The sequence below is a fragment of the Lynx canadensis genome, chromosome B2, assembly GCF_007474595.2.
Source record: "Lynx canadensis isolate LIC74 chromosome B2, mLynCan4.pri.v2, whole genome shotgun sequence".
Classification (NCBI taxonomy): Eukaryota; Metazoa; Chordata; class Mammalia; order Carnivora; family Felidae; genus Lynx; species Lynx canadensis.
The window spans coordinates 140461360-140605538 of NC_044307.1; the positions used below are offsets into that span (position 1 = coordinate 140461360).

The 144179-nt window shown below is 41.4% G+C and overlaps 1 protein-coding gene across 1 annotated transcript; it reads right to left on the bottom strand.

Moving 5' to 3' along the window:
• Nucleotides 1–23393: 23393 nt before the first annotated feature.
• On the bottom strand, nt 23394–84721 carry NOX3 (NADPH oxidase 3). The gene is made up of 13 exons (XM_030314634.1): nt 84677–84721; nt 83948–84043; nt 83733–83843; nt 82604–82688; nt 73296–73441; nt 69835–70016; nt 66488–66617; nt 61175–61267; nt 58450–58703; nt 50981–51140; nt 38306–38452; nt 34030–34154; nt 23394–23520 (listed from the first exon to the last, which is right to left on the bottom strand). Exons 1-13 carry the CDS (start codon nt 84719–84721, stop codon nt 23394–23396), a joined length of 1701 nt encoding a protein of 566 aa, XP_030170494.1.
• Between the last annotated feature and the right edge of the window lie 59458 nt (nt 84722–144179).

Sequence of the window (144179 nt, forward strand, 5' to 3'; positions counted from 1 at the left end):
CCAGGGAATATTGACTAAACTCCTATTTTCACAAAATCTAAATTCAAGTTGGAAGCAAAGCATCTGACATGGCTATTTACAAAGTCTTCAGTTGGCCTTACGAGGCCTCCAGCAGGGGGCCCATAGAGAGACAGAGGAATTGGCAGACAAAAGCAGAGAGCTACAGGGCACTGGGGCTCCAGAGCTCTAACCCCATCGCTAGTTGGGAAACACGTGTTATTCAAAATCCGAGAGAAAGGTTATGCTGGGCTCAGCCTCCCAAAGGCCAAAGACCCTCCATAGCCTAAATTGGGCAGAATATTTTTCTCAGATGTTAGTAGACTGGTTTCTTATGTCATCCGGTTGTAACAGTGAGAAATTGATTCAATGTACAAAACCCTTATTTGGCAATTTTCATCTTCAATGCACTTTCCAAATGTTAACTAATTAATCTGCTTGACAGTGTTCCATTTACACACGTTTTATGTTCATAAACTCTTATAAACTTTTATTGCTTTGATATCTCATTTCTAGTTTTTGTTTTTTTTCCCCCCTGTTTTCTTTCAAGGCCAAATTAGCATAGTTCTTTGCTGATATGGTGCCATGTTCTCCCCCACGATCCAGGGGCTCTCATAGTGGTAGATCCTCAAGCAAGAAAATGAGATGTGGCTGGGGGAGGAAGAGAATGAGGGAACAGCCTCACCCTGGAAATAACAGAAGTGCCACCGGGGACAGATTCATACGGCCATTGCCTCTGATAGTACCGCCAAGATCAGTCTAGCTCTTGGGTGAGCCACAAGTATCATCGAGGGCCTACTATACGCCAGGTGCTCTTCTAAACTCTAGAGATGGAGCGGTGAACAAAACAGAACTCAGTCGTTGCCCTCATGGAGCCCCAATATCAGAAGCTTAGAGATCTACTTCAATCATCTCCCTCAGACATTCTCATGAATCCATTGTCTTCTTATTCTACGGCATTTCTCAGGGAAATGACTTGTACATGTTTGTTTTTCGTGGGGTAAATACAACTTAATTTGTTCTTAACCTTTCTCTTTTAAGCCTCAAGATCTGCTCCCAGGAGTTAGTGACCAGATCTATATGCTTACCATCTAGACCACTAGATCTTGAGATTTTGAGTTATGAACCCTGGTAAGAATCTGTTGATAACTATGTACCCACTCAACAGAGGACATTTTTACATATATACATATATATATATATAAATTTATATACATTTATATACAAATATATGTAAATAGGTACATACATATGTACATGCATATATACATGCAAATGTCATGCCATTTTAAGGAGTTTATAGATCATCTAAAGTCCACGCACCCTAGGTGAAAGACGATCACCTAATCTAGAACTATCACTATTTTATAGACTTTATCTCATTTAGATTTCAGCTGTGAGTTAGATTTTGCAGAATTGAGAATGGCAAGTACTAACATTGATTCGCATAGGCTAGTGTCTTCACTTCTTTGACCTCTTTGATCATTTCTTTGAATTATTTTGGCCCGTGTTCACGCACAGAACATTCTAGCTGTGGATGTACAATTATTTTAGAGAGTAGAATATAGGTTTCTGCCTCAATTTTAATCTTTTTGTCAGCTGAGTACATTGTCTTTAAGGTAGACTGTGCAATGACAGCATACTCTATGTTCTAGACGGTGACTGAAACTTTGGAATCCATCGTGTTCCATGATAATTGGTCTTACAGTCTCCCAAAGTCTCTCACACTTGCCCATAAGGAATTTCATCTGCCAGTTTTCTGCTCCCATATGTAGTCTTGTGAAATTTTCACAGTTTCCTCTGCATAAATGGCATAATATTTCATTATTAAAAAGAAGTTAGCGTCATGGGCAAACCTGAAGATTTTATTGTAAACAGTCTCTTGTTACATCTTAGCCTCCATTTGTGAGTTGGAACAATTTAAAAAATATTTATCCTTGCGCCTCTCTCCTTTTTATTTTTTATTTTTTTTGGAGCTGGTATTCGTTCTCTCCGAAGATAAAATAGTTAATTAAATTCCACATTAGGTCCCAAATAATATATGGCAAAATATTAACAGTGGACATCTCTGTTTAGCTGGGTTATAGATGATTTTAATTTTATTCATTTTGGTTCTCTGTATTTTCCACATTTTCTACAAAGAATATATATGGCTTTTGTAATAAGAAATGTTATTAAATATGCATAGCTTTTCATGGAATCTTATCCCAGTCTTAGTAAGTATTTAAATAGAGGACATGCATTGGATTGTCTTTCCCATATACTTCCTTAAAAATATGGGAGGAGTATAATCTCCCTTTCAGAAGCTACCTTGCCTTTCTTACTATAGATTATCTCGTTCTTAAATGCACAAGGAATCATATCCTTTGGTCCTTATTCATGAATGCCTGTCACATTGACACTATGGCGGCCCTCTATTAAATTGATCTGTCTACACAGTTTCAATGGACCCAAAATTTCACCCTTGAGTTTCTTCTAAACTCTTGGGTAGAGCACATTTACTTCCAGTGATTACTCCAGTTTGGGATAGAAAATTGTGACAAAATGCATTATTGATTCGGCCAAGAACATCTAGTTTATTTATTGCTATTTGATTTTGTATCTGTGACCGATATGCTTCAAAAGTTAATTTAGGAGCGGGAATGTCACTAATGCCTTCCTTTATAAACTGATTCATTCTGTTATCTCCTTTTCAGACCGGCATGGTCTTTTTATATTGTGATCATCAATCAATTGGTCTCATTGATTCTCTTGCTGTCTTTCTGCCTCCCATGTTTCCCACAAAGATTTCAATACCGGGGTTGGTTCGTCAGAAATATCCCCAATTCTCCTTTCGCTTAAAAAAAATTTTTTTTTTATTTGCATCTCTTCTGCTATGTATGACACTTCTTGTATTTTTCTACTTGGGCACATTTATTTTTAATATGATGTCTTTTGAAATATGATCTTTTCTTCTTAAACCTCATTTGGCTTGCAGGCTGTGGGCTAGATTTGGCCTGTAGGCTGTAATCTGCCAAACCTCTGATACAGATACTTAAGTATGGCATTCCTACCCACAGTGATTCTATTTTATTTCCTCTTCCCATAAAGTTCTGCAACTTGCTTTAAGATGTCCTAAAATACGAAGCTACGTCCCCTCCTGTGTGCCTACACCGTATCCTTCCCGTACAGAGTTTTTGTTTGGCAGCAAGAGGCTATCTGGCCCCTTACGTGCTAATTATATCATAGCCCTCATTTGTTGCCAAGTACTCCCATCTGGCCATTTGGTCTGGTAAGTCTTTAATGTTTGTTTGAAGCAGCTTTGCATACTGGATTGGTCTTTCGCCACTTCTCGCATTCATTAGTTCTTAGTTAGGGCATCCGTATTTTATTCTTTTAATTTTTCTCAGAGACATTCTCCTCTTCCTCCCTGATTGCTCGACTTGAATCTTGGATAACTCAGATATTGCATTTTCATCCATTTCCCTCAAGATTTCTTAATTTTAAACTTTCTGAAACTTGAAAAATATCCTCAACTATTTTACCTCAGACAGTTGACTCCTTTTTTTCTGTATAGACGCTATTTACCTAGAAGATATCCCGGTTCTTGGTGAATCTATGCATCTCTTCCTATACCATTCACTTGTCTATATTTTCAGAGTCTGGAAATCTGCTTGTCTTCGCATTTCTTCAAAGAATGGACATTCCTTCAGGAACTTGAACTGAAGCTTCTTGCCTTAGGACTTAAATTAAACCCAGGCATGATTCCAACTCAGTCCCTGTGATTGTTAAACATTTATCCTCCCCCACGTTAGCAGGCCTGTTTTACAAAGGTGTTATGACAGGCCGTTCAGTGCATGGATCGTGGCCAACACTATCTATTAGTCACGAACCTAGCCCCTCTCTGTTCAGCACCATCCCTCATCTTGGAGAAGTTTAGTCACAGCAAGATGACTCTGGAAATCTCGTAAGGGTTGGCTTCCAGATAAAGATCAATTTCTTTTCTCACTATTTAGATATTTTTATTTGGTGTGATGAAAAAAAGCATAGAAATAAGTTCAAGAGATTTGAATATTGCTTCCAGAGATACAAACCTTAATTAAGTGAGTTGAACCGGTCTGGACCTAAGTTGCCTCAACCAAAACACAAAGACTTTGACGCAGTTGGTCTCTAAGACTCTATCTTCAACATTCTGAGGCTCTGTAGCGGACCACACATTAGGAACAATGATGTACCCGAGTGGCTTGATGACTGGTGCAGGGAGATGTGATTTCCAGGGCTATGACACTTTCATGTGAAACGAACTCTTACGTTTTAGTTGCTTAACTCTTTAATGTAAGTTTTGTTTTCTTTTTCATTGATGATAGAAATGACCATGTCAGGACCTCAAAGAACTTTGGAAAATACTAGCTTGACTATGTACCTGAAGGATCTGAGGCTTAGAAGGGCAAACTCTTCCTAAATGAGAAAATAAGTGCCAGGTTCTGGAATGAATTGTAGAGTTTTACATACACAAGTTTCAGTTTGAGAAATACATCACTGCTCCTGCATATCGTTTCTAATGATGGCTGCACGATATTCAGTGGATGCTGTTTTAGGACTAAAGTTAAAACTAGTTTTGACTTCTTTTTCCCCAAGTCACTTTCCAAAAGAGTTAACGACTATTCAAGACAAAAGTTATCTCTTTCTTCTGGGTCTTCAGACCAAAGTGTTTTTTTTTTTGTTTTTTGTTTTTTTTTTTAAATGATAAAGTAAGGTGTTTATGTAGAAGAAATAATATAACACTTAAGCAAGACTCCATTCAGATTTTGGATTTGGTATCTCTGTAGGTAGGAATGAGATGATTGAGTTAAGAAATATGATTTAAATAGTTTATTAATATTAAACAATAAAAATGGAGAATATGAAGTATTTTCCTCGTATGCCTCATACACTGGACACATTTTGCTGGTAGAGGTCAGGATCTGCCCCGTGTAGTGAGTTGCTGTCCTCCAGTGGCACTGTTGAAAACGCACAGTGGAGGGGCGCCCGGGTGGCTCAGTCGGTTAACTTCCGACTTTGGCTCAGGTCATGATCTCGCGGTCCGTGAGTTCGAGCCCCACGTCGGGCTCTACGCTGACGGCTCAGAACCTGGAGGCTGCTTCGGTTTCTGTGTCTCCCTCTCTCTCGGCCCCTCCCCTGCTCGTGCTCTCTCTCCCTCTCTAATATGAATAAACATTAAAAAAATTTTTTTTTTTAAAGAAAATGCACAGTGGAACTTGCTTTAGTTTTGACTTCTTCATCTGTGATGACATTTATCTTTTTTTCGACGGCCTTGCCTTTAGTTTTCGGACTGCTAGTTTTGGCTGAGTCTGGCGTCAGGCCCTCTTTTTGGCATCTGCGGCCCATGGCCCAGGCTGACCCTGCGTGTGGGAGACCTCCGGAGGTTGGTACAGAGGGAACTTTTTGCACCAGACCAACCTGAGAGTGTTCTGACCTTATGAATGGAACTTCAGACAAAGCAAACAGGCTAGGCACAGGGGGTTTGTTTGACATGGTGACGGCTAGATTCAGAAGTCCAGCGGAAAGATGTAGTCTTCCGAATGATAAACAGCCTGGCATATGTGCTGACGCAGTTGCTAGGTTAATCAGGCAAAAAGGCTCACGGTAAGGCACACTTTCTTTTTTCTTTTTAAAAAATTTTTTAATGTTTATTCATTTTTGAGAGAGGGAGAGACAGAGTACAAGCTGGGGAGGGGCAGAGAGAGAGAGGGAGACACAGAATCCAAAGCAGGCTCCAGGCTCCGAGCGGTCAGCACAGAGCCCGATGCGGGGCTCAAACTCACGAACCGCGAGATCATGACCTGAGCTGAAGTCGGATGCTCAACCGACTGAACCACCCAGGCGCCACAGGGCACACTTTCGGCAACCGGCAAAGGATATGAAGGAAATCACTTAAAAATAATTGTCTTTAATCACAAAAAGACAAATACTGTACCGTCAGGTGGTCGAGGTGAGGAGAAAGGGGGGTGGTTATTGTTTAATGGGTACAGAGTTTCAGGTTTGCAAGAGAAAGTTCTGGACGTGGATGTGGTGATGGGCACATAATAATGTCACTGTGCTTAACACCCCTGAACTGTGCCCTTAAACACAGCTGAGAAGGTAAATGTGGTTATACACATTTTACCCCAATTGAAAAACATTTACAAATAATTGCTTTTATTTGCCTTACGTGCAGCTGTTCTGTGCTGCCATACAAGTCCACGGTATCCGTTGTTTTGCCTTGTGAATTTGCTGACGTATCCTCCTAGGAATTCATCTCCCGATGGTTGAAATTACTGGGCAAGACGAGGCCAAGATGGTCACTGGGAGGGCTTGAACATGCCATGGACATTTCAACTCCAAGACTGACTTTAGCATTTCCCTAAACCATAGAGAAAATTACTTCCTAAAGGACCTACTAATTCCATGCCCATAACGTCTGGAGCTTTGTTTTCTTTCTTTCTTTTTTTTAATTTGAAAAATTAGAATATCTAGGAGAGCTGGTGGTGAGTTCATATTTCACTTAGCCTCATTCAGAACGTTTTCCAACTTGAACATTTCTGAAATATAAGACTCATAGAAAACCTTCTGCCAAATTAAGTCTGTTATCTAGTAATATCTAGTATATTGAGCTAAATTAAAAGCATAGAACAGATACCCCAAATCGGCTGTGTTTTCCTAACATTCAGGAATTTCTGGGCCTTTCTGCATGACCCCAGGGCTGAACATAGACCTAGTTATATGTAGGACCCAGGAAAGAATTTATCTCAATAGAAAAATCGGAGGCTCACAACTTTAGTCCAGGTCGTTGGGGTTCAAGGAGGGGAGGCGGACACAAACTATCTTTTTCTTCCATCTAAGTTCTCAGCCAAATGAGATAATGGAATAAAGAGATTAAGGAAAAAAGGCCAATTTTTTATGATACTGGAGAGCATGGCTTAGGCAAGTGGAGGGCACACTGGATAACATGCCCTGCACAGGCAGGGGCTGTTCTGTCCATGTCTAGTGCTCGCTCCCAAATTTGCCAATAAGGTAAAGCAATCCCCCGCCTCAGAGAAGAGTGAGTGAGGATTAGAGTGTCCTCTCTGTTTTCCCTTCATGGGGGAGATGAAGCCAAGGTCAGGAGCCTTCCCTCCCCCGTCCCTCTCCCCACTATAGCACAGCTCAGTCATCACTGTATTCAGAGCTGTGTTTCTGAGTCAGGCACAATGCTGGCCACATAGGCTCTCCTCTGATCTAGCTCCCAAGAAAGAGGCTGCATTAAGCGTGACCGAAAGGGGGGGCCTGGGTGGCTCAGTCGGTTAAGCGTCCGACTTCGGCTCAGGTCATGGTCTCACAGTTCGTGAGTTCCAGACCCGCGTCGGACTCTGTGCTGACAGCTCGGAGCCTGGAGCCTGCTTGGGATTCTGTGTCTCCCTCTCTCTCTGCCCCTACCACCCCCCCCCCCTCAAAAATAAATAATAAACATCTAAAAAATTAAATAATTAAATAAATATTTAAATAATGAAATTAAAGTAATAATTAAAATAATTAAATACATAAAATGTCACTGATGGAAACATTTCAGTGAAAATAGTTAATTGACCAAAAATCAACATGCAATTAGCAAATAAAATAAATAAATAAATATTAAAAAAATGAGTGGCCAAAAGCTTTATGTTTTTTAATATGAAATTTCTTGTCAAATTGGTTTCCATACAACACCCAGGGTTCATCCCAACAGGTGCCCTCCTCAATGCCCCAGTTACACTGGCTTTAGCAGCTTAGGCAGGGACTGAAGACAGCACTCACAGTGTGGTAATGCTCTGGCCCCTGGATGGCGGTGGCCTCTGCGGGAAGGTTGACAGGTGTCAGTAGCAGCAGTGATAGCTTAGAAATAATAAAAACAATAATCGTGAGATAAGCCAATGCTAATAGGCGCGTGTTGTGTGCCGGGAATTTGGTTAAATAATTTAAAGGCATTATATCATCATTTAAAATTGTCTTATGACGAAGATTTACATACTGAAAACCAGAGCGTGAATAAGAGCTATCCATAACCCTCTCTTCCACATTTAGTAATTATTTATATTTTTCTGTATCTGTGTCTTTATTGGGGCGGTTGTAAGTACTTAAACTAAGTTACAAATATCATGACATTATACTCCTAACTGTTTCGATATGCACTTCGAAAAATAAGGACATTTTTTACATAACGAGAACATCATCCTTGATGAAATGAACAATAATTCCCCCAAATCACCTAAAACTCTGTACTCAGATTTCCCCGGTCTTTCCCTGTAATTATCTTTTATAGTTCATTTATTTAAACCAGAATCCAATTGTCACGTTTATTATTTATTTATTTATTTATTTAATATAATTTATTGTCCAGTTGGCTAACATACAGTGTGTAAAGTGTGCTTTTGGTTTTTTTCGGGTAGATTCCCGTGGTTGATCGCTTACGCACAACACCCAGTGCTCATCCCAGCAGGTGCCCTCCTCAATGCCCATCAGTTGTCACATGCATTATGTGTCTTAAACATCTGTTGATCTAGAAAAGTCTTCCCTTCCATTGTTTTTATAGTCCAGCATTGCTTTTTATGTATTTTGTTTTTCCTAAACCTTGACATTGGCTTGCTGAAGGGACCAGGACTGTTGTCCTTTTTAATGTCCTTCTTCTGTATTTATCTAGTTGTTCCTTGTGGTGTCATTTAGCCTATTCCTTTATCTCCAGTCCCTAAAGTCCTGATTGGATTGAGGGTAGACGTTTGTCAAGAATCCTTCACCCGCCTTGCTGCCTATTTCATCCTGCGTTGCATTGGCAGCCACTAATTTCAGGTTATCTCACTTAATGATACTAAAATTGATGACTGGTTAAGGGAGCGTAATAGCCTGATCTCCCCTTTGTTGCATTAGATCATCTAAGCCTCTCAAACGTGGTTAATTTGCATATTTTTCCTGGCATCTGGCTGTAGCATCTGACCTCAGATTCTATGTGCTTGAGCACGCCCTCATCCTGCCACCTGTCAGCGGTACCTTTAACCCATGTCAGGCTGGCCTTTTACAAGTGATACAGATTCCCATAGCGAGCTGGTGTAAGAAAAACAGAAAATGACAGAGAACTATTCTGGGTATTCCCAGTTCATCTGATAGAAATTTACAAGGGCAGAATTCAGAAAACAATTTTTTTTTTTGGTAAACTGGTGTCATGAATTTAAATTTTGTATTTGTTGACCATTCTGACTCTTAAGTTATTTTGGTGCGGAAAATACGGTACCCTCCCCTTCACGACGTAGATGTGGATGTGCATGGGTCGGTAGTTGCTGCCAGAGACCAGGATGCTGGGGCTTAGTGTGTGTGAGGAGGGCTCAGGAAAATCCTGTGCCCAAGCCCTGACGATGCCCGTGCTCTTTTCTCTGAATCATATCCTTCCTCAGGCTGTTTGTCCTGATCATTTACATGCTGAGTGTTGCTTTTCTGTTTGATGGTAAGCCCCTTGAGGGCGTGCTTGGGCATTTTGCCTTTTAGAAACAATGTTTATGTGGAAAGAAGCTGCTCTTTTGGAGTCAGACCTAATTAGTCTTGAATATGAGTTACAATGTATATTTCTTACCCTATCAGGTAGAAATGGTTTGATTTCTGAATGTGAGCTTCCTCATTAGTAAGGTGGGGTAATGATACATCGCCAATTTGCCACATGGCTTCATTGATTCATTTGTTCATTCAACAAATATTTCCCGAACAGGCTCTATTTGCCCAGCTCACCCCTAGGTGAGAGGAATACAATGTTGATTATAAGACAAAGGTCCCTGCTCTTGTTGAACTGCAACGAATCAGATGCACACCAGGCGAAACATTTCCCATCGTTCCAGCACAGCGTGGAGCTCAGAGCTGGTTATCTCCTTTGATTTCCTCTGCACCGTCCTCGGCGTCCGGCATCAGGCTGCCCTGTGTGGTAGGTAGTCAAGTACAACTCGACACGGTAAAAATGTCCAGATGCTCATCTACACTGCTGTGGGTGTGATGGGAAGACAAATGCCTCCACTGTCTTTCAGATCTGTGGTCCATAGTGTGGCTTTGACACGCAGAAATGTAAATAAATATGTATATCTATAAATATATGTATATGATCACACACATTGTGATGAGACAGAGGCTGGATTCCTGGGATATTTGCCTTTGAATTTGGATCATATTTTTTAAAGTTTATTTATTTATTTTGAGAGAGAGAGAGAGAGCAGAGGAGGGGCAGAAAGAGAGAGGGAGAGAGAGAATCCTAAGCAGACTCTGCATGGTCAGCAGACAGCCTGATGAGGGGCTCGAACCCACAAGCCATGAGATCGTGACCTGAGCCACAAATTAAGAATCAGATGCTGAACTGACTGAGCCAGCCAGGCGCCCCTGAATTTGGATCATTTTAGCACCTCATTTGAAATCCCCCCACTTGCATTTTTTTTTAATTTTTAAAAAATATTTGTTTATTTTTGAGAAAGATAGAGACAGAGTGCGAGAGGGGGAGGAACAGAGAGAGAGGGACACACTGAATCCGAAGCAGGCTCCAGACTCTGAGCTGTCAGTACAGAGCCCGACACAGGGCTTGAACTCACAAACGGCGAGACCACGACCTGAGCTGAAGTCGGCCGCTTAACCGACCGAGCCACTCAGGTGCCCCCCACCCTTGCATTTCTAATGGTGTCTCTACGTGTATCTGTTTTGCCTGTTCAGGTGGACTGTGAGCTCCTTGCAAACAGCACCACTGTCTTAGGCAACGTCGCACCCAACCCAGTGGCTCCGGGAATACTTTGTGCTCAAGGCGAATCACAATCAGGGCCCCTCCAGGAGCTACTCTGAGGATGCCAGGGTCCGGTCAGCATTTCACTCTTGGATAGATATATAACTTCCACATAAGCCTGCACAGTTCTTTGATACTCTGTATTTTGGCCACTGTTGCTATTCCACACCTCCAAGCATTTTCTGCTAAAGAAGCTGACTGAGCAAACCCTTGAAGATATTTTTCATTTCCTTTGATGGAACATAATGCTTTCATATATAAACACAATAACACAGTCATCACATATGCACTTACATTATGGGAGCGGCTGCGTACTACTCAGCAGCAACCGGCCAGGCAAGGTGCCCACGAGTTCTATTTACCATTCTGATCTAAATTACGTTCATAATAAAAGAGTTTTCAATCAAGGTGAATACAATTTCATCCCAGCATAACATCTACATTGCTGTTCTCTCTCTCTCTCTCTCTTTTTCTGTCTTTCCTTTTATTCTAGGTCACTCACCCTGCTACACGTGAGATTTTTCTCTGATGGGAATAACAGCCTTGCTCCTCAATGAGCTATAACAACAGCTCTAAATGCATCTCCTGTAACATATCTCTGTGATTTGCCAGAGTGAGGATAAATCAAAGCAGAGGAGAGATGCACCTTAAGCCAGAAGCTAAATGTTACATCATGTAGCGCGAGGCTCGGGAAGGAGAGAGCCTGCTTGTTCCTGGCCGCACGCTCTCTTTGCGCCTGTTACCTCGGCCACAGCCCCATTAAAACAATGATTCTGAATCTGCAGGAAATTGTCACCTCTTTCTTTCCTGCCATGGCAGCTGGTATTGGAGGCCGGAGACATTGCTCATTCCCTTCAAGGTTCTTAACACACACGCAAAAAAGAAAATGAAGCTTAATTTGTTAAAAAAGAAAAAAAAAAAGTGTCAGCTTACCCTCAGGCTCAGCGCAGGCACCAGGGGGGTGGGAAAAAAAAAAAAAAAAAAGCAAAGATAAATGCCTCTAGGGTGAACCCGCACTGGCTAATTCTCCACTCACTCTGCTGCTTTGCTCTATGTATCACATTAATCATGCCGGATGGGGAGACGTTTCAAAACTTAAGCAATTTTCAAACAAAGATGCACCGTTTAAAAAATACAGCAACATAACTTTATTTTGCGTTGCTTTCTTCGTACCAGCAGTGAATCTGAAAACTGTGCTGCAGATGTTAGTACAAATAATTAATTAATGCCTGGGTGGGGACAGGAGGGAGAGGGGCAGGAAGCCAAAGAGACGAGCGGAAGCAGAAGAGCCATAGCCCTCTCCTTTCTCTTTCCATGACCTTCCCCAGATCACGGGAGCTGGGCCAGTCTTCCCATTCACCACAAGGCTTAGCTCTGCCCTGGTTCCTGGACCGATTCAAACAACAGATGGGCAGGATTTAAACAGCTCCATTGTCTCATCCCACGGAATTTAATATGCCAGCTTCCCAGACCCCAGAGCCCTGTGATGCCTCCCGCGTGCTCTGCTTCTAAGAACTGAGCCCCGGTTTGGGTCTCGCCACCCTGCAGACCTCAAGTGAGTCCATGGATGGCTGCTTCTGACATCCAGCTGTGTAACCAGCACCCTGATTCGCTTCCTGGTGCTGAGACTTGCTCTCTTCAATCCAATATGCTACCCACTTGGGATTTTGTTGTTGTTGGGATTTTGTTGTTGTTGGGATTTTGTTGTTGCTGTTTTGTTTTTAATTTTTTTTAACGTTTTATTTATTTTTGAGACAGAGAGAGACAGAGCATGAACGGGGGAGGGGCAGAGAGAGAGGGAGACACAGAATTGGAAGCAGGCTCCAGGCTCTGAGCCGTCAGCCCAGAGCCCGACATGGGGCTCGAACTCGCAGACCGCAAGATCGTGACCTGAGCTGAAGTCGGACGCTTAACCGACTGAGCCACCCAGGCGCCCCTGTTGCTGTTTTGTTTTTAATTTTTTTTTAACGTTTATTTATTTTTAAGAGAGGGAGAGAGAGACAGAGCGCCAGCAGGGGAGGGGCAGAGAGAGGGGGGAGACAGAATCTGAAGCAGCTCCAGGCTCTGAGCTGTCCACACAGAGATCAACACGGGGCTCGAAACCCCAAGCTGTGAGATCAAGACCTGAGCGGAAGCCGGACGCTTAACCGATTGAGCCACCCAGGTGCCCCTGTTTTTGTTTTAAAATGTTTATTTATTTATTTTGAGTGGGGGAAGGACACAGAGAGAGGGAGACAGAGAATCCAAAGCCGGCTCTGTGCTGTCAGTGTGGAGCCCAACGGGGGGCTCGAACTCACGAACCACGTGAGATCACAGCCCAAGCCTAAGTCAGATGCTTAACTGACTGAGCCACGCAGGTGCTCGCCACCCCCACTTGGGGTTTTTGCTAGCCTGGTCGACTTCCTTCTCGGGATGTGCCTATCTCTTCTTGCACATCTTAATGCCCACTGTTGCCTGACCCACAGCTCTTCTTCGGGCATCACGCTGTGTCATCCCTGCCCAGTTGCTTTTGCACCTGGGCTGGGTCTGCCTTCCAGCCCTCACTCTGCCGTAGTTTGGAATGTTCGCGCCAGACCTCTTCTCGTATTTTCTGTCTGTCCTGTGTTTCCACCACACTTTGACCCTCACTCCGAAGTTCAAAGAAAATAAATGAATAGAAGTAGAGCAGAGGTTCCTAGAAGTCCAGATAGTGCCTCTGGGGCCGAAGATACTGAGCACTAGAAAAGACCATCTTTGTGGACTGGTGTATCTTGGTATAATCCTAAAACCCCCAATCCCTCAGTGGTTGAGACAAATGGACGTGTGTGTTGAGGGATGGCAGTGGTGGAGATCCTGGGGCTCTTTAACTACAGACTTCTGGGAAATTTCTAGACCTCTGTCACTGACAGATAAGTCAGGTTTCCTTGCCGCAGACACAATGGAGAGCTGGACACATCTTCCTCAGTCCCAGAAAGCCAAGTGTCCAAAATCTCACCTGCAATTTATAAGATGCACTCGGCAAGGACGAACTTGGGACACTCCATTCCGGGAGGAAACTCCATTTGAGCCACAGTGACTTGAGGAATCATTCGTAGTCTAGCAGAGCAAAAATCTACCCAGAATGCTTGCATATTATGAAATGTATCATGTGCATACAAAATTACACCTTAAGTAATGCAAATTAAAAAGTGCAGTTTAAGAAATAAATATTACCGAGACTATTGAGAGCCCTGTGCGTGTTCCCATTCTCTTTTCTCATCAGAAATAGCCATTGTGGGGCGCCTGAGTGGCTCAGTGGGTTAAGCGCCCGACTCTTGATTTCAACTCAGTTTGTGATCTCATGGTTGGTGAGTTGGAGCCCTGTGTCAGTCTCTGAGCTGACGGTGCAGAGCCTGCTTGGGATTCTCTCTCTCTCTCTCTCTCTCTCTCCTTCTCTGTCCCTCCCCCCACTCACATGCGCTACCTCTCTCTCAATCTCTCTTTCAAGATAAATAAACAAACATTAAAAAAGAGAACTGGCAATGGTTCTGAATTTGGAACTTGTACTTTAATTTTTGTGCATTTGTGTTTACTTCCATGTATGTGATTATGTGTGTGTTTGTATGAATAGCATTATTTTGCATTTTCAATCTTGAGTGGTTCTACTCTGTGTATATTTTGCTACAACTTTTTTTCTCAATATGATTATGAGGCTTATTCATGCTGTTCTAATTCTGGGATCTGCAAACTATGGCCCATGGGCCAAACCCAGCTGGTGCTCCATTTTTATAGACTTCTTGAGCTAAGAACGGTTTTCACGTTGGTAAAGGACTGAATAATAAACAAAATCAAAGCGGGAGACATGACAGAGGCCATCTGTGGCCAACAAAGCCCAAAATACGTATTATCTGGACCTTTACAGAAAAAGTTTGACCATTTTTGTTCTTTAGTTGTGTCTGGGTTATTCTTATCCCTATATTCTTCTAGAACACATTTAAAACATTAGCCTGCCGGATCTCACGAAAAACCTTTTCAGGATTCTGACTGAAATTACTTTGAATTTAGAGATTGTTTTGAAAGGCGCCGACGCATTGATGGTATTGTTCCTTTCCATCTGTATGATCTATTGCTACTATAGTAAATGATCCCAAAGTCTGAGACAGCACAAATTTATCATCTTATTATTATTATTTTTGGGGGGGTCAAACTCCACTATACATCTCACTGGGCTAAACTCAAGGTGTTTGGGGGCTGTGTTGTTTTCTGAAGGCTCCAGTGGACGTGGTTTCCTTGCCTCCCCCACCTCCCAGAAGCTGCTTGCATTCCTTGGCTTCTAGCCCTTTCCATCTTCAAAACCGTCAATCGCATCATTCCAGCTTCCACTTTGGCCATCACATCTTCTTTGACTCTGACTGACTCCGCTGCCTCCCTCTTCCACCTTTAAAGACCCTTGAGATAACGTTGGGTCCACCCAGATCATCTAGGATAATCTTCCCATCTTGGGGGAACCATCTCAAAGCAACCATAATTTCCTCTGGAACCTTAATTCCCCATTGCCAGACAACTTCACATATACACAAGTACCAGGGATTAGGATGTAGACATCTTTGGGGCATCAGTCTACCTACCATGGGCCCATCTGGTGAGTTTTTTCTTTCAGTGATTATGTTTCTAAGTTCCAAACTTGCATTTGGTTCTTTGTATATCTTCTTTGCTTGAGACTATCTATTTTTCCATTTGCTTCACAAGTGATTGCAGTCGCCTGTTGGAACGTTTTTACGATAGCTGCTTTAAAAGTCTTGTTGGATAATTCCGACATTCGTGTCATCTTGGTGTTGGCGTCTGTTGATTTTCTTTTCTCATTTGAGTTGAGATTTTCCTAGTTCTTTGTATGACAAAATTTTTGGATTGTATCCTATACATTTTAAATATAATGTTATGACACTCTGGTTCTTATTTAGAGCTTTAATTTTAGCTGGCAGTTAGCAGGTTTAGGTTCAGAACATACATCCTGGCCCACTTTTGTGGCTTGTGGTTCCAGTATCCATTTAGTTTTCAAAGCCTTGCGTTGCTATTCTGGTATGCTCCACTTGTGTGCTCCCCGGAGGCCAATCTGCAGCCTGGGTGGTAGTCCTCACCAGAGTTCAAATCTCCGATCCTTTGCCCGGTTGATTTGGGTTGGTTTAACACATTGGCCTCTGGAGAATTGGCCCAGGACTTCATATTTAGATTTCCTTACTTTCTGTAACGCGCACCCCCATTCCCCCCTCCCCCCAAGCCTCTGCTAGATGTTTGTTTAGTGCAGGGCACAAATGGTTGACAGGTCTCCATCCCACAGCCCCCCGGGGGTGGGTGGGGTAGCGGGGAGTGAAGGAGCAACAACCAGTGTTCATGTTAGCTCAGGGTAGATACGGTTGATAGAGTTTTATACTTTCTTTGTGAAGTTTTCATGCATTTTGTTAGAATTGTTTACTGGCACCTTATATTGTTTGGTGCTGTTCTTTCACTTCTAAACATTTTTCAAAAGTACATTTGGATTTTGGGGCGCCTGGGTGGCTCAGTCGGTTAAGCGTCTGACTTCGGCTACATTCACGATCTCACAGCTGGTGGGTTTCAGCCCCCCGTGGGGCTCTGTGCTGACAGCTCAGAGCCTGGAGCCTCCTTTGGATTCTGTGTCTCCCTCTCCTCTCTGCCCCTCCCCCACCCATACTTGGTCTCTTGATCTCTCTCAAAAATAAATAAACACTTTTTAAAAAAGTACATTTGGATTTTGAGGTAAGTTGGCTGGAAATTTGGATGGTGTGGCACAAAATTACCATATAAATAAGGTAATAGTAATGGTCTTTTCTTAGGGGATTACTTAACTGAGTCAACGTATTGAGACTGGATCATTATTGAGCTGTTTCCTTTAAGATCAATCAGAAATTTTTATAATAATTTGAAGGCACTTGGAATTGGCAAAGAATTGTTAAGGCAGCTTTTCTTCTGTTCAGTCTGACAGGAAGAACTGGGAGAAAGTAACTTAGAAGGCTGCAGAAATTCTTATGGACATTGATAGGCAGAACAATGTAAGAACTGAAAAAAAAAAGAAGAGAACAAAGTCTAGCATCATAAGTCTGGTCGAGGTCTAAGAACACACTTTAGATTATTTGGTAACAAGTCAACTTACGTAGATAAAAACTAGGATGCCAGCCCCCTCTTAGAGAAGGGAAACACTAGCTAACTGGATAAGCAAGGCTTTATTTGTGCTAGTAGCATGGGCCAGCTTTGCCTATAAATGTGGACAGATTGCCTATGTTGGAACATACCTAAGTGGTGGCATTAACTTGTAATTTCTTTAAATTTTTTTTAATGTTTATTTATTTTTGAGAGAGAGAGAGAGAGAGAGAGAGAGCAAGCAGGGGAGGGGCAGAGACAGGGAGACACAGAATCCGAAGGAGGCTCCAGGCTCTGAGGAGTCAGCACAGAGCCCGATGCGGGGCTTGAACCCACAAACTGAGATCATGACCTAAGTTGAAGTCAGATGCAGAAAGAGCAGGGTTATGAGGAGAAAAATAAAATGCCTGGTTTTGGATATGGAAAATTTAATGTCTGTTATACTTCCAGTGGTGGTGTAGGCAGTTGGATATATCAGACTGGAATTTAGACAAGTCTACGATGGAGTTTTAGCTTTGGGACTCATCAGCAAGCAGATGGTGTTTGAAGCCATAGGAATGTGTGATATTACTCAAGGGAATAAGGTAGACGGAAAAAGAGAAGAAGGACTATGGCCAACTCCTGGGACACTCCAACATTTTAAAGTTGGACAGAAGAAGCTGGGGAGAAAACAGAGACTGTTGGGTCACCCAAGTCAAAAGAAGAAAATGTTGCAAGAAGGGAGAAGTGGTCAACTTCTCCGGTTGCAGCCGAAAACAAAACAAAACAAAAAACAGTTGGATTTCACATCCTGGAGGTTATGGTGGACCTTGAAGATAGTTACGATTGTGGAGATAACGTTCTTATTGGATTGTGTTAAAGAGAGAAAGTTGTGGACACTTGACTGTGGAGAGTTGATTGATAATGCAACAAACACACACACATTGGTGAACAGACCAGATAAAGGACAAACCTAATCTAATCCATTTTCAAAACTTATCTGCAAGAGGAAAAGAATGGAAGATTCTGGAGCAGAATGGAGACCAGCAGTGTGACTGGGCTTCTATCTCAGCCTACTAATCTGGAGTCCCATCACGAGTCAAAAAATTCCTGAAACTTTTCACTAAATACTCTCGGTTTTGGAAAGAAGCGAAGAGAGAGAGTGTTCACTTTTTTTCTTCTTCTGATGGGAAGTTATGAATGAATTGGGAAAGAAATCAGCAGAGCTGACATTTCTTATTGGAAGAGAAGGAACCAAGCTTCATACTTAATTGGGAGATAGAGTCTGAAGCCTGGGAGTATCTCCTTACGGAGATGTATTCTATCCTCCTTCCCTTGCCCCCGTTAGCAAGAGGGAAGCAAGATACAGGACAGTCAATAATCTCACAAGCTAAAACGGAGCCCAGGAAATCCAACTTAGTCTGTATACCACCACCCAAGCCGAGACTCCCTCCTCTCTGGCATACTGCTGCTTCCCAGCTGCTGCTTTCTCAGACCACAAAAAGTGGATAAAACATGAAACATCCAGGCTAAAGCCAAAGTTGAAAAGAGAAAACATGATCCACACAAAAACTTGTACTTGAACGTTCATAGCAGCATTATTTACAATGCCCCCTGCCCGCCCCCCCCCCCAACGTGGAAACAACCCAGTGTTGTACATAATGGAATATTATTTGGCAAAAATAAAGAAACAAAATCCTGATATACACCACAATGTGGTTGAATCTTGAAAACATGCTAAGTGAAAGACGCTAGCCACAAAAGACTACATATTACACTGTTCCTTTTATATGAAATGGAATCCATTTAGATGTTCAGGATAGACGAATCTGTTGACACAGAAAGCACCTTAATGGTTGCCTAGGGCTGGGAGCAGGTTGGAGGAAAATAGGGAATGACTGTTGGTTGATATGGGTTCCCTTTTTTGAAATGTAAAAATGCCCTAAAATTAATTGTGGTAGTATTTCACAAGTTATAAATATACAAAAAACTTTGAATAGTGTACTTTAAATGGATTAATTTTATGGTATGTGAATTATATCTCAATAAAGCTTTTAGAGTAAAAAAGAAAGAGACAGAGAGAGAAAGAAAGAGAGAGAGAGAGAGAGAGCATGGTCTTAGAGAAGGCACTGAGAAAAACCCTCCAAAAGTATTCATGATATGGAAGAATCATTACAATGTCTGGGCAGAGTTAACTAACACGAGCAAGGTAATAAAATATATACATTGGATGCATAGAAACTGTGCAGAAATACTATAGGAAATAAGGGGAAATAACCATGTAGAATTAGCAAAAACAAACCCAATCCAGTAGAAATTATAACTCAGGTAATTCCTCAATAATGCTTCACGTAGTGCTGAAATTAATGAGAATATTAAGTTAATAAGGCAGAGAAGAAAGAAAAAATTATGAAACAACAGAATGAGATCAAAAGGGAGATTGCAGATCTAAAGTAATAAGTTGGGGTTACAAGCAACATCCTTATAGAACTAATTAAAAAATCGTAAGCAGTGAGGAATAAAAGAGACATTACAGGAAGCTGAATTCCAAGTCCATAATCTCTCCCTAAGCTGAAATGCCAAAATCCAAAAAACTAAGAAAATTTACAGGGTTATTTTTTTGGTAACCAATGTGGTAGCCTAATCTGTCCCGAACAGATGTGAGGTTATTTATAATCGTTGCTTATCCCACTTCATTTGAATATTCATATTTATCCTTTTCATTGAAAAAAAAAACATTAAGAAGGTGACTTATTTATAAAGGGGAAAGAATAAATTTGACCTCGTACATCACTACCACAATATTCAATGACAGCAAATATTAGAGTAATATCTAGAAAATTCTGGGGGGGAGGCAATATGGTCCAAGAACACTACATCTAGCCAACTATCAGTTGAGTGAAAAAGCAACAGACTGCATTCTCAAATATGAATTAAATCAGGGAATATAACACTCATGAGTCCTTCTTAAAACAAATCGCTTGACGATCCAAAAAATTAGTACTTGAGGCTCAACAAAACTCAAGAATGGAGAAAGTTAGGTTAAAAGGAATGGTGGTGAGTAGGGAATCTGTTTCAAGTTATCTCTTTTAAGTTATTTATAGAAAATTACAAAGGCTACATTGAATCAATATTTCTTTTATCCTCCTGAACGTATTCGGACCTTGGAATACCTTGATTCCAGTGTTATGGTCCCATCGTCCATACTATTGTTGTCTAGCATTTCCATTTTACTTTTAAATACATTCCTCCTGAAATAATAATTTTCTTTTACAGTCGATGCTTAGAGATTTTGATAACATGTTTTTCAATTTCTTTGCTCATCACTGCTTCTTGTATCCCATTAATTGAATTTTCTCCTTCCTTAAATATATCTTTCTGTGGTCATTTCAGTGAGGGAGATCAATTTTCAGTTTTCTTTTGTTTGAAATATCTGTATTTTGCCTTCACTCTTGAGTAATCATTTCACTCAGTACAAAATTCTCAAATGATGGTCATGTTCCTTCAGCACTTGGAAGGTATTACTTTGCTATCTTGGTCTCTATTGATGCTTTGGAGAAGGCAGCTGTCAGATTAATTGTTCATTTGTAGGTAATTTAGCATTTTCCCTTTGGTTATATTAGGGTCTTCTCTTTCACGATGATACCCCTTTTCTTTTCCTTTCTCTTCCCTTCCTTTCTCTCTCCTCTCCTTCTCTTCCTTTCTTTCTCTTTTTCATGTATTTTTGCTTCTGTCTTTCTCATATATTCTTCCAAATGGACCTTAGAATATCTAGCATTTCAAAAAATTGTAAAGAGGAGTTAAATTTTGATTTGCATTTTTGTGTAACCTATTAATTTGGAACCAATTGATATTTTTAGCATCAAAATATTGATATTCCCATTTAGAAATGTGCTGTTTCTATCCATTTGAAAATGTCTCTCTATAAATGTTTGGTCATTTATCAAATCATCTTGCACCATATATATTAAATAAATTTATAAGTTTGCTACATTTTTGTTTCTATTTTGAATAGATTATTTTCACTTTAAAACAAAACCTAAAATTTCTATTGGTTATTGCTACGTTAAAGAAATCTGATTTTTTATAGATTTTTTTTTCTATGAGGATATGTCAGATTCTATAAAGTATGTAGGGAAATAGCATAAAGGTCAAAACTAAAAGGAGGATGCAAAGAACAGAGATTTTTTTTTTTTTTAAAGATGCAGGAAAATCAGTTTTTTTTTTTTTAACCAAGACTTTATTTTGTTTAAGAACAATTTTAGGTTTACAACATAATTGAGAGAAATGTAGAGAGATTGAAATCTGTTTTTTTTTTAAGAGGTCTGTTTTTAAGAACAAGTACATTTTAATTTATTAGACAAAATTCAAAGACTAAAGAGTGCATTTAATTTTCAAATAGACAGGGAAAGAAAACTAATAACTGAATACAACCAAGAAAAATCTTTTAATACATTTAATTTTCCTGCTAAAGATTAGATATATACATTGCAGAAAGTTCTTGTTGTAAAGACTGAATCAAACTTAATGGAGAAATAAACACACGGAAATACTGCACATATTAAAATTAGTAGAGTTTGAGTGATATCTATCAACTGATACTTAAAGATACTAAGAAATTCCAATTCAGAGGCAGTAGAAATAATTTTTGAGACATCAGGAAATATATCCACCTTTTTTCCTGGAGTGTATATTACAATAGGCCCTAGAAATCACAGAATCAAAGTCAGTATCTGAGGATAAAGTTAAAGAAATGATCAATTTATAATTTAGAAATCTCTGAAAGAGCTTAACTGGTTGCTTAACTTTGTAAAAACAAATCATGTCAGACCAATTTAATCCTCTTTTTTGGCAGAATGACGGTCTACAAAGATAAGAAGCATTTGTAAAATGTAATTTTAACTTCAAGAAATGTTTTTGTTCTGTTGTGTATGACATGTTAATTATAAACTAAGAGAGTATGATGTTGTGTACAATTCTCAATGGCTAGTTATCATTAACCTCTTCCCAACTGGGAACTCATATTATCAGGTAGTTGCAAGAATTCATGGTGGAGTTCTTTGGATTCAATAATTTGGTTGAAAACCTAAACAAAAGATTTGAGATTTTGCTAATTAAATTTGTGGATATCATGAAGCTAAATACTAGTATTATTATCTGGGGCTGAACTTCAAAACAATCTTGAAATATTAGAAAAATTCTAAAAGATTAATCAATACTACTAGAGAAAACTGTAAGATGTGGGGAATACTTTGGGAACATTTTGGGGGGAAAATAGCTGCATGGTAAAAATAGATTGCCTCAGTGGGAGTATACAATTAAGAAGAAATTCCCAGTATATTTGTGGGGCAGAAGTTGAGTTGGGGCTTAAGTGTCAAGATGATCATAGATCAAAATGTGACAGTAGGGGCCCCTGACCGGCTCAGTTGGTAGAGCATGTGACTCTTGATCTCAGGGTTGTGAGTTCAAGCCCCAGGTTGGGTGTAGAGCTGACTTACAAAGAAAAAAGAAAAAAGAGAAAGAAAAAAAAGTCCGCATTAAAGAGAGAATCCGCATGAAAAGTCTGGATTAAAAGAGAATCAGAAAGAAATATGGAAGGAAGGAAAGAGAGGCAAATATAGAATTTAGTTGTATTGAAAAGCATGGCACATGAGATCTGAAAAAAATCACCTTTCCCCCCAATACTAGTCATGTATCTATTAGAATATTATGTCTCATTTTAGGCAACACATTTTAAAAGGATGTGAAGGAATGGAAACAGATTTGAAGAAGAGCACCAAGAATGATTGAAGGACTAGAATATATATCCTAGGCTGAAAGGTTAAGAATTTAGTATTGTTTGGACTAGAAAAGGGATAGGTAAGAGATGATTTTATCACTTTCAAGATATAAAGGGTTTTCGTGAAAGGTAACCCCCATTGGTGATTTCTCAGGTCTATAGAGGATGAAAAGAAAGCACAAAGAAGCTTAAGATTAAGCAGAAAAGATCACGTTTGGATACAAGGCAGATGTCTCTGCCATCAGGGTGACAGAAATATGAAACAACTTCTAAAGGAGACTCTGAGCCAGGCAGCCATATCAGTCTCCATATTGGATGCACTGCTGAACATGAAAACAAGTTTGAGAACAATGATGTCTATCAGGGGTCAGCAAACTTACCACCTGCAGGCCAAACCTGGAACATCATCTGATTTGGGGACAGCCCATGAGCTAAGAATGACTTTTACATTTTTAAATCATTAGAAACAAATCAAAAGAAGGTTCCATGACAAAAGGGACTTACATAAAATTCTACTTCAATGCCCATAAATAAAGTTTTATTGGAACACAGCCATGCCCATACCTTGACGTACTGTTTGTGGCTATTTTGATGCATTCGAATGGCAGAGTAGAGTAGTTGTTACTGAGATCATATGGTCTGTAGAATCTAAAATAATTACTATACAGCCCTTTACAGGAAACATTTCCTGAGCACTGACCTATGTGATTGTAGCCACGTATATGATACATGGAATTTTTTCTCCGAAGTCTAGAAGCTTTCTTTGTGGTAATAAAAATGGACCCCCCTGGGGTCGGCTGAGGAATATAAGCGGCACATCCTTTGAAGCGTCTTGGAGAGAGCCTTGGGTCCACAGAAGAACACACCGATGTTGCTGCTGTAGTAGGGTAAAACAAGGAAAGAGTGTGTTATGCAGAGGCAAGGCTGGCCAGAAACTACGATGGACCGACACAATTAGGGAAGTGGTTGGGGTTGTGACTTTCCTTTTCTCCGCTCACTTCCTTTTCCTTAGATCTCTTTCCTACTCTCGGTACCATGCTTCCCCACAGTTTCCAGAATCTTGTTAGACCCTAAGTCACACAGGCTGGAACCAAGAGGCTTTGACTAGCAGGGCCCTGCTGACTGGGGAGAGGGCGTCAATAGCAGAGGTGCTGTCTCTTGGATTTCTGGTCAGGTGACCCTGATCGACCTCCTCCTGGATCCGTGGCTGGAATGCGAGGGGCCTACTCGGCTTCACTCATCACTGTCATCCCAGAGCCTGGAATACTGCTTGGCATATAGTAGGAAACACACATTTGTTGAGTATTGAGCTCTGTTGATTATCACCTGCACAGTCTTGGATAAGACCCTGGATTCCAGTCTCTGCATGCGTAAAACAAAGAGGCTAATGGCTACATCACATGTTTTCTTAAGAACAAAATGGGATAGTGCATTCAAAAAGGTTTTAGAAGTGTTAGTTATTATGAATATCTTGTTCAGCCCTGCCTTTTTATAGATAATAAGATTTATGCTAAAGTGATAGCAACTTAGCTTATTTCTGCTGTTGGGATGCCTTTGGTTTTCAAAGAAGGCCAAAGAGAAGAATCGGAAAGGAAGAAGAGGCATTGTTGAAAATGGAGTCACCCAAAAGTCGTCATCTCTAGTCCCGGCATTTCAGAAAACTGTGTTGAAGAGGTATTTTGCATATAGTGGCCGTCCCGGGGTTGTTCAGATCCCTTGGAACCATGACTGCCAGCTTTGCTTGTAGACAAACAACCCACTGGTGCAAGGATTCAGGTTGTCTCTGAAAGTCAGGTGCAGACAGTCTCTCTAGGGACTTATGGGCCATGTTTTCCTTTGTCTTCCAATGTTCTGCACCTTGTAGCATTTTTCCAGTCTCTGGCACAAGTTGAATTAGTTACTTGAGTCTAAAGCAAAAGTTCTCGTACTTTGCATAAAATCACCTAGGCAGATTGTTAAAACACAGATTCCCAGGTTTGAATCCAAGGAATGCATTTTGAGCAAAGCCCCCAGGTAATCCCGAAGCACGTGTTCCCATGAGCCACACTTTGAGAAACACTGGCTTGGAGAAATTCCTGGGGCTCTAGGTCCAGCCCAGTGAATACCTCTCCTTCTTCATAGCTGCCTTTTGTTGGGAAGCTTGCCTATAGCCTTGTTCTCCTTAGCTTGTATGTTAACATGCTTCTCTGCCATGTGACCAATCCACATTTTAATTATGCATTCCAGGACCGTAATAACCATGGTAGAAATTGATGGTTCAATTACATTTCAAACTCTAGCTTCAAAGGAACTTATCAAGTGGACTCATTTGTAAATGACAATATGTTTAAAATCTCTAAGTAGTATTTTTGAAGGCATTATTCCCATGGCTACATTTAAGAAAGTGCCTTTTTAGAAAATATTTTCCACTGAGAAATACAAGTTTATGACTTAATGAAGCAACTTTACAGTATTTGTGGGAATTGAAGGCACTGGTTAAGAACGCTCTTGGTTCCACCACTTTGCTGCTGAGGGGACTTGGGCACATTAACTATCTCCTCAAAGCCCATTTCCTGATCTGTGAAATGGGGTGCATCATGATACGTAGCTCCTAGAACCTCGGAGGGGATCAGACAAGACATGGCAGATCCAGCCTTCCACCCCATGCTTGGCACAAGGTGAACTTCAGTAACAGCTTACGCTGTGACCGTCGTCATTACGGGTGTCTGGGTTGGCTCCGCAGAGCTGAACAGAAGAGGTGATGTGGACTGTTATCCCAACGATGATGACAGTCTTCCTGGATCGGCACTCCAGCCCTGGGTTGTTTGAATTCTGGAGTGACACATTTTGAACGATAGATGGGTCAGGCAAAACTCCTTCCGGCGAGGAGTCACAGCTTGGCTTTGTGTCTGATGCCCAGAGGTATCCTTGCATCTAGGTTCAAAGGCTCTGTTATGGGTGGTGATATTTTTCTGTCCATGGAGGCGTCACCAAAGAGATTGCCCACTGGCCCATTCCCAACAGGCTAACATTGCCCTTTCGTTTGCAGCCACAGTGACTGTTTGCAGGTCCCGAGGACACCCTTTGATGCTCTGCCTTTAAGACTCCATTTCAAAGGATTCTGATTGCCAGTGGCCAGGTGTACCACTGGTGTCCCCAGCAGTTCACAGCAATGCTGCCTCTTTTGAAGTTATAGCTATTACTCTGCACAGCTAAGTACACACTCTTCTGTATTCATGGAGTCGTCATGGTTATGCAGTCGCCAAAAAGTCTCACAAAGGCCACTCATTATCTGCCTTCTGCTGAGGCAGAACGGCCAACCCTTCACTAACACTCTGTGCGTCACTGTCCCCACACATGACAGTCTTGCGCTTGCCGTGCTTACCCTCCTCGGCATTTTGTGGTTTCAAGTATGGAGATTTCTGGTCACGAATGCACACTGTGTGAATCAGAGCCGAGAAGCCGCACAAAGTGGTTCAGGCACAGATGTGGCAGTATTTTTTTTTTTTTGTTTTTTTCTTTTAGGAGGCAATGGACAAGTGCAACAGAACCCTAATGGGGTTGGTAAAGAAAAAATTCTTCTATAAAGTTTAATTACCCCCTATTGCTTAGAATTAAAAAAAAAAAAGGGAGAGAGATTCTCCGTAAAAGAAGTATAAAAACACAAGGCATTATTCTCCAGTTTACAGCCTGCAAGCTGTGGAACTTGCACATGAATGAGGGGTTGGATCCAGGACAACATTAGCGGCATCGATCAGTCTGGGCTGCTGACTTTGATGCGAAAAGGACAAATTTTACACGAGCTGCAAGGATGGCTAACATTAGCAGTATTATTTTTAGCTCTGATAAACAGTAAAGAAAATCCTTCTGTCCCCCTCTTATTTGCTAAATAACCATTGTGCTCTTTTCTGTGGGGTTGATGCATTTTTCAAAAACAGTTCAGCGACGCCATGCATGAAAGGCATCCAAAATGTCACCCACCAGGAGATTTCTGCTCAGCAGATAAATGGGAGAGTGGGTGTGCCTGGGAGTAATCCCACCGTCTTGCTGGCTTCCCAGGTTCTGCTGCCTTGAGCCCTCCTCTCTTTAAATTGTATGTTTGTTTTTATGTGTTGGCTTTTATGCTTGGTAAGTTATAACCCTGTAGGGGCAGACCCTAAACCCCATTTAAAAAAAATCAAGCTACTTTATACCCTGAGTGCATTCTGCAAATAAAATCGATAAACAGAAGCTTCCCGTGGATTTATGGAGGCTTAGGAAGAAGACAAGGAAGGCTACAAACTTGGTATCAGACAATGGACACGACTTCTGGTTAATCTTTCCTCGTGAGTGTTTTTCACTAGAAATTCCTCCAAATGATTCATTGTATAATTATATTTTCTACAACACCTTCTTTTCACAACCACAGATGATAATTGTGTTGGCCAGCTTTTTTGAAAACCCATCTCCCGGTTGATTTGTAGCAGCCTGCTCTGTTACTTTTCTCCGCATCCTAATTACTCGGTGGTTCATCAGGAGCTATGAAGGTCCCTAACGGTGCTTGCTCACTGCTGAGAACTGACTTGCTGTTCCCACCAGCTCCGTTTTCTTTGGAAAGAGCTAGGAATTCGGTCCCAGCTTCCACAACCTTCTCTTCGTCCCTTCTCTTGCTGACGCTGGCTCCTGTGCCCAGCTCTGCGGAGCACAGATCAAGTTGCTGCCCTTGAGGATGGCCATGGTCAAGCAGAAAGTGAAATAAAAGATAAAAGTAGTCGTCTCGTAGCATTGGATTCCAGGGAAGGGTGGAGCCATTTTTCTGCCAACCCTTCCAGATAAAACACTACAGTATATACACCTTCATCCAGAAATATCCTAATATATTCGTCATATGTAATGATTTTCGAGGCAACGTCATCAAAGACACTTTGCAGAATGACAGATCCACTTGCGCTCACCCCCCTCCCTAATCTTTACTACCGCGAATAGAGTAAAGCCAGTGATTTCCACTGAATCTTCACTTGACTATATGGCTGGATGTCCTCTGGTGGGAAGGTACGACTGAAATATGCTAACAACATCCCAGTCATAAGTTAATGGTGGCTTTACTCTTCTCATCAAGCTATAATTTATCATGAGTGGGATTTCCACTGAAGCCTCTTCCTCTGGGTATTCTGAACATTTTAGTCATACAATGAATGTTTAGAATATCCTATTAGATAGAGGGCCCTGTATGCTATAATCAGAATGTTAATTTCTTAAAAATATCATTTAAAAACATTTTGCACATATGCATGTACAAATGAGAATTGGAGAGTGTGCACACAAGCAAATGTGGTTCCAGATGGACACATTTACTCAATTTAGTCTAAAGGTATTTTTACAGTTCTGAAAACAATGGGTGGTCTAAAATACATTTGTGCAATATGGATTAGAATCTCCCAATCATATGGTAAGTCGGCACCTTTCTTTATTTATCGTTGGGCTGGATTGAACAGTTCTAACAAACGGTAGTGCTCTTTTGCCCTTTATTTATTCCTTCCAGATAAGAGAAACACTTCTACTCAAGTTACGAAGAAATGGCCGAATCTCCAAAGTTTTTATGATGATTAATTACATAAAGTTCTACATCTCCATGGCACGGGGAGTTATCCGCGGATAAGCCAAAAGTGGCAAACGATAAATACGATGTGAAATGGAAGAGCAAAGAGTGAAGTCTTATGGAAAATCATTTTACCCAATTAATTAAAAAACGAGTGGTCCAGAAACCCAGACGGTTTAGTATGCGCACAATGTGTGTTTATCAAAAAAGTAGCTAGATGCGGCAAAGATATATTTATTTTCATTCTCTGTACCTTCTTGGAAACGATTCCCTGATTTTCTGAATATTTGTTAAAGCTTGGGAACATATTGAGAATGTTTACAAAAATTGACATACAGCTTCCATTTTTGTGAGACACATTTCTATAGATTACTAAGACATGACTATCAATGCATGTGTTTTTAAAGAAAAATTTTAATGCATTTTACTTATTTTTGAGACAGAGAGAGACAGAGCATGAGCAGGGGAAAGGCAGAGAGAGAGAGGGAGACACAGAATCCGAAGCAGGCTCCAGGTTCTGAGCTGTCAACACAGAGCCCGTCGCGGGGCTCGAACTCACGGACTGTGAGATCGTGACCTGAGCTGAAGTCGGTCGCTTAACTGACTGAACCACCCAGGCGCCCCTCAATGCACATGTTTAATTAACAAACCCTATTTTAGTTGGGAGAATGGTTTTCATCGGTTTGTGGTTGAAGTGCTTTTCTGTGCTTGTCCAGCTTAAGCAGTGGATACAAGTGTCACATGCCTATGAGTTTGGGCACATCAATCAAAGGTTTCCTTTCTATACATCCACGTATTAGTTGTTGCTCTTCTTCTGAAACTATGCTTGTGTTCTGTAATACAGCTGACAAAATTACAAAAATTCATTGCAGGTAAAAAACAATAGAATGCACTTTCGCATTTTCTACTTTCGGTCTTTGATGTCTTTTTAATTTTTTCCTCCCTCTTCCTTATTTGTATTCATTTTGGTGCCCATCAATTTGTTTCTCTATTACTGTTATTTTTGCAATTTTCTGGTTCCTTTGGAGCTTGCACTATTCTCTTTGATCTGCTTCCCTCCAAGCTTTATTTTTGGTGCTGTTTTTCACGTTCTGTAAAAAAACATTTTTGCCCCTCTTCCCTTTCTTCTTTTGATTTAACTCCTTCTTCTTAGAACCAGAATGAACTCCAGCTTTGAGTGAACAGGTAAATGTTTTTAAAAGAGTAAGCCCTAAGAATCCTTGGCTTCGTGCTGATGAATAGAAATGGTTGAGAGCCTACTTCAAAGGCCCTCAAGAACAAAGAACCTTTTCTGAGGCCACTAACAAATCCACCAATTCTTCCTGACCCATCTTTGCCAAAAGATATGAGCTAATGACAGGAAAAGCCTGTCTTGTAAGAGTAGCCAAGGAGGCTTGGGAACAAACATATCCTTGACATAATCGAGGAAAAACATACTGTTTATCTCTTTAATAACCATCCTGAAGAAAATTAATGTTACTTTGTCCTTTGTGCGGAACAATAATTGGATTGTGTGTTTCATTTATATCTGGACAAAGGCCAGGATATTGAAATACTTCTCAAAATTAGATTTTCTTGTTTAAAAATTAGATTTTATTGGCATTCTCTTTCTGAGATTTCTTCATTAAAAGCTTCATTAAACATAAATCTTCTTTTACACAGCAGAAAGCAAAATTATTTTAAGGAGGTCATTTTAAAAGCCTTTTGGAAGGAGGGTGCTAAGCTCTTTACCGGTGACTTGGACCAAGGAGCTGGCATTCCAGGGAAAAAATGATCATTGATCTTTGCCTACGTGTGTCTGATGTTAATTACATTGACAGTTGAAGCGATATAACAAGTTGTGTTCTAGTGTCTACGGCTCTTACAAATACACTATTTTTAAAATTTGGGGCTGGGAAGTGTGCTGTAGAGGCTTGATTCAGTGACAAGGCCTTGGGTGGCCTCTTTTACTCTGGGGGAGATGAAGTCAACCATCAGGAAGAGTTTACATAGCTCATGTACTGAAAAGTTCAACTGGGCTTTAAGTACATTTACACACTAAACTTTGATTACAGCTTCTGAAAAGGAACGAGCACTCTCCTCCCAAGGGCAACGAGAGAAGTGCCAAGTACGTGGTTCTCCTGCCTCCATATTGTTTTCTACTCCTCACTCTCTGACACTTGGACAGACTCACTTCCTAGCACTGCCCGCCATAATTGTTTGGGCAGAGTTTGTGCAAATTCAGTTCTGCTCTTGGTCTCCTGGTGCTGTTTCTGGCTCACACCTTTCTGAGGGAAGGGAGATAGTTAAATGGTTTGGTTTGAAAGGTCTTCCCCACTGGGCCGCAAACTTCAGGTATAACAAAAATAAAGAAATACAACGTAACAAGTCAATAAGGGGCAATCATAACAAGGAGTGGTCTTATCTATAAGAACTCAAAGCAAAGATATATGTGTCTGTGTCAAAAGCCTGCAAGTAGGAACATTCATCCTATAATTGAAAACAAAGTGTAGAACATTTATCAAATGAATAGATGTTTTTCTCCAAAAGGAGAAAATACCAACCAAAAAAATCTGGTCATGATTGTAACATATGCTCTTGTAACATTTTGTTAGTTTTCTACTTATAATCTTTTTAAAAACCCACAGATAAAATGATCCAATCTTTGCCTCTGGACAAGTACCCAGTGGGTATGAGATGAAAAGTGGTGATTTTCAGGTCTCAGAGGAGGCTGGGGGTCTAAGAGGGGGGACTGGGCGTTGAGTAGGCAGCTCAAAGGAATCAGATTCTGAGGCTCCAGAAGCTGGGATGGGTTCAAAGCACCACATTTAGCGAGGATGGGGCACCGGAACTGGATTGTAGGCCAAGTGTCAGGCCAAAAGTCAAGGCAGGTAATAAAATGGAGCTGGTGGGTTTCAGGAGTGGTGCCTGGAGAGTCCCAAGACCACTTGCTGTGGCCTTGTCCGGTTCTTACTGGTCAGCTGAGGCCAAGCCTGAGGGTAGAAGTGATTGCACAGTTGGTCACCTCCCTCTCTCCCTTAGCCCTGAAGTTAAAGGTTAAGCTTTTCCTTGCCTTTCTTGTTGGAAATCTTTTACTCTCAGCACGATTCAAGGTCAGGAGAAGGTTCCCACTGCCTCCTTCCTGGGCTGATGCAGGCGTGGTGTGGTAGGAGTCCAGAGCCTCTGCAGTGACTGCTCTTGGTTTGGGCCTGGGGTTATAGGGCAGGCTGCCATGGCACAGGGTATAGAGGGTTGGCTGGGGGTCTCAAAGTTTGAACTGGATGGGTTATGAACGTTGGACATGGTCACCCCTTCCACACACCCCTCCTTATCATACCTTCTTCAAACAGCTGGTCTGGGGGAAGTCTCACAAATTCAGTGACAATTAATAAAAAAAAAGAAAATGGAACAGCTCTGGCACAAAGAGAGTATAAGAAAAATGTAAGAAAGAGCAACCACACTGACCAAAAGATGGATAATATTCACCAGAAGAGTATTCCAAAGGGCAGAAAACCTTCTAGGGAATTAGAGAAGGTTTCATGAGGCAATGACCCTGATGACAGAAGACCACAACTGCAAGGAGAGATGGAAACAAGGAGTTAGTCAGAGAGACAGACGCCAGTAGATTTTAATTTACTCTTCATGGTTCAATACTGATAAAGTGGACAGAAGAAAGGTCAGGGTGTAGAAGATGTAAATGACATGATTAATCTGATGGCTAAGAGTAATTTATATTAAACTCTCTGACGTGTACACAGAGAAAATATTGTCCTCTCCTCCAAATATGGCGGTTCCTTGAACTCTGGTCCTTCTGAATTTGCTTCTTTGTCCATCTCGTCCAGTTTCATGGCTCTAACACAGTTCACATCTGACATCTCCACGTGCGTATCTCCAGCCTGAATTCCTCTGACTCCTGACTCATATTCACCTGCTTACTTGAAATCTCCACTTGGATGTACAATAGGGATCTCAAATTAACATGGCACAAAAAGGAACTCTTGACACCCTTTGCTTTCAAAGTTGCTTTTCTTAGTCATCCCCGAATGAGTAAGGGTAACTCCATTCCAGCTCGGGTCATGCCAGTCTCCCATCGAATCCATCAACAAGCCATGTCAGCTCTACCTTCACAAAATACCAGCATCCAACTGCCTCTCAGCACCTGCTCTGTCCTAATCCAAGCCACTACCTCTGTTTACCTCCTCCTGGGACTCTCCTCTTCTGCCCGAGGGCACTTATAATCTATTCTCTCACAATAGCCAGAAGTGATCTCATTAAACATAAGACAGATCATGTCACTCTTCTGTTGAAACCTTTAAGTGACTTCTCAGAATAAAATCCAAAGCCTCACAATGGTCTGTAAAAGTCCCCCAGTTACCTCTCCTATATGCCTTCTGCTACTCTTCTTCTTACCTACTCTATTCCACCCTTACTAGCCTCATGGATCATGCCAGGAACAGTGTCTGCTGCCTCAGGGTCTTGGCACATGCTGTCCTTCTGCTCTTTCCCAGTTAGCTACATGGCATACTCTCTCACTTCCTTGGTCTTTCCTCAAATGTGGAAACTACTCTTTAAACAAAGACAGTTAGAAGACATACTGACTTTCAAGAGCCATAGATGATGGGGATTCAAAACAAAAACCAACTTACGGGACATAGAATAACAATGATAACTATTTGCATTAGTGCTTTGCATTTTACCAAGCTATATATTTTTTAAATTCTGAAAAAAACACTGTGACTACATGGTATTGTCCATGGTTTACTAAGGTCATAGAGCCAGTAACTTCAGAAAACAGAGACTTCACTACCATCTTGTGGCCCCAGAGCAAATGCTTGTCCTTCTCTACATTGAACTTTATTACATAATGATAATAATATAATATAATATATTATTTATTATAATATATATTATAATATATATTATAGTATTATATATATTATATTATATTATTATATATAAAATATATTATATTATATATTATATATTACAATTAATATATAATATGTTAATATGATATGTATTAATAATTAATATTAATTATATTATAATTATTATAATTATTAATTATAATTATTAATTAATATTAATATTAATTAATATATATAATATATAATATATGTTAAATATATAATATATATTTATATACATACATATATATACATACATCTATAATAATATATATGTATATAATATAATAATGATGATGATTATGATAGCCGCTAACACTGCCGAATTCACTCCTTTAGATGCTTTACATGTCTTCACACACTTAACCCTCACGGAAGCCTGGGAGGTAAGCACTGTTAGTAGTTGAAATTTACACAGGAGACTAAGTCCGTGGTAGGATAAATAACCCGTCCAACTAAGTAGGTGATAATGGCAGAGCCAGGATTTACACCCAAGATCTCAGGCTCCAGATCCGAGTCTTTCACCGCCATAGGAAATCTCTGCTTGGTCTCATAACATTTTTTGTCTGCTTTGCTAAACACATGAGATGCATTTTACAGTTGGACATACGTGAATTCTCCAGTTGGGCAAGTTGAGATCAACCGTGTTCACTGGACATTTCTTCGAGACGTGGGTAGTTTAAGAAATACCATCTTTAATTGAGTTTACGTGGGAAAAATTTCAGCGCAATTGCTAATATTTAAATGTTGTAAGCCAGTCAAGCAGAGGTCCGTGGTTCCTGGAAAACCCTATGACCACCATTTCTCAGGTTGATGTTTATCTCTAAACAAGGTGCCCAAGGTGCCCACTACTGCGCCTGAAGCAGCCTGTGCCCTAGCCTTTTCCACTTGAGCAGCAACCTCCTGCGAGGCTCCCACAGGCAGAGGAAAGAGAGCGCCTTACCTGGGATGGGTGTAGGCCATCTGCCGGAACTCGTGGTTCCAGTCAGGTCTTCCATAGAACGTTTTCTGCTTTAACCCCGTGATCACATCAGTATTTGCATCCCAATGTAAAGCTATGTGAACAGCCTAAAAGAAAAATTATGCTATCAGGTGACACCGAAACAAACAAACAAACAAACAAAACCAAAAAAACAAACAAACAAAAAAACCCATGGAAACGTGCTACTAAAGATCAGGTAATTATGTTCCTTTGCAGATGTAATACTCGAAAAATTTCTTCATGGGGCTGGAAATGCTTATCATTATTATCAGAAATCACTGCTTTTGCATTTTGGGATAGGCATCACATCTCATTTATCTTTGTATTCTGCCTGGGGCGCTACTGAAACACAGGGCCTTCGCCATGGTCAATGTGCAATAACGTGAGCCTGGAAAGATTTTTCTTTGCAAGGCTGAGAGCGATACAGTAAATACGGGTAAAGGAAAGCAAGCGTTAAGCTACTTCCTTTTTTTCTGCCAAACTTCTCAAAAATTAATCTCTACCCCTGTCCCCATTCACGTACTTATTAAACCTCAGGATTTGAGAATGGCCCTTCCAGATTAAAATGATGGGAAATATCCAGGAAGAAGCTGGATCTGACAATCAGATTCGCCTACCGGGTTGAGATAGTTTGAAGTGTACCATCCAGGCTCAATGCTGGGAGGGTGCTGAGTCTGGCAGATGGACCACGATGGCCAAGCACAGCAAGTGCATTGGTTGGAGCTCTGTGCCCAACTGTTATCTTCAAATTAGATGCACCCAGGCATCGGGTAAGTAGTGGTCGATAAATAAGAGGCTGGGGCACAGGACCGTCTACTGAGGATTTCTCCCCACCAGTTTGGCTAACAAGTGCTAGGCTCAACCTTACCCCAGGTTCCTGCTGCACACCTGGCCTCCCAGGCTGGCCTCATCAGGCTAGGAAAGCAGCCCGAGATAGGGTGGGTGAACAGAAAACAATGGAGGCACCCCAATGGGCCAGTAGGTGGATGGCCCACAATGGTAGAATCGCAGAAACCCGGGCTGCAGGAGGTTGCCATCAGGCAAGTCTGACTCCAGGTGGCCGGGATCCCATTGGAATCGAGTTTGGGAATAGCCACTCCAGGAGAGGGAGCAATAATGAGAGGATGGTGGGATCCTCTTCTGGGGCAGGTTTATTAAGAGGAGGAGTGAAGCATGAAGTATTAGGGAAGAGCTCAGGAGTGAGAACTGAGGTGGTAGTTGGGGATTGAGCCTCAAAAACTCGCAGAAGCCCTGTTATCAGAACTGGAACTCCAGGTCAGAGGGAGCAGTGTCAGCCTCCGGATTAGAGTGGCAGTATTGAACCCCCCCACAGCCCTCTTGCTTAACAGTAGGATTGACTGGAGCCAGATAGTGAGTTGGTTTCGGCTGTGAGCAAATAAGAAGTCAGAGGCAACCAATTTACCTTTGACCAGGTGCCACATCTAAACACCAACCCAGGGCTGCGCTCCTTGGCTTCTCCACCAACCACATGGCTGAACATCTCCTTGATTTTATATGCATTGTATAATCCTGTTTCTTCTACTTCTCTCCGACTCTTCTTTTTATTCAAAGATGAAATGTTACATTTGTTTTCCTATGACATTCTCCTGCCTCACAATACAGCTGCCTTCCCAGCCCGTAGTCACTTCTGGGGCACTTCTCTCCAAAGAACTTTCATTTTCATGGTCCCAATTAGCATAGTCTATAAAGATCACTCCAAACTTTCTCCCCCATGCCCTCATCTTCCTGCCTGGGTAGTGTCCTGGGACTTGAACTCCCCAAGAATATTTTTATGTAGAATATTTTGTGTCCCTTCAAACTGATCATCGTAGCCAAAAATGAATCTTCAGATATTTTGTGACTTCAATTTACTTCCACATACAATTGTTGCGCGATTGCTATAAGCAGGAATGAGTGGGCGGTACAAAAAGAAATAGAGAAGGTCTATGCTCTGTGAGGAACTAGTCATCAAAGGAAGGGCAAGCCCAAGTGCACAACTACAACGACATAAGTCAGACCACAATCCTGTTTAACTAGAGACAGAAACAACGTGCTCTGGAGAAGTAAACAAATTACCCTGCTGAAGCCCCGAGTCACTCTGACCAAGACGACTGGGGATGGCCATACAGGGAGTGGGGCTTTAAAGAACCATGCCACTCAGTAGGCAGCGGGGAGGACAGAAGACACGAAGTGATTGCCAGGGAGAGGGAACAGAGAGGGAAAACCTGTAGGCATGCAAATACGAGCCATTGTTCAGTGGCTCCCACGCCAGAGGAGCCCAGAGGGGCATGATGGGAATGGAATGGAACAAGTCCTTTGCCATCAGGTCAGGAAGGGCCTTCAAGCAGCTGCTAAGAAGCTTGGGCAGTATTTAATAGAAAAAAGGGCCCTTTTCTACTTAGGTTAGTGGTACCGTGGAACTACCAATCAGTGATGTTCAAACATTTGGAATTATATTTGTTCCATATTTCTCAGCCCGACATTCAATTAATCTCCCAAACCCTGTTGATTTGCCCTTCATAATACCTTTTCCATCTGTCCCTTCTGTTCTTGTCATTCTGCCACTTTGAGGTTGTTGAATTCAGCTTAACAATTGGCTACTTCTAAAACAGCCTTTTGATTCCTCGCTGACAGAATGCACCAATTATTTTTTCCTGGAATTTGAGCATCTAAAGAGTTTCAACATGTCACGACAAAAATTTAGGAACACGTCTATTTTAATTTACTTGTATTCAGAAAAAAGTGTATCTTACAGCACACTTTTAGAGGAGGCAGAGATAGGACCGGGCAGAGTTGTACTGTCACAAAAATCAAACAGAACCTCAGTCTCAAGACTCCCAAATGACTGGAAATTCCTGGATGGACACTTGAAATCAATTCACTTTAGAAGCTGAAAGCAAGCACGGTACTTGAAAGTAAAAAACAAAGGCTGTGTCTGTACTTCATCAAATGGATCATTAGTCAAAAATCCCATTTGAATAAGGAAAATGTTTGTTTGGAAAACATAATTAACACTATTTAATTCATTAAGATGTTTTAGGCCTAGTTCCCAAGGAACCTGTCTTTCAAACTATCCCAGAGGAATAAATATTTAAGGCCTCCTGCAAATAAGACCCTAAAAACTCATTTAGCTACTGAATTTCAAGCTCGGTCTTACTGGAATTTCAGAGTCAAATTTCACTGATCTCTTGTGGGGTCTGCATGTGTGTGTGTGAGTGTGTGTGTGTGTGTGTGTGTGTGTGTGTGTGTGAGACAGAGAGAGAGAGAGAGAGAGAGAGAGAGAAGGAGGGAGAGAGAAGAAGGACTGGGAGGCAGAGGGCAGGAGCGCCCAACACCCACCCTCAGGAGCACATTCATTTGTAAATTTAGTGATTAATGCAAATCTTGGCTCAAACATACTTTCCTTAAAGTAAATATCAATCCAAGCAGCTATGAAAGTGCTGATTAGAACATAAAGTTTCATAAACCTAGGGATCACTTCATTGTTAGCTTCCATATTTGAGGAGTTAAAAAAAAATTAGAACTTAGTAGTTATCATCCAATATTACCAACACTGAAATACTACCCTAGTGTGATACTTTGATATACACTATTTTTGGGAAGCTCCACCTTCATATTTCATTAATACAATATGCTTCCAAACACCTGCCACAACAGAAGACCACCTTGATCTTAGGTGAATAAACATATGTGCACACGATTTCTAAGAATGCCTTAAGGAAAAGAAGTCTCTAGATAAATCATGTATTCATAATGATGATTTTCTGTAGACATTCACATACTTTACAATGCAAAAGGTTGAATGTAAACACTTGAGAGTTTTTTCTATTTAACTCTGAATAGCTGAAAGCATAGAATTAGACCCAATCAGGAGCTGAACAAGACAATACAGTTAACCAATAATATGTGCTTTGATGTCCCTGAAATGACAAATGCAACTTTTGGTGACATAATTTTTCTTGGATTTCCACGCTTGGGATTATCTTCCATTAACTAACCTCTTTTCTAATCTGCTTGTCTATTCTTCAGCAAGTTAACTGTAGATTTTTCCATTGCTATGATTTGAATCACTCTTCTAATCTGGTTTTATTTTATCCTTCTTTCCTTTTTAAGAACAAATAAGTCTTTCATGCCACCAGATAACCATACAGCTCATTATTGACATGGTTCCTCTTCCCTTTGCTCTATTTTTAAATGACGTATGTAATATTGATCATTTTAAGAGTCTTATCAATACCTGATTTTCATCCCAGTTGGTAAGAAATATATGATAACTCAGAAAGTGAGCTTTCCCTCGCTCACTCATGAGTGTTTCCAGCGAGAGTAAGAGATCAGCAAACCATTCAAAAGCCCTTGGATCCCGGCAAATCCAGTAGAAATACACCTGTCAAGAGAGAAGACAAGACAGTGGATCTGTCCCGCTTTTCATAATGTGCTGATAATCACAGACTGCTTTATCTCCATTAAATTATTTGAGCTCAAATGGGCACTTCTGCAAAATGACATGCTTCTCTCTGCCAGGGAACAGTCACACTGTGATTTCTTTTGAAAAAATTCACATTGTGTTTGAAAAAGTCCAGAGTGAATTCAGAGTCAGGAGTCTGTGGGCTGTTGCCAGTCTCACTGGATGAGGACCAATTCACCACATTCCTGGCTGTGCTTCTTTTCAGTGAGGTTAATAATCACAACTAGCTGTGCCTTTCACGGCTCCCCAAGGGGAATAAACCCTTAGACCAACCCCCTTCATCTTTACTCATGACCTAAGCTCGGGATTTGAACTCTCTTCTCCAGAGACCCCAAAGGCTTGTGCGCTAATCCACTTCCGCATCGTGACCTCCGGAGGGTGGAGATTATGGTAATCGCAGAAGGAAGCCACACGGGCCAGAAGTTTCCCCTCAGCCAGACATATCAGTGTCCAAGAAAGCTAGTGGGTGGTGGTAATAGTTTGTGTGTCAACTACTATAATGAAATTATGTCTAGGAACATTTTTTTTTAAACTCTCTGTGTTTAGCAAACGGCATGTGGCAAGGAGTATTATGGGTTTGCTGAAATAAAGGCTTAGTTTTTGTGCTTTGAGTTTTAGATAATTGTGCCTGGAAGAAACCACAGGAGAAAGATCTGGTAATTCTCCTGATTTTTTTCACAGCCCTGTTCCTTGCTACTCATTACTGTTTTCCTGCACCCCCCACCAAAGAGACATCTCTGTTACTTAACGAGATCTACCAGGGGGCTGGCCTTGACCTCCATCAGCAAACATCTCCTCTGATAGGTGGTGTTCCCTGCCTCCTCTCTCCACCAGCCAGCCTGCAAGCTCACAAACATGATGAAACTTATAGATGAGATTTAATGAACAGATCAAGTTCACGAGGAAACAAAAAAGATCACAGAATGTATTTCAAGGCTAAACATCTTGCCCATGTTCCCCAGGTTTGTTCAGGAATTTCTAATATGAAGTCAGTAAGAGCAAAAAAGCTAGAGGATAAGACCTTTTCTCTGAAGAATTAGAACCCAGGGGCGCCTGGGTGGCTCAGTTGGTTAAGCGGCCGACTTCAGCTCAGGTCATGATCTCGTGGTCCGTGAGTTTGAGCCCCGCGTCGGGCTCTGTGCTGACAGCTCAGAGCCTGGAGCCTGTTTCAGATTCTGTGTCTCCCTCTCTCTGCCCCTCCCCCGTTCATGCTCTGTCTCTCTCTGTCTCAAAAATAAATAAACGTTAAAAAAAAATAAAAAAAAAAAAAAAAATTAGAGCCCAATATTTGTCAGATGGTACCACTACAGCTCCGATAATAATCTCTAAGTGCGGTAACCCCCCGATGGAGTGCCTGTTTCTTTGCAGTTGTAAATCTGAGCCATGGTTCCTTCCGGTGAGTGCCCCATGAACGCCCCCCCCCCCCGCCCCCAACACACAAGTACAGCGATTGTGTTCATTCACTCACTTGTTGACTCAACAAATGTGTCCTACGTCTCTATGTCGAGACTCTTCTTGGCTCTGGCACTTTAAAAGCAAACAAAAGAGCAAAAATTTGCCATTCTCCTAGAGTTTGCGTTTAGATGCAGAAGAAGACGATAAAGCACAACACGGAATACATCAGAGGGTGGTAAGTACTATGGAGAAACACAAGGTGGGCTGGAAAGGGCTGCGATACTACGTCAGATGGTCAAGGGAAGGGGACATTTGAGCAAAGACATAAAGGAGGCAGGGGAATCACGGTACTGATGGAGGGAGCAAGGAGTGGGACCTCTGGGGAAGAGCCAGGGGGCTGGTGTGGCTGGAGTTGTGAAGGAGGGGAGGCAGCAAGAGATGAGGTCTGAGGGGGAGGCCGGGAAGCACAGATATGGGGCTTGGGGCCACCTTGACTTTGCGTGAGAGGGGAAAGCACGGGGGAGTATCTAGCAGGTCTGAGGACGGATCATGAAGCAAGGGAGGCTGATTTGACATCCTGGGTTGGTGATGAATACTGCTATCCCCTTTCTTTTCACTTTGTGTAGTGCCTAATCTGAATTATTCTTTGAGGGGCAGTTGGGTGGCTCAGTCGGTTAAGGGTCTGCCTTTTGATTTTGGCTCAGGTCATAGTCTCACGAACCTGAGATTGAGCCCTGCGTTGGGCTCTGGGCTGACAGTGTGAAGTCTCCTTGGGATTCTCTCTCTCTCTCTCTCTCTCTCTCTCTCTCTCTGTCCCCGCCCCTCCCACACTTAGGAGCGCTCACTCTCAAAATAAATAAATAAACCCAGAAAAAGTAAATTATTCTTTGAAAACCTTAGCCTTCCTCTTTCCTTGCTTTGGTCGTGGCGGAACAGAAAACCTATTGATTGAATTTAATACCGTTCTTGCTTACGCACCTCCCTTTGCTTCCTGCTCTCAGTAGGTTGTTTTTCCCAGGACCATTCATGGTGGCATTCAGGTTAAAACAAACATCATTGATTTATTTTCTATTATTTCCACTCCTTAAGGAACGTGCTTAGCATGCATTCATGTAGGAAAAATACCCTGTTTCCTTTTTTGAAAACCTGTCAATTTCAAATCCAGTCTCAATCATCCTTACTTGAAAAATGCCCACATCTTAGCTTCCTGCACACTCTGACCCTCATCCTTTCAAACAGAAATCATGCCTGTTCTTGCTTTCTTGTGGCTTAGCAGTGTGTCAGCGTTCTTAGGGCTTGCCGGGCCTTTTGTACTTTTTACTTCCTTCTAATGGCTTTGTGTGTTTTTCCCTCTGTAATTGACTTACAGGTGACACAGGGCAGCTTTGGTGCAAGAGGCAATGAAGGAAAGCTGACTAGGCTCAGAAGTGCTTCAGGCAGAAAAAGAAGAAAAGAGACTTTGAACGGAGAAAGAGGCTATTTACTTTGACTCTCTTTCATCCTTCTAACGGTGAGGGATACTCACTGTGAAGGGACAGGATAGTTCGACTTCTGCATTTCGTCCAGTAGGAAGGACCCGGTCGCTGGTAGAACAAATATCCCAAACTACAGGCTACACCTCTGTGATCTTTCCCAGACTCACCCCTCCTCAGTCTCCAAAAAAAAAAAAAAACAAAAAAAAACACCCCAAATCAGTTACCTGTCTAAAGTGCGGTTTCCAGAATTCTGTAGCTGGTATCGGGGCCCCAAATACTTAAGGCGACTTTGAAAAGTTTTGTTAAGTAGAAAGTCATCCTCAGGAGAGAGATGAAAGTTCAGGACTTTCACAGTAACAAAGTTATTGCTTTTACAGGACTCGTCGCACACATTTCTGGAGATATAATGGATCCGCAGACGTTTCGCGAGGCCACTCCGGCAGCCCACAATGGGTTTAGAGCGCTCTGTGTGCACGTGGCCTGTCACAAGCCTTCATGTCACACCATTCCTGGCACGAACCACCGTACCGGACTCAGCCACCCCCACCTCGGAGGGCCTGGGTCTGAGCGACACACAGAGCTGTATTCTCTTTCGAGCGCCACCCACGCTCTCTGAAACTGGGTTCCTCTTCGAATTCTGCAGAATTGCATTGGACCAGGTCAAGGTACTCTGGGGTCAGAAGGAAATGGATCTGCGCTGCTTTTGGAGAAGCAATCTCAGAAAAAGAAATAAGAAAAGCTACCCATCGACTTTCCCAGGGGGGTCCACTGGTGCCCCCCCCCCCCCCCCCCGTGAGAGGCTCCTATCTCACAGCCTAGAGAGTCATCTCTGAACACAGGCAGAGGATACCTCCACAGGTACAACCTCTATTTCTTCAGACCCCACATCGATTCCCCGAGGATGGAACGGGGCCAACAATTTTTTATTTATTTCCTCTCCAAAGAAGGAGATTGTACCTGAGGACAGAGTTTGATGACGTGGTGAGGCAGAGTAGTTGGACACTGTGAGCCCGTGAGTCCTCTAACCTGTCCTAGACTCCTGGCTTCACCATCCCCAGGGTGGGTAACTGGGGGCAGGTTATTTACTGTGAGCTGGATGACCGAGTACATAAAATGGCAGAAAGCCCACCACCCTCTAGAACAACAACCTACGGGATTCTGGTGAGGGTGAGAGTGCCTGTGGTCATGGAAGCACTGTGTCTGACACGTGCATTAAGTGCTCAGACCTGTCAGTTGCAACCCCTGTCCTCTTCTCTGTTGTTTGGAGGAGCTTCCAGAATGCGTACCACATGTGTATATTAGAGAGAGCAAAGGGAATCATCGGCTTTACTTGGGGGGTCTGTGTTCCCGTGGGTCACTTGTGAATTATAGAGGCAGTGATCACTGAGAAGAGGTGAAACCACGCTTTATCTCCAGTGCCAGTTTGTGAATATCAGCATTGATCGTAGGATGTGGTCCAAAAAGAGGAACCCCTTCACCGGCCAAGTGCATTCCAGGCTCTGCGTGTGCAAAGCCCACAGGAGGCATTTTACGGAGTGCCAGCGTTGACCTTGACCTTGACCAAGGCCTCCACCCAGGAGAAGGCCAGTGGGTTACACTGTGACCTCGCCTCCTTCCGGACAGCGCCCTCTGTTCCCCACTGTTATGAACTGGATGTTTGTGTTGTCTCCAAAAGTATAGGTTGAAACCCAATGTGATGGTATTTGGAGGTGGGGCCTTTGAGAGGAGGTTAGATTTCGGTGAGGTCATGAGAATGGGACCTCCAATGATGGGATTGGTGTCCTTCTGAGAAGAGGAAGAGACCAGAGCTCTCTCTGTCTCTGTCATGTGAGGACACAGCCAGAAGGTGGCCATCTGTAAGCCAAAGAGGCCTCCTCAGACCCCAATCATGTGGGCTTCCTGATCTCGGACTTCCAGCCTCAAGAACTGTGAAAAAAATAAACATCTGCTGTTTAAGCCACCCAGTCTATGGTATTTCTGTTATAGCAGCCTGAACTATATGCTCAGATACCCATGCGGTACAAAATACAGGACCGTCGGGGCGCCTGGGTGGCTCCGTCAGTTGAGCGTCGGACTTCAGCTCAGGTCATGATCTCACGGTCCGTGAGTTCGAGCCCCATGTCAGGCTCTGGGCTGACAGCTCAGAGCCTGGAGCCTGCTTCACATTCTGTGTCTCCCTCTCTCTCTGCTCCTTCCCCATTCATGCTCTGTCTCTCTCTGAATCAAAAATAAATAAACATTAAAAAAAATTAAAAAAAACAAAAACAAAATACAGGACCGTCAGAAACTCTAAACAACTAGGGTGACAGAGACTTGCCACTGAGGGAATCAGTACCATTTTCCAAAAAGAGAGTTTTTCTCTCCAAAAAGATAAAGACTGTGGCTGATTAGAAAACATAAATAAATGTTAGTTATCCTCAAAAAGTGGTAGCTATTATTGTCCCGGCTTTTATTTTGTTGTTGTTGCTGTTGTCGTGAAGGTCCCCTGGATGAATACAATCGCAAACAAATTTTGAAGCAATATTTGTTCTTATTGAGAAACTTCCTTAATGTGGCTTCCATGTTCCATTTTAAGGAAATATAATTACAGAAAAATTTTTCTGATTAACCATTATAAGACGGAGGCCAGTCTTTGTCAACCATTTTTAGTCTCCAAGACTTTTTCTTTAAAAGATCTTTAACGTTAATTATCTCATGGCTATGCTACTGCTTTGCCCCGTGAGTGAGGACTTTCCTTGTTTGTGCCTCCATTTGTTCCCGTTATAGTTCGTATGACTTGTTGGACAGCCAAAATGTTCATTAATAATAAGATCATTATATAAATTGTGAGCTATCCATACTTTGGGATGCTCCGAAGGCACTAAATAAAATGACAGTCAAATATCGGACAAAGGGCTAGTATCCAAAATCTATAAAGAGCTCACCAAACTCCACACCTGAAAAACAAATAACCCAGTGAAGAAATGGGCAGAAAACATGAATAGACACTTCTCTAAAGAAGACATCCAGATGGCCAACAGGCACATGAAAAGATGCTCAACGTCACTCCTCATCAGGGAAATACAAATCAAAACCACACTCAGATATCACCTCACGCCAGTCAGAGTGGCCAAAATGAACAAATCAGGAGACTATAGATGCTGGAGAGGATGTGCAGAAACGGGAACCCTCTTGCACTGTTGGTGGGAATGCAAATTGGTGCAGCCGCTCTGGAAAACAGTGTGGAGGTTCCTCAAAAAATTAAAAATAGACCTACCCTATGACCCAGCAATAGCACTGCTAGGAATTTACCTAAGGGATACAGGAGTACTGATGCATAGGGGCACTTGTACCCCAATGTTTATAGCAGCACTCTCAACAATAGCCAAATTATGGAAAGAGCCTAAATGTCCATCAACTGATGAATGGATAAAGAAATTGTGGTTTATATACACAATGGAATACTACGTGGCAATGAGAAAGAATGAAATATGGCCCTTTGTAGCAACGTGGACGGAACTGGAGAGTGTGATGCTAAGTGAAATAAGCCATACAGAGAAAGACAGATACCATATGGTTTCACTCTTATGTGGATCCTGAGAAACTTAACAGAAACCCACGGGGGAGGGGAAGGAAAAAAAAAAAAAAGAGGTTAGAGTGGGAGAGAGCCAAAGCGTAAGAGACTCTTAAAAACTGAGAACAAACTGAGGGTTGATGAGGGGTGGGAGGGCGGGGAGGGTGGGTGATGGGTATTGAGGAGGGCACCTTTTGGGATGAGCACTGGGTGTTGTATGGAAACCGATTTGACAATAAACTTCAGATATTGAAAAAAAAATGATAGTCAATCACTAGGTATTGATGCTGAAGGCACGCTGAGCCATGTTATATAAAGGGAAAAAACAATAAAACAAAGTGCACATCTTTCTGTCTCTCTCTACCCACATCTCTGTTTACGTACGAATAAAGTAACACCGTGATATGCACATGGGTGGGTGTGCGTGCGCAGATGCATGGAGAAGCAAGGGAATGAGACACACCCCCATGTTTAATGGTGAACCCCTTAGAGAACAAAGTGGTGGTGGTGGTTACTTTGGGGAGGAAGGACAATGGAGGGAGATTTTTGACTATTTTATTTGAATATTTTACAAGGACATTATACTCTCATATGGCTTGTGTGGTTAATAAGCCACAATATCAAAACTATTAATACTAGTCACTATCCCACAGGGCAAAGGTGAGTCCTGATGGGGGACTGAAGTCTTTTGAGGCTGTCTAGGGAACCATGGGGGGGCACGGGTGTTTTCTGGAGAGGTAAACGTGGCCTCGTGAGTCCCAGTTCAATTTATTACAGCACTGTGAGTGGTTAGCAGAGGTGATCAATTCCAGGAGTGGCCAGAGCTCCAGTGTGAGGAAAAGGGAAAGCAAATAATTTCTCAAACTAAACAGATTAAATTAAGTGCATTTTTCATTCATTAGAAAAGAGAGCAGGCCCTCCTTTGTTTTATTAATATATTTAAGTAGAGTATGGATTTTTGCCTTTCTTGGCCGCCTTGCCTTGTTCCCACTGGCCCATGCTGTCTTTTTATTTGAATTATCTGTTTATTATATTAGGTTAAGAACCCAAGGCCATCTTGCATGGGACACACTATAAATACCCATTATCATGGTTATGTATTATTGAGGCGATGAAGGAAGACAATTTATGAAGAAATGAGATTATCTCAGTTTTTTGGTAATCTATCTTATTATAGTCTGAAGATTACATATGCAGTTAAGAAAATGAACCGAATCTTCCAGTTGGCCGTTCTCTCAGCCCTGTCTACACGGCCGTGACATTAGGGGAACTAAAATGTATAAGCCAATATATTGATGCCCGCAATCCCCCCTTCCCCATTTGTACACACCTATTTCATCCATCTTTTTGACAGTTTGCACAAGCAAACTGTCCTAATTTTTTTTTCAAAAGCTCTCTTCACAAATCGAGTGCGATGTGGAATTAATCATCCCGTTAGGCAGGCGTTGGAGGACATTCATTGCCAGGGGGTATTTACACGCCCAGCCCTCAGCTTCCTTCAAGTTGTATCAGGGACTCCTCAACCACCCACACCTCCTCCTCTCATCCCGAAGATGTGTCCTGTGCGCATCTGCCTTCCACCAAGTGAAGTTTGACTCCTACTCCTGTGTTGAAAACACCTCTTTTCACATATTACAGCCTTTCCCCATTTCCTTCCCCCCTGGCAAGCCATCATTCTACTCGCTGTCACTTCGCCTTCTTGGGAAATTTCCTCCCAAGCACTTCTCCCCCTCCTCCCCACCATCTTTAAAAATAAAAGATAGTTAGAAAGAAAATTTAAAACCCCGGCTTCAAATAGAAAACGCTACACACGATCCTAAAGAAGCAGCAGGCGTCCTATTGGCTATTCTCCTGCATTTAACTTAGAAGTGTTCTAGAATAACGTGGCAGAGGAGAAGGGTGAAGAGCTAACAGTTCGCAATGGTTAACAACCAACAAAACTTTCGGTTTTGTTAGTATTGTAGGCTTGCAACGTCAGGCTTGTATGTAAAAATGTATGCCTTTATGCCAACCGGTCTTTTATACAGGGAGGACGAAATCGCATCTCATTGCAGTTAACCATCTAGGCTTAAAATTCCAGCTCAGAACCCCTAGGCTGCATTTTCCCCTTTCCTTACTACAGAAGAGAACAATCTGAAAACTCTAGTCCAGATCTATAATTGTGAGGACGCTTGTTAGATAAATATGTACTGCTGTGCTCCCCTGCACTTAAAAATTATATAGATGCTGACAGTTTCATGGAAAGGGTATTTATATTTCAAAAACGTGTAGGCGGCCCTGACAAATATTAGTTACATAAGCCTAATGATAGTTGTACTCAAACAAGCACAGAGTGGCTTTAAAACAGAAAAACTTCTTTAAACTTCTTCTGCTACATGTAGACTCTAACAAGGTGAATCTTAAGCATAATTTGCAGCCTAAACTTTCAATAGCATGAAATCTCACCTTTGCATAAAAGAGCCTTGATGTGGAAATTGGAAACACACGGTCCGACCCTGATTCAGCGGTTAACCAGCTGGGGGACTTCAGACAAATCATTTCCTCATTTCCCAGTCTAAGTACAGACTCTGACCTTTCATGGTCATATGCAAAGCTGGGAAGTTAAGACCTCTCAAGTTATTTTGTGATTCTATGCTTTTAGCTTTCTTCTGCCATATACCATTATTCTGACCTTTATTTTTGGTGGACTATTGCCCCAATATTGCCCCCAGTTTCTGTAAGTTATAAAAACATCTTTTTTTTATTTCCAATCCTTTGGCTTCTGTTTTTTTTTGTTTTGTTTTGTTTTGGTTTTTTTGGGGGGTTTTTTTGGATGGAGATCAATGTCCCTGTTTTATAGCTTTGTGGTAACTGCTTAACCCTCCCGCTGAAACAGCCTTGAGAAACCCCAAACACAGAGCCCAGAAATAACAATGAAATAGTGAAGGAGGAGGTGGTGTCAGGATTTTGTGGGTTCTTATAAAAATTTTTCCTTTTGTAGTAAAATAATTGAAACATATTATTTGAATTATCACATTACTGAACAGATAGCTTTTTTGGTTAAATAAACATGACTTAATCTTCGTAAACTAGGATTTTATCAAAAATGGCATAGAAGCCATTTGTTCATTCGTTTTGGCATAGAGACATTTATTCACTAGGTGATTTATTAAAAAATTATAGCGTGTGTGTGTGTGTGTGTGTGTGTTTGTGTATCTCATTATGCATATCCAAAGAAGCCGCACTCAAGGAGCTCAGAATCAGTTAGGGGAAATGAGATCCTTTGTGAACATGACATAAAAGCATAAGGCTAATGAATATTGAGAGAAGGGTGGGGTGCTCTATGTCTGGTGTGAGGAAAGTGAGAGGCATGTCACGTCTGTATCCAAGGGCCTGGCACGTAGTAGGTGCTGAATAGTTATTCACTGAGCGAATCAGTCAACGAAAGTCAGGCCCACCATCACCATCTTCATGTGAAATATAACATGACCTTTAGTGTTGGGAAAACCATGAAGGAAGAAGCTGCCTGTATGGGTGAGTTTTACTTGGGAGACAGCAAGAGGAAAGAGAAAGCTTAGGGGATTGAGAAATCCTCATAAACCATAACAAAGCATTGTTGTGAGGCCCAGATAAATAGAACAGTGGCTGATTTACTTGTTTTGTACCATAGACTGAATGTCTGCATCCCCCCAAAATTCATATTTTGAAACCTAATCCCCGAAAGCGATAATATTGGGAACTTGGGTATTTTGGAGGTGATGTGTTTATCCAGGAGGAACCCTCAGCAGTGAGACCAGTGCCCTTATGAAAAAGACTCCAGACTTCTAGACTTCTGCATCTATTTTTTTCCTGAGTCGAGAACTGCGAGACAACAAATCGGACTCTCGCTGATGAAAAAGGAAGAAAGGACTACAAAAAACTCCCTCACCCCCTTCTGCCAGGGAAGCTATAGGCTAGAAGACCGCCATCTGTAAACCAGAAAGCAGGCTCTCATCAGACACCGCGTCAGCCAGTCCGTTGACCTTGAACTTCCCAGCAGCCGGAACTGTGAGAAATACGTTTCTGTTGGTATCGTGGGATAGGAGCCCCAACAGACTAAGACACTTTGTTGGAACTTACTGTGGCAGAGAGGAGAGGCGATGGGCTTTAGCAAAAGAAGAGTCTGGATTCGGACTCTCCTTCTACTATTTCCCAGCTCTCTGTGCTTTGGGTTCCTCAGGACTAAACTGAGGATGTCACTTATCTGAAAGGGCAATGATGACAATTTGATAATACAAGCTATCGTTCCTATTAGCTTTGTGATCAGCTTCGATTTTTCTCATCTGTAAATGGGAATACAAATGATAAGTTCCTTCAAAAGATGATGTGAGATAGTATGTGTAAAACGCCTAACTTCCCATCTGCCAGGTAGTCAAGGCTTGATGGGTCTAAGCTATTAGTAGTAGAAGTGGTAATCGAGCCACATCCTTGGCAGTGATAATGAACTTTCATATCATTCTGTACACATTTACGTTACATTATTCACACATTACATTATTTCTTTGTCTTCTTTGGTATTAAAACTCCCCGTTGGCTATGGGCCCTTATTTCTCCATTTCGCAGATCAGGAAACCCAGTCACAGAGGTGACTTGAGTCACTCAAGGTGATGCATTTAGTGAGGGTGGAGTGAGGCTGGGGCGGATTCTCTGGCCAGGAGTCCCACAGTCTGCCTATAACACAATGGTGGCAGTCATATCTACCATATGTTGGTTATGTCATGGAAAGAGCCAGATGGATCTAATCTGAATCCTGATTCTGCCTTTTACTACCCATGTATTTTTAGGGAACACACTTTGGTTTCTCTAACCTTCAGCTTCCTTATCTGGAAAACAAGCTTGGTATTGTCTACTTTATAAAGTTGTTGGGAAGGTTATAACCATCAAATGAGAAAGTGTATGTCAAGCACCTGTCATTGGAAACTCACGAAATGATAGCTAGTTTTATTCTTATTTCTTAGTTGGGAAAGCCCCAACTTTAGAGCTCTTCTAGTCTCATACTGCCCCAGTGCTTTGAAGAATGCTCTTGCTCAATAAATGCTAGGTGGAGAAGGTTTCCATGGCTAACTAAGCTTGACAAAAGTGGGTGAAACAAAACCGAATGAGGTTCTTTTCTATAGAACTTATTTAATAGGGCAAGAAATGATGTGAATCTCCTAGAATGAGATTTGTAGTACTTTAAGTTCTTATGACCACAGAGTTCTCTTTTGTGGGCCATATCATAAGACTAATGTTCATATCCAACTATGTTAGACAGACATGCTAATCGAATTAAGTGAGTTCCTTTGACAGGTGGGAAAGTGTAGCCAAAGTGTGAACCCGAGAAGTGACAGAATCAGGACCGGAACCGGGCTCGCCTAATATCCCGAGTCCTCCTGAATTGACACCCCTCGGCGTCAACATGGCTCCCTTTCTCCTGCTGTTCTGGTGTCTACGGCTGGGCCTCGGAGGGTTAAAGTACGGACAGTCTCTGGGCAGGACAAAGGAAGGAAGGTAACCGTGGAGGTGTCTAGTCAGAGAACACATCAGACATGACAAAAGAGATTCTGAGCTTGGCGATATCAAGTAAGCAGGCCAGTGAGTGCCAACCGTGGCATTCTTGTTAAGGCTACGAGTGCACGGAAGGAAGATGTTGAATTGCATCCTGCAACCGTAGTATCAGGCCAAAGAGACTAAGGGAAAGGCCTCCTGTTAATATCACTAACTGTCGCCCAGTCACAAAGCCATTTGCAGCCTGTCCATATTTTACTGACATGAGCAATTACATGTCCTGTAATGGCAACGAAGCAATAAAATTTATGTCTTGTCATCTTTAACAAGATTAGACATAACCCTTCTCATAAATGTAATACCGAATGGAGATTTTTAAGAACATAAGTATAGTTAAGGATCCTTGAATTTATCCCTCATAGTTAATTAAAATCCTCCCCAGGAATTGGCAGATGATAGATAGAAGGATGTGGAACCTCTTAATCCACGTTAAGTGTGAACTAATGATTTTTTCCATACCTTGCTCAGCTTCAGCTGGGGGTGCGACTCACATCTGTACCATATGGATTTCAGGAGAGAGGCGAAGGGAGTCACCCCTATTCCTGCAGCAACGCACACGCTCACTGGGTAGTGAAACACGTCCGTCAGTGCGGTTCCAAACGGCCCGTCCACCGCCAGCCTGCAATCACAGAATGTGGCCTTGGTGACGTTCAGCCGCGACGCTCTCGAAAACAAAGCCACCCTCAACCACGGCTCTTTGCAGGATGTTTGTAACTGGGTGCAGGGGGGTTGGCTCTGAGCTTGAGAATGCCCTGTCTGGAGAGCCTAGACTTAACATGAGGAACTGGGGGCCTGGACTCGCGGGGGGACGACCAGACAGGCCAGCCCAGGTGCATTCATGGTAGGACAAAGCCTGACTTTTCTGGCTTGAGCCCACTCCTCTTCCACGTGGCCAGCTCTTCTTACAATTTCTAGAAGCTTGTTTTGGCCCTGGTAGAAGAGGCCGTCTCTTCTCCTCGCTTCGCCTCGCCTCTCCTCTCCCCTCCCCTTCCCTCCCCTTCCCTCCTCTCCTTTCTTCCACCATCAAAGGAATAAAGCAGAAGGTGGTTTAGAAGGCTTATGTGTCCTTTTGCTAACATGCTTCTTCTCTATTTTTATGTATTCAGTCCCACATCTTAGTGCGTTCGTATCATTTTCATCTAATAGAAGCCATTCATTTGGAATAAGTATAATTTTGAGATCATTTGTCAGGTATGTGGGACTTCTAAAACTTGTTGTTTCAGATTACGTGAGCTCAAAATCTGATCAGGCCGGGAACGGCACTGACGTTTTGTCTTTGCTTAGCAAGTTTTTCTTGGTAAGGATGAAGCATATTTATTGAATAAATACGATTGTCTTTAACATGGTCCGGAAGAGACTGGCCCCCGGATTCGACTCCATTTCTCAACACCAGTTCTCCACCTGGCTTTTCTTTCCTTCCCCAAAATACACAGTACCCCCCTTCTGCCACAGGGCCTTTGCATGTGATAATCCAAGTAATCACTAGGAATCCTCGGTCCCGATTCCTCCCCTCTCCCTGTCTTGGTTCATAGTTACCCTTTCATTAGGTCTTCTCTCAATCATCATTTCCCTGGGGGAGCTTCGTGGATCCTTTGCACTAAGGCTAAATCCCCTCTTATATACTTTATAGCCCCATGTACCCCTCCTCTGTAGTCTGCATCACTGTTGTAGTTTTACAGTTTTTGGGGTGTGTGCACGTGATTTGATTTGTGTCTCTCTTGATCACGAGACAACAAGTTCTCCGGAGGGAGGGGCCGGGTCTGTCCTTGCTCACCACTGCGTCCCAACGCCTGGCATGCTCTGTGGCACGGAGCTGTTCAGTAACAATTTGTTGAATAAATTGTAAAGGGAATGTTTAAAATATTTCAGTCAGCAGAATGTATTAAATAACCTCAACTATTCCAAAAGCACACATTTACATATGAACAGAGATATGCTAATTAAAAGGCTTCTAAGTTATTCATAACCATTCCCTAAGGGGTGTCTGTAGAAGGCACCCGAGGTTGGCCCATTTGGGCTTACTTTGTGTTCATGAAAGTTCAATTGGGTTTTATTTTTAAATATTCCATATGCCAGACCTCCTAATAATTCAAATTAACTCTCTTCAAGTTAATCTTAATTAATAAGGCTTTATTACATATTGATTTATGGAAATGGAAGAATAAAAATAAAAGGTCATTAACCAGAAAGGGTTAGTATCTCAGCCCGCTGTAGATTATTTTATAAATAATTAGATAAGGGGAATTGAGAGAGAAAAAATGAAACTGTCCAAGGATTAAAATGTCTTACCGTTAATTGTTTTTATAATTAGTTGTATTTGGGACTTCTCTGACACTGATTTGAAAAGATAACAATTAAACCCAAAGAAGAATTGTGTCACACGATCCACAGAAATACACAATAGCTAAATTTCCTCATAATCAGAATTGTGCATCTAAGCTGGAAGAGGCAGGAGAAAATATTTAGTCCAACTGCCCTGATAATATAGATAATATAGTCATCCTTCCTTCCACCACCCCGACAGCTGATCGCATTCTGCTGTTAACTTGCGGGGGGCGGAGGGGGGCAGTTCAAAGCAATAGACAGTTTTTCGCACGTCTCACCGTCCTCTGTCTTCTGACCACACTCCCGAGAAACGCGCACCTGCTCTCTTCCCTTTCTTGTCTCAGGTCTTTCAATGGTTGATGGTAGCTATCGTGACGCCCTGATTGTTCTTTTCTGGACCAAAACGTCTCCATTTCTGGAGACCTCTCGCAATCCTGAATCGACTCTCTTTGCCCAAATTCTTGTTCATCCAGTTCACTAAGCTACTTCCTCTTCGATCTGCATCCAGAGTTTAAGGGATGCCGCTTGGAAAACGACCCTTTCCGGCATCCACACCGGGCGGTTCCTTGTTGCTCTGGTCCGCGGCACACCCACCCGCCTCATCGACCTCCACCCTCGACTCTCTGAACCCATGGCCTTTGCTCATAGACACGTTCTCCCTGTGGTCATTGCTGTCACGGACATCTCTGCGGTCGGTGACCTTTCATAGTTTGCTAATAATAATAGCCAGCCTTTTTTTTTTTTTTTTTTTCTATGTGTCATGTTAAGGGCTTTTAAAGGACAGTCACCTTTAAACCTAAACAAACTCTTAGGTGCTACGATTATCATCTTTATTTTACAGATGGGGAAACTGAGGCACACAGTGACATGTACTCTCTAAGAGCACATGCAAAACTGGGCTTTGAACCCAGGCTGTCAGAACTGAAATCCTTGGCTCTGGGAAGCAGGTTAGTCACTGAAATCTCTAGCATCAACTCTGAGAAATTCCTCCGTTTTACCTCAGAAGGCAAAGTGCCTTAAAATAGCTCCCATTCTCTTCCCTTTTCCTGGGCACAGAATAAAGAAGTTTCCCAGCTCTCTGTCTAGGTTTGCTTCTTGCCTGGGCCTCACAGATTCCTCGGGCTGGTTTAAATCCTTTCTGGGGATGCCTGGGTGGCTCAGTCGGTTAAGCGTCTGACTTTGGCTCAGGTCACGATCTCACGGTCTGTGGGTTCGAGCCCCACGTCGGGCTCTGTGCTGACAGCTCGGAGCCCGGAGCCTGTTTCAGATCCTGTGTCTCCCTCTCTCTCTGCTTCTCCCCCACTCATGCTCTGCCTCTCTCTCTCTCAAAAATAAATAAACATTAAAAAAAAATTTTAAAAATGTAACGATCGGGTCATGATCTCACAGTTCATGGGTTCCGGCCCCAAGTGGGCTCCATGCTGACAGGGCAGAGCCTGCTTGGAATCCTCTCTCTTTACCTCTCTCTCTCTATCAGTTCCCCACTTTCATTCTCAGTCTCTCTCTCTCTCTCTCTCTCTCTCTCCCTCTCTCTCAAAATAAATACATAAACAAACTTAAAAAAATCCTTTCTGGGCCCAAAGCAGTGAAAAATTATACTTCTCCCTCCCATGTGTTTGATTCAATTCAAAGACAAAATAACGTTAATAGATAAAATCGAACAAGGAAATCCAGTAAAATTCTGATTCTTCATATATTGAAGAGTTAGACAAATATGCCTACACGTGTATAGAGGCAGAGATCAGTGAATTTAACAAATGAAGGGAAACTGCACTGTTTCCAACAACTCGTTTTTGGTCCTTCAATAAATATTCACTGAGTACCAACTAAGAGTTAGGGCCTATTCTAGGCACTGGACGCAACAAAGTGAGCCAAATGGATGATGTCCCTTTTCTTATGGAACTTCCATTCTAGCGTGGGAAGATACCTGGTAAACAGATAAACGAGCAGATATTTCGTGTGTCAGGTGGTTGATAAGTACCATGTGGAAGAATGAAGCAAGGCACGGGACAAAGTGGCTGTTGAGCTTCAGTTGGGGGTCATTGTCTCAGACGGGGCAGGAAGGAAACACCTCACTAGGAGACATTTGAACAAATGCCTGGGGGAAGTAAGGGAGCAGCCAAGCAGAGATCTGGGGAAGAGTGCTCCAGATGGAGGGGACAGAAGTAGTAAAGGTGATCAGAAGAGAAAAACAAGAAGGAAGCCTGGAAGAACGGCTGAGTGCAAGGTGGTGGTGGTGGGGGCGGGGGGGAGGCAGGAGGTGGGGCAGAGAAGCCCAGGGAGACCTGGGGGGGGTGGGGGAGAGGACATATCATGTTGGGCCTTGAGCTGACGATGCACTCCACAGATAGAAGGCATATTGACTACCGAGAAACATGACTGAATTCTTGTTGGGGTATTGGCTGAAATGCCAGCTGGTGGGCGAAAGGGAAGGCTGGTTGATAGACCAGGCAACTGTGTACACTGACAGCAGAGACCAGGCTAGAGATAGGATGAAAGCACTGATCTGGGCAACGCCAAAAGGAGGGCAGGGATGTTCTGTGTGTCCAGTTTTACTCCCGATTTTAGGCCTTTGCACTGCATTCTGAATCTTAGAATTCTGCTACATTGCTTCCTTTCCATGATTAAAAAAGAGAAGGTCTTAAATGTAGTAGTTGGGTACTGTCAGCTGATTTGTCTCCAGAGATGATGCTTATACAGTCAAGCCTTGGATGGCGAGTAACTCGTTGGGTGAGTGTTCCACAAGACACGCAAACATTTCTAGTTTGATAAACTAGTGATGTCTTGCAGTATGAGCAGTATGTGATGCTGCATGTCACATGATCACAACTGAGCTAATAGGTCTTGTGTGTGTCTCTCTCTCTCTTCACAATGATTTTGGGTGATCGTCTCCCATGCTCAGGTGCTCGGTCTCAGGCTGTGGTGTTTGGCAGAAATCCTTGATGTTTCAGAACATTGGACAGTGCCCACAACCGGCACTAGGGTATTTTTTGTCACTTCAGAGTCCCTATGGACAGTCCTTTGCTTTTCCATGCCAGGGTAAGCTTAGGAACGCTTTGCTTCATTGTAGGTCATTGGATAGGTTCTTTGTTAAAGTTGCGTGAAAAGAAAAAGATCCCATTGAGCCAACAGATAGCAGTGATTCTGTTAGTGATAGTGAAAGTCGTCCTACACAACCACCCTCCTCTCTCTTGTCTCCCTCACACCAGCCACGGAGGTTTTCAAAGGTACGTACAGGTTAATCTGTTTATTATTATTTTTTAATATTGTGTGTTTTCTTTGTTATTTCGTATTAGATTACAGTATCGAAATCATTTTTACATGAATATTTTTGGGTTGTGGAACCCAAATAATTGGGTTGGGTTTCCATCATTTCTTATGGGGAAATTCGCTTTGATATACCCGTGCTTTGGATTATAAGCATGTCCCGGAACGAATTGTGCTCGCAGACCGAGGTTTTACCGTACTTGGTTTGTTATCACACCATTCTTCAGTTCCAGGCTTTGAAATGAAGGCATGTGACTCTTCCTACCTAGTGAACGTGACCAAGCCCAGTGCTACACGGTTACAGTTCAGTATCTCATGGGGAGGGGGGAAGAGGGACGATTGGCTAAATAGGTTCTGAGACTTACGTTTATTCGAGTGCCTAGTTTGCCACCTGTAAATATTTGTTAAAATAAATGAGCTGAAGCATCCCTATTGGGTCCGGGTATTCGTTAATTTCTTCATTACATATTTACTATGTACCCAATACATATCAGACACTGTGCCAGGCACCGGACATATAGGCAGGGACAGACAATGCCCTGCCCTCCGAAAGTCCAATCCTAAGTGCGTCCTGACAGCATTCGCCACCTAGTTTCTTACGTCGGTGGCTACTGCTTGGTAGTTCCTGACACCATTCAAGGATGGCGGAGGCAGGAATCTCTCTTTCTCTTTTTTTTTCTTTTTTTTAATTTTAAAAATTTCTTTAATGTTTATTTATCTTTGAGAGAGAGAGAGAGAGAGCAGGGGAGGGGCAGAGAGAGGGGGAGACACAGAATCCGAAGCACGCTCCAGGCTCCGGGCTGTCGGCACAGAGCCCGACGCTGGGCTCGAACTCACAAGCCATGAGATGACGGCCGGAGCTGAAGTCAGACACTTGACCTACTGAACTACCCAGGCGCTCTGAGAAGAGGGAATCTTTTGATGCGTCTTTTGAAATGTCAAATTCTTCCAACCGTTTTTCTCCACATTTTTTGTGTGTGTCCGTGTTTTTCGGGGGCCTTGAACGTGGGTTTTGCCTGCTTATTGGGTAATCCTGCTGTAAGAGTGGGAATCGACTTTAAGCTATTGTTTGCTAACGGAGGCCAAGGCCTGGTAATTTACGGTGGGACTTCGGTCTGGTGCCCAGGCCTGTCTGAATAGGCTGTCATTGTGGGTTGAATTGTGTCTCCCAGCTGATATGTTGAAGTTCTAACCTCGGTGCCTTAGAACGTGACCTTATTTGGAAACAGGGTTGTTGCAGATGTAATTAATCAAGTTAAGATGAGGTCATACGGGAGGAGGGTGGGCCCTTCATCCGATATGACCAGGATTTATAAGAAGGGGCCACGGAGACACAGTCACGGAGGGAAGAACACCGTGTGACGACAAAGGCAGAGGCTGAACTGCTGGAGGCTGCGAGCCAAGGAATACCGTGCATTGCTGGCAAACCCCCAGAGGCCGGGAGGAGGCAAGGGAAGATTCTTCCCGAAGGGTTTCAGACAGAGCTCGGCCCTGCTGTCACTTAGACTCAGCCCCGGAGCCCCGAGAACTGGGAGAGAATACGTTTCTGTTGTTTTAGGCCACCCGGTTTGTGTTCCTTTGTTACCACAACCCTAGGAGATGAGTCTACGTCTACTGGTGTTCTTTACCCTTCTCAGACCCCGCCCCCCGTGCATCTCCCTTGCAGCACAACGAGCTCCTCTGCGTGCAGGTTGATATTGATTCCATCGGCCCCCACAGGGTCCTAGAAAATGGAGGCAGCACCTGGGCATCTCCATATTTCTGACACACGGTGGAGGTTAATTGACACTTGTTGTATACACACACGCAGGACTGACTGAATGAAGGGGCACAACTACCTTTCTTGACTCTCAGATCACTTTGTCCTTCTATGAACTTCCATCTGTAATTGTTTAGCACCTTCTCCAGTGGATGGGGCCCACCGGATTCTTTCTGACCTTCAAGTGTCCTCCTTATGAAGACCAAAATGGCAAATATAATTTAAAGACCTCCCACGGTAAGAGCAGAAAAGTTCACAGGGCTTTCTTACTCATCACAGGCTGCATATAATTAGCCAAGGGTGGTTTTGGAGCTGAGGAAGCAAAATGCTCCTTCTTCCTGGATCGCTGCCTGCCTTTGTTGAACATTTTTTTTTTTTTTTTAAAGAAATGTACTTGCTTCTACTGGAAATCTACTAAATTATACTTTTTATATAGGTTCCCAAAGTTAAAAAATGGGTTAAAACTTGCCCTTCTAGAATAAAGATATTGCTGGGTTTGGTAAGCACGTCGATGCACTAAAATGCCTTATTTGTTCTACAATTCTAACTTGTGTGTAAAAAAGAAACGGGCTCTGACCTTGGCAAGCTCCAGGACTCCTTCCGGGCCTGTCCTCCTGCCCCAAAGGCCTTACACAGAGCTTCCGTCCAGTCTCCTGCTACCCGGATGTGCACACTGAAGAAGTTCTCCTCAGGGGCCGACGTGAGGGTGAAGGGGTGCCATTCCAGCCACGATATGGACGGGCACTGTATCAAGACGTATTGCCCCGGCGCCATTTTAAAGTTTCGCTTTTTCATGTGAAGTTCTAGAACTCCAGACGGGTGGCTCACCACCTAAATCAGAGCAAGAGAATCATTTGTTTTTTCTTACCCCCTCAGGTTAAAGAAGAAGAGACTGGCTTTTGCTCCATCAGACGTTTTTAAATTTTGAAATCAGCTCTTTTGAGGTATAATGTACATATACCATTTGCCGTCAACTTCCAAGGATCTTGGCCATCCCTTTCATATCTGGCTGGGCAACTCTAACAAGCGTGACGATCGTCTCCTTCGGCGTGCTGTGGGAGATGTGGGTAGCTGCACCCCGGTGCCATGTGGTGTCTGGCCTGTGACTTTAGGTCTCAAATGGCCAAGCTCTGGGTAGCACAGCTGAGCAGGACCAAGAGAATAGAAGCTAGCCTATCAGCCATTGCACTTAATTATGCATTCTTAAAATACTTACAGAATTCTTAAAATACAGAATTATCTCCATGTTTTTAAAATGTAGGTCTGAGTTTGTTACTGTTTTCAACAATTTGTACATTTTCTCAATCTCTGGTTGATTAACCCTGTGATTTTTTTCTTTCTTTTCAAATAAATGTTTTTGATGTTTATTTTTGAGATGTAGGGAGACAGGGCATGAGTGGGGGAGGGGCAGAGAGAGCGGGAGACGCAGAATCCGAAGCAGGCTCCAGGCTCCGAGCTGTCCGCATAGAACCTGACACAGGGCTCAAACTTGTCAACCATGAGATCATGACCTGAGTGGAAGTCGGACTCTTAATTGACTGAGCCACCCAGGCGCCCCAACCCTGTGAGTTTTTTCATTCTAGGTGGAAACCAATCTTCAAATTCACTGTGAAATGTTTTGTTTTGTTTTGTTTTAGTTGGGTCTTTTCCAATGTCCTGCTTAGGCTCTGAGTTTTAGGTGGACTCCTCTTACTGCTTTTTTTTTTTTTAAAGTTTATTTATTTATTCTGTGAGAGAGAGGCAGAGAGAGAATCCCAAGCAGGCTCCTCACTGTCAGTGACAATCCCGACATGGGTCTTGAACTCACAAACCATGAAATCATGACCCCATCCAAAACCAAGAGTCCAATGCTTAACCTACTGAGCCACCGAGGCGCTCCTCTTAATCACTTTTTTAAGAGCCTTGCAGGGCACCTGGGTGGCTCAGTTGGTGAAGCATCTGACTCTTGGTTTTGGCTCAGGTCATGATCTCATGGTTTGTGAGATTGAGCCCCACATTGGGTTCTGTGCTGACAGATTGGAGCCTGTTTGGGATTCTCTCTCTCTCTACCTCTCTCTCTCTCTTTCTCTCTCAGAATAAATAAATAAACTTAAACAACAGCAAAAAAGAGCTTTGCAACTTGGTGCTTACCGGAAGGAAAGAACTAATTTCCCTTCCTCGATTTCCATCGTTTTCTGAAAAAAACAAACAAACAAACAAACAAACAAACAAAAAAACAAAAAACAATCTCTCTAGGCCTCCATGGCCTCTTTTGTGGCAGGAGGTGGAGGGAACAAAATCAAACGTCTAGATCCTGTGACAGTATTTTTCCATTCGGAAGAGAATCTCACAGCATTTTAATCATTAGTTCTGTTTCCCATCTCCCTACTGATATTTGTTCTGATTCTGCTGTTAAATTGTCTCCCTAGTAACGGCTCTAGTGGATTTCCAGAAGTTTTACTGTCTGGCTTTTGACGTAGCCTGATATCCTTTGGTGCTTAACTTAAAAGCAGCAACATGGAAAGAGCTTAAAACAGAAATATGAAGCAATTTCTATGCATCTGTTTTCATGAAGACAGTTAAGGAGATAGAGTACTCTGTTAATATTGTATTAGCAATATAGGTTTGGTGAGCACAGCATTTCTTCTTGGAGGTTTAAAACACCGGGGGCAGGGTACTTGGTACTTTTCAGTCTCCTAGACAGGTACCTAGTCTAGGTACTCACATCTTCCTCAGCACATGGTAAAACTGGAGAGCTGTGCGGAGGGGTGCAAATTTGCAAAAAATCCCAGAGCCCTCACTCACTAGGTGGGGCTCCGTGTTATACTTCCACTCTGAACCTGAGGGTGATTGTTCCCCCATCTTCCGCCAGTAGCCCCAAGTGGGAGTGTGTGCCCTTGAAAATGTAGGTCTATTGTTTGTGTGCTTGCAAAATCCCCGACTTCGTGTGCTGAAGGAAATGATTGTACTGTAAGTTACCATGACCGATGTAAAGCTTAGTCCTCCTGCCCGTCCCCAACCCCCCAACCCCCGAAACAAGTCCCCTAGTGAGAAATGGAAAGAAAGAGAAAAAGAGATGATTTCTATGCTGCACCGTAAACCTTTATCAGAATTCTGTGTACCAGTCTGGAGCCCCGATCCCTGTCCTCAGTAAAATTAGTCACACTAAAAGATGCGCAGGATACAAGCAATTATTAGAACAGAAGATGGGCCTCTAAATTACAGACAGTTCTGCAATAAAAATGGCAAATTAAAAACTTGGGCTAATAAAAAATTTCCATCTACACTCAGGCTTTTATTCAGACATAAAGCTACATGCATACCTTGGTAATGACAACTTCTTGTCGAAACCGCCAGAACCTAATTATTCTTTCACACGTATATAAGACCACAGGGCCTAAAACCCATTTCCAAGCCTGCAGAGAGTAGCAGAGAGAGAGAGAGAGAGAGAGAGAGAGAGAGAGAAGAAAAGGAAATGAAAATAGAATCCAGATATTTTCAATTTGAACGAAATCAATACATAACATGATGGGGTTCAGACATTTTCCTTTAACTTTGGGCCAGTTATCAACAATAAAGATATCTCCTTGTATTAAATACTATAACATTCAATTATTCCTTGAAGTGTACAAGCTTATTTAAGAGATTAAACTCTTCTGTATTGGTTTTTATGCTTACTTGATCAATGATGCCTTTATGTAATTAGAAATAATTGAATTTGCAAAGAAATAGGAAAGCAGATTGATGTTTACGTTACATATGATAGGGTCATAAATGCTCCCAACTCAGCCAAAGTCAAAGGCTTACAAAGCGATATTCGTGAGCCAACAAAGGACATGGGAAATTAAATAAAAGCATTTTGAGCAGTCATTTTGGGGGGCCAGCAGTGCGTTACAACATGGGGGTCTGCCTGAAGGAGCCCCCAAATCCACAACCGTATCCACACACACCCGCACAGGCATGCATATCCAGTGTTACCGGGAATAAAACATAAAAGGAGTGTCTCAGAACTTTAAATCGAGATTTACAGAATCAGAACACAATCTACCACCACCTTCTTGGCAGTTGAGACAGTGAACATTTTAATTCTTAATAAATCCCATCCTATGTCAACCTCTTATGAGAATCATCTGCATTATCAACGACCGGTTTGCCAGCAGGCTAGTCTTGTACCAGTGGGTGTGTATAACGTACGGCGTCCTCCTCCCTTGGAAGGGACGTAACTTAAAATGGCGGAAGACTTCTACTAGGTCGGGGACCAAACAACCCCACGAGGCATATGGTTATTCTCTGTGTTTGACACAAGAGCAAACTGAGGTCCGGCAAGATCAAACAGATTTTCCGGGGTCGCAAAGGCAATTAGGTGCACCAGAAAAACCTGACCCCAGAGGGGTCTGACCGCCTGGCCCGTGTACTTGCCGTGTAATCATGCTTCTTCCTGTCTAATGCTGGCGTTGGTGCTGACCCTTGTTTTACCAAACGTTAGAGGCTCAGTCTTCATTGAATTTGAGGGTGTCAAGAGTTCTTTGAAGTCTGGTCCAATCCTTCATCTAAAGAAGAACTGGGAGCCAGGACTGGAACTCAAGTCTTTCCTAATTCCCCTAAATTCCCTGCTTGGGATTCTAAATGCACCGCCACCTTCCTCCTAGCACACGGCCTTGGGAGCGGGAAGGATGCCTCACTCTTTTGAACTCAGGTTCGCTAGACCCTCTCTGGCTGACTCGCCGTCTTTGTTGATCATTACTCTCTTACCCGTTATCCTGCTCTGTTGCGTTGACAGGTCACAAGCCCTTCAGTGTTATTTTTTGCTTCTGTTATCTTTCTTGTGTTTCTATTTCTCTTTTGTTTACTGCTGGGTCTGTTTGCATGGCAGCTCTTCTCACCTACATCAACCCTCCTTGCTTTTTCCCCGGGAGCCTCTTGTTTGCCTGATAAAGGCTCAATTTATGCAGGCAACACAAAGCAATTTGACCCACTTATCCTTTTCTGCCTCAGTGGGGTTCAGCAACGTGTTCAGAAAAGCAGAGGGAACAAAACCTTTTGTCCACCTATGCTGTGGGTGAGGCAATATGATGCACAGAGTAAGGGAGAAGATAGCAAGGGGGTAGACAAGAAGGATGGGGTTGGACCAAAGGAGTGAGTCCTTAGATCTCTCCTGCTTGAGAGAACCAGAAAGCGTTTTGAGAATTGGTGTGGATAGTTACAGAAATAATAGCAAGAATGCAATTCTTTCTGTGTAAGCTTAGAGAGAGATTTGCGAAACCACTCACATAGTCTCTATGTATTTTCACAAATAATCTCGCATGCCCACTTTGGGACGTTTTAAGCATCACACACTTCGTTTTGGTGCTGTCACATCAGTCTCGGGCTCTGATTTTTCCATGTTGATAAAATGGAGTGGATTGTTTTTCCTCGTACAGTTAGTCAGGAAGGAGAATGTAAGCTATTAATCCTTGGCTCTATCTCTACTCTAGTATATAAAATGCTCCGGGAGGAAAAAGCCCAGTTTGGTTACACGGTGATGGTACTCCTGGAGCCCCTAGAAGTTAAGGAGTGAGGGATGGGGGTGGCCAGAGGTGAACAGTAGGTTACCTACAGCAGTAACCTGGATAGACAAGAATTAGTAAAGACAGAAGGAGGCCATGCCGCAGAGCAGGAGGGGCGCGTGTGAGGTAGAACTTGGACTAGGTCTTAGAAGCCCTGGCTTTGGGTCTTGGGTTCTTCCCCTATGCCTTGCGGCAAATCCTGGGCCTTTTACAAAAATGTTGATTTATTTTTTGAGAGAGAGAGAGAGACAGAGCGTGAGCAGGGAAGGGGCAGAGAGAGAGGGAGACGCAGAATCTGAGGCAGACTCCAGGCTCTGAGCTGTCAGCGCAGAGACTGACGTGGGGCCCGAACTCACGAACTGTGAGCTCGTGACCCGAGCCAAAGATGGACGCTTAACCGACTGAGCCACCCGGGCGCCCCGAGCCTTGGGCCTTCTGTGTTCAAATCTTTTGTTGTGTAAAATGAGACAGGTGGAGAAAATTATTGGCTGGGTTTCCTCCAGGCTCTTAAATGTTTTAGCTTTATTCACCGAGATAAATACAGCGTCAGGGGTATGTGCACATAGATAGCAGCAGACAGCAGACAAAATGAGGGGTGGGAGAAGGCTGGAGTTTCAGAATGAATGTTGAAGTGTGTAGGGATGCAAGTTCACGGCCACAGAGTTGAAGCTCTGGCGTCTTGATGTGGCTTTCCTGGGGATGGCCTTTGTGACCATAGGTCAGAAGCTAAATCTTGGGCCGCTAGCCCTCCGTCTGCTAAATTAAGGGGCGGGGCTATTAGGTATCTAAGTTTCTTTAATGCTAACATACTCCGTGGCTTCTTTGCTTTACTTTTTCTTTTCCAAAAATACTCAGAAAGTCATGCTACAGTGAATATTTTATGATAGAAATAAAGCTACATTGATTTAAAAGCTGCAGTAATGAAACTTGTTTCTTCCACTTTCCCTCCTGGTTTTTCATTCCTCCAAGAAAATAAGAACATGCTGGCTCTGATTTTATTTTATGTGTGTGTTTAAAAATGGCCTCTTTGTCTAGACAATAAGATTTCCAGGGGCAGGAACCACGTCTCGGAAGCTTCCATACCGTGCAGCGGCACGAATGCAACAGCCTTTTAGAAAACGTTTTGCTGAATTGACTCTACCTCAGGTAAAGCTTCCTCCTGTACGGTTGACATCATTCCCTAATAATTTAAACCAGCGTTAGCCTTATTATTATTGCTGTCGTTGCTGTCACTTGTCGATGTCGTAGGTAAATAAAATAAGGTGCTTCTCCGACTGAGAACGACCAGGCTCCTTTGGAGAATAGATTGCACGAGCAGTTCTAGAGTCTAGAGCCTTGGATGCGTCTGTGAGTCCGAGACAGAAGGGGCCCCAGGGGTAATTGGTTCCCTTGATCAGTTCGGTGCCCACGGGGCGGTGTGCAAAGCATTCTGCGTCCTAACCCGGACAGCGGTGCCCCGCCAAAGGTGAATTGATAAATGTTCCATTGATAAAAGTACCGTGAAAATGCAGTTAGGAGGGGCCAAGAGGAAGCGATGGGTAGATGCGGTGCAGCGAAACGCCGGAACCCTTCCTCGTCCTTGGGATGCCTCCCGGACTCAGTGTCTATGAGACATCAGAGAGAATACTGCACCTTCAGCCAAGCAGTAATTGCACAGCCCACACATGCTTTGAACCAGGATCCATTAAAAATAATGAGAAAGAGTGACAACATGAGTTTGGGTGTGCAAGGCGGTGTAGCAGGGGAGAGTTAACAGACAGATGGGTAAGATTCCCCCCTTTTAATAGTAATTAATGTCAGTGCACACTGCTGGAGCAGGCTCTGGTCTGTATTCATGAGGTGTGGGAGAGTATTGATTTTTTTTTATTTTTTTTATGGAGACGCTGTAGCTGGAAGATTTTAGAGAGGCATTCCTGTTCCTCATTACTATGCAGGCTGGGTAGTGGCTACTGATAGTTGAGTTTAAGACAGAGACAATCTATACTGACCATTAAAAGAACCACAGTCTAACGGGCACATCTATGTCGTTTCTCTCGGTTTTAAACATTCCTCCCAGCAGTTTTCACTTTTAAAATCCAGGGCTTCGTTTAATGTATTTGAGGAGTTTAGAAAAAGTCAATCATTAGAGTCGTCATAAGCTGATGACTTAATTTCCTGAATCTCCACCATTTATATACTATTATCCCTATTTGGGGACCCTGTTCCCTTCTTGTTTTAATCTGCTGGCCTCATTTATTTGCTCTCATGCATCACCCAGGTGCCCCAAGGTTTGCATTGTTCTAAGAAACCCGAGGAGACCAAATAGAATCATTATTTCTACGTACCTATGCCACAGAGGCATTGCAGCATGCCTAGGAAATCTTCCTTTTGAGATCTTGTGGACATGATGATCGACTCTAATGAATTAGGTCTCTTTTTGCCTAGCATCATTATTTCAGTTATGTAGCTTAATTAGAATAGGCAGTCAATGCATTTAGTACCCCAAGTTTTTTTGATCCCCAAAGCTGCAGGAAGCAAGAAGGTAAGCTTAATAAAGAGGGCATCCTTCTCTTTTTTGCCTAACATCATTATTTCAGTTATGGGAGCTTAATTAGAATAGGAAGTAAATGCATTTAGTACCCCAATTTTTTTTTTGGTCCCCAAAGCTGCAGGAAGGAAGAAGGTAAGCTTTAATAAGGAGGGCATCCTCCTCACGTGGTTGTTGCTTGATGTTCATTGGAGGAGCGCGGCTAGTAATTCCCAGAATGGAGAGGGCAGTTCCGCAGGGGGGCGGGGGGCTGAGTTTGCGGAGCAGAGAGGATGGCAAGCCGGGGACAGGGGCGTTCATGTCTGCAGTGCTGCTCATTCTGCCATATCAGACACCCCCATGGACGTGGGAGCGCAAGAGCACATTTCGAAACGGACAGAACCCTTTTGGCAGTAAACCTCTTTTTAAAATGATCCATAACTAGATTTCTCCATTAGCACACTTAATAAAGAGCTGGCTTTGTCTAGTGGTGACATGGGCTGTTCTTTTCTCAAGCACACAAAGCTCTAGTTATTTTAACTGTGGCGACAGCTATTTTTAAAAGCTCTTGGGTTCATTCTTACCGAAGGCTCCTTGCCAGAAAATTGAGGCGTGGGGCACTGGGCAGCGGTCTGCCACTGAGCGTAGCGGTCTTTGCAGAAGGTGACATTGTGGAGCAGTTGACTCTCGGGAGTTTGGCCTCGAACAATCCGACTTGCCATTAAAACAAAACAAAACAAAACCTGAATATTTCAAATTGATTTTGTGCAGTCTTGTGATACCACAGATATATGCTCTGCAGCGGGCTCTGAGATAACACTTCAACTGTCTTGAAACTTGGGCTGTCATTCATTTCTCTCGGCATCTTTAAAAATAGGAATTTAAGAAGCTTCAAGTAACTTTGAAGATCCCAGAAAAGAAGTGCCCCTCTGCGGTATCCTGTGTTAAATTGAAAGTGTCTATATTAGAGAATTCATAATGAAGGGAAATTGTTTGAACACACCCTTTTGTAGACTGTTGAATTTAATTAGGTTACATCGCGTCCCGATTGCTGATTCGGCCTAATTGGCTAACTTTGTACTATTTGGGTCTTTTGCAGATTTATCTAACTTCTACCCTTTTTGGTTTGTGTCTGCGCACCTAGAAGTTTTCAAGTGAAGTCGCAAGAAGTGTCCTGAATGATGATGTCTTTTCCCCAGTGACCACGAGCAGGCGTAGTGTGTGACAGGGTCAAAATAGGTCAGTGTGAAGTATGTCTTCAGAACTACCTTGATGAATTTGAGAGAGAAAAGGAAGCCTGCCCTCGTGAATGGAGCACTGGATTAAGAGTCCTATAATCCTACTACGCTACGTTCGCCCCAAACGTAGTACTGACTGACCTCTGACAAGCCGCTTCGGTACCCCCGTTGGTGCACCGGGCCACAAAGTCTAAGAATTGAGGCTATGTAATCTGGAGGTTGTTCAATTCCTAGGTGTTTATGAAGAAAATACATTGACTTATTTTTGAGGAACAGGGTGCTGAGAAACTCTAGCATCATACAGGCTCACGTCATGGGCAGTAACATGTGAAGTAACATGTCTCCTTTTGCACCGTTGGGTACAGGAGGAGAGAGAGGCAATGGCCTTAGGGACCTTACACGTCAGCCTAGGGAACTGATGTTTCGGCCTTTGGCCCGGTCTGTTTCATGAAAGTCATCCAAACTTGATCACCCCCCTTTGAGCTAGGAGAGCACAACATCTGTGAATCTCCCGTGATCACATGATGCCCAGACACAGGAAGGGTGAATAGTAAATGGGACCAGAGGAAAAGATTCTGTAAATTTTAACACCATCATTCTCAAGCTCTAGGTAACATTGCCTAGATTACCTAAAGAAACCTCAGAACATTTCACAGATGCAGTATCTTTTTAAAAATTAAAAATTTTTTTATGTCTTCATCTACGCTATCCCATAATAGAAAGATTAGTGGGCTTTAACACATTCCAATAATCCTCCTTTACTTGGCATTTTGTATAGAATTTGCAAATTACTTTTCGCTGTAAACAGTAGCTGTAGAATACTTCAAGCTGAGAGGATTAAATGAGACCCTTATCCCAAAATAAGCCTTTCAACTAAGTTAAAATGACTAAAATATTTCATCTTATGAAATGTCATTTGGATATTAAAAAATATCTCCAACGCAACACCACCCATTGAAATCCTCTTGCGTGAAGGCAGGGAGGCAGGAACAGGGGGCTGTGTGTGTAATTTGGGGGACGAGGAATTCTGGACACATGTGGATCATGAAGAGCTTCTCAAGTGTGCTTCGGGGTAACTGCCCCAGCCTCAGGAGGAGAATCCATAGAGAAAGAGAGGGACCGACAGTCGTTGAGGGGGGAGCCCTTTGGGACCATCCATCCTGCTCCCCCAAACACAGAAAGTCAGGGTGAGGGATCACATGTGCAGAAGAGGCAACTGCTGAAATTTTAAAGACTAGAAAGCCATTAGCCAGACAGCACGTAAATGTGAACGTTGACGACTAGGAGTCTAAGGGTGAGCAGAGAGATGGACGGGTTTTCCAGGTAAAAGACATCCCTGGGGGGGCGTGCTTCAGCAGCTGCAGCGATGGGAGGAAAAGTTGTATAGGGGAGGGCGTCTGCTGGTGTGGGAAGCAGAGGAAGGGCTCATGGAAAGCCACGCAGGGCGTTCGCGACCTCCTCGGCCACATTCCTGCAGGTGTGGAGGGCTGTTTAACGTGAGGAAGTGAAGGGCTCTTCTGCGGGGCTTGTGACCAGAAAAGGTTTGGTTGTCTGAAGCCTGGTGCCCTGCGTCTGACCCTGGCATTTGTTTGTCCTGGGACCTTGAGGGAATCGCTTAACCTTCTGAACCTGCTTCGTCCTTATGAAGTGGGGGATAACATCACCGTCTTTATTGGACAGGACTGTTGTTGGGGTCAAATGGATCGTGCCCACGGATGTGTTTTGAAAATTGTGAAATGGAAAAAAAAAAAGGCCTCAGTGGTATGGAATAATTAATGTTGGAAGAAACTAGCTAATAGACATTCATTGGTGGGTTTGTCCAGAGCCATTTTAAGACTATTCAAGGAACCGAAAACATTGTATTTGAGGGTGTCGTGCTTCACGGTCTGCTCTAGCTTCCTGAGGGGGAGGGTAATAGTTTCAGACAGGTGTTGAATCCCATTGTATGGGATGTTTGGGCGAGAAGGAATCCTAGAAGTCGGATGGCAAAACTGAGGTCCAATGAAGTTTTAAAGAACGTTTTTTAATTTTGAGAGGGAGAAAGAGAGAGAACTAGCGGGGAAGGGGCAGAAAGAGAGGGGAACAGAGAGTCCCAAGCAGGCTCTGTACTGACAGTGGACAGCCTGATGGCGGGGCTCCATCCCACGAACCATGAGATCATGACTTGAGTGGAGATCAAGAGTTGGACACTTAACCGACTGAGCCACTCAGGTACCCCGCGGTCCAGAGAATACAAGGGACTTGCACGTGGCCACCCTGATGACTAGGGGCAGAGCCTAGGTCGGACCGTCATCTCATACACCGTTCCCTCCCCAACACAGGGCTTCCTAGTGGGTGGTTCTGGTTAAGCGGAAGTGGAATCTGGGTGTCCAAAATAGATATCTTGACTAATCGCATGCGATTTGGATCACAGAAATTTGTGCTGAGCGAAACAGGTCTACTGTTTTCCAGCATTCATTAAAATTTCTGCATCTTACAAACATGTCAAGTCTCCGCAACAGAGTTAGCAAGAAAAATAAACATTCTTCACCATCTATGTTGCTTTCTTTCCAGTTACCAAAAGAAGGCGCTTGCCTTGGTGAATGTTCCTTTAGTCGCTGCCATTTATGATTCCCTATCCAAAGGGCTTTCTAAGATGGTTTTTGAGGTTCACAGAGATAAAATCTTACACTCTGAGCACAGTATGGACTTACCCTGCCCCATGGATAGCCAGACTGACAAAGAAGATGATGAACACATGGTGTGTGTACCAGAACAACTCATAGGAGACCTGTCTGATGAACTCGGTGGAAGAGGTCATGATCAAGATGAAAGCCAGAGAGATGATCAGGCCAGTGACACCAGCAATTGTCGTCAGCAACACGGTGATGGTGTTCTAAGAGAGACAAGCACCGGGACATTGATATCTTGGTTCTATTTTCCATGTTAGGGTCAATACTCGAGAGTCTAAGCAGGGAGTAAATCAAAACATTCAAATCAGGGGCATATTAGCTTCAAAAAGGGTCCCCCTATGACTCAAGAAGGGAGCTTCCCCGTTCTTTTCTTTTGTTCCATTTGATGGCACACGTTCGCTTTGCTCAAATTTCATCAAATGCCATTTAATCATTTACATTTTTTCCATCTGTATAAATCAACTTTCAGGTCAAAGTTATTATGGTGAATTGAAATTAAGACAATATGTAACACTGCATTTTAAGATAAAATATTGGCAAATAAATCCAAGTGTCAAGTTTTTGATTTTTAAAATAAAAGTGTGGATTGCCATGCTTAATTGCATGTTAACATTAATAAACACTTTTTTTTTTTGAGAGATCCCTCAGGGGCGCTCCTAATAAAGCAGCTGCACATTCTGTTCCCCTGGTAGTTATTCCTTGCTCTTGCTTTTTAATTGGAAGGGCCATGACTTGCATTTCTTTCATGCCACCTCAGGGAGGCTTGGAATAAGGCTTTGTAAATCCTAGGTGATCAATAAATATACAGCTATTCTACTCTGGGAGACACGGTCAAAAGGCCAGAGTTCTGACCTGTGAGTGCAGAGGATGGTTACCTAGCCTTTTAGAATATGAATCACAGAGCACTTCGTATTTGCTGTGACTTTTCCATATTCTTGCCAAGTCATTGGGATTCAGATGTTGTGTTACCATCGTTGAGCCGACCATGAGCTCAATAAACTCACACTGTATCTTTTGTCAGTAAAATCTCATTAATTTGGGCTGCTGTGAGATCTCAAGGTAATTTGGATAGGGACTTTTCCTTGTTTCTTTTTACTTCGTGGAGCAAATAGTTGAAATAAAATTGAAAGGGCATGTCTAAAACGTTGAAAAGATATGTTATTTTTTCAACTGTACTCAGGCATTTAATTTTTAAAAAATTTTTAATGTTTATTTATATTTATGTATTTATTATTTATATATTTATATATAATTATTTATATATAAAAATGTTTATTATTTTTGAAGGAGAGATAGACAGCGTGTGAGTGGGGGAGGGGGCAGACACACACACACACACACACACACACACACACAGAATCCGAAGCAGGCTCCAGGCTCAGAGCTGTCAGCACAGAGCCTGACGCGGGGCTCGAACCCACAAACCGTGAGATCCTGACCTGAGCCGAAGTCAGACGCCTAACCGACTGAGCCACCCAGTACTCAGGCATTTTAGAAATCCATTTATATCATAGGACGTGCTAATTTCAAATCACTCTTCTTTGCTTTTTAAAGCAAATCCCCACTTCCCTTTTCTTGCAACATATTTTTATAGACTGGTTTGGTTTGCCATGTATCTTTTCAAATAGCCCCGTTGCATCTGTTTAGAAATACCCTATAACGTACATTTTGTGTCATTGATACTTTCTCCAAACGTACCAATTTGTATTATTGATCTTTCTCCAAATACCCCAAGGTAGGTATTATTCACCTTAAGGTATTACTTGAACTTAAGGAGCACTTACATAGTATACTGCTTCTAAAATTTTGAGATGACTATATTGGAGTAACTTCATTATCTTGTTAAATTGCTTTAAAAGCATTCATAATACGTACTATTCACTGTATAGCCTTTTCAAAATATTAAGGCTTATTCTTGGTTGTCTGTAACAATGAGCTTTTCAGCGCCTTGGCGGGGGAAAAGAGTTAACCCCGGTAAGTGCCAAGATAAATACTGGGGCTCCAACGAGTGACCCCGAAAGCCTTCCCACGGGCTTATGGCTATCGTTGGTTTTAACTCATAACTTGGAAGCTTGTGCTTCTAATTGTCAGCCAGGAAAATGTAGCTCTACTTAATCAATGGCCTGATATTGGAAATCATCTCAGGATAATTAGGGACGTGCCATGGAAGAATTCCCCCAAAAATTTGAATTTCGCTTCTTCAAATAAGGTTCCCCGGGCAAAATGGTCACGAAAGAGATGGCTCAGATGGTAACAGAGGGTTTTCCGTTGCGGGAGTACATTGTATTAGGGGTCTTCTTGGGCAATACTGATTCGTTAGCCTGGTCACCACGTTGGATACATATTCCAACAGGGCAGTATGTGCTCAACTATTTTGGTCAACCGGGAAGAAAGGGGTAGGTGGCGGATGGAAGGGAGAGGATTGTCTTAATCTCGATAGGTGGGTCTCTGCAGTTACGTTTTTCATTCTCTTTTTGTTTCTCACATGTGCTGCCACTCTGGGCACACAGGTAATTAGCATTAATGATGTTACTAGCCGTGCAGGTCTGATTATGAAATTGGCTGCTTTGCCCAGTATCTGACTTGGCAGACCAGCCAGGCACATGTGTACCAAAATATGACACAGGAGAAGAGATCCAAAAGCAATTTGCAAGTTGAAAATGAAGACGTCCAATTTATAATCCCTGGATTTAGATGGCACTTCACATTCTTTATGATGCTACCATCAACAACAGCAAAATACCTAATCGTGAGCTGCTTTAAAATGTAAAATGTCAGGGTTCTAATAAGTTGCTGCATTTCCTATTTGGGTTTATTTATTATGTTTTGATATACATTAATTAAGGGGCATCAGTTTTTCTTCCTGCTTATAAACTCTTAGCAACATTTGTGAAAAAAAATACCTTTAAAAAATTATTTATTTTCAAGAGACAGAGACAGAGCGTGAGCAGGGGAGGCGCAGAGAGAGAGGGAGACACAGAATCCCAAGCAGACTCTAGGCTCTGAGCTGTCAGCACAGAGCCTGACGTGGGGCTGGAACTCACGAACTGGGAGATTACGACCTGAGCTGCAGTCGGACGCTTAACCGACCGAGCCACCCCGGCATCTCAAGAATATCTTTTTTTTTTTTTTTTTTTTTTTTTTTTTTTTTTTTTAATTTGAGAGAGAGAGAGAGAGAGAGAAAGCACATGCAAGTGGGGGAAGGGGCAGAGGGACAGAGAGAGACAATCTAAGCAGGCTCCACGTTCAGCATGGAGCCCCATGCAGGGCTCGATCCCACCCCCTTGGGATCATGACCTGAACTGAAATCAAGAGTCAGTCGCTCAAACAACTGAGCCACCGACATGCCCCTCAAAATAGCTTTGGCAGAAACGTCTCTCCAGCTCTTTGATTAAAGCTTTTGAAACACAGTGCTTCCGATCAAGGGATCGGGAAAGGAAGGGTGTTTCAGATGAGAAACCCGGGAGCCTGCAAGGACTCACTGTGTGGAAGGTCCGGATGGGGTTGAGGTAGCTCTCATTCGGGGTTTTGCCAAGCTTGGCAAGTGCGGCCAGAAGTCCCTCCGCTTCCGTGGACTGGCTCCAGCGATAGCGCTCCAGGTTGCACAAATGTGCCACGATGTGGATGGCTACGGTCGAGGAGAGGACGTCAGACATGTGCCATCTGGATTTCTTCCTTTGTGGTTACTCAACGACACAATGTCTCTACGGTCAAGTTTCTCTGTTCTGGTGTTTGTAATCTCCAAAGAGTGATTTATTTGTGCACCTTTCACCGTGTCTTGAATGGAGTGGATTGGCTACTTCTAAAGATATGGTACGATTCACCACATCCATTTTAATGATAGGAAGAAATGAAGTCAATCTTAAGTCACCATAATTTAATTATAAACATGTGCTCATTCTGCAAGTGGAATAGGTGTTAGGATATCACAACATAATTACCTATATGTTCCATTGTATATATAATTCCATATTTTGTATAGAACATATCCTGTGAGATATATATATATATATATATACACACACACACATATGTATTCCATATTTTATATCTTATGTAATATAGTTTCCAAGAAATCACAGAGCATTATCCTAGAATACTGTATATCATATACATGGACATGTGTGCATATGACATCTATGATAGATTCCAGGGAAGAGTTTTTGTTCGCTTTCAGACATTATATTTTCTATTCTTCCTTTATACATTTTAGCATATATGTATATGTACTCCTACACATACGCATATACACAATATATTTGCATGTGTTATTCCTAGAGGATCAAAATAAACTGGTATTTATAGAACTAATCCTCTCTGTGTACTCTTCAGAAGAAAACTCGGTTTTCTAATTCTGAGAATTTGTGATGTTTAAATTTTAAATGAAGAGAACAAGCTTGGGAACACAGCATCATTTAGCCCGAGGAGACTGTGCTCAATGCCACTCTTCCCTGTCTTGTGAAATCTGGGGGGAAGCTAGCAGTCACAACATCCAGACGAGGATCTCCTGATGCTTTCCCTACAAATGGAAGCCCTACTGGGTGACCTGCTGATACCAGCCACTGGGATCAGATTCAAGTGTGAAATGAGAATTCATTACCCAGGGTGTAGATAGCTTCCCAGTTGCTACCTTGCCCCCCCCCGAGCCCCCGAACCCCCGTCCACCATGCAAAGTAGAATTGACTAATATATAGTCTCCACACATTGTATGCAAATTCTGGAATCTTTCATGACTACCCATGGTGGGTTGAGGTGTGGGGGAGTGAAGGAGAAAGGAACAGCAGAAACTTCGGAGAATATTGGTAGCATGTTGGTCTCTGTGGTTGTAGCAGCAGATTTATTTAGAAATACCAACAGATATTTAGCTTTTCTCCCTGCCCCCTGAATTCCTTCGATCAGAGCCATTCCCTTTTCTGGGCTGCAAAGTTGTATTCATGCTTTAAGACCCAACCCAAAAGTTGTTTTCTATGAAATTGCTCGTCAGGTCCACAGGCACCAATGGTACCTTGACTATAACATTTCCCAGGAATTATTGTTATGAATATTTATTTACATCTATGTTGCCCCACGGACCTGACGCCTCAAGGCTTATTCATCTCGAAACATCAACACTGGGCACGTTGCTTACTACCAGTATGTACTTAATAAGGATTTGCTGAGTGATAACGAGCTAGAAAGAGAGAAAGGGTCAGGAGGTTGTCTGCCGATGCGGATGGGGTAGTGCTAATACCTGTTTTGTGAACATTTTCCTGCAGCCTTCACGTCAGAACTCAATTTGAATACGCTTTTGGCTGAAGTTCATCTAAGAAGGCAAAGCACATGATCGTATTTCTGAGTCAATGATGTTGACTCTCTCCTTATGGGTTTTGGGAGAGTGGCACCCAAAAGGCATTGTGTTTCTTCCTTGTGTTCCATTTGTCACTATATGTGGTGTGTCTGTGAAGGAGCTGCCTTGTTTAGTCTCAGCATCCACGAAGCTAGAAAGTTTGTCTAGTAACCATCTCTTCCAATATGCTCAAGATGAAATGGAAACTAGTTGCTAAATTGAACACAGACATGTTCAGCAGTATTCCTAATTGCTGTTTTCTGGTAATTATCTTAAAGTTTAAAAAAAGCAATAGGTAATACTTCTCATGGCTAGCAGATATTGAATACTTAGTATACTTCAAACACCATTATAAATGCTTGTGCGTATTACCTCATTTAATCCTCAGGTATCAGTTTTATTGCCATTTTACAGACCAGTATTCAAGAAGTTCAGGCAGTTGTAGACCATTAATGGCAAAGGTGGGATAAAACCCTGTTTGCCTGAATCGGGGGCCCATTAAAATTTTTTTCTTTTTTTTATATATATATTTTTTTAACGTTGATTTATTTTTGAGACAGGGAGAGACAGCATGAACAGGGGAGGGTCAGAGAGAGAGAGGGAGACACAGAATCTGAAACAGGCTCCAGGCTCTGAGCTGTCAGCACAGAGCCCCTCTTGGGGCTCGAACTCACAGACCGCGAGATCATGACCTGAGACGAAGTCGGACGCTTAACCGACTGAGCCACCCGAGCGCCCCTCTTTTTTTTTTTTTTTTTTTAACAGAGCCCACGAGCAGGGAAAGCGGCACAGGGAGAGAGGGAGTATCGTAAGGAGGCTGCACACTCAGTGTGGAGCCCGACTCGGGGCTCAATCCCACAACCCTGGGATCATGACCTGAGCCAAAATCAAGAGTCAGATGCTCAACCAACTGAGCCACCCAGGTGCCCCAGAGCTCAATCTTTGACCTTTAAGTTATATTGTTTCTTTTCACTGATTCATAATTGTTATACTTTATTGTTCACTGAAAACTAATTTCTCCTGCGGGCTTAGCGAAAGCTCTTTGAATGGTTCACTTGGTGTCTTTAATCTAGAGTCAACTAGCTCATAAGAATAATCACAACCTTTGGAGTTCTCCTTGCAGGTGGGTGGAAAATCTCCTTTACCTCTCTGCCCTTTACCCTCTGCCCCTGGCTGTCCTCAGTTCTCTTCCATGGACTAAAGCACACCAGAGAGGAGCTGTCCCCACTTTACAGAAGTAGATACTGAGCTTCAAGCCAAATTAAGTGACAACACTTACAATTCCATAGTCCACATGTGACAGTCAGAAGGGAAACACAGGATAGCTTCTGTGTCTTTTATATTCTGCATTCTATAACATCCTTCTCCTGGGTAAGAAGTTGTTGATCATAATCTATTTTCTATTAGATTGATTTCCACATGAGAATTTGACACTGTTAAACTAAATTTAAGTACACTTATTGAATAAGCAAAGATATTGAACTAGTTATTTACTCTTATTGCCAGGTCTCCCATAACAGAGCTGAAGAAACTAATGAAATAGTATGAGAAAACTCAAGATGCTTTTTAAGAGGTAGCTCCTGAGGGAATATGTTGAAAACTACTCTTTCTAGCTTTTTTTTTTTGTTTTCGTGTACTTTAAAATTCATGTCTTAAATGCTCCTTTGCTCTAACTACCTCCATTTCGTTTTCTTTTTACACGTAGAAGATAAAAAGTAGAATATCTTATTTTATTTATCCCAGGAATTCTCAGAGGGAAAACTACCTGTGCCACTTGGTTTGTCCGAACGTTTTATTTCCTCTTAGGTCTGACCCTAATTTTATTGTGATCTTGGCTGGGAACTTAAGGTATCTCACTTACCAACTCCATGGCTGCTGGGGCTTGGTAGGTAATCCAGGAGATACTGACTTTGCTGTGTTTTTTTCCAGACATTGTATGTTCTATTTTCTAGTCTTCCCTTCACACACCTCAGTTATTTTAATGTGGGTAGTCATGTCATCTGCTGGTTGCTTCCAGGATGTGATCAAATAGTGATATGGTTCGATTTTCCCCTCTCTTACTCATCAGAATCCTGTCATGTTACTAGATTGGCTACTCAAACTAGATTTGCTACAGCCAGAAGGACACGAGAAGGCTGCCTCTCAGTTACCTCATTTATTTCAGCCTGCTGTCTTATCTGTAAAATGGGTGCATTGATTGAAACCAGGCAATATCTCGCCTTCCCGCCAGCTCTCTGGCTCCCGAGTCTCCTTCGAAGTTGACTGGGACCATTTATCATCCCAAAGGGATCTGTAGTCCAACGTGAAAGCCATGCAAACACGAAACACATGTTTTAATAATTTTTCAAAATCAACACTGGCTTAAAGGGGCTCTTTAAGTTTTGTGGCACATTCGATACCATCAGTTATGCAGGTGCGCTCGCCCTGGCCCCTCTGAGGACTTTCTGCTGAGCTCATGGGAGAGCCTAAGACACACATTTCCAGAATCCGCCCAAATGCCAGGCTAACAGACGCTGTCACCGGGTCTTTCGACAATCCTATTTTCTCACCAAAGTACTTCTACAGTTAAAAGAGAGCAGTGGTCTTGGACAAGCCACAAAATGCACATTTAATTGGTGTGTGGACTTCTGAGTTCAAATAAGGAGCTTTCATTGAAGAATGAACAAAAAAAAAAATCATAAAGGCTACAATTAGAGCCAGTTGCCCTGAGAAAGTTTCTTTTCCTTCTTTCTTTCCTTCTTTTCATTTTTTGGGAGATCAAAGGAAGCATAATTGAGGCAGAATCTTGGAAGGGCGGTCAGTTCTTGCTATCTTTCTGCCTGCCTGTCAGTGATAACAGTCATTTTGGAGTTAGTCACCTCCTAATTAAGCAGCCTTCGGAAATAAGGACCCAGGGACAAATCCTGGCTGTGCTTTACCAGCCAAAGCCTTGGCCCCCCAAACTTTCAAGCTTGTGGACTGATTTCTGCAGGACTACATAGGTTCCGGCACCCCGTGCATGCTACTCATTTAAATCATGTCAGACAGGGGGCACCTGGGTGGCTCAGTCAGTTAAGCTTCTGACTTCAGCGCAGGTCACGATCTCACAGTTCGTGAGTTCGAGCCCCGCATCGGGCTCTCTGCTGTCAGGGTGGAGCCCGCTACGGATCCTCTGTCCCCCTCTCCCTCTGGCACCTCTTATGTTTATTGAGGTTTGTAAACTAATTTTAGCAGCTCCTCAGGAGCCGCCCGTGGGTAATTGCACACCCCTGGCGCCTACTGGATGTATGCCGCCTGGGTCAGTATTTACCCCCCCCCCCCCTTTGAAGGAAGCTCAGGCTCACGGTACTACTGTTCAGCTGGAAGGATCTCCAAGGTCTGCTGTGGACCGCAGAGTCCAAAAAGATCCACGTTAATAAGAACGAAGAGGCTGTGATACTGGGATTTTTATACCGCTGGGGTTACAGGTCCCTGAAAATGATTTATTAGCGGTTGGAGAATTGCTCCAGCAGCTCTTATCATAGGCAGGCGAGCGGGAAGGCAGGAAGCCAAAAGAAGGGCTCCTGTCACCGCGTTTTCCGTGATGCCCTTGATTATAGATAGTTTGCCTCTCCCCTCCTCCCCCTCAGCCTCCTTCCACCAGCCTCTAATTACATCCTTTAATGATTTGACCAGTTAAAGCCTGCAGTCCAGCTTACAGAAGAACGGGTGAGAAATTAGGGGCTGGCATGCAAACTTCGATGTGGATGTACTTCTTCCAAGGTTACACACCTCTATTAAGCCAGTCGGCTATCTGAAAAGCAGCATAATGGGCGATGCTAATAAAATAAGCACGGGGACATTTTCAGCTGTTCCCAAGTGAATACAGCAGAAGGACAAAATGTGAAAAGCACAGGGATATCTACGAAACCAGGGCTTAGCATGGTTTTTTTTTTTTTTTTTCTTTCCTTCTAAAAGCGCAGTTGCCGGCCGCATTTCTTAGTTAGTGTGAAATGTAATAATTGCTATGTCAGGGCTTGGGAGAAGCAGAGAGCTTTCTCCCCACCCTCCTGCCTTTGCCGGGGATGGAGACAGCCCCGCGCTGCTGGTTGCCATGGCGGTGGGGGACGAGCCCTTGGCTCTCAGAAGCAGTCTGACCCTGCCGGGGAGTCCCGGGGGGCTGGGGAGCCCCGCAAGGCAGTGGGGGTTCAAGCAGAAGAGGGCCCGAGGGGATACTTCCTTCTCTCCAGGGATTTGTGAGGGAAGGAGGGAGAAAGAGAGTCCCGATTCTTCTGGTTGCGGCAGAATGTGAATTTATCTGGGACGAGCCCACTGGCATCATTTTGAATCTCTTCGCTGCCCACACGCTGTGCTTCCTCCACCCCAGCTGCTGCTGGGTCCTTGAGCCTCTGCACTGTCGCGGCTTGTACCTTTCTCACAAATCCCCCTCCTCCCTTTTGCCTGCTGGCCGACTCCAACTCATCCTCGGGTCTGACCCAACTTGGTGGGGACCTATTACGTGCCAGGGGCCGGGAAAGCCGAGACGCAGAAGACACATCTCAGCCCCCCGGGCCATCGGAGTCTGAGAAATTTTCCTAGGTGGCAGGGAGGCATCACTGAGGTCTGCAGGAAAGGTGGCCCAGAGGGAGGCAGGCCGGGCGAGGAGGCCCGGATATGGCAACGTCTTCGCCATTGAGGGAGGAAAGGAAGAGCATTTAACAGGGACAAAGGCACCCACCACTCAGGGACCCAGTGGCTGTGTATTGCCAATGGGAGGAAGCGAGGGGGGTGTGGAGAGAAAGGAGAGACGAGGAGGAGGCAGCGCTCACTGAACGGAGCATGCGGGCCATCCTACCCTTGGGTTTGACTCTCTGTGCAAGAGTGGCCAGTGAATGACCTTGTAGTGGGTAGGTTTCCAAGAGGGCCTACCTGGCAACCAGTCTGCACGTCTCTTGACGGATCGATTGTGTTATTGTTCTTTTAATTCCAGCGAGGAAAAGGCACACAAAAACTTAGATCACAGGACCAGTCAGCAGCAGGGGTATGAAATAATGTGGTCATCTGATTCCAGTCAACTGCTCCCCTTGCTAAATTACACTCCATTCTTGGGGCCCCTGGGTGGCTCAGCCGGTTAAGCGTCTGACCGCGGCTCAGGTCATGATCTCACGGTTTGTGAGTTTGAGCCCCGCATCGGGCTCTGGGCTGACAGCTCGGAGCCTGGAGCCTGCTTCACATTCTGTGTCTCCCTCTCTCTCTGCCCCTGCCCTGCTCACACTCTGTCTCTCCCACAAATAAATAAACATTACAAAATTAAAAAAAAATAAATTATACTCCATTCTGAAAACAGTACTGACCACCCTCGTTTCAGGTTACAGCTTCTCTTAGTGTCTCTTGAACATGGGAGATATTCGACATACATCACTAATGCATCTATTCTACTGATACCTGATTACATGGAAAGAAATATACATACCCAAAGGTTTAAGGCGAGAACTATTGCATAACATATTTTCTTTTATTTTTTGCTTCCTTTTCTGATGTGTTCTGATGCTGTAGGTTTTTTGGTTCCTTCTCTCTTTCTCTTAGAGTCCAGTTCTGCCTTAAACCTCTTGCGTAGTGATAGTATTCTTCCCACCATTTTACTGTGTTTTATCTCCTCTTTTAATGCAGGGATTAAATATTCTTAAGATTATATGTGTATATTTAAGTTTATTCATTTATTTTGAGAAAGAGAGAGAGCAAGCAGGGGAGGAGCAAAGGGAGAGGGAAAGAGAGAATCCCAAGCAGGCTCTACGCTGTCAGCACACAGCCTGATGCGGGGCTTGAACTCACAAACCGTAAGATCATGACCTGAGCTGAAATCAAGACTCAAGTGCTTGGGGCGCCTGGGTGGCGCAGTCGGTTAAGCGTCCGACTTCAGCCAGGTCATGATCTCGCGGTCCGGGAGTTCGAGCCCCGCGTCAGGCTCTGGGCTGACAGCTCGGAGCCTGGAGCCTGTTTCCGATTCTGTGTCTCCCTCTCTCTCTGCCCCTCCCCCGTTCATGCTCTGTCTCTCTCTGTCCCAAAAATAAATAAACGTTGAAAAAAAAAATTAAAAAAAAAAAAAAAGACTCAAGTGCTTAACCGACTGAGCCACCCAGGCACCCCAATATTCTTAGGAATATTTTAAAGGAAGCCTTCCCAATTTTAAAGGAAGCCTTGAGATTCCTTGAATTCTTTCTCTAAAGAGCCTTGCAAGGAGCAATCTGGACTCCACTCTGACACCACCCATGACAGGGAACTCTGTATTCTCAGGGACGCTCATTCTAATTTTAGATAATTTGGAAGGTCCGGAAAAGACTTCCATATCTGAGCTGAAATCTGCTTCCCTGGGTCTTCATTGCTTCATGCGTCAACTCATTTGTCGGGGGTTTTTGACCCCTCTCTGGACTCAGCCCTATGGTAGCCTTGGGACATAAAGACGCATTAACTTGTTTTTTTGCTCTCCTTCCCTTGCCTGGTTTCTCTCTAGGACACAGGGTCTTTTTACCCTTATTTCTTAACAAACCACAAAGACCTTTCGCAGATGTTTCCCGGGTTGGTTTAATCTGGCACCAAAGACAATCGATGGGGAAATCTCCCCACAACTTCTCCGCACACCCGAAGTTGTGTTAATTGGCACTCGGGCACTGTCTGTCATGTCTTGTTGCTTAATTAAATCCACGTTTGTGTTGAGTGTTCTTTTTACTCTGCTATTTTTTATGCATGAGAGGATGAAAACAAATGAGGAAAACATTTTATAGTTAAATTAGTTTGAGAGAAACAGTCCTGAACCATAACTCTTAATTGTGCAGATAGCCTTTTATTTCAGTGTGTTTGTCGTCCAACAAAACCACAAACGAGTCGGTTATCGCTCGGCTTCTTTTCTTCCTCACCAGGGTTTAACCCTGGCCTTGGATGCTAATTTTTATTGCCTTTCTCTTGAATTCTCTTGTTTTCTTATTCAAGAAATAACAATAACACTTTATATGCTGTAAAGCTTCATATCTTTTCAAGGTCCCTTTATATCCACTAGCTCAATGCTATTCAGAACCTTATTCACTTGATCTTGCTTTTCTCTTTGCTTTTACTGCCTATGATACCATTTGACAGTCATTTTGCTGTGACTGTGAATGAGTTTTTGAGTACAGGTCAGTTTTCTTTCCAGTGTGGATTATATTGAATAGCACAGTATTCATTTTGCAAGCAGGTACTTATTGTTGTATTATCAACAAGCTTAATTCTTTACAAATGAAAATGAAGTTTCATAAACTTTTCCTTGCCAAATCGAAGGCTTGGTAGGGAAAACTGCGTGAGTATAAATTAGAAATCAAAAAATCCTTTTATGTAAGTTTTATTGGTCAAATGGAATGCAAAGATTTATTTAAGGGTGAGCCTTTGGCGGAGGGGGAAATTAAAACAAAGCTATGAAGTTAAGCATTAGGTTTGGTAACATCCACTGGGCAAAGAAGAATAAGAAACACTTACTTGCGTTAATGGCTATCCCATAGGCGACCAGTTTGTGGAATTTGAGGTTTTTGTCTAATTGCCTCCTCCACGGTCCTCTGCAGCACTAGAGTGACATAAAGTAAAAGTCTCATTTTAAGGAAAAATCATAGCGATGACAGCATCCTGAGTGGTAAGAGAGCAGGACTCAGGCTCTGCCTCTAAATTCCTGAAGGTGGGGCTATGGGGTACAGAAGGTAGCGGCCATTAATCAGCCCAAAGGACAAACCAGATGGTTATTACTGGCTTTGCTGAAATTTCAACTCAGTAAAGTGAGTAAGTAAGTATAGTTCCCTGGCTATAAGTCAAAATTCTAGAATAAACCTGCTAATATGCATGCGGCCACTAGTTTACAAAATGAAGATGGAAACCAACATCCTCATAGATGTGGTTTAAGTAAGTCTATAAAGTATTCCTTATGACACAAAGAAAGGCATTATGTTCATCTATATCTAAATATTCATAAAATTATGATGATGATTGTATAATCTTTTCATCTAGTCAGAGTTATTGAAATTCTCATTTTTCTGTACAGCGCATTACGCTGTTTAGCAGGAAACACAGTATCCAAAACAGTGAAGCTAATATAATTAGGAAATTATTAAATCTACATACGAAATTCTGTGTACTATGATTTAAGTACTAGATTTAAGTCCCATTAAACCTACCTACGAAATTCTGTGTACTATGATTGTGTATTCCTGGGCCGAGAGCTCAGAGAGATGTGTCCTTAGTGGCATTTGACTCCACTGCTCATTCGGTTCCTTTCAATTAGAAATCGTGGTAGTTCAAACTGTTATAATACATCCGTCTTAGTGAGTCAGGTCAATTTTATCAGCCATCTTTTTCTGACGGAGCAAATGTATCGGAGAAAGGCTGAGCAAAGACTCCAATGTCAAGCAGGGAGTGAATGGCAAGAACGAAAGTCACATCAAATGTACAGACTTCTGAGTTTTGGTTTTTGCCATTGGGTCCTCTCTTACGAAGAAACAAACTTCAGTCCCCACGTGAATTATCAGGACTTTCACAGTAAAGTACATCTTTGTCTTTCATGGCACTTACACCGGTAAATCACAACAACTGAAATTATTTTAAGTAGTTTAGTACTTACAGTACTTGTCCCTCTCATGAATGAAATAAGGTTTCGACTGATCGGTAAGAGAATTAGCATGCAGTTAAAATTGAGGCACACTGCAGACGCTCGCGCCCAGGCCAGTGTTGACTGTCCACATAGAAAGACACAAGAGAGATGCAGCGAGAGTAAGGACGCTGGGGAAGATGGAATGTTTTCTGAAACGATAATGTGTAGTCCCCAGCTCTACTTACGCCCAGAATAACTCGTGTGTAAAGGAAAGACTCTTCCTCTTCATACCAAGAGAATGTGTCGATAAACAGATATAAATTCACTCCCAGCCACGAGAGCTAGTGTTGAATGAAAAGAGACCAATCAATACTATCTTCAATCTTTTCTTCCGTTCAAAATCACTGGGGGTTCTTCTTTTAAAGGGTGAAACGAAGAGCTTCTCAATATTAATCAGACTTACTCTATACTTATTTCTCATATATTCGTTTTAACAGTTGATTACAATAGTAACAAATTGTTAACTTTATAAAAAAACTTCTAAACACATACGGGTATATTTAAGGCATTTAATGAAAATTACAAAGCCTTCCTAATCAACATTGCTCTAATGTTTTAAGTCAATGATGGCGAAAGGAGGAAATCTTCAAAAACAACTCAGAAAGTACTCCAGAAAAATTCCAATTTCATAGTCTAATTCGAAGACTTCATTTGATTTAAGAAACAGTTCATACATTATGCAAAAACTAACTACTTGACTTCAAAAATAATTAAAAATGAACTCAATCGAAAAACAACTTTACATGATTCTGTAAGGGTAAATTAAATATATCTACTGAATGTTTTCTAACAAGGTTTAGTCTTTTACCAAAGTAATACTTCAAGCTATTTAGCATTCCTATACAATTATCTTAAAAATCGAAGACTAGTTCATATATATATATTTTAACTTGAATCACAAAAATGATACTTACTCCTAATAGGATGGAGAGACTTTCATTCAAAATCCAGAACGCCATCACGATAGCTTTGCTCTTCTGCTGTCAGCAAATTATTTCTTTCATCCACCTGAGCCTGGATGTTGTATCCCGAGTAAGGGCTTCCCTGGTAGACGATTTTGTCTTTTTGTCTTAGGAAGCACCTAGTGGGAGCTGCTCTCGAGGAATTTCTAATTAAGGACTTCTTGCCAAAGGCACATCATCAGGCTGACATGCCTTCTGACCTGGGTGAATACAAGGCAAGTCTCTGTCTAATGATTCTCTTCCTCAAAGATTTCATGAGAAAAGAAAGCTCGTTTTATGAAATTATCCTCATGTACTTTATACCCCATTCATTTTCTACATGATTGCAGCCAATACGATAATGAGTCTTTATGTAAATTTGAGAAATAACCTCATTGCCAAGGGTTGGATACAGCAAAACACTTCACTTGAACTTTCTCTATTTTGTTTTCCCTACTTTGCTTCTTCCCCCCGCCCCCTGAAAAAAAATTCCTTTATAGAAGATAGAGAATGGTGGGAAACAAATACAAATTAAAGAGTCTTTCAGAAGATGGAGAAGAAAAGAGAAAAGATCTTTGGGTGTGATTGTGAAGAGTGAACTGGATGACATTTGTGGGGCTGATGGAATAAATCCTATGTTTCCCCCAATCCCCCTGGGCCCACCCATGAGATAGATGAGAACGTCCTTTTATACATAGTGATTCCAGGCGGGGCTGTGCATGAACCTGGCCATTCCACGATTCTGTGGTAAATACATAGTTAAATACAATAACTATGACTACTTTGGTAGACAAAGTTGTTCCAATGGAAGCAATTTTCTGGTTAGTCCTGGCCCAAGTATTTCATTAAAAAATTTCAGACAATTAAGATGAACATAGGAGGAGACAATTGCCTAAGATTCTGTGTCTTTCTGTGGTGAATCTGTTTAGGGGTGCCACAAGAATTAAAAAAAAAATGAGGCCTGGTGGAAACAATAGTTTGGTATTCATTGACCTAAGTCCTCCTCCCCCTCCTCCTCCTCCTCCTCTTCTTCCTCCTTCTCCTCCTCCTCCCCCTCTTCCTCCTCCTCCCCGTAAATCCTAAATAAATAATCCAGGCACTAAGTTAAGAACTATCCCAGTATTGCCCAATTAAATCATACATGAACTCTATGGGGTACTTATTAAAAGCTCCATTACAGGGGCGCCTGGGTGGCGCAGTCGGTTAAGCGTCCGACTTCAGCCAGGTCGCGATCTCGCGGTCCGTGAGTTCGAGCCCCACATCAGGCTCTGGGCTGATGGCTCAGAGCCTGGAGCCTGCTTCGGATTCTGTGTCTCCCTCTCTCTCTGCCCCTCCCCCGTTCATGCTCTGTCTCTCTCTGTCTCAAAAATAAATAAACATTAAGAAAAAAAATCTTTTAAAAGCTCCATTACACAAATGTGGAAACTGGCCCAGTGAAGTTTCTTGCAGTAGGAACCATTGGGACTTGAATTTGGTTCTCTCTGACTTGAGCAACTTTATTATTAGCCATTACCTTATACGGTGCTTTTTAAAAATTAAATACTAATATATATTAAATACTAATATATGTTCATCAAGCATACTTAAATACAGATATTAGTTTCATCCCTATGAATTGGGCACATTTAAGTTCTAGGAATTAGTTTAATTTATTAATTACAAATAACAAGTTATTATATGTGATTATGTATGTTGTCTATTTCAACATAATGATAATGAGTTCTAGAAAATCAAAATGACCCATATGATCCAGGATTTCTACTGCTGGGTATTTACCCCAAGGAAATGAGAACACTAATTCAAAAGGATATATGCACCCCTATGATTACTGCAACATTATTTACAATAGCCAAGATACAGAAGCAATGTATAAGATGAAAGTCTTATTTCAAGTCTCCATGTCTGCCAGCTTACCATACTAGATTGGAACAAATCCCACGTACATTTTCAAACACCTGTATTTCTAGACATCTTGAACTTGGTATTGCAGGTTAAGCGTTTTGACGAATGGTTGCATTTTCTATTTGTCATCCAGCCCTGACTACGTTACGTCTTTTGAGCCTGTTTCTCTGTTTGTTTGCTCAGGCTCATGATCATATCTACCTCATAGAGCCGATCCTCACCCCCACTTCCCCTAACCAACAGACGCCCACACTCACAAACACACACACTCACACTCATGGGAGATGTTGCCTTGTTTAGGAGAAGTGTTAGATTTACCAGTAAAAATCTAGCAATGTTGCTGCTCTTTAGAAAAAGACCTCATTCTTGAGGAATTTCCCCCTCTAGAAATGGATAAAAGCACAGGTATTTGGGCAGCATTAACCTGAGGTTAGAGTGCACCGAGTGAAAAAATTTTCAGGAGCCTGTTTAATAGTGAGCAGTATAAAGATGTAAAGTCTTCATGTTCATTTCTTTAAGCCAATAATCTTCCATGATGAAATGATTTGTTATTTCTGAAGTGTTTAGGATTTACATATCTTAGAGGCCTTATTCAGTTGGGTTATAAAAATTAATTCAGAGAGAATACATCTAGAATTTTATACTATCTCGTCTATTTTAGATTCACTAAGTGTGACGAAGGCTGGAACTTTCCAGCCTTCTGTACTCTTCACACAGCGTTACAAATGAGAGGCATGTATTGTTGAATAATAATGCGTAGTCTCATTTTTTTTTTTTTTTGTTAATTGCTTAGACTATCGCTAATGCTACAGTAAAAATAAAATGTAAAGGCTTAGGTTTAAAAACACATCTTGTCATGCTCCTTCCTTATTTCTAAAATGCTATGTGTTTTATTCCTCATTTGAATATGTAAAGGCACGTTGTGTTCAAGTGTATAGCTATTATTCATTTAGAGCCCACAAAAATGGTTCATGGTTGCATTATAAGCGTATAACTCATGACTTTACTTCAGCGTTTTTCTTCAGACATTTTATTTTTGTAGAACTTGCACTGATATTTAGTTTACTCATATGAAAAATATGTGAACCTCAAATTATATTCAAATTCATTCAGAGCTCAACACTTTTGTGCAGTGGATGTACGTATCTTTTCATTTCAACCTTTCTATTTTCACATTTAAGAATAATCGGATGATACCACTGGTTGGTTTACAATATTGGAATCAGATCTCATAAGACTCAAGCTATCTCATACCACACGCCTGCATCCAATTCCATTCAGCCTCTGGGCTCCTTCCTGGAAGCTTTCTGTTTGTATACATAAGATGTGGTTCCTCTCATTAGTTTAAGTTTACCTGGGGAAAGTTTGGGGATGCCTATCATCCCCAAACTGCCTCCGTTTTTACTTCAGTGAAGTACAGATTACAATTTAAATCAAGGCTATCTGAATCATTTCCCTAGAATCAGGGCCAGGTTAATGGGATTGCATATAAAGAGACAGAAAATTGTAAAAAATCTACTAAAATGACATAAATGCTCAGAATTAGTTTCACCTAGTTGTTTTCATTGCTAATCAGAAGTGCCCATTTCATCTGAGAATTTCCTCAAAACGAACAAAAGGAAATTTGCATTGTTTGTTTCCAAAGCAGATTACAGCCTTTCTAATTAAATGAACACGCTCACTGGCTTTTCCAGTTCATCACGAAAGATGATGCGGGTTTTTTCCTTTGTGAAGATCACCGATAGCAAACTATTTTTAATGGTAAAAGTAGGAGGGAAACAGGACAAATATATTTATAAAGGTAGGTTAATTGCTTGTGTGTCTGAACACAAATTCCACTCTGTCTAGATGACATTCCAGGACAGGATTTGCTCTACTATATTTTGGTCCTTATTGGTTTCTTAGTTGAACAGTTGACCCAACAAAGAAACACTTTGATCTTCCAGGGCAAGACTGATGATCGTAACTTGTGCTACTTTTTTGCATACTAAAATCTAAGCTCCCTGTAGATAAATAGCAGAGTACTTGACAGTATAAAAATAGCATTGCCAAATTTTCCTCTTCTAAGTGCTAAACATATTTTTGCCTTTTCCCCAAAGCAATGTAAACATGTAAGTATTAATTTAAAAAGATGAAAAAAATAAAAAAATAAGACATAAACACATATCATCTCAAATCCTTACATGGTTATTTTGAGGAGCATTTGTTGTGATAATTATGTAATTATATTAGACAAATTACATGTTATATAAATTCCATTTTTTAAAGGGAAAGCAGAATAAAAGAAAAACCAAGCCCATACGTTAAAATATATCTGATATTGGGGAGCCTGAGTGGCTCAGTTGGTTAAGTGTCTCACTTCAGCTCAAGTCATGATCTCACAGTTTGTGGGTTTGAGCCCCGCTGAAAGTGGAGAGCTCACTTTGAACCTCTGTCTCCCCCTCTCTCTGCCCCTCCCCCACAAAAGAAAATTAACATTAAAAAATAAATAATAAATATATCTGATCATAAAATGAATTTTAATTAAATGTATCGTCAATACCCTACCTTTTGCTGCATTAAATACATCATATTTTTATTTCAGGAAACATTGTGCGCTCTTAACATCAATTTAAAATGATGCCGGGTCACAAATGTAGTTAACCTTATCCAGTCCGAGCTTTTTTCCCCGACTGATGGCATAATTCTTTCATTTTTAAAAAAATTTAAAAAAAATGTTTTAAATTTATTTTTGAGACAGAGAGAGACAGAGCATGAACGGGGGAGGGGCAGAGAGAGAGGGAGACACAGAATCGGAAGCAGGCTCCAGGCTCTGAGCTGTCAGCACAGAGCCCGACCTGGGGCTCGAACTCACGGACCGTGAGATCATGACCTGAGCTGAAGTCGGAAGCTCAACCGACTGAGCCTTAATTTATACACAACTTTCATAATTTCAAATGAATAGTTACTGAAACCAGCGCATGTATCACTTGGTGCTGGACGCAGTGGGCAGAAGAGGTCTGGATTCCATTATTGAGAACCTTCCAATGTAGTAGGGAGGCTGCAGGTGCACGTGCAATAAGCAAAGAACCATGAAATGTGAGCGCATCCTCGAGTGGTTGGGACTGCACACCTGGGACCCACTGAAGCACAAAGACCTAGAAGAGGATTTAGTCTAGACAGAATTCTCTCTAAAGGTGGATCAAGTTCAAACTTCCATGGTGTGAAGACGAGAGGGAGGCAAACAAGTTTGAGTTTCTGTGTCTCCTAAAAGATGAGTTTAATAAGACTCCCGCGTCACCTTTGGCTAATGGTTCAAAAGACAGCAGAATGCATATTTCGTTTCTTACCCCAGACTAAGTGGCAACAAAATGTCCAGTTTTGCCGGTTTAAACTTTGTGTTTTAGGAATCTGGTGAAAGCCAGAGTTATCATGCGTTTTACACGTTTTATAGTGTGTCTACCATATATTGGAACTTAGTAGATGTTAAATAAACACGGAAGCACATTCATTCCTCCGTTTTTTAACACATAAGAGAATTCTGTACAAATCCCTCTACAGATACAGTCCCCGGATTTTCAAGCAGTCAGGATTTTCCCTTAAAGTTGAAAAGCGAGAAGGCAGTTTTCCTGTCTAGGCAGTGAATCATGTAACTTCGGAGTTCACGGAAATTTAAAGTTTAAGAAGGCTAGTCTAGAAATCCGTTCTTTGCATATTCAAGCTGTTCCTCTCTCAAAAGTCAAAGTGGATGCCAGAATTCCATAGATTCCATTTTTCAAGATGAACATTCATATTTGAACATATTTCAAGGCAGATGGTTTACAGTTCATGTATTTGTTGCCGTTTTTCTGCGACAACAACTAAATATTGAAGCCACATATTTGTGATGAGGAGAGCAGTTCTAAACCATCTCCCTGCTGCTCTCTCAAGCTGCGTGCTCACTGATCCCTGGTGTGCTGTAGGGGTGGGTTCTGGGGAGTCACGCGATGAATTACATCCATTTGATTTAATAGACGGGGGGGGGGGCAAAGTAACATAAAACAAGCTTCCTATAAATAAATATTTCTTGTAACAGCCATGAATTTTCTGGGAGCAGATAAGGAAGCGAATGAACACCTACTGAAATATTCTGTTTCCACGATCCATTTAGACAAGCTGGAAAGTTTACTTTTCAGCTCCTAGTACCTTAGAAGGTAGTGTGCCAAACTGCGGGACTATTTGATCAGAGTTCAGAAAAGAACAGGAAGAGCAAATAAAGGTTTGGTATTTTTACAAAAATAAAACCATCAGATATGACCTGGAGGCTGGGGAAGGCATTGCACTTTTGCCAATGTCATTCAACAGTTTCGGTGGTGTCTCTCTGCTGGGATGAAATGGCTTGCTGTTCATTTCTCATTGGCAATTTGTTATCATTCTGCCTAACTGTCAATAGTTGCATTATTGCAACTTTGAAGACTCATCGTGTTGATAAAGGACCATTAGGAAGCTCAACTAAACACAAAATTAAAAAACAATAGGAAATGAAAGAAAGGAGGTAGGTTTGCTTCGCACCATAACGAGGTTTCTCTTGAGTATTCAATAAGCACCAAACAAGAAACTGACAAACTGGGACAAATGCATCCACCGTCATGATGGTAACCATCGTCCAACACACTGGACACGCACACTCAGAGAGACTGAGCGATCTTTTTCAGAGATGGTTTGCAGAGCCCCATACGGTGAATCAAAGTTTCTTAGAATCATAATACTTAGGGACGGAGGGAAATCTTAGGGATAATTTCGAGCGATATTCTCATTTTACAAAGGAGAAAACAGAGATGGGGAGGTTAAGGACTAGTCTAAAGGCATATCGCTGGTTAACGGAGAAACAGGTCTAGAGCCTGGGATATCCCAGGCCACTGGCTGTTTTGTTACATCTCTACTATGCCTCTGTTTCCATCGTTGTCGTTTATGGGGTAAAGGAATTACCAAAACCCATCTCCTAAGCTCTCTCCTTAGGATGTTCAATGCTAGAGGCTGGGGCCTGGAAGTGCTATCAAGGAGGGTTTAATCACTCTCTAGAAGCCTAGGGAATGGATATTTCCAGAGGGCCTCCCGGGTGCCAGACATTTCATACTTTGTGATACATAATCCACACAAAGACCTCTGTGGAAGGTCTGATAAGATGCATTGCACGGAGGAGGAGGGTGTGGTGAGGCAGAGACTCAGCAACTATGCTAAGATCTCCTACTTAGTACATCTCACAGCTGAGCTGCAAGCCCATTATGTCTGTCCCATGTTGCCTTTTTTTCTTTTAAGCTTATTTATTTTGAGAGAGAGAGAGAGAGAGAGACAGAGAGCGCGAGCGAGTGAGTACGAGCAGCGGAGGGGCAGAGAGAGGGAAAGAGAAGATCCCAAGCAGGCTCTGCACCATCGGCATGGAGCCCGATGCGGGGCTCAAACCCACGAACCACGAGATCATGACCTGAGCCGAAACCAAGAGTCGGATGCTTAACCGCCTGAGCCACCCAAGCGCCCAAGACCATGTTGCTTTTAAGACAGATGCACAGAGGAATTTCCCACACCACCGATGACAACTTCCCCTAGGTGTGTGAATGCTTCTGTTTTGATTGGTCTTCAGAGCTGGGGGCATTTCATGATTGCCTGGCTGATTAACTTGAACCGATAAAGAAAAAAAATGTTATTCAGGAAGATGGGCGCCATTAAGCTGTTTCTGGCACATGTAAAGACAGGATCAGTCGTCTAGTGCTAGTCTGCCCTACCCCACTGACAGCATAACGTTTGGGAGAGCGTACCTTTGATGTCGAAGTTTAAAAGTCGATACTTACAAAGTAGTTTTCCCAGTGGAAGAATGCCATTTGGTAGGATAATTGTCTCGAAGATGCCTTGTGGATCCTTTGAAGCTAAGATGTAGTTTTCCCACTGCAATATTTTAGGAGTTCTTTCGGCCATGGAGAGAAAGCCAAATAACGGCAGAATCTACCTTAGAGTGCTCGTCAAGCACGGTGACCTCCTGTAAGCCAGCTGAAGATCAGTACATCCGTCTCTTGTTGCTTTTGAGGCTGGTTTGAGTCCCCCATGCCTCTCCACCCACCCTCCCAGCCAGTGGAGGTGTTATTTGAGGCTGCAAATACTAGCTACAACAGCTATAGTCTCTGACTGCCACTCTTCTAGTTTTCAGCTCAAAGTCCCTTCCACGAGGTGACTTCCAATGGATCCCAAATCACGGGTGCACATTATTTGACTGATTGATACCGGTTGTGAACAGAACGCATCTGTCCTTCGGACTTTACCCCTTGTGTCCATAACTTCAATTTTCCCTCCTTGTCTCACTCTGGGTTAGTGGCACAAACCCCTTTCAGATACCACCCCCCACACCCCCCCCCCCACCCCCCATTTCCTTAGGCGGAGCTGTCTTAGCCATATACTATTCGGCTTATAATTAGTATTAGGTGTTTCTTGATGTGCTATTATTGGCATAAGAAAGATGATGTGTTGTCAAGGTGACGAAGGTGGTACAGCGTGCAATTTGGCCTTTCTCAAAACCGCGTGGCCAAACTCCTACCAGGTTCAGATGGTTTTGTCGGATGACTGCAAAACGCCCTGTGGTGCCTTGGCATCTTCCTCATCTTCCGCCTCTCCCCCTTGTGTAGGTAGGTCTCGTGTTCTGACTGTGTCTGTGTCTGAAATGACTCCGGTGGCCCTGGAGCCCCCACGTCGGCTTTGTCTCCTTGCAGGTTTCGGGTACGTGCGAACTCAGAAGCACATCTGTATTTTTTCCCGGCTTTCTGGAATGCTCTTCCCTCTCGTTTCTGCCTTGAATCAGTCAGGGGCACACCCATGAGTCAGGGACACATACTCGCACACGTTTATTTATTTTAAGCAGCTCTCTCATGTGACTGTGGGGGCCGGCAAGTTTGAAATGTGTTGAGTAGGCGGGCGGGCTGGAAAATCAGGAGAGAGCTGATGTTAGTCTTGAGTCCAAGTTACACAGGGCAGCAGGCTCGAAACTCAAGTAGGGTTTCTACACTGACGTCTTGGGGAGAATTCCTTCTGTGGTGAGGACCCTCCGGCTTTGCTCTTAGTGCCTTCAACTGACTGAATGAGCTCTACCCACATGATGGAGAGTGATATGCTCTACTCAAAGTTTACTGGTTTAAATATTAAATTATTTTTTTGATGTTTATTTATTTTTGAGGCAGAGAGAAAGAGAGAGAGACAAAGCACAAGTGGGGTAGAGGCAGAGAGAAAAAGGGGAACAGAGACTCTGAAGCAGGCTCTGTGCTGACAGCAGAGACCCCAAAGTGGGGCTTGAACTCGAGAACCGTGAGCTCATAACCTGAGCCAAAGTCGCATGCTTAACCAACCGAGACACCCAGGCGCCCCACTAGTTTAAATATTAAATACATTTTGGGGCACCTGGGTGGCTCAGTCGGTTGAGCATCTGACTTTTGATTTTGGCTCAGTCACGATCCCAGGGTCATGGGATCGAACCCCGCATCAGGCTCCACGCTGAGCATGAAGCCCGCTTGAGATTCTCTCTCCCTCTCTTTCTCTCTCTCTCTCTCTCTCTCTCTCTCTCTCTCTCCCTCTGCTCCTCTCCTCTACTCTCACGTTCTCTCTCTGGAAGTTAAAAAAAATATATTAAATACATTAAAAAAAATGCCTTCACAGTAACATCCAACTGGTTTGTGACCACACCACTGGGCGCCACAGCTTAGTCAAGTTGGCGCATGAAATTAACCAGCACATCCCTCATGACCTTAACCCCCGTCAATGGTGAGTTCAAATATGAGCTCCTCTGGAAGGTTTCTTATCCTGGAATAATTTCAGCTTGTGTGGTAAGCGGCAGAAGGAGGAGCTGTACGGCAAGGTGCCCTATCGCCAGCAGGAGGCAGCGATCTGCTCCGTTAGGGGGATGCGGGGGAGGAGTTGTATAAGGAGTTTGTCCTGTGTTATGAGCCTTGAACAACAAATTGGAATTCAACCAGGCAGAAAGAGATGTAAGAGTCTTCCAAGGCAGGCATGGAGGGAGGCAGGTGTCAAACAAACACAGTCTCAAAGCCACATGGATGTGAGGGCAGTGTGCATGCGCACAGAGGTAAAGAAGACAGAATGGGCCGGAGAGGGGAGTGGGGATGTAGGCCAGATCCCTGAAGGCCCTTATTAATTTCTTAGGACGGCCTTCACAAAGTACTACAACGTTGGCAGCTTCAAATCACAGAAATGTGTTGTCTCACAGCTCTGGAGATCAGAAGTTCAAAGTCCAAACCTGTGCAGGATTGATTTCCTCTGGAAGCTCTGAGGGGGGATCCCTTCTGTGCCTCTCCCGTGGCTGCTGGTGGTTGTGGGGACCCTTCATGGTCCTCGGCGTGGGGCTGCATAATCCCAACCTCTGTCTCCGTCTTCGTGTGGCCTTCTTTCCCCTGGGTGTCCCTGTGTCTTCTCCTTTTCTGTCTCTTATAAGAACACTGGTCATCATATTCAAGGCCCGTCCTCATCCAGAATGACCTCATCCTGAGATCATTTACCTTTATTGTATTACCGTATTGCACCTGCAAAGACACTTATTCCAAATAAAAGTCTCATTTCGACATTCCAGGTGGACATATCCTTTGGGGGCCACAATACAACCTACTCCTGCCTTGTAGGAAGAATAATAGATTTGGATCTGAGTGCGCATTCAGAGATCACTGACTCAGATCGCAGGGAGCTGATGTCAGTGAGCCCGGGGCCCCGGGTGCCTCTGCTTAGCTTCAGAAGCAGTGTGGGCCAACATTATCAGATTTTTTTTTTTAATTTTTGAAAAATAGTTAGGTTTTTAGAATTTCATATGAAATCTCATTATTTTACAAATTAAAAAAAAATTAATGTTTATTTTTGAGAGACAGAGACAGAGCACGAGCGGGGAAGAGCAGAGAGAGAGGGAGACACAGAATCCGAAGCAGGCTCCAGACTCCGAGCTGTCAGCACAGAGCCCGACGTGGGGCTGGAACTCACGATCCATGAGATCAAGACCTGAGCCGAAGTCGGATGTTCAACCAACTGAGCCACCCAGGTGCCCCTGAAATCTCCTTATTTTAAAATTTGGAAACAAATTTAAATGAAAACAAAAAACAGGGGGAGCCTGGATGGCTCAGTCGGCTGAGGGTCCGACTTCGGCTCAGGTCATGATCTGGCGGTTGGTGAGTTCGAGTCCCACGTCGGGCTCTGTGCTGACAGCTCAGAGCCTGGAGCCTGCTTCGGATTCTGTGTCTCCCTCTCTCTCTGCCCCTCCCCTGCTCACGCTCTGTCTCTCCCTCTCTCTCAAAAATAAATAAACATAAAAAAAATTAAAAACAAAAAACAAAAAACAGGACTTACATCACAGTATGAGGCCAAGAAACACATCCATTGGCTGGAAGTGACTCATAGACTGTTAGCCTAGAACTGCCACCGTAGGGGATGACAAACCATGTCAAAGCATGAACCAGAGGGGTACGGGCCCCAGATTGCTATAGCGGAAGATGACCCTGGTGTCTGGGTGGAGGATGGATGAGCCTGGAGACCAGAAGGTAAAGTAGCAGGCTGTTGCAATGGCCCAGGAGAGTGTGCTTGAAAGTTAAACCAAAGAGGGAAGCCCTTAACACATTGCCAAGACCCATATGAACACTTACTGAAGGAATACAGGAATTAATGGTTATCTACAAATTCTAGGACATATGAAATAATAAAACCTAAGGAAGCAGAAATGTTTTCCTATGGACTTAAAATATCTAAGATTTCTGTTGCTTTTAGAAACCAGATCTATCAACTAACATTCTGCTTTCATTTTCAAATGAAAAATATAACTGTACATACAACTAATTAAATTAATATAGTTTATTATGACAAAAATAATTTCTTTTAACTCTGTGGACAGCACCACATTTTATATTAAGCTGCTAATACTCATAACCATATGATTTCAAAATCAGCCAAGCTTGGAAAATTATTGTCTCCAACATTCCCCATGATCAAAGCAACCCCAATTATAATATTATATTAACCAATCTAAAAAATAGTATTACAATTTCTAACCTTCCTGAACTGTAATTAGCCATCTAACTATGTATCCAAATTTATTTGATATATTTGCATAGTTAATTAATTATGATTTATTTAAAAGTATTCCATTTGTAAAACTTTGCTCTCCTTAGCCTACAAATCAAATTGCCAAGGGATAAATTTAATTTTTTTAAAGAAGTTTTTTTTCCTATCATTCTGTTTTAAGTTTATTTATTTATTTTGAGAGAGAGAGAGAGAGAGAGAATGGACAGGGGAGGGATGGGGAGAGAGGAAGAGAGAGAATTCCAAGCAGGCTTAATGCTGTCCGCACCAAACCTGATGTGGGGTTCAAACCCATGAACCGTGAGATCATGACCTGAGCCAAAACCAAAAGTTGGATGTTAACCTACTGAGCCACCCAGGCACCCTGATAAATTTAATTTTTAAATATCTTTTTAAAATTGTGTTAAGATGTGTTTAAGACATAGAAAAAGGAAGTACTGAAACATATGACTCTTTCTCCTTTAAGAAATAGAACTTTTAGGATGAGATGGGTGTTAAGTTTGAGGAACCTGATAACATAAAGGAAAATGATGCATCTGAGGAGCTGTGAAGTCTCCATCAGACAATGGACTAAATAATGAACTGGAAAAGATAGCGCCCCTAAAAACCACTTAATGTACACCCAGAGAAAAAGCTTTGAAACCTGTAGGATCTATTAGGCTTTCTTCAGTGCATTTATACCTCGGTTCAAGTCACATGATCTAGAATGCAATAGAGCATCCTCATTGAGTGCCTCAGTGCTTAAGTATCACGCTCAAGGTCAAAATATTACAGGACATAGATTAAACGTTTAAAAACCTTTTGAAATAAACACCAAAAATTAAACTGAATGTTTATCTCCATGAACTCAATTGTCCAGGTAAAAAATTCAGTCAGTGATTCAGCTGTTTGCAAATATCAAAACATCTGGATGAAGAAAGCTTCCAAATTTCATCTGGATTTTATGGATTGTGTGAATATGTATCTGTATGACTTTAATTTCTGAGACTTCTGGTCAAGGCGGTGACCTTGCTAGATGCAGGGGATTTCATCACTTCTTTTTTTTTTTTTTAAAGTTTATTTATTTGTCTTGAGAGAGAGAGCACAAGTGGGGGAGGAACAGAGAGAGAGAGAGAGAGACTCCTAAGCAGGTCCCATGCCGACTGTGGAGCCCAACTCGGAGTTCCAACTCACGAACTGTGAAGTCATGACCTGAGCAGAAATCAAGAGCTGAATGCTTCACCGACTGAGCCACCCAGGTCCCCCAGGACACTATTTCTAAACACTCCTGGTGCACCTGGGAGCTCAGTCTGAATTATTAAGATGAAAGAACAAAAGCTATGCAAAGAGGGATTGTTCCAAGTTATTTTTAGAAGATAACTGGACTACATTTGGAGGTGTACGCCATAAAGACAAAAATAACTAAAATACACATTTAGTGGTAATATCATTCTGAGACTGTGGTGTGTAATGAAGGATAAAGAAAATGAATATTTATATTGACGTCCCTGAAAACCAAGGCTTTCAATGGTGAGGAAAAACTGACACCGGAGTGAGACCAATGGGGCTAAGAAGAAACTCTATAATTACAGAGTTGAACCAGAGGCATTCGTATAAAGTCAAGCTATGTATTTATCTAAAAGGTTATCTTCTCATTTGTTAATTAAAAAGGCTTAAGAGGAGGAAAAAAGAACAATGACATGACAATGGACAATGAGCATCTGTTGGCTCAGGTTGTGGTTTCTAAATACCATTTACCAATAAGAGAAACCACAAATCCATGGAGAAGTGCTGAATCCAGGTCCTGGAGCAGGAAACTTATGAGAGCCTAGAATATCTTGTCATATCAGAAATCAAAGGAACTATCTATTCAAAGACTCCCAGTGACATGTCAGGAAGACGTAAGAGCCAAATTGAAAAGTTCCCACTGGCCGGAGATGAGAATCAATAAAAATAGCAAATTTGAGAATCAATAAATATAGCAAATATATGTTTAAATGCATGACTTCATAAAAGATATTTAAAAAGAAGCACCTTTTGGTCACCTCTGGAAGCTGTTGGAACACCAGTTCATTTATTTGAAAAGTGATAAATAGAGGGAAAAAATCAAACATTTTTACATTAAAAAAAATTTTTTTAAGTTTATTTATTTTGAGAGAGACAGAGATAGCATGAGTGAGGGTGGGAGGGCAGAGAGACAGAGGCAGACAGAGAATCCCAAGCAGGCCCCACACTGCCAGTACAGAGCCCGACGTGGGGCTCGATCCCACAAACTGAGATCATGACCTGAGCCAAAACCAAGAGTTGGATGCCTAACCAACTGAGCCACTCAGGCGCCCAAACAGTTTTACATTTTAATTTTATATTTCTGTTTAAATTGTACCGAGGGGAACCAAACAATTGATGAAGAAAAATTCCTCTTTTTCAGAAAAGTTTTCTGAAAGTTTATAGTTCCAAAGGAAATAATAACATTTTTAAATTATCGTTTTGCACCCTGACTGTAACTCTAACGCTAATTCCAACTAAGAATGGATTTAGGCAAATTTTGCCATTAGCTGGTAACATTAAAAAAAAAAAGTGAGAGAGAGAGAGAAAAAAAAGAAATTCAACCAGACATTACAAACCTCTTTATGGTACATAACATGAAGTACTTACCAAACCAAATATTAAGCTTTTATTTGGTTAGATTTCTGTACATAACTACCAATTTTCAGGAAATATGGGCTATAAAAGGAGGACTATTTAAACTCATATCTGGTTGTATTTAGCAAGTTCCAGACTAAGAGATGCTCTGTAGGATATCCTACTTGGTTTCTTCACACACCAATGCAAAAGTTGGAGGAAATCTATACATCAGAAGAGAGTTAAGAGACACTAACCATTTGCAGTATATGGACCTTAATAAAAATCTGACAGAAAAATAAAATTATAAAACTTATGAGCCAGTAAGGAAAATTGAACACTGAGTGGATCTGGTGGCATTAATTACATACATTTTAATCTTTAGGTATGACCATGCTACTGTGGTTATATTTTTAAAGAGTCCTTACTGTTAGAGATATATACTGAAATATATATGGATGCAATGATATAATATCTCAGGTTTGTTTCAAACTAATCAAGGGGTAAGAGAAGATGGAATGGGGCAACAAATGAATAAAGATTGGCCAAGAGTTGCATTATCTTTGAGTCTGAGACAGGGACATGGGGGGTTCATAATATTATCCTCTCTGATCTGTAACACAGTAAAGAGTTCTAGACAAAGAAGTAATAAAGGGATGATGATCACTAATAGGATGAAATGATAAAAGGTAAGTATAGCAAAATGACAAAGGTAAAACTGAAGCCACTAACCAAACAAAATGGAGATTTTTTTTTAAAGCATCAGAGTTATTATGAACAAATGTAGAATTTTGAAAAAATAGATAAAATATATGATTTCCAAGAAAATATAAATTAGTGCAATATACACAAGGAAAATAAAAGACCCGAGTAGAACAATAATGATTCATAAAATGAATAGTCAAAATCCTACTCTCTCCTTTCCCCAAACAATGACGAGACAATAGGCCCAAGAAGTTTTAGAAGACAGTTTAAAAAAATTTTTTTTAAATGTGTATTTATTTTTATTTTTGAGAGAGAGAGAGAGTCAGAGTGTGAGCAGGGGAAGGGCAAAGAGAGAGAGGGAGACACAGAATCTGAAGCAGGCTCCAGGCTCCGAGCTGTCAGCACAGAGCCCGACGCGGGGCTCAAACTCGTGAGCCGTGAGATCATGACCTGAGCCAACGTCGGATGCTGAACCGACTGAGTCACCCAGATGCCCCTAGAAGAAAGTTTTATGGAAACTTTAAAAGAGATCTCTATCTTATAAAAACAACCCCATTCTAGTATAAGACTGGCAATCAAATTAGATAAGGGAAGTAAAAGAAAAGAAAATTACAGGCGTTTGTTTTGAAACATGATGTAAAATTCATAAGCAAAATACTAGCAAATTGAATATAAGATTGTACAGAATATTTTGTTAGGACCAACTAGTGTTTATTTAAGAAATTCAAGTATTTTTTTTTAAAGATCTGGAAATCTCTAAATATTACTCACTACATTAACAAATTCAGATCAAAATCCATATAATCATTTCAGTGATTGGAGAAAAATCATTCTATAAACTTAAATATTCATTTATGATAAAACTCTTATTATACTAGGAGTAGAAAGGGTTCAAGCTAAAGCAGGGCATCTAACAGAAAGTATATTAATCTCATAGTAAAAGTTACAATTTTAAAGCATTTCCATTAATATACTTTATAAGGCACAGGTGTTCATTATAATCATGCAACCTTGTTCTCATGAACCCAGCTACCAAGATAAGAAATAGAATTACAACTTATAGAGAAATTGCAAAGAAAAAGGCAGCCAGCAAATGATCATGTACAAACATACTCTGGGAGAATCAACTGACAAAACACTATAGCTACTAAAAGATTTCAGGAAAGTTTATATGTATAAGATTAACAAATGCAAATTAATATATTTCCAATTTCTAAGATATAATCAATTAGAAAATCCCATCCACAATGGCAAAATCATTTGTAAGGTAGCCAGGAACAAATTTAACAAAAGGTATGGAGAAGATTACAAAACTTTGTTGAAGAACATTGAAGGAGTCTTGGCATAATAAAAAAAATATCCATTTTCATGAATGGGAAGATTCACAATAATGAAGATGCCATTGTCCTTCCAAATCAGTTTTTAAGTGCAATACACTTGCAATTAAAATCCTGTCACTAAGTTTTTAGAATTTGAGTGATGTTCAAAAATTAAAATGGAAAATAGTTCTCCCCAAATATTTAAGACAATCCTAAAAACAAAATAAACAGAAGAAACAGGTGCAAACAAAGATAAGACAATTACTGTATCAGGTAACAAGACAATATAAAGCTCAATTAAAAACCTATGATATAATATAAAGCAATATAAAAAGAAGGGGTTAAGAATAAGAACAATTGTTGAATGGTACAGAATATAATGTCTAGAAGCATATTCGTCTTGTATGAAAACTTATATGAGAGGTACCTTCTGCGAATGGGCAGGAGATGGGCTATTTAATACATGATAAGAAGATAACATGGCTTTCAAGACAGGAAAAATATAATTGGTTCCCTTATCTCACATCACACACACATCACTTCTGTGTGGATTAAGTGCCTAAAGGTGAAAAACAAAATTTTGAAACCATTAGAAGAAAATACAGGAGATAAATTTATCATCTGGGAAAGAAAAGGACATCTTCAGCAAGGTACAAAAAATACAACTCTAAAGAAGATTTATATGTGTGACTACATCGAGATTAAAGTTCTAACTGATATGATAATGCATGAAATATGTACTTAAAGAAATGTAAACATTAAGAAAAAAATTTTAACATATATAACTGATACAGAATTAGTATCTTTAATATAAGGAAGATATAAGAAAATTCTTGTTAAGAAAAAACCCACCAGAAAACTAGGCAAATGAAACTGGACAATGAGTTTCAGTGAGGATGTGAAAAGGAAATCAAATTGGCCAATACACATGTAAAAGGAAATTTAACTTTATTAATAATTAGAGATACACAAACTGAAGAAACAAAGTATCCTTTTATACTTGCTTGACTGGCAAGTATTAAAATGCCAGACTCTACGGAGTTGGCAAGGATAAGGGGAAAGGAACTGTCCCAAACCGTGGGTGGGTGTGTTCATTGTTACAACAACCTTGGAAAGCCATTTGGTAATGGCTGTCCCCAATATCTGCACACCCTGCCACCCAGCAAGTCTGCTAGGTACCCACCTTAGAGAAACTTGCACACATGTGTCCGAGGAGACATATGCAAGACGTTTGTTGCAGCTTTTCAAAAAAAGTAATACGCTTTAAGCCCCCTTGGTGTCCAGGGATAGGAGAATGTACAAAACACACTTGATTCTGAGCTACCTTTGTTGTTATGATTCTGAGTATTACCCTCATGATTCTTTTTTTAAAAGTTTATTTATTTTGAGAGAGAGAGAGAGAGAGAGAGAGAGCGCACAAGCAGGGGAGGGATAGAGAGAGAGGGAGAGGGAGAGAATCCCAAGCAGGCTCCTCACCATTAGCACAGAGCCCACTGGAGGACTCGATCTCAACGAACCGTGAGATCATGACTCGAGCCGAAATCAAGAGTCGGATGTTGAACCGACTGAGCCACCCTGCCTTTATGATTCTTAGTCAAATTCATCTGTTGACCTGCATTTTGCCACTGATTTGGTATATAAAATTATGTGGCCTCCTCTTTCCTCAGTGATTGTCTGTGATTACATTTCTTTATGTTCTGATAGATCTTTAAGTAGGAAAACAAATGACCAGAAACTAAAAATAACAAAGACTTGTTTTGGAGGATAGTCCTGAAGAGTAACCCAGGACTCAAGAGAAAGAAGAAATTTATGGGGTGGAGCGAGCGTCTGAAATGAACAGTGATCAGAGCTCTGTGGCTGCTGGGGACCGTGGAAGGGTGTGCGAACTGATTTAAGAACCAGAGGCAGTCGCCTTTCAATACTGTTCCAGGTCAAGCGCTTTATTTTCTGTTTGAAATAAAAGAATTATTGAGCAAACATTTTATTAAAAAAACATGGTATCTCCATTAAAAATATTTCTAAAAGCATATAGAGCCTTTTAAATACAGTCCTGTTGTTGACTTTGGGGCACACATGCTATGAGACTATTTTCTTCTTTTATGATTACATGTTAATTAAATATTCTGATTACATTACATAGTGATTACATATTCCCTTGCTTCAGTCTTTCCAAAGGCAGGCATTTTAGACGATCTTGAAGTAGTCTTTCATAAATTATCACTTAATAAAAGAAAAGAAGCGTAGCCAATTATAATTAAGTGTTCGAGAGCTAACAGTTTTTTTTTTTTTCTTTTCAAAAATAAGTTCTGGGAAATTTGTGCAGCCTTGTATTCTGAGAGACTAAAAAACCCTATAGCAAGTGAAAAACAACGTTGTTAAATAAATGAGGTGCAAAATTTGATTTACCTTAATATTGTTACAGTCTGCTGGGGAAACTCTACAATATTCTTCATTCTGTCACTTGCAAATTAAAAAAGTATCCATTGTTTATTTAGATCCGGTAACGCTGTGGCTTCCAGTGCCACTGCAGACGCTGTGATTGATCTAAGCTCTTCCATGTTAAGGAACATGCTTCATCCACACACACACGAACATATTTATGTCTGCTCCTTGAGGACAGGCATGATTTATTTGTGTGTGCACTGAAATGGATTTTAGTTCCAATGAGTTACAGTTTAAGGCAGCTGGTGACGCTCTTCTGCTCACCTGTCTTGAGTAATTTACAAACTTTCACTTTTGTGCAAAGTTAGTACTCTTTATCATGCAGATAATTTGGGGAAAAAATTTAAATGTTTGGTAATTGCTCTACTAAATCATTATTTAAGTTTATGTCATTGTATCCATTCGGTTTTGGGTCACTTAGGACGCCAGAATAGAAATGCCATTCAGGTTCAGTGTTAGGTTTAAGCAGAATTAATTATCTGTCTAGCGGTTTATCTGGATTGTGCTGGATCTGCTAATTAAATTTGCGCCGTACATAGTCAGCCAAGTAACTGATGTAAGGATAACTTTGGAAACTGACAACGTGACATTCCTGAATATTCTAGTAGAACCTATAATAGAGTTCATTTTGCGTTAGCCCTAAATGTCCACTTCTGGCTTTTTCCCTTGGTCTGTGTACCTGCGGGCGTTAATGATTTGGTTGCTCTGCATTGCCAGCCTTGGCACTTTGGTGGGGCGATTGGTAATTTGAACACGACCGGCAGCGGATTGAGGCACACAGCTCGGGCTCCTGTGTCTCCTGGCTCTGCTCCTACCAGCTGGCTGACTTTGGCTGAACTACCAACCTTCCCGACCCTCAGTTTCCACAGCCACGTAAGCGGGATGATGAATACTTGTAGGGTGATAGTAAAGGTACATCAGGCTGTGTCCATCAGTTCCTGGGTATAGCGCACCATCATGCACACAACATGTTAGTTATTTTTACTGATAGTCCCTGCCGTGCAACAGGAATCCACGAATTTCTTCCACGAGCCAGCAGGGAGGCTTTGTGCTTGCTCCCTTCCCTGTCACCTATGACAATACTCCTCAATCTGGGCTGCAAATTCAAACTACTTTTGAAGCTTTAATATATTTTTTTCAAGTAGGCTCCAAGCCCAGTGTGGAGCCCAGTGCAGGGCTTAAACTTAAGACCCTGCGATCAAGAGTCAGACACTTAGCTGACTGAACCACCCAGGTGCCCCTCACTTTTGAAGCTTTAAAACCACATAGATGTCAGCGGTATTTCAAAATCAGTTGGGTACAAATTTTCGCATTTGGCCTGGGCGTCGTTATCTCTTAAAGTTTCCTGAAGCGGTCTACTAAGCAGCCTGCGTTGAAAACTGCTGGCCGGAGAAAATTCAGCCTTTGGCTGAATGGGGATACAGGGGTGGGAGTGGAGAGATCTCTCTCTTTCACTTCACCAAAAAGGACCTAAAAATATAGCCTATTGTCGTTTTGTTTTGTTTTGTTTTGTTCTGTTGTTGTTACATATCTAGAATACTTCCTGGCGCATAGGAGGGGCTTCTTTATTTTTAAAATTAATCTACCGATGAATCGAATCAGAAAACGGATTCAAAAGGGAGCAGAATTTGGTATCATTAAGTGAGTGGTGAGGGAGCCTGGGTGGTTCAGTCGGTTAAATATCTGACTTCGGCTCAGGTCATGATCTCACAGTTCGTGGATTCGAGCCCCGCGCCGGGCTCTGTGCTGACAGCTCAGAGCCTGGATCCTGTTTCAGATTCTGTGTCTCCCTCTCTCCCTGCCCCTCCCCTGTTCACGCTGTGTCTCTGTCTCAAAAAGAAGTCAACATTAAAAAAACTTAAATTATCTGCTTCTTGACAGATCTCATCATTTTGCATAAACTTGCACTCACGTGTTTGAACTTACCATCCTCTGCCTTCCCCTTTATATCATCACATTTTCCTTCTATTTATTCAAATAATATACATCCTGTCGACACTTCAAGACTTGTATCTTAAGTTTTATCTCTTCCATGAAACTTTTTTTTATTAAAAAAATTTTTTTTACATTTATTTGTTTATTTATTTAATGAAATTTATTGTCAACTTGGTTTCCATACAACACCCAGTGCTCATCCCAACAGGTGCCCTTCTCAATACCCATCACCCACCCCCCACCCCCAGCATTTATTTATTTTTGAGAGACAGAGAGAGACAGAGCACACTAGTCGGGAGGGATAGAGAGAGAGGGAGACCCAGAATCCAAAGCAGGCTCCAGGCTCTGAGCTGTCAGCACAGAGCCCGACCGATATGGAGCTTGAACGCACAAACCGTGAGATCAGGACCTGAGCTAAAGTCAGACGCTTCACTGACTGAGCCACCCAGGCGCCCCTCTTCCATGAAACTTTTTTTTTTTTAATTTTTTTTACCGTTTATTTATTTTTGAGACAGAGAGAGACAGAGCATGAACGGGGGAGGGTCAGAGAGAGAGGGAGACTCAGAATCAGAAGCAGGCTCCAGGCTCTGAGCTGTCAGCACAGAGCCCGACGCGGGGCTCGAACTCACGGACCGTGAGATCATGACCTGAGCGAAGTCGGCCGCTTAACCGACTGAGCCACCCAGGCGCCCCCCATGAAACTTTTTTAAGAACGATAACTTTAGTCCAAACAGAGTATCTATTCACTAGAATATATTATCTACAACCCAAACTTTAGGCAGCTGATCAGAGGTTGTAGTGTATGATGTTTAAGTACATGAACTTTGGAGCCAGAAAGACAATCGAGTAGCTGACGACTTTGGCAAATTATTTAACTGCTTCGAGCTGAGCTTTCTCAGCCGCAAAATGTGGATTTCGATGACAATGGGTATATAACACAGTGAGAAATAAATAAAATAGTGTGTGTACAGAGCTTAGCATGCTGACACATAGCAAGTACTTCCTAAATGTTGGCTAATACTACCTTTGTTATTAGATGCTTATATTTATCTCAGTGATCTCATAGTGTTCTATTTTACAGGCTCTGGCTTCCCAGGAACAATGTAATTATCTCAAGGGCAGAGAAAGTGTTAGCACATCTGGCAAATTACTAAATACTCAATAAATGCTGAAGGAATAGATGATTGCACAACTTCTTTTGCTTTTCTTTCAGTGGCTAGCATCATATCGGACCCTTACCAGACACTTAATAAACACTACTGGAGTGTTTTAAAATTATTATTAAAAAACAATGATCAGTATGATCTCATGCTTGATTAACCTAATTGAATGGAACTCCAAGTACATTGTAACCAGAGGAATTTTCTCTAAATTACAAGCAGCAGAACACTGGGTTGATGCTTTTTCTTGGCATCATTCGTATCTGCATGAATATCTTCATCTGGAAATTCCTATTTCCTTCACATTTATGCCATTGCTAGGACTTCAAGGGTGGGGTCTCTCAGTTTATGAAGGGGATGGAACAGAATTTCTTCCTCTCTCTTCCCTTCCTCCCTCCTTTCTTTCCTTCCTTTGCCCTTCCCATTCCTTTACATCCTGTCTTCTTTCCCTCCTTCTCTCCGCTTTTTCTTCCTTCCTTCCTTCCTTCCTTCCTTCCTTCCTTCCTTCCTTCCGTGCTTCCTTCCTTCCTTTTTTCTCTCCTTTTATCCCTCCTTTATCAATTCAACAAATGCATATCACATGTCTATTGTGTCCCAGCACTGGGGACCCAAAGAGGAACGTGAAGATTCAGTGAAGAAGAAGTTACAATCAACCGTCTCAAGGAGCTTATGAGTTAGGGTAGGGGAGAGACCAGTAAACAGACAACTACAGAGCAAGAAGACAGAACAAAGCCCATGGTGTCATGGGGAAAGCTTGAGGATCACTAACTCAAGATTCATGACATCGTTTTCTGTTGTCCTGGAGTTATCCAAGACGTATTTCTTTGAACAGACTAAGTTACCGTGTAAACACATCACCGTGACCTTCAACCTGGAAAATGGAGAGTAAAATTAGGCTGGAGCATCTTTTTCTCTTCTGACATTATACATCTGATTTCACTGATATATAGTACACAATTACTTGAAAGAAGTGACTATAAAAGTCCATAAAACCAAGTGACCTTTCACGATATAACAAAGGTAAAAGATTACTGTCATCACTCTCTACGAATCATCTCATTATCAACATTTTAGACTTGGAAGTAAAATAATGGAAAGCTTACTCAAAGCAGTGACATCAGATAATCTAGTCATTCTTGGGTATTTGGTAGCGATATTTCAGAAATAGGACTCCAAGGTATTTCTACATGTGCTTATGTATGCTGACTGGTTGTAGGCTTACCGTTCCATTTATAACTACATTGATACGATTGGTTTTCTTCTCATGGGATGTGATTGTGGTGACATCTGTCACCCTGAGATTAACCAAAAACATGGCACAAATGGATAAATGTAGAGATAACAAGGCAAATATTATAAAACACACAAAAACATTTTATTTGTATGCTGCATTTCATTGTCTATCATGTTTACTTCTTATTTAATGTTTTAATTTGTTCCATTAAGTAAATGTTCCTGCACATTCATAAATATATTTCATAATGTTATTGCTAGAGTATACTCATCAATGTATCTGACTTATTAAAACAAACAGCTATATATGTACTTGTGCTGTCACCCATGTGACAGGCTACAAACTTGGGATCACTACAGTAGCTGTTTACAGGGAATAGAATGCTATGCCACTGCTGTAAATTACAAGATTTCTCATCGGAACCATAGACTGTTAATAAGGGTTGCATTCATTACAGATTTATCAGGTTTGTGTTTCTGCTGTGAGTTGGCATTTACATATCTGTAAGTTCATTTGCATAAGGAATCAAAAGCAATTGATTGAGGCTACTGGAAAAAAGAGCTTTCAAATCTTGTGAAGTTGTTATCTGCACAGTTGAGGATGGAAAGGTCCTAAATCTGCTCTAGTGAATTGCCTTTGGACCCCTTCAGTGAAGCCATGTTGTTGTTTTCTGATTATGCTATTTTTGGAGTCAGATTTGCCCAGGACGCTATTTTGACCAAGTTTGGGTTGTCAATTACCCGCCACAGAATCTAGGACAGGAAGGATGTCACAGCAGTTAGATCACAGTGGTCAATAGCAAAGCTTCTGGAATCAGATTGCAAAGATCAGAATCTCATTCTGTCTTTGGCCAGCAGTATGATCTTGACCAAGTTCTCTCCAAACTTCTTTTTCTTCAACGGAGCACAGGAACATTAATGCTATTCACCTTACAGTTTTTATTCTAGTAATCAAATGGAAAAAGATATATAAGACACTGGCAAGGGGATGGCACACAGTAAGTGCTCCGTACATTTTGGCTATTGCAAAACATACACATTTCAATGCTTAAAAATTGAGATAATTGACATGCAACATTGTATTAGTTTTAAGTGTATAACCTGATGTTGTGATAGATGTACATATTGTGAAATGATCACTGCAATAAGTTAAATTAACATCCGTGATGTCACAGTTACGAATTTTTCTTGTGATAAGAACTTTTGCCTTCTACTATCTTAGCCACTTCCAAATATACAATACAGTATAATTAATTGTAGCAATCATGCTGTACGTTATGGCCCCAGGACTTAATTATGCTATGACTGGGAGTTTGCACCTTTTGACCACCTTCTCTCATTTTGCCCACTCCCAACCCCTGCCTCTGGCAACCACCAATCTGGTCTCTGTGTCTCTGAGTTGAGTTTTTATAAGATTCTATGTTTAAGTGAGATCATACCGTTATTGGTCTTTCTCTGTCTGACTTATTTCCCTTAGCATAACGCCCTCAAAGTGCATCTGTGTCGCCACCAATGGCAGGATTTTCTTTTTCTTACAGCTGAATAATATTTCATGTATTTATTTATTTATTTTGTGATATATTACATATACAATATATGATTACATGTATATTTTATTTATTAATATATTTACACAAATCTATAATATAAAGTATGTAATTATATATATATATCATATTTTATTTATCCATTTATCCATTGGTGGACACTTAGTTTATTTCTGTGTCTTGACTATTGTAAGTAATGCTACAGGGGACATGAAGGTGCAGATATCTATTTGAAATAGCGATTCTGTTTCCTTTAGGTAAATACTCAGAAGTAGAATTGATGGATCCTATGGTAGCTCTATTTTTAATTTTTGAGGAATTGCCATACCATGGCAGCTTGTAAACATTAGATTTGTCCTCTCAGACCCTTATTCTGATGATCTTAATTACATCCTTAGGCTTAGCATGAAAACATAGCCATGTTTTTGGCTACGTAATTGATGGTAGAGGTGTGACAGCTCTTCATAGCCTTATCAGAATGATACAGATATTCCTTTTTCAAGTCTTAAAATAGTATTCACAATGACTCCACCCTAGGCCAAAGTGATAGACAAAGAGCAGAAAGCATCAACTTCTTAAAGATGGTTTCAAGAAAGAAATACCGTATGATCTCACTCACATGTGGCATTTAAGAAACAAAACAAATGAGCAAAGGGGGAGAGAGAGAGAGAGAGCGACCAAGAAACAGACTTTTAATGACAGAGAACAAACTGATGGTTACCGGGGTGGGGGGAATGGCTTAAATAGATGATGAATGCCGATTGATGGGTCGAATTGTTGAATCACTATATTGTACGCTGACATAACACTGTATATTGTGACACTAACATAACACTGTATGTTAACTAACTGGAGTTAAAACAAAAACTTCAAAAAAAAAAAAAAAGGAGGGTTTCAAGGTTAGAGAAACAGTAAAAATAAGTTCCATGCACCATCAATAAAAATGAAAAGAACAAAAATTGAAAAAAGTGTTTAGTATGGTTTTGTATGGTGACGGACAAAAACAATTCGCTTATCACTTAGTTTCATTTTGAAAAAAATATTAACATGAGATTCCCTGGTAGTGATCATGGGATCCTTCAGATCGTCATTCGGGGATGGCAGAGAAGGTCATGCACACACAACTGCCTTGGTTTTCTAAGGTCATGTAGATCTAGTATGGTCTGGTGGAAAGAACATTGTAGGAGACAGAGCCCTGTATTCCTACCCAACCTCTTCCTCTAAACAGCTGTGTGGTAATGCAGTTACCTACTTAGGTTTGTCTGCTACAAAATAAAGGCGCCAGTCTCCAGCATCGTTTAAGGGTCCCTTGTACTGCCGATGTCCTGTAAGCTGGGACATTGGTCAGAAAGTCAGGGCAGATTTGCAGTTGGCAAGTTCCCCATGTCTGCTCCGGCTCTCTCTCCTACAGTGTAACGGTGTGTTTATACTGACTGGTGTTTGCTCTCTCACATTTGCAGCATCACCTATCTGAGACAGGTTGGGAAAATCTGTCATACTAGAAATACTCAAAATTACAATCTATTTAAACCAATTAAATCAGAGCTCTGTGTTTTGCCACTGTGTTTGCATTTAGAGTAAAATAGCTATTTAATCTGTATAACAATTTGAAACTAATGATGGTGAAATCACCTAATACTCCTTGATATCAATGCAAATTAATCGGAAATTTAACTCCATTTGTTGGAACCTTGCAATCTCCAGGCGCTTGCATTAGATCTCCTCTAGGAAATGATTTAAAAACTCTCTGACATCAAATCCTTCTTGACTTTGGGGACTGCATTTCAAAGTACAGGAGTTTTTCGTATTGGATCATAAATCTGCTCCACAGGAGTTTGGTCTCTGTAGGTTCCAGCTTTTGCTTTATGCTTCCAAAAACAATTATACTAATAAAAATGTCTAAGCAGGGGATAAACAGAAGTAGCAAGTACTTTAGAAACAAAAGCAAAAAATTTTTTTAACAGAGAGGGAGAGACACCTCTTTGGCATCCACCATTATAAAACACAAGATTAATGCAGTTCTCAATAAGAAGGCTTAAGTGCATAAAATAAAAGAGGACAACCATTATCCATCTCAATGGATATGCCTCCAACTCACCAATCCCAACAATACATAAAAAATACATGATGTTATTAGGTGGTGGAAGCTGGCAATATATTGTCCATAACTTATTTATATAAGGCTGTCCTGAGAAGCAGTGTTTAACTCTGCCGCCTAGGCAGATAAGAGTTGGGACCCGGGTCGTTGCTTACTGAGAGTCAGAGGGTGACTGACAAACACTTTTTTGAAAGCCAAGGGAGTGGGGGACATCTTAACACCTCTGTCATTATCTTCCGGACAAGTTCTCAGTTTACCTCCAAGATTCTGCTGATCTCACAGATCAGCAAGAGTCAACTCATTGTTCTGTCTAAACTTATTGGTAAATATATTAAATGAATAAATGTCGCCAAAATTAGGAACCAACGGTTGCAGTCAGTCACAGAGGTATTTGGAAGTCCCGCCTCTGTCTCGGACTAAAACACCGGAGCCTGATTTGGGCTTCCAGGGGTCTAGGGCTGCTTGGGAGGTCAGGGGTCTCTAAAGATGGGGATTTTCAGCAATAAGTTGTATAGCATTTAGAGAGGTTCATCGCCACCAGTGAGAAATAGAATGGAAATAAGGTTCAGTCACTAGAAAGCGACTCTTGAATCTGGATATTCAGGGATCCTGGGCCCCTGACAGAAAGAACACAGGGTCAGGCTAGGGCCACTCATGGGAGGTGAATTCACTGGATAGGTATGACAATTCATGGTGATAGCTACTACGTTTTGTATCTACACTCTGAAAATTTCATTTCCATGACTACCTCTAGTGTTTGCCTATGTACAAATGACTTTCACCTTTTTTAGAAAAGAAAATGTATTGCTTTTAAAATAAAGATTTTGGGTGTCTTGGTGGCTCAGTCAGTTAAGCATCTGACTCTTGATTTTGGCTCAGGTCATGATCTCACACTCTGTGACCTCGAGATCGAGCCCCGCGTCGGGCTCTGCACTGGCAGCACGGAGCCTGCTTGAGATTCTCTCTCTCCCTCTCTCTCTGCCCCTCTCCTGCTAACACATATGGGCACTCTTCCTCTCTCTCAAAATAAATAAGTAATAAATACATAAATATTTTTTAAAAATACAATAAAGGTTTCAGTACAGAAAGTACTTTATAGGAAGCAAACTGATGGTTCCCAGAGGGGAGGGGAGAGGGAACATGGGTGAATAAGTGATGGATATTAAGGAGTGCACTTGTGATGAGATAAGCACCGGGTGATGTATAGGGAGTGTTGAATCACTATATTGTACATCTGAAACTAATATTACAGTGTATGTTAACTCACTGGAATTAAAATAAAAACATATAAAAGTGACTTTAACTTTTTTCATTTTTTTAATGCTTATTTTTGAGAAACAGAGAGAGAATGCAAGCAGGGGAAGGGCAGGGAGAGAGGCAGACACAGCATCCGAAGCAGGCTCCAGGCTCTGAGCTGTCAGCAGAGAGCCCGATGTGGGGCCCGAACTCACGGACCACAAGATCATGACCGGAGCTGAAATCGGACACTTAACGACTGAGCCACCCAAGTGCCCCAAAAGTGACTTTAATTTTTATTCAAGTAGTCAAAACAATGAGTGGGTAAGGCGAAAATAAGTACTTAAGAAAATTGCTCAGTATTTCTGCCAACTACCAAATTCAGAGCTGTCCATCCCTTTGCTCTTTCTTTTTGTGGGGACTCAAAGTTTCCCATCAGGACGTAACAGGCTGTCATCAAAATCTAACTGTGAAAAGTGCTCTCCCATATTTGGTAGGGACAGCTCATGTCTCTTAAGGTCATCAGTTCATAGGGAAGTTAGATCATCTATTTTCCTGGGATACTATCCAATTGATTTCTCAAAGGTCACCAATGAACTCCTTCAAGTGAATTCAATTTAAAATTTGGTTTAGCCTTAAAGGGCATTGCAGTTCAATGGTCTAAATCAAGGATTAACAATTAAAATTCTGAATGCTGTTTTTCGGGCCTACTGGTGATAGGAGAGATTTCATGGATGCTTACTGTTAGCAAAGGCTCCAGGCTCTTCTCCTGCTCGTGTGTATTTTGCCAGCTCAGGAGGTGGGGTATATTTGTTCCTTTATAAAAATATAGATGTCTTGAGGACTTAAGGTTTTTGGATTTCACAACTTAACATAACTTGTTCTAACCCGCTAATTAGAACTCTGCCTCTCTGCTGAATTCAATAGCAGGAAGCAGGCAATCTTAACCAAGAGTGCTCATATCAATCATCTATTTGTAATCCGTAGTGTAGACCCTATGTAGAGATATCCTGATTTGGTAGTTTAGGATCAGGACCGTGGAAAGTATATTTTGACAAACGATTAAAACAAAACAAACAACAGCAATGCCTATGCGCATACATGAACACAGATAAATGAATATTTTTCACTTAAAAATATTGTCTGGAAGCCTTATAGCATGAATATACATGGAAAGCTCATCTTTTTAATAGCTGCAATGACTCATTAACTTGATGAACATTTTATTTAACAGCAAGTTTCTTTATTTCTCCGTGCTTCATTTTTGTTTTTTCATTTGTAAAGTGGGGATAATAACAGCGCCTGTATAATCATACTGCCATGAGGATTAAAGGTGTTCGTATAGGTAAAGGGCTTAGAAATGTGTCTGGAAGGTAGTACGTGTCATAAACAGGTTGGATATCATCATCGTCGTCGTTATTTTTAACCACAATCCACCACTCTTCCAAGCGATATTCACATATGTACACAGTGTTTGGATTTGCCTGTAGTGGCAACTTCATGAGAGTCAGATGATTGTTTTCAAACTTTCGTATGCAACGACACTGGTAATTTAATTTTAAATGAACTGGAGAATGAATTCAGTGGCGTGAGGGAGGATCACAAACCCCCTAGGAGGCAGGAGAACTTGGGTCTCAATTTCACTCTGTCACTGAAGAATACAGCTTTGAACAAGTCATAGAGAAATCCTGGGACTACAGACAAATCCTGGGAACATTTGCGTTCTCTATGCACCAAATGACGGTGTTGGAAGAAATGGTCTCTAAGTTCCCGATAGCTCTGACTGTGACTTGGCATGATGGGAAAAAAGAGAAGGTACACATATAATATAAAGCTTCCCCCAGCAGATAAGCTTTATGTCTAATCGGTCAACATCAGAAAAAATGTACATCGACATAGTTTTATTCTTAGCACATCAATGCATATCTTTTTCTACTGTCATATTAAAATACTCTAATGGAACCACTTTGACAGTTGCAAAATGCTCTGCCTAGAGTACCTGGTGAACGTCAAGGAGCTGGTGGGTGCATGAAGAATTCCGTCTGCACTTGGCATGTGGAGACTGAACATCATTGGAGATGTCTAGCTCCTCTTGGGGAAACCATTTAAATGCAGTGGTGCAGTTGGAAGGACCTTCTGGATTATTAATCAGAGTGATCCTTTTTCACATTGATCAATGAGGAGGAATTTTTACAGACCAGCTCAACGAGACACAGTTATATTGTGCTTTGATAACATTGGCATTTGTTATGTGGTGGCAGAACCCAGAGATGTTGGAAGGTGAAAGGGTGGACCCCTTGAATTCTTTAGTCTCACTCTCCACTGGATGGTTCGAAGCCACCTCTTCTAGGGATGTTGAGGCATCTATGCGTCCTTCCTGTAAATAGAATTCACGTTTCCATGCTGGAGTATGGATTTTTTTTAAATGCCAAGTTTCATTTAATTGAACAATGAAACCCAAACCACACTTCTTCTTAGTCAGAAATATCGTGTGTGTGTGTGGGGGGGGGGGAAAGTTTGGAAAGCCGAGGGATTATAATAAATAATAGCGAGTCTTAATATAAAACTCACTGAAAGATGCAACAGGTCAACCAATCTATGAACCTCTGGAGGGTAGCAAGACAGTAAACTTGACATTGCACAGTATTTGACATACTGTGGTATTTGACATACAGTGAATCATTATTTACATTTTATCCAAAAACATTTACCTGAGAAAAGGTCATGACGTTAAATTTGGAGACATTTACAGCAATTGCCAAATGTTTACTATCTACATGAATGTCATGCTTCTCAGTCAAAAGCAGGTTGATGTGCTAAATGTCAATTATTTCGACTTGTTTGATGGTGCACAGATTGCCAAGCAACATAAAAAGAGGTTTAATAAATATTGTATACACTGCTAACCATCAATCTTGCCTAGCAGAGGCTTGAGTTTTACATATAGAGGATTTATGACCAGCAACGGCTCAGGACATTAAAACTCAATTATTGCCTCCTGGATGGCGGCACTGTCATTAGCTTCTGGAAGCCGCACCTTGTTTCTTCTGCTTCTGCTGTCACTTTTGAGAAGGCACTGGGGAGAACAAAATTATTTCAGGAAATAGCACTGGGATGTTTTCTTTGCGCTCTCCGGTCCTTTTCAGAATTAGCGGCAAAGGGGGATCACCCAGGTACGTTGGTAGGAAATTGAATCGTCCCATTTTTCTCAAGATGACAAGACAAAATGAGATTCTGCAACAACTCCAAAGGCTTTGAGGGAAAGACCCAGATATGTTAGGAGGAATGCAAGCAAGAGGCATTGCAGTGGAATAAAAGCTGTCGAGGAGCCAGCAGTGAATGAAATGCAAAGCAGCCTCCAGGATGGTTCATCAGGACCTGAGCTTGATGAGAGCAACTCAGGAGCTTTTTTTTTTTTTTTTTTTTTTTTTTTTTCATTTTCTTCTAACAGCAACAGACGTACATAACAAAAGACCCGGTGATAATCACCCACATGCCTTGGATCAAGTGCCCAAGGTCAGTATTCTAAAACGCTGGCCTTGGGCCTAAGATGAACGTGTATGGATGCGATGTATATATCCATGGATGCGATGTATATATCCGTTCTCTCTTGGTTTCCTTTTCAGTGGCATGTGAGTTGACGAGTAAACTTGTTCCTGGCCTAGGTTTGATGCCATCTGATAAACACTGAGGGCCGCGGGAGTCGAACACGGTACTAGGCTCTGGCATAGGACATTCCGAGGGGCGGGGAGGAAGATGAGAACACAGTACGTGTTAGACTACAACTGCCACAAGAGAGCAATCACACCAGTTCCCAGAGAGTTTAGAAGCAGGGGTGATGAGCAGTTTCAAAGAAATCTCCACGGCGGCGCCGGTGTTAGGCTCTGAAGGAAGGTAGGACCTATTCATTTGGAAACGGTAGGGACCCAGCGGACGTCAACGCTGGTATGAAAAGGTTTCTGTGTGTTTGCAGAGGCGGGTACAATGCGTAGCTTTGCCTTGCTCAGAGGGTTTATGGAAGAAATGTGGGCGGTCAGCCCAGAAAAGGAGGAGTCAGGTGGCTCCTGAAGAACCTGGATTCCCAGTTTAGAGTTGGGCTTTCATTCTGGAAGCACATGTGACCACTGGAGTTCTTTAAGCAGATCGGTGCTGGCTTGACAGTTCCTGGAGAGTGAAAGCGTCATTCCTGGAAGAACAGAAAAAGGCGGGGAGACTCAGGGGGTTCGGAATCAGGGTGAGAAGGGCGGGGGGATGTGCCTTATTTTTCAATAATATTTATTCAATAATGACATGTTAAATAATGTCTTCGGCCACATTGGTGAAAATAAACACAGGATACAGTGGCATTTCCTTGCTGGGAGACCTCTAACTTCTCATCAGTCAGGAAGGGTTTAGGAGTTCTGCCCTGATAGACAGCTGAGCTAACGGGCCTCTCCATCCATAGAATGAAGGGATTTCTAGAAATGAGGGTAAAGCATTTTCTTCCCTTGAATATATGAGTAATCACAGGAGAACGCTTATGGTAAGCTTCTTACTTCCCAGATGCAAATGCAGTTCAGCTGAGCTGATTTGCAGCTTATGCCAGAAGTGTTGAGTCATCTCCCAAAACAAATTGCATAAGCGATTCTTTCAACATTGAAATGTAGGTTTGCTCTAGAATCCGAGACATATTACTATTAATCTCCAGCACTGGGCCCTAGGCTAGACAAAGAAAGTTTACTTTAAAAGGATCAAAAGCACCTTCCAGATCTTAAGATCTTACTCCTTTCAGACTGCTAGGTCATCTGATGTTTGCAACATCATGTACTTAGTCACGTTATATCTCGATGGTCTCTGGAACATGTAATAATGTGGCCAGAAAAGGCTAAGTCCTCTGCCCAGTTCACTTTTGGTCTGAATTCACATGTTAGAGTTTTCACCAATCCCCTAGTGGGATCTTAGGGGAAATATAGGTGAATATTGGGGAAATGTGTAAAGTAAGGGCTCTTCTGGAGGAAGAAGCAAGGCAGAGACAGAAAAAGGCATGGGTGGGATGGAAATTCAGGAAATAGCACCTCGATGCTTTCTTTGTGTTCTCTGGTCAAGCTGATGAGCAGGTAGGGAAACAAATTGCTTGATTCATAATTCAACCTAATGTATACCCTAACTCCCTGACTATAGCTAGAGGCTGGGAAACTTCAGTGGACTTGAAGGTGATTTTCACTATTTGCTCAGCTTCATATGTGAAAACTAAATATCTGTTTTGCTCTGAGAACCCAGAACAACAGTTGGAAGCCACAGATTTTTTTTTTTTTTTTTTTTTTTTGCCACTAGAACAAAAGTAACAGCAATGACAAACCCCAAGAAAATAGATTTCCTTCCGTTGTGCAAATAAAGAAAAGATTGACTCATAAGATTCTGAGTTATCTGCAGGTGAATAGCTATTCGGGGTTCTTTTTATTGGTCTGCTGGAACGGGGTTTAGATATTAATTACGTGGCTGGACTGAGGTGATCTTTAAAATTCCTCCACATTTTTGAGATCTTTTGCCAGCAGAGTGCTGGGGACGATAAAGAGATCATATTAAGGGCTTAAGCCTGAAGAAGGTGGCTAAAATAACTCAATATGCTTTATATGTCTTAGCTAAGTGATGAATTGGAGAGACACAATAACTCTTGACTGCCATCTGAAGGGTAAAAAGAAGGGTAGGATTATATATAGTGCCAAGAGGAAGTATAACGAGAAATAATACCATGAAATTTACTAAAGGAAACTGTAGGATCTGAATTAGAAACATTTTTTCAAATTAGAGCTTCACAATCTAATGTGTTTTGGCACTATCTCCCAAGGGCAGCCATAGAAGCCCCTTTGAAGAGCTCTGCACAGTCTTGGTTGGAACGATTTAAGCATCGTGCCCTTTAGGAAAAAAAAAAAAAAAAAAAAAAAAAAACCTTTTCTGAGAGATAGGGAGGGAAGGATTGTACAATTTCTTTTTGACATAAGGTATTCAGATGTGAGGATTTCTCCTTAGGTCTTGTCCCCCACAGACCATTTCTTCTGTAAACAGGCTACAGGCAGACCCAGGCTGACTTGTGCCTAACATGTGCCTGTGAAGGCTGCACATTAAGAAACATCAGCCGGGGGGACGCCTGGGTGGCGCAGTCGGTTAAGCGTCCGACTTCAGCCAGGTCACGATCTCGCGGTCCGTGAGTTCGAGCCCCGCGTCGGGCTCTGGGCTGATGGCTCAGAGCCTGGAGCCTGTTTCCGATTCTGTGTCTCCCTCTCTCTCTGCCCCTCCCCCGTTCATGCTCTGTCTCTCTCTGTCCCAAAAAATAAATAAATGTTGAAAAAAAAAATTAAAAAAAATAAAAAAGAAACATCAGCCGGGGAGAACCTGGGTGGCTCAGTCGGTTAAGCGACGGCCTCTTGGCTTCGGCTCAGGTTCATGATCTCGTGGTTTGGGGGTTCGAGCACCAGGTCAAGCCTGTAGCTGACGGTGCAGAGCCGGCTTGGGATTCTCTCTCCTCCTTTCTCTGCCCCTCCCCTGCTCGTGCTCTCTCTCTCTCTCTCTAAATTAATAAATAAACTTAAAAAATTAAAAAAAAAGAAACATTAGCTGGGCATGTCTGAAATAGCTCTCCTAGACTGCTCTCATGTAGTCATGCAGACAGCTACCTCTTGGGCTAGTCTTCTGTCATCTTTCCTCTCAGGGAATGGTTCTGGGGAGCCCAGGCAGCTCTATATCTTCTCCCTCACCTTTTGTTCTAAGCTAGTATGTCAGACTTTTGTCTGGTGACCATCAACCTAGCAGATGTGGAGGGAGGAGAACAACACTGGTCCCTCTCATGATTGAGGTTTGGTGCTTCCTGAACATTTCAGCCTACTTACCTTACTTACCTTCTCTCCCTTCTCCAAGGACTGAATCTTCAGTGAGTCTACCCTCCACCCTCACTTCCTTTACCCCAATTAGCAATGCCACACCCTCACTGTCATTTAAAATAAGGAGGCCGCAGTTTACACTCTGTGGGCAACATCAGGACCCAATAACCCCAAATCGGAGTCAGAGCCCTGTATCTTTCCGGTTGTGTAACCTAGCCGCATATCCTAGGGCAAAATCACCGAAATTCTCTAAAGCTCAGCTTTCACATTGGTATATTGGGGAGGTCCGATTTACTAGTTCCTCATGGCTACCATGGGGATTATGAAAAACTGACATGAATGGAGCCATTTTAAAATGGTGGAGGGGCCACTGCAGAAAACCTGCCCTGCCCTGCCCTCCTTTGAACTGGGCCAAAGTCTTCGGACTGGGCCAAGTGGCAACTTTTTAAGCCACTGCTTGAGAAGTCAGCAGGAGAACAGACATTCTGATCAGAGTCTGATAGTTGTGGACTTTCTGAAGATAAAATCAGCAGCCAATCAATGTATAACTGAGTAGCTTAACTTGTTAACACCCATAGAGAACTTTTTTCCTTTTCTTCAACTCAGGTGATTGTCCCCACCCTTTCCTCATAAAACTCCTTGCTTTTACCTACAATAAGACACTATCTGGGTTTCGACCTGAGTCTGTGTTCCCTGAATTACAATTCTTTTTTTTATTTTTAAGTTTATTTATTTATTTTGAGAGACAGACAGCATGAGTAGGGGAGGGGCAGAAAGAGACAGAGAATCCCAAGTGGGCTCTGTACCGTCAGAGCAGAGCCCAAAATGGGTGGAACTCACAAAACCATGAGGTCACGACCTGAGCTGAAACCTAGAGTCTGATGCTTAACCAACTGAGCCACCCAGGCACCCCAAGAATTACAATTCTTTAATCCCAAAGAAATGCTTGTTAATCTCTCACTGTTGCTTTCAATTTTTAGGTTGACAGGATCAATAGTGATGCTACATATATACTTCGGTGGTAAAGTTCTATGTTAATGTGAATTACTGTCATTAGCAGTAAAATAGGCAACTCTTTCTTTGGTCCATTATATATAGAATGACCTCTCTTGGTATGACTGTATATATCCTAACAAGATTTAAGTTATGGAAGAGGGAAAGGGCATTTATTACCTGCTACTTTAAACCTTTAAAAATCTTCAGATGGCCTTACGTGTGCTTTATGGGCTAGAGAAATCAGAGGGAAGCTGGCAGGGTGTATCTGTACTTTGGCAGAGTAGAGTAGGAGGAAATCACGATTCTACACAGCTGGTGGTGGCCACGGAAAGGGACATGGGATGTATAGGTCCAGGGACAGGTGAAACAAAAATAAAAGGGGAACTTAGGAACGGGCTTTAGATTTCAGCATTTCTGAGTGGTCTCTAAGAGAAGGCTATTATAGGCTGAATTGTGCCAGCTCCAAATTCACATATTGAAGTGCTAACCCCAAGTATCTCAGAATGTGACTGTATTTGGGGATAGGGTCTTTGAAAACGTGATGATTAAATCAGCACGAAGTCATTAGCATGGGCCCTAACCCAATACGACTAGTGTCATTCTAAGAAGAGGAAATTGTGAGACAGACACGCCCAGAGGGAAAACCATGTAAAGTCCTGGGGAGAAAACGGTCATCTACGAGCCAAGGAGAGATGCCTCAGAAGAAACAGACACCGCTTTGATCACCTTGATCACCCTGATCTTGATCACCTTGATCTTGAACTTCCAAAATTGTGAGAAAACAAATTTCTGTTGTTTCAGCCCCCAGTCTGTGGCACTTTGTGATGACCGCCCTCGCAGACTAATCTAGGCTTGAAAAGACGTGACTCCTCTTTCTCTGGTCGCATGAACCTGCTCCCCTCTCAGGAGCTGGTCATCACCAAATGTATAGGGTTGGCAGTGTGTCTTCCTCTTGGTCTGCTGGATGCCTGGTGGACAGGTGCTTCTGATACTCTGTGTCGTAAGAATGAAACAGTTTTTTTTTTCTTTCCTGAAACACCACCCCTGCACGTGGCATTTAGTTCTACAGGTCAATAAGGACCGTAGGGTGTTATAGGCACATCCTGAAGAGACCAGGTTGACTAACTACGTTCTGTGGCCCAAATCGGCTCCGTTGCCTGTTTTCATAGATAAAGTTTTATTGGAATACAGGCACACTCATTTACTTATATATTGTTTATGGCTGCTTTTGTGCCATATATAATGGCAGAGTTGAGTAATTGTAGCAGAGAACTGATAGCCACAGTGTCTAAAATATTTGCTATCTGAAAACGAAAATGCTGCTCACTGTTGTTGACTGAAGGGCCTTCTTGTGACTAGGCCCCTGACTGTCATGGATATGCATGTTGCTGGAAGGGAAAAAGAGATTTATACACTAAAGAACTTGCTATGCAGCCAAAGGTCATTTGTAAGTCAGGGACTGCAGATTTTACGTCTTCCACAGCCATTTGTGGGGTGACTTTCCCCCATATCTCTTGGCATATTATCTTAATTTCCATGTTCACAGTCATTCAGTTCCTGCAATTTATAATAAATTAACCTTCAGTAAAAATTATTCATTCAGCACTTACAAATTAGCTTCCTGTAGAGTACCTTTTACTTTGCATACTGTGAGAGAGAGAGACTCAAAGTCAATAGAAAAGAAAATTCTTGTCCCTAAAGAGCTTTTATATATAACACTTCAAACTACCTGGCTAGTTGGCATAGTGGCAGTTAATTTACAGGACTGATGTTTTAAAAGGCTATTACACGAAACAATAAATAACTTAAAAATGATTAGGGAAATTAAAGTAAGGCAAATTAACAGAAAAAGTGCAAAAGTTGTGCACTGAAGACCACAGAACACTGCTGAAAGAAATTGAAGAAGATCTAAATGAATGAAGAAAGATATCCCATATTCATGGATTGGAAGACTTAATATTGTTAAAATGTCAATACTCTCCAAATTGATCTATCGATCCAATGTAATCTCTATCAAAAATCTATCAAAAACCACTTTTTATTTTCTAGACGTTGACAAGGTGATCCCAAAACCCATATGGAATCTCAAGGAACTCAGAATAGCAGAAGGTATAGACAGTTCTCCAAAGAAGATATGTCATGGCTAATTAGCACATGAAGAGATGATCAACGTAATTATTAACTTCAAAAATGCCAATTAAACCCACAATGAGATACCATGTCCTTTTGACCAACATAGCTATAATAAAAAAAAAAAAAAGATAAGAGCAGGTGTGATAAAAATGTGTAGGACATTGCTGGTGGGAATGTCACATCATGCAACCACTTTAGAAAACAGTGTGGTAGTCCTCAACATGTTAGCCATACTGTATGGTCTTTTATTTCACTCCTAGTATATACTTAAGAGGAATGAAAACATATGTCTAACAAAACTTGTACATGAACGATTACAGCTGTATTATTCATAATGATCAAAAAAGGAAATTACCCCAAATGCCCATCGATTCGATAAATGGTAAATAAAAGGTAGCATATTTATATAAGAGAATGTGATGCAGCTATAAAAATGAAATGTGGTACCGATACGTACCACAACACAGATGAACCTTGATACATTAGGCTAAGTGAAAAAAAATGATAAAAGGCCACACCTTGTGGGATTTCATATGTTTATCAAATATCCAAAATAAACAAATGTATAGATACAGAAAGCAGATGGATTGTTGCCCGGGGCTAGGGGGAGGGAAGAATGATGGAATGACAGTTAATGTGTTTCTTTCTGGAGTGATGATTATGGGTGATGGTTATACATAAGCAGATTATGGGTGATGGTTATACAACCCCGAATATACTAAAACCACTTTAAAAACACTTGAAATGGGGGCGCCTGGGTGGCGCAGTCGGTTAAGCGTCCGACTTCAGCCAGGTCACGATCTCGCGGTCCGTGAGTTCGAGCCCCGCGTCGGGCTCTGGGCTGATGGCTCAGAGCCTGGAGCCTGTTTCCGATTCTGTGTCTCCCTCTCTCTCTGCCCCTCCCCCGTTCAGCTCTGTCTCTCTCTGTCCCAAAAATAAATAAACGTTGAAAAAAAAATTAAAAAAAAAATAAATAAAAACACTTGAAATGGGTGAATTTTTGGTATACGAATTATAGTTCAATAAAGTTGTGAAAATAAAGGAAAGAGAGAATGAGACCATGATAGATACTTAATAAATATTTATTGCATGACTTTTCAAGAAGCAGCAGACTTCAAGAGAGGAGTTATATATGAAAATAAAAATTCTGAAAATGCCATATTGATATATGGGTTGTCATAGGACACTGTGAAATTCCTCTTTCTGGAGGGCTTTTTCAAACAGGAAAAGTTTTTATCTGCCTGAGATGGTGTCGGTGTTGTTGAGAAGAGGAAGGATTACATGACTTCGGTCCATAAGCTCCCCTTTGAGTTTGCCCTTTACTGATGTCCACGTGAAATTTTAGAAATAATTGACTCAATATGGAAATTTCCCTCTAAATTTCTCTGATATTCCTTTACTGGATTTCATTGCGGGGGTGCAGTTCTCGCTAGCGAGTTCTGCTCTCGCAGAATGTTCTCTAGGGAGGTACCAGCACTTTCCCTATTCTAGCTTGGTGGTTGTTGATATCAAACGACTGAAAGTGGGCTGAATCTCCTTGCCTCTGAAATATTTACCTTAAGAAGGAGGGAATTGGTATTTGTTGCTATTAGCCACTCTACCTTAATATTGAATCAAAGCCTGGGGATAAGCCATGTGAAAAGCTAAGACCTTGTTAATGATCCAGAAATTCTTTCCCTCCTCTGGAGTATTCACTCAGTTACCAAATAAATACATGTGATCTTTCCAAATCATCCACTGCACCCCAGAGACACCCCTCCTCTCTTTGCAGTTCTTTAGTATTATTCTTGTAGTATGTTAGTAAAGATAAGCTTGCTGTGAGTTAACTAATGATCAGTTATATTATCATCTCTCCACCGTGCAGATTACAATACTCCAATCTTGTGGCTGTTTAGATTGTCAAAGAGTTTTATTCTCAAGGTAAAGTTAGCTTCCTTAGCTCAAAGTAACAGGATCCTTGTATTTTATTTTATTATTAAAAAATTTTTACTGTTTTATTTTATTTTATTTTTTGAGAGACAGAGAGAGATGGAGTGCAAGCAGGGGAGGGGCAGAGAGAGAGGGAGACACAGAATCCAAAGCAGGGTCCAGGTTCTGAGCTGTCACACAGAGCCTGATGCGGGGCTCAAACCCACAAATGCAAGATCATGACCTGAGCCGAAGTCGGGCGCTCAAACGACTAAGCCATCCAGGCACCCCCACAGGGTCCTTTTAGAAGGATGAGGTCATTTGCTGGACAAGATGCAAATACTAACTTATGTGCTCCCCTAACCTACAATGACCTCGTGTTCAATGCCGACAAGAGTAATTCAAATGAAGTTTCCAATCTTCACTACCAGTGCAGTAGCCTTGACGTTGTATGGTCACAGTGTAAGAGCTAAATAAATTCAGGAGAGAAATATTTATTTAAACTCTCTGGCAGTGATACTCTTATTCTCCTTTGTTATTGAATAATTGAAAAGGTATCAAATAGCAAAGTTTCAATTATTCATCAAGTTATTTCATTTACTATACAAATGTCTGTAGGCAAATAAATGACACTGGAATTAAAAACTGGCAACATCTCTATAGGTTTGCTTACCGGGTCATCACTGCTTAAACCCTCAAATATGAAAGCCTCATACAAATTGTGTATCAGCGGTTGTAGAGAGAGTTCTTGTATTTGGTATTTGTATTCGTTTCTACTGCTCCCATAACAAGTTCCCGCAAATCTAGCACTTAAAACAACACACATTTATTAGCGAACAGTTCTGTGGGTCAGAAGTCCCAGTGCAGCTTAGTGTAGCTGGGCCCTCTGCTTCGAGTACTATAAAGCAGAAATCAACATGATGGCAGGGTTGTACTCTTTTCTGGGGGCTCTGGGGATGAGTCCACTTCTGAACTTGTTTCACTCATGGCTAAATTCAGCTCCATGTGGTTGTGGGACTGAGGTCTCTATTTTCTTGCTGACTTTCAGCAAAGTCTTTACTCCTAGCCAGCCTTTGCTCCTAGAGGCTGCCCGCATTGTTTCTTGAGTGTTCCATGCGGTGCCTTTCCAGCAACAATGAATGGAATCCCTTCCGTGCTTCAAATCTCCTTCCCTTCTCCTCTGTGGCATCTTTCCTGCCTCTAGCTAAAAAAAGTTCTCTGCTTTTAGGGGCTGGTGCAATTAGATAGGTCCCCCCCAAATAATCCAGAATAATCTCCCCGTTTAACAGTTTGAAACCTTGGGGTGCCTGGGTGGCTCAGCTGGTTAAGCATCCGACTTTGGCTCAGGGCATGAACTCACGGTTCGTGAGTGAGTTCAAGCCCCACATCAGGATAGCTGCTGTCAGCACAAAGCCTGCTTTGGATCCTCTGTTCCTACCCACCCCCCACCCCCGCCACCCCTCCCCTGCTCATGTTCTTTCTCTCTCAAAAATAAACATTAAAAATTTTTTTTTTAAGTTTGAAACCTTGAGTATATTAGCAAGTCTCTTTTGCCATGAATTACGGCTTTTATATAGGTTCTGGGGATTAAGGCATGGCATGTATAAGGGGTTATTATTCTGCCTATTACAGTATTGAGTACAAAACAAGCAGTTTCATAATCCAAAATCTTGGTATGTTTTTTTTTTTTTTTTGTCCTAAAAGAACAAAATGAACACACGATACAGGGACACCCTGTTAGGTGCTAATCATGAGTGTAGACAGTGCAACTTATTTTTCCAATTCCACAGCATTTATTTTTCTGGAATATTGTGCTTTACAGTTTGCCCCTACAAAGGTACCTTTCTAATCCTTTCTTCCATTCTTGAATTGCAAGCATGCAATATATATTCTGATCATGCCAGGACAACCAAAATAAAAAAGAGGTTATGGTTTACATGTAGAACTACTTTAGATATATCTATTTCTACATCTATATCTATATCTATCTATATGTCCTGGCATGATCAGAATATATACTGCATGCTTGCAATTTAAAAATGGGAGAAAGGATTAGAAAGGTATTGTATGGTCACAGTGTGTGTGTGTGTGTGTGTGTGTGTGTGTGTGTATTTTGTTTGTTTTTTGTTTTTTTTTTGCAGACTTATAAAATATACTTGTCCCAACGCTCCCTGATTCTGGCTCCCTGCCAACCCTTTCTGTTTGTGAACTCCATAAACTGTGTGGAGGGTATGGACCATGAAAACAAAATCACTGTGTTCTGAAATTCTGCCTCTATCATATTCTTTCTTTGTCATTGTATCTTACATTGACAGTCCCTAGAAACCAATGCTATGAATTTGGTCCCTTCAAAAAGACTAAGCCTCTACATCCCTTCTCCATTTGTGTCATTCAATCCTCCACTGACACCTTCAAACCTTTCCTGCTATTACATGGGAAGATATTTATCTGAAGGTGTCACCTCACTGTAAATGTTACAGCTGCCAAGAACTATGAAAAGTCTGAGATCTTATCCTATTTGCAAGCTAATAAGTTGGCCTGTTACAGTTTTATGGATGCTTGCAGAAGATATGAGACTCCTGGGTCAGAGACAGAGGATGTTATTACTCATGGCACAGAGAGAAGCATGAACTTTATGCTTATGATATTTCCTTTGTACCCTGAGACCCATGGGTATGATGCGGATGAGTGGGTTTGTCTCATGGCTGAGAAACCCTGAACTTTTGTTTTATTTTATTCTTTTTTAAAAGTCTATGTATTTATTTTGAGAGAGACCCAGACAGTGTGAGTGGGGGAGGAGCAAAGAGAGAGGGAGAGGGAGAGCATCCCAAGCAGGCGCTGTGCTGCCAACACAGAACCCGATACAGGGCTCGAACTCACGAAACCGTGAAATCATGAGCTGAACGGAAACCAAGAGTTGGACACTCAATCGACTGAGCCACCCTAGCGCTCCGAGAAGCCCTGAACTTTTAAAGGTAGCTCAGGAACTATTCTTTCAAGGGGGCTTAAAGGGAGCTGCTAACAAACCTGTACAACCTTTGTCTGGAGCCCTGTGCTCCAGAGGGAGGCTCTGTATCTTCTGAGGCTGTTTACAAATGTCATTCAAAGGCAGTCCTGAAAAAAAAGCTGCTGCAAGCACTTTGCTGGCCATAAGGCATGCAAAAATGTAAGAGAGGGGCGCCTGGGTGGCGCAGTCGGTTAAGCGTCCGACTTCAGCCAGGTCACGATCTCGCGGTCTGTGAGTTCGAGCCCCGCGTCGGGCTCTGGGCTGATGGCTCGGAGCCTGGAGCCTGTTTCCGATTCTGTGTCTCCCTCTCTCTCTGTCCCTCCCCCGTTCATGCTCTGTCTCTCTCTGTCCCAAAAATAAATAAAAAACATTGAAAAAAAATTAAAAAAAAAAAAAAAAATGATTTAAAAAAATGTAAGAGACCCATGGAGAATTGCTTTCTAACAACTGCTTCTTGTTTTAAAAGTGTCCCTTTGGAGATAAGTGGGCATGCCTATCTGATATAAACCAGTCTAGCTTTGCCTAGGTTTGGAAAATAAGTTAGAGCCATTTATAATGATCAAAATTATATACATTCACTTCATAATTATTTACTTATTGAAAATAAATGCAGAAATATACACACTTACACAAAAAAACACTTTCCAAGAGATTATTTAAAAACAAGCAACAGGGGCGCCTGGGTGGCGCAGTCGGTTAAGCGTCCGACTTAGCCAGGTCACGATCTCGCGGTCCGTGAGTTCGAGCCCCGCGTCAGGCTCTGGGCTGATGGCTCAGAGCCTGGAGCCTGCTTCCGATTCTGTGTCTCCCTCTCTCTCTGCCCCTCCCCTGTTCATGCTCTGTCTCTCTCTGTCCCAAAAATAAATAAACGTTGAAAAAAAAAAAAAAAACAAGCAACAAACTAATTATTTCTGACATTTACTAAGCAGAACAAATGAAGCAACATACCTATCAAAAGATTAAGTGAGATGTGGTTTAGGGAACTATCTAGGCTCACATATTTAAAAAAGGATTCCTCTGGGAAAATAAATACCACTTTAAGACAGCTTTCCCAAAGTTTGTTTTTCAAACACAAATTTCAGTAGCTCCTCCTTAATAAAATGATTTACGGCCAGATCATTTGGGGAGCCTGTATCTTTCTCCAACGTGATTCACAGTGCAGATTAGCATATTAAAGGTTCTGAGAAGTCCTGAAACTGGCTTTTGTTTAATTCAATATTATTGTACTTGATTTGATAATGAATTCATGGTGTGAGTGTGTGTGTGTGTGTGTGTGTGTGTGGTGTGTGTGTGGGGTGTGTGTGTGTGTGTGTTCAACACTTACCCCTTCAGCAGAGGGCATTCAAGATGCTGCCAGTTTAAGGTGATCAGGGCTTATCAGGTTACTCTTTTCTTATTCAGCACAGGGTATTTAAAGTCTTAGGATGCACCTTAGAATTTGATTTATTCTGCACATTGCACATTTAAACACAACATTTTTATTGGGCTTGATTATCTGGAAATGTCGTTAGCTTATTCTCAATGTCCTTCTGCTTTCTCTGATCTATTTATAAGGTCAGTCCCTGAAGTTTAATTTTCATATTGATGAGGAAATGTGCCTAATGTTACAGGATTGATTACAATGAATTTGAAAGCCAAGCAGGGAAAATCTATTCCCATCAATGAATTTGTTTTTCAAATTTTGACAAAAGAGTCTAGGAGTGAAACTGCAAAAGGGTAAACATGATATTATCCTGATGCTTTTTTATTATGATTGTATGTAAGGAGCAATGACTTATTGTTATAACAATCAGAATGCTCTAAACGGAGCTATAATTCAAACGAGGTACCGAAAGTAGTAAATAACGACATTTGTGTAGATACGTCAAACTACTTAATAAGTCACAATGAAGATAAGAATCCATGTGTCTTCTTTGTACTCTGAAATATATCTTAAAAAACTACCAGTTACTACAAATTTCGCTAATTTTAGTATAAATTCATGCATACCGTTTGATGATCTCTCCACATAGTCAACTTCAGTTTTAAATAGCTTGATTTCTCCCTGCTCTTTAGAAGATACAACACACATCAGGACGCTGAATGATCGGAAGCCAGAGCGATTTCTTTCAATGCAGGATTTCTAATAAATGATGATGGTTTCTTTTTATATATTTACTTCTAATCTTTTTAAAAGATAATCTTAATAGATGTATAATTTTACATGTAAATTAACCAATTTTAATGCATAGTTTTGACAAATGGATGCAGCTAAGTAAGCATCACCACAATCAAGATATAAAGTGTTTTTATCAGCCCTAAAAGTTCTCCTGTGACCCTTTGCATTTAGTTTTCCTTTCCTTTGCCTGGCTCCTGGCGACTACTGATCTTTCCACTATCATAGTTTTGTCTTTGTCATATAGTATGTAGTTCTTTGTGTCTGGCTTCTTTCATTTATAAAATTCATTTGAGAATCATCTATGCTTTGAGTCTATCAGGAGTGCATTTCCTTTTATGACTGAGTCGTTGTTCCCTTATAGGGCTATGCCATTTGTTTATTCATTCACTACCTGAGGCACATTTGGTTTGTTTTCAGTTTGGGGCTATTAGGAACAAAATTGTTAGGAACCTTCAGATATAAGTCTCTGCGTGGCATATTTTCAGTTCTCTTAAGAAAATATGTAGGAGTGGGATTTCTGGGTAGCATGGTAAATGCACTTTTAGTGTTGTAAGAAGCTGCCGAACTTTCCTGTGAAGTGGTCATGGCAATTTGTCTCTTTTTTCTTTTTCTTTTCTTTTCTTTTTTTTTTTTTTTTTTTTTTTTTAGTGTGAGAGAGAGAATCTTAAGCAGACTCCATGCCTAGTGTGGAGCCCCATGTGGGGCTCAATCCCACGACCCTGGGATCCTGACCTGAGCTGAAGTCAAGAGTCAGATGCTTAATGGACTGAGCCACACGGGCGCCCCATTTTTAAATTTTATTTATACAGTGAAGCGATGTATGAAAGGTCAGTTAATCCCTATCTCCATCCATACTTTGTAGAGTTCCTCTTTTTAATTCTAGCCAATTGAGCGGGTGTCATAGTATTTGTATTTCCTGAATGACTAATGATATTGAACACCCATTTATGTACTTACATGCCATTGGTATATATACATTTTTAAGAAGTGCCCACATGTTTTCCCCAGCCTTTTTTGAGTTGTTTGACTTAGTATGAATTATGAGTTCTTTGGAGTCCTTGGGTAGAAGTCCTTTATCAGATATATGTTTTGGAAATATTTACTCCAAGTCCATAGGTTATCTTTTAATTTTCTTAACAGTGTCTTTTGATGAGCAATGTTTGTTTGTTAAACATCGTGAAGTCCAATTTACATATTTCTTGTGGTTTGTATTTTTTGTGTCTTAAGAAATCTCTGCCTAGCCCAGGGTCACAGATTTCCTTCTGTGCTTTATTATTTTTTTTTTTTTAATTTTTTTTTTTTCAACGTTTATTTATTTTTGGGACAGAGAGAGACAGAGCGAGACAGAGCATGAACGGGGGAGGGGCAGAGAGAGAGGGAGACACAGAATCTGAAACAGGCTCCAGGCTCCGAGCCATCAGCCCAGAGCCTGACGCGGGGCTCGAACTCACGGACCGCGAGATCGTGACCTGGCTGAAGTCGGACGCTTAACCGACTGCGCCACCCAGGCGCCCCTCCTTCTGTGCTTTAGTGCAGAAGTTCATATGGGATTATCATTCACGTTGAGTCATTTTTTGTCTGTGGTGTAAAGTAAAAGTGTTTTTTTTTTTTTTTTTGGCATATGGATATCCAGTTGTAGCACTATTTGTTGAAAAGTATGTCATTTCCTTATTGAATTACCCTGGCATTAATGTTGAAAAGCAATTGGCTATCTATATGGTCTATTTCTGGACTCTCTAGTTCAACTGTGCTATTCGTCTATCCTTTTACCCACACCTCACTGTCACAACAACTTTTGGAATCAGTAAGTTTTCTAAGTTTGTTATTCGTTTTAAAAATTGGTGTGACTCTTCTAAAGATTTTGCAATTCCATATACATTGTAGAAGCAGCTTGTCAATTCCTGTCGAAAAGCCTCTGTGGATCTTGATTTTTACTGTGTTGAACCCATGGCTCTGCTTTGGTAATATTAAGTCTTTCTTTCAATCCACTCACTTGATGTACCTCTTTTGTAATCTAAGTTTTCTTTAATTTCTCTCAGCAACGTTTTGTAGTTTTCAGTGTATAGGTCTTATATAAATTATGTTAAATTTATCCTCGAATGTTTAAATTTTAATGGTATTACAGTGGTAGTGTTTCTTTCTTTTGAAAAATCAATTTTCAATAGTCTTTTGTTCATACAAAGGAATACAATTGGTGTTTTCATACAGATTTTTCCTCTTGTAACCTTGCTAAGACCTTTTCTTAGCTTTCTTAGGTTCCTTAGAATTTTCTAAATTGATGATCATGTTGTCAGAAAATAAAAACAATTTTATTTTTTTTCCTTTTCCTATCTGTATGCATTTTATTTCCTTTTACTAGCCTTATTGGACCAACGAGGAATCCAGTATAATGTTGAGTAGGAGTGGTAAGGGAAGATATCTTTGTCTTATTCTCAATCTTAAGAGTAAATTATTTCATTTTTCACTGTTGATTATGGTAGTAGTTGTAGATTTTTTTTTTTTTTTTTTTGGTATGTGTCTTTTATCAAGTTGAGGAAGTTTCTTTCTTTTGGTAGTTCACTGAGTTTTTATTATGAGTAGGTATTGAAATTTTTCAGATACTTTTTCTACATCTGTTGCAATAATTATGATGATTTTCTTTTTGCCTCCTAATATGGTGAAATATACTGATTTTTGAATGTTGCATTCCTGAGATGAATCCCACTTGGTCATGATGCATTGTCTTTTTATATATGGCTGAGTGTAATTTGCTAATATTTTGTTAAGGCTTTTGCCTTTATGTTTATAAAAGATCTTCAACTGTAGTTTTCTTATAATACTTTTTGTCTTATTTCAGAATCAGAATAATTCTGGTTTTTCGCTTCTATTTTCTGGAAGCTTTGGTGTTTTTTTCACCTTACGTATTTGGTCCTACCAATAGGACCATGGAAGCTTGGGATTTTCTTTATGGGATGATTTTTTTAACCACGAATTCAGTTTCTTCAGTAGATATAGATCCTTAAGCTTATTTCTTTTTGAGTGGACTTTTTTGTTTTGTATTTTTTTTGTCTTTCATGGAATTTTTCCATTTTATCTAAGCTGTCAAATTAAATGATATAAATATGTTTGTAATATTTTCTTATCATTCTTTTAGTGTGCATGGAATCAGTAGTGATTTTGCTTCTTTTATTCCTGATATTGGTAATTTATATCTTCCTTTTTTTCAGATAACCAGTTTTTGGTGACCTTGATTTTTCTCTATTGTTTATCCAATTTCTATTTTGTAGTCCCTTTTCTTATTATTTCCTTCCTTCTGCTAACTTTGGGTTTAATTTCTTAGATAATTATTTTTAGACTATTTTCCTTTCTTTTTCTTTTTTCTTTTAGAGATGGGGTGGGCAGAGGGAAAGAGAGAGAAAGAGAGGGAGAATCTCAAGCAGGCTTCATGCTCAGTGAGGAGCTCGATACCAGGCTGGATCCCATGACCCTGGGATCATGACTTGCGCCAAAATCAAGAGTCAGATGCTCAACTGACTGAGCCGTCCAGGTGCCCCATGTTTTTCTTTCTTATTGTAAGTATTTAAAGCTATAAATTTCCCTCTAGGCACTATTTTGGCCGCATCCCACAAATATTGATATGTTATATTTTCATTTTCATTTAGTTTAAAGTATTTTCTCATTTCCTTTGGATTTTTTTGACCTATGGCTTATTTAGAGTATGTTATTAAATTTTCAAATAGGGATTTTCTGGAATATATATATATATATATATATATATATATAAGATTTTTTAGTTTAATCCTACTGTGATAAAAGAACATACTTTGTAAGATTTCAGTCTATTTCAATTTATTGAGACATGATATATGGTCTTGGTGAATGCTCCATATACTGTTGAAAAGAATACATATTCTTCTGTTTTGGGGTGGAGTGTTCTATAAATGTCAATTTGGTCAAGTTGATCGATCATGTTGTTCTTCAGGCCTTCAATATTTTAGTGATTTTTCTACTTATTTTTTCAATTGCTGAGAAAATATTATTGACATATCTAACAGTAATTTTGGATTTATCTATATCTCTCTTCAGTTCCATCAATATTTGCTTCATATATTTTGAAAGTCTGTTATCAAGTACATACACCTTTATCATGATGCAATGTCCCTCTTAATTCCTGGTAATATTCATTGTTCTGACGTCAAGTCTTCCTGGTGTAAATAAGTGAGTCTGGCTTTCTTCTGATTGTTTTTCATGATATCTCTTTTCTCATTCTTTTACCTTTAATCTACCTAAGTCTTTATATTTAAAATTGCCTTCCTGGAGACAGCATATTGCTGGGTTTTGCATTTTTATTAAATCTGACAATTGGTTTCTTAATTAGTCTTTAGACTACTTCTATTCAACATAATTATCCATATGTTTTGGGTTACATCTACCATTTTGTGAATTGTTATCTATTTGTCTCATCTTTTTTTTTTTTTTTTTCCTCCTGCTTTCCCTGCCTTTTCTCAGTTTTTCATCCTACGGCTTTCTGGTTCTTTCCCAGGCATTCAGGAGTTTAACCTTACACAGGTACACATAAATGTTCAGGCAACAATTTGAGTGGATACATCTACAGGTCACGGAGCTGTTTCTGAGTCGCTCCCTCTTGTCCACTACCCTGTCCTGCAAATGTGAGACACTCTGGCTTCTCCCAACTACAAACTCTGTTTCTTCAACTCAGAAACTCCTACCTCTCTTTGTTTTCTGTCTCACTGCTGGGTCCTAGAAACTGTCTGCAGGTGGTAAACTGGGGTAATTGTAGGATTTACTTCAATTTCCCCCTTCTCTGAAGAACCCCTGACATTCATCTCCTGTTTTTCACTGTCTGGAAACATTTTTTTTCTATATTTTTTCTGTTTTTTTTTCCCAGTTATGTATAGCAAGTGGCAATTCCCATAGCAGTTAATCCCTCATGAGTGGAAACTTTGATGATGCTTTCTTTATTATGTAGCTATACAAGTTGTCCATATAAATTTTTAGTGCCATTTTGTACATGAGTGAATGAATGATGTCCCCTTAGAAATTAGTCTCCACAGTGGAAGAATGACTTTCTCTTCCTTTCTTAAACTTCATTCTCCAAACCTTAATTATTTCTCATGAAAGAATTTTCAGACTAGAAAGTTGAATCTGTATTTTTCTTAGCTAGAGCTATTTAAGGAACTTGAAAAAGGTTTTCTGAAATCTCATTAATTTATTCTTCATTTTAGTATCTTGAAGGGATTTTATTTTTATGTTCCTGCCAACTGTAGAGAAGACTTTAAAACCATTTTCTTTCCCATTTACAAAATGAAGTTAGAAAGCAAAAAGTGCTCACTTAGTCCTTTATTGGGACTGGAAAATTCATAAAGTAGAGTGGATTTTAAAATGGGTAAAACTGTTGAATTATCAAAGTCACCATTTCATATAAACAGATTACTCTTCTCCTTGGCCTTAGAAATGAATCTATGGCATGTTTTGTGAAAGAAGAGAATGGTCAATCCAAATAGGATAGGGACAGGAAAATCACTGCTAGAGAAATCTAAAACAGACAAAAGGGTTTGTCCTCATCTTCATTAGAGGACAGAAACCCTGGATGAAATGACTGGCCATGGGACACCTTGTTCCTTCAGAGTCAAAAGCCAACACCACCAAGACCACAGGGAGAAGTGGAGAGCTGCACCAGCTTCACGCAGACTTCTAGAGGTCTCTTCTCTGAGGCCAGAAGAAGGAAGGCTCAAGAGAATTGAATTTTCCTTCCTTTTCACTTAGTGAGGAGATTCTCCCTGATGGGAGAAAGTAGTTTCCTACAGGACAGTACAAGCTCAACAGGTTGGAGATAGCATTTTCTCTGGAAGAATAACCAACTGGCATAATCGAATTCCTTCTTCTAAGAGTATAAGGAGCTTTTTCAAAGTTGCCTTCACAATGACTTGCACTTCATAAATCAAAATTTGTAGTTTTGCTTGAGGAAGCAAGCTGCTTAAGCAGGCCCATTTTAGAAAAACCTTTTCTGAGACTCTCTCTTTTCACTCAATCGTTTCCAGTATGAAACCTAGTGATTTGGGCATCAAGGGTATTTATTCAATTTGTTTTCATATGGTACTGTAAGAAATGAGAGTAATTGTGTTCATTTTTCTGTTTATACGAGGTGATGTACGAGGCTATTCTCATTTCAACATCTCACAGAGATGCACTCAGATTGCCCTTAGGCATTGTGTGTAGAGCTATACCAGCTTCCCTGCTAAAAATCTTCCATTTAGGCTTTCTCTTCCGTCACTGGAGAACCAAGGAGTCTTATGAGCTGCGGCCAAGGGGTTGGTTATGCTTCTGACCAAATGAGAAAAAATGAGAAAAAATGTGGGAGACTATCAGTCATTGGAAATAGAAAGTGAACATGGCCAAATGCCTGGTCACTATTCAGTGTAACTAGTCAACACATGTTGTATGAACTTCTACATGAGATGCACTATTGCTTGAGGTTGGGGACACCGAGATGAATAATAGAAAACTCCTACTTTTGTGGAGCTTATTCTCCATTGTCATGGTAGTCAGATGATATCAACCCTGGGGGGCTATGTGCCAGGATAGAGCAAGAGCATGAAGGAGGGACATATTCTCACAGAGCAGAGATGCCCCAGATAGCTACACAATATCCATAAAAATAATCCTCCTCTGCTTTGATATCACTGCGACCAAGTGAAAGCTGTGAAATTCAGAAGGAGAATGTATCACTTATTTTTGCAAGCCTCCAGTGGAAGAACCGTGGTGTTTAAAGAAGGCGTGCAGGGATGGATTTGCTGTAGCACTGTCACTGCAGAGTAAAAGTAGACAAATAGCAAGTCACAGGAGAGTCTCTGAAGGATATTGGATCAGATATTTGTAAACCAAGACTTTATGTTTTTGTTTCTATTTAACAAATTTATACTCCCTTCACCCAGATCTTCCTCCTACCCGCCCCTCCCTCCCCCCGCCAACCTCTGGCAACCACCAATCTGTTCTTTGTATCTATGAGCTTGGTTTTTCTTAGCGTCCACATATAAGAGAGATCATATAGTATTTGTACTTTTCTGTCTGACTTATTTCACTTAGCATTATACCCTTGAGGCCCATCAATGTTGTTGCAAATGGCAAAATTTCATTCTTTTTAATTGCTGAATAATATTCTGTTGTGTGTATGTGTGTCTCTGTGGTGTGTGTGTGTGTGTGTGTGTGTGTGTATACCACAATTTATTCATCCATTTATTCTTCAATGGCACTTAGGTTGTTTCCATTTTTTGGCTATTGTAAATAGTGCTGCAATGAAAACAGAGGTGAATGTAACTTTTCAGTTAGTGTTTTTGTTTTTTTCAGATAAATGCTCAAAAGTGGAATAGTTATCATATGGTAGTTCTATTTTTAATTCTTTGAGGAACCTTTATACTTTATGCATAGTGTCAATACCCATTTCCGTTCTCACCAACAGTGTACAAGGGTTCCCTTTTATCCACATCCTTGCCAACACTTGTTATTTCTTGTCTTTTTTATAGTAGCCATTCTAACAGATGTCGAGTGATGTCCTGTGGTGGTTCTGATTTCCATTTCTCTGATGGGTAATGATGAGCATTTTTTCATGTACTTGCTGGTCCTCTGTATGTCGTCTTTGGAAGAATGTCCATTCAGATCTATCCTTTTTCAAAATTGGATTGTTGGTTGGTTGGTTGGTTGGTTTCACTAATAAGTTTTTTGAATTCTTTACGTATTTTGGACATTCGCCCCTTATCAGATAGATGATTTGCAAATATTTTTTTCCCTTCAGTAGGTTACTTTTTCATTTTGTTGATGGTCTCCTCCGCTGGGCAGAATCTTTCTAGTTTGATGTAGTCCCACCTGTTTATTTTTGCTTTTGTTGCTTTTGCTTTTGGTGTCAGATTAAAAAAAAATCATTGCCAACACTGAAACTGAGGAGCTGATTGCCTATGCTTTCTTCTAGTTTTATAGCTTCAAATACATTTAAGTCTTTAATATATTTTGAGTTAATTTTTGTGTGTGGTTTAAGATGGTGATGCCTCTAGGTTTGTTCCTCTTTCTCAGGATTGCTTTGCTCTTCAAGGCTATTTCTTTTTTTGTTGTTCCGTACAAATTTTAGAATTTTTTTTTAAATGTTTTTTGGAATTTTGCTAGGGGTTGCATTGAATTTGCAGATGGCTTTGGGTAGTGTGAGCATTTTAACAACACCAAGTCTTCTAATCTGTGAGCCCTTAAAAAGAATTATGATCACATTCTTCTTTAAAAGTGATAAAACTACTATGATTTGGTTGCAATACACACATACTTGAACACGTTCCCTTGAGTTTTGCATCAAATATAACGAATGGTTCAACTGCTGAATCACATTACAACCGATTTTTATCAAGTTATTTGTGACAATAGATAACTTCCTTCTGCTAAAAACACCCAAAAGTTTGGACGCAGTGGCAAAAGAAGTGTGAGTAGTCACATTTCCAAGGGACTCTCCTCCAGGCCTCAGATCTGTAGCAATTTTTTGTCATTTTCCTAAAAAAAGCAGCTGGAAGTCGCATGTATTGTTACATCTGCGGGGCAGGTGATCTAACCACGGAGGGAGTCTAGCTGACCACCCTAAATCTGCATACTGCTTTGCTTTTCTCTACTGGTTTTCATATTCAAGATAACTCTCTTTGGAGGGATTGAGGATGCCATTTGAATTGATTTTTTCACAGGAAACCCATTTCATCACGTTGAAGAATTTAAAAGCTGCAGTGCTGTTATGTTGATTTGTGGAGACACAAATGTTGGGATTTAGCTCTCCCTGAACGTCAAGAGTTACTACGTTTTTAAAAATATTTTTTAATGTTTATTTTTGAGAGAGACAGAGAGAGAGAAAGTGTGAGTGGGGAGGGGCAGAGACAGAGGAAAACACGGAATCTGAAGCAGGCACCAGGCTCTGAGTTGTCGGCACAAAACCCGATGCGGAGACTCGAACCCACAAACGGGGCCTCGAACCCACTAACCGGGGCTCGAACCCATGAACGGCTCATGATCTGAGCCGAAGTCGGAGGCTTAACTGACTGAGCCACCCAGGTGCCCCGGGAATTACTATATTACTAAGGGCAATTTGATTTTTCAGCATCAAATAGCCAGGTGTTTGACTTTTTAAATGGTCTCCTCTTCAAGTTTCTTGGCCCCATAGTTGGGTTTCCCTGAGGAGTGAGTGTTGATATCAACTCCACGCATGTGGGTGACGGTGGCGGAGCATCAGGGGTACCCTAAAATCCCGGGCACGCAGCATGCGTGTTGGAGCGTGAGGGGAGTACTGGCTGGAAGCTGGTCAGGCAAGCCTTCAAAATATGTAACAGTAAATCCCAGAGAAACATCAGGTGGGAAATGGGGGGGGGGGTGATCTGGATAATTTTGCAGGTTAACCTAGAAATTCATGAGCTTGGTACATATTTTCCCCAGCGTTTTCAGGCGTGGTGCTGTCGTTACAAGGCTGCAGATCACGCAGCAAACACGTCCGTTTGCCACCAGGGCAGGTATGTTGCCGAAGCAGGTGCTTCCTATTAATTCTTTAGCGTTCTTTCCATCTCGGTAGGATGCCTGTCAGGGCTCAGACTGCGGGCCGGGGTTTATCTGTGTTATTCCTATTTGTGAAATAATAATTACAAAAACAACAAGGGTTGCCGGCAGGGGAAGAGAGGTTTCTCTCGAGGGTGCCTTGTGACGCGTACATAACAATGTCTATGCCTCCAAAATGGAGCATACATGTGGAAGTTAGGTCTCTGACATAGGGCATTCTTCCTCCTTAAACCGTCTACAAGGTCGATGGGAAACAGCGCGCTCCGGCACGTGAATTTTGACATTCCCACAGATGCTCAGCTACCCTGTAGTGTGGCATTCTGGAAATCGAATGCGCCAGCCGGCAGTCACTTACATGTTCCAAAAGCTAATGCATTTAGTAGGAGCTGTTTTGCTACCAGCGATGGCTTTAAGTTATGGGACCAGACTCCCCACACCAGTGTCTAATCTATCTTGCGGTTAAGTTTATAGCAACAAGATGATAGTGCCGAGCTCTATATGCTAAATTCCTTGCATAGGTGGTGTTACAGTTCTCCTCTAAATAAAGCAATCAATCAATATTTCTTCTCTGCTTACACTCCAATCTTCAGAACTGCTTGTTACGCTAGCTAGATGGATTTACTTAGAGCAGTGAAAGACATTCAGCAAGTCCATCCAATTTCTTGATTTATTTGCTATTGATGCATAAAATAAGCTTGTCTGTGAAATAGCCAGGTTGAAATTGCTGTTCTCATGCATTTTCATTGTTATTATTTGGCTAGATTGACTCTTGAGGGTCAAATTAAAACTCATTCATCCAGAGCTACATGAGTGACACTAGATAGCTTCTTCAGTTAAAATCAGTACTAGTATTTGAATAAAACTGTGGGAGAATCATAAATCAGATCTGGGTTTACCAAATATTCTAAAAGCTAGGGAGAAAGACCATTCCCACGAATTGTTCGTCTTAGAAACTTGCCTACGATTTCACATCTAGATTTTATTATCACTAAAAATGAAAAGGAGTAAGCCATAAGCCTAAGAACGCAATGGCAGCATGTGTGGAATTTTCTAACACTTAACGCTAATAACAATGGCGATGTTTATATTTTGTATCGCCTTACAGTTGAAAGAAAGATCTCCGTGGATATTCTGTCTTCAGATAGCACATCTCGAGATATTTTTAAGATAGACTACTACCGGCATGTTTGAAAACTAGATAATTAAAAAAAAATTTCTTAGAGATAGTCATTACGCAGAAAAGTCACACCTGCCTTTCCAACTTTAATAACACAACAATCTTTTCAAAAAAGAAATCCTAAGTGTCTTATCTTTCATAAAGGTGATTTTTGCAAAATGTCAAAAACATTTTCAAAGAAAGCAACATTTAGGCAATGTGTTACTTCTTCCAAAATGTATACTTAAAATCTTTTTGCATTTAATACTTCAAAAACGTGTTTCTTGTGATGTAGAACTTAGAAGTAATTCCAGTCCAAGGGCTTCATTGAATAGATGAGGAAATTAAAATAAAATTGAAAAAAAAAAAACGAGGAAATTAAGACATAAAAAACTGAGTGACAGGGTCACACATTCAGTGTCAGCTAACATGACAAAGTTTATCTTACCTTGCTGTTAATCCACTATTCGTTTTCGTAGGACTGGTTCTCCAGAGTATAGGCTATGGCTTCAAACAGGATTTTACAGTGCACAGCCAGTCTTAGAGGGTAGGACATCCCCAGGCCGAAGATTCCATGTAACTCATTGCTACCTTTCTCCAGTGGTGATTCGTGTTTCTTACTCTTCTTTTCCTCTGTTCTTCTCCTTGTAATCATTTGTATCCCTGAACAATGTGTTGTGCTGGTTACACTACCCAGTGACAAATTCTTTGAAGATAGGGAAAATATTCTGGGAAGTCAGCTGAGTTCGGTTTTGTATATGCAAAAATTTCTGGAACTTTTCTCATAACCGCTGAATAAAGGCGATCTTACTACATTCCGCTCTTCTGAACTCTCTTAGATTGGGGTTCCCCCGATGTCTCTAGTACTACAGTAGAAGCAAAAAAGGAAATAATACATTGACTTAAAAAAAAAAAAAAAGAAATTTGGATCTTCAAATACTTGTTTATATTTTTCATGCACCGGTTTGGGGCACTTTGGTTTTCTAGGTTTAAATGATATGATCTACAAGAGTAGAAATATTCCCAACTGCCTCCTGTCTCTACTTTGGTGCAAGAATTTAAGCATGGAATAAGGAGAGGGCCATCACTCAAAATAAGTTGCAGCGTTAGGCGATGAGTTTGAGCTTTCCTGGTTGGAGGCCAAGTGGAAGATGGTATTCTTGGCTCCAAGAAAACGGAGTCAATCCTAAGAAGCTTAAGGATTGTGGCGAATGGCAGTGCAAGATCTGGTCCGCTTTTTCTTATCGTTAGACATGTATAGGCTAAAGGTACTTGGTCTAGGATAAAATAATGATTTGGTCATTAGCAGTTCATTTGACTGTGTAGAAAACCCCTCTCCGTTTCCATGTGCTGACTAATGCACCTTACTTATCCATAGGAATCAAATGAACCTCACTTCATAATGATACAGAAGGAATTGTACTATGATAGCCCTTCACTGTTGTGCCACTGCTCAGGCCACTGGACAGAAAGAGACCAGGTGACAAGGAGAGCCACCTGGGTCCATAAGACTTTTCTTTTGGAATTTTTCTTATCATTCCTTCCATTTAATGTAAATATTCTTCCTCTCTCTCCAAAGAGCACTCCTGTGCTACATCTGAATCACCCTTACAAATTTATTTTCTTGTACTGGTACTATTTCCAGGGGGAAAAAATTCCTGTCCTTTTATTTAAGGATTTTGGACACTATTATATCTTATCTAGGTTTTTGTTTTTGTTTTTGTGTTTTAATTCTAGAGTTTCGATCAGGAACTTGAAACATTCTACATATTCTGTTACTTTGGGCAATAAAATTAAGTTCGGGTGGGAGAATTAAGTAACCTCCAGCATATCCATTTGTCAATGTACCGTCCTGAGTAGCACACTTTAAACTTTTAAGCGTATACATTTTTAAAAGATTTCCCTATAAATAGCTAATGGGGAACATTGTAATGTATGAAAGCTCTGAGTCATCTGTCTCACCCACTGCTACTGTCATGAGAAAAGGAACAAAATTTGTCATCAGGGGTTCATTTCGCGGGGCATTCCCTTTCTGGATTTGAAACTGGTGGCCGCTGTGTTTCAAACATGCTGTAGGTACTTTAAGTAATTTGTATGTCAGAAATAGAACTCTTTGTTACAACTTAGAAATAATACTTAAATAATTAAAATAATAACTCTTGTCAGCAGGCATCATCATTGAAAATTTTGAGAACTCTGGACATGTAATTTTTGGTCAAGCCATTTAATCCTGTCACATGAGTGGCATAGGCCAAGGTCATGCTGCTGTCATCTAGTGGGCAGTTAGGGAACTCTGTTCTTTGAGATGCGAATGAAATGAGCTTGAACAACCACACGGGCTGTGTAGAGTCCAATGACTCTATCCAGATTTCTGTGACTCTCTACTGGGTGGAGGCAGGAGAGTGAGTGGGACATGTGTTTTGGTCAACTTGGCCCCTATTTTTGCCTCTGCTGAACTATTGTTCTTCATTCTTTACCTCATGGCTGTTCCCACGTGGCAATCCTGGTGTTGACACCAAGAGAGAAGAACACAAATCCTTCTCCTTGATCCCTACTCTGTTCTAGAGCAACATTAACGTAGATTGATCGCATACAGTAGGGCTTTTACTAATGATTTGTAGTTTGCCTTGATGAGAGGGTTCATCATCATATTATTACAGTAAATAATGTAAAATTGTCTTTTAGGTAGCCCTGACCTTTTAGAACCAAAATTATTTTCCTCAACTTATTTTTATATAAACTTAAACTAATTAGTGCATGTGTCAATTTTTTTAAATAGCATGGAAGGGTATACTATGAAAAATTAAAAACCTTTAACCAGATCCCCAGTTGCCCTCCTCAGAAGTAACTACTGTTAGCAATTTATTGTAGCCTTCTAGAACATTTTAATATATTTACAGGCCTATGTATGTATGTGAATGCTTTTTTTTTTTTAAATGTTTGTTTATTTCTGAGACAGAGAGAGACAGAGCATGAGTGAGGGAGGGCCAGAGAGAGAGGGAGACAGACAGAATCCGAAGCAGGCTCTAGGCTCCAAGCTGTAAGCACAGAGCCCGACGCGGGGCTCGAACTCACAGACCGCGAGATCATGACCTGAGCCGAAGTCGGTCACTCAACCGACTGAGCCACCCAGGCGCCCCTAAATGCTTTTTTATAAAGAAAATAATGTATCTCTGCTTTCATCCTTTCTCTTTTAACCTACCTATGCCATTGAATTTGAAGTAAATTTCCTGTAAACAGTATGTAGTTGGATTATTTTTGTTTTTTAAACTCTGTCGATTTCTGCCTTCCAGTTGGCATATTTAAACCATTTAACCCTTAAAGTAATTACTGATATGTTGGAGCTTAAATCTAACATTGTAATATTATTTTATGCTTATTTCTTCTGTTTCCCGTTCTTCGTTTTTTCTTTCATTGCTTTTCTGTGGGTTGGTTGAACATTTTT

Excerpts from the sequence above, each read along its gene's own strand:
- NOX3 (XM_030314634.1), bottom strand. The coding sequence starts at position 84,721 with ATGGCGTTCTGGATTTTGAATGAAAGTCTCTCCATCCTATTAGGA. Across the intron at positions 66,618-69,834 it reads CTGGCTATCCATGGGGCAGG|TCGGATTGTTCGAGGCCAAA; the intron begins GTAAGTCCATAC and ends TTTAATGGCAAG. Across the intron at positions 58,704-61,174 it reads AAGAAGTTGTCATTACCAAG|GTGGTGAGCCACCCGTCTGG; the intron begins GTATGCATGTAG and ends GCTCTGATTTAG.